The following is a 144179-nucleotide window of genomic DNA, read 5'->3' on the forward strand; positions in this document are numbered from 1 at the left end:
TGCGCATGCGTGAAATGCGTTAAAAAAATTGACGTAATTAACAGCAAACAACTAATTAACGTCGTTAACGCGCTATTTTTGACAGCCCTAATATAAATATATATATGTTAATAACGATTTGATAAAATTGTTATTAAGAATGTTATAGTATTTAGTCTGTTAATGCAAGTACAGAGTACAGAGTACAGAGTACAGCGTACAGCGTACAGCGTACAGAGTACATAGTACATTCATGCATGCATATGAGATAACGCCAACTATGTTTTTATTTCCTCCTTTAAATCGAAAACCCCACCCCTTTATGCTAATCGCTCATTCCGTCAGCGGAAGCTGGCTTTAGTTTATTTCCGACTGATATTTCTTTAAAGCTGTGGCTTAACTGCAAGACGTCCCAGAGGAACCAGTCGATGCACCAAGACAACAATATATTTCGAGGGGACGTAAAAATTATATCACAACAGTAACGAACGAAGGAAAGAGATACCGATAACTGGGTAAGCATAGTGCATGTTTTAACAGATGACATTATTATAATTTACCAGCTCACGTTACTAAGCATCTCAGTTTGCTTGCTGCAGCAGAAGGTTTCGCTCGACTAACCGTTAGCTATGCTATGCACTTCTGTAAAAAGCAACACCGATATGCCTGCAAATTCCGTGGTAGGCTATAAAAAACGCGTTTCCCTATTTATTATTATTACTACACTGTACTAGAATTAACTGACGACCTCAAGTTTGTTGATAACATTGAATACACAGGGGGCTTAATTAATCAATTTGAGTGCTCGTGCAACTGTCGACGATGGATGCTCTTGACAGTAGCGCTAGAGGGTAGGTTGCATAATTGGGCAGTTGTCAATTACAAATTGTCACGTTAACCTTTTCATATAATCATTTAATTTAGAATTATTTCTAAAGCACTCTTGTTCTTTATTCCAGGAGAGCTACTTTTTCTACCGTGGCATCTAGTTCAACTGTACAGGTCCGCGTGCGCCTATGAAAGTAAAGGCAATGTTTTGCATTTGTTATTTTTAAAATAACTTTTTTTCATACACTAATAATATAATTAGAAATTGAGAGTAATGTTTTGTCATGGAATGAATCCAAAGATGCACCAGAAAAATGGTTTGCTGCCCATTATTATGGTTTAAATCAATCAAATTAACATGATGCATGTGTCAGGTGGTTTGAAGCAATTTATGATCAAAGTACATTCTCACATTCTAAATATACTTTTTCATAACTGTCAAATCAAAACAGTTAATATTACAGTAATAGCAACCAAGTGTGTTTGTTGACCAGTTTGTTGACCAGTTTGTCGAAATACAGTGGTACCGCTAGCTTTTACTCTTCAGCGTAACTGAATGTGAGTCGATATCATGTGAGTCTGTATTTACTGCAGAGTCCAGGTTCACGTCAGGGAAGTGGTGGATATTAAAATCCAATGTAAATCGCCCTTTGCTGAGTGAGATGCAAACCAGAAGGGTAGAGAGAGCCTATGGTATGTTTTTCTCTTATGGGGATTACCCAGGTGCCCCAAGGGTGGTGGTGCTCTGGGTGCTCTTTGCTTTTCACTTTGCTTTCCTGAAATGTTTGTTAGCTAACCTAGCCACTATGGAAAATGTGTCTTTTGCAGGTGCCAAGAAGACAGCTGTTCCTCTTTTCCAAAACGACTAGGCGCACAAGGTCTTTGGAACAACAACTGCTGTTGCATGCAGTCATCTGCAGAGGTTACTGTATGAAGCTTTTAAGGCCTTTATGGTGAGTCTGTCTGGATGTTTTTATAACTAATTTGTTTTTAGACTATTCAGGTTAGATACCAGATGTAGACCATGTAGATTCGGACGCACGCACGCACACACACGTACACAAATCCACAAAAACCCTTTCAGAAACTCTCCTGAGCGCTAATCTGGTCCGTCTGGTTTCAGCTCGTGACTGCGTGTGGACGCCTGTCATTAAGAGAACCCTTTACTTCCCATTAATGGTATTGATTGCTAAACACTCCTGCTGGCTCGGCAGTCGTTCTCACACCGCGGCAGAGAGACGGGGAACCACGGACCCTTGTTCTTATTCGTTGCAGACTTTCTATGTTGCGTCAACACCCCTGAATAAAGCCACTACGACACAAGATTGAAAGGTTACTGTCGGAGCATTAGCATAGGCTACTAAAGTTGAAATGTTCTTCCTTCCATAAGCCCAAAGATCACTGGACTGCACTCTCACACAACTTGTACCTCCGGCTCTTTGTGTTTCTTATTGCAGCTTAAAACCGCTTAATAAAACTTTCTGGCTGACTGCTCCATGCTGAGGCATGTGAAATCACCCTAAATGGGCAAAACACAGCTCTTAAAAACAATTGTACATTTCGGTTTGGGCTGTCTTATGTAGTCTTTGGTTGTTTGCTTCTGACAGGGCCTAATTCTTTTGATTTAAGAGTGTCTCTATCATTTCATCAGCATCATACATGGACAGTGAGTTTAGAAAAAGTAACCCTCGGCCTGTATTTGGAATGTTCTGCTACTTGTTTGATGTGGAAGACAGAATATTACGGGCATATCGTCCAGATGATTACAATATTATCATAATCATAATAATGACGGTACCAGGTCAGTTGTTGTTCATGTCATCCTCACATCATAACACACTTTTCAGTGTGAATCCCAGCTTTGTCATCAACAAAGATATTGACTGCAGATAACCCCACCCACCTCACTGAGATCCCAACAGAGCTTCCAAGTACAGGACACTGTGTGTCTTGAATTACAGTCTATTTGTGCAGTGTGGTCTGAGTTCTTCTCAACAGTCTGGTTTTATCTTTGCCGGCTTTCTCTTGTGAAGTTGCATGACGTCATTCTAGTTCACTCTAGGCTCAGTATCCCCTTATATGGGCTGTTGTTCAACCACAATAGAATATTGGATTAAAGTCAGGCAAAACATTTTGTTTTGTCTATTTGTTTACTGTTCATGTCACAGTGATGGCTGAGAGAGAGCAGGTCTGACTCCAGCCAGGCAGCTCGAGCACATTCATTATCTAAATCCATATCAGATAACATGCATGCAGCATGATTAATAATAGCCCTGGTTCTAATGCAGAGGGCAGCTAAACAATGCTCATGTCTGCCATGTCAACTATTTCATTGGTTGTCCTGCTTTGTACTGTTTGCAAATTGTCTTGTCACACAGTAGTTATAGACCTTAGTCTGTAATAGTTATTATAAAACTAGGTATATAGTTATTTTAGACTATAACATAGTTATTCTAGACCAGGTTATAGACCAGGGGTATTCAAATCTTACCCTACGATGTTCAGACTACTGCTGGTTTTCTAATCGACCTGATAACAAGGTATAATTGCACCCACCTGGTGTCCCAGGTCTAAATCACTTCCTGATTAGAGGGAAATAATTTAAAAAAGCAGTGTAACTGGCTTTCGAGGTCCAGATAAAAATGTGAAGGTTTTAGACCATAGTCAGTTTTGATGAGTTTGACAGAAGGACATTTATTCAAATACAAAATGAGGTGAGGCTAAGCCACAGAGATGAAATCACATTATATTTGTCACATGCGCCGAATAAAACAACTGTAGACTTTACCGTGAAATGCTTACTTAGGAGCCCTTTCACAACAATTCAGTTAAAAAGTAAGAAGATAGTTACATACTAAAATAACACTATAAAATAACAATAACGACGCTATATACAAGGAGTACCGGTACCGAGTCAGTGTACTGGGGTATGGTGATTGATTGCAGTAATATGTACATTTTGGTTAGGTGATTGATTGAAGTACTATGTACATGTAGGTAGGGGGTGAAAAGCAGGAAATCCGGGTAGCCATTTGATTAACTGTTCAGCAGTCTTATGGCTTTGGGGTAGAAACTGTTCAGGAGCCTTTTGGTCTCAGACTTGGTGCGCCGGTACAGCTTGCCGTGTGGTAGCAGAGAGAACAGACTGGGACTTGGGTGGCTGGAGTCTTTGATAATTTTTAGGGCCTTCCTCTGACACTGCCTGGTATAGAGGTCCTGGATGACAGGGAGCTCGGCCCCAGTGATGTACTGGGCCATACGCACTACCCTCTGTAGCGCCTTATGGTCGGATACCGAGCAGTTGCCATACCAAGCCTTGATGCAGTCAGTCAATGTGCTCTCAGTGGTGAAGCTGTATAACTTTTTGAGGATCTGAGGGCTCATGACAAATATTTTCAGCCTCCTGATGGGGGAAGAGGCATTGTTGCGCCTGCTTCACGATTGTGTTGGTGCGTTTTGTTTCTTCCACGTTGTGTGCACGTGATAAATGACAACATTGCTCTCTCCTTCCCTCTGCATATGACCAGTTAGCAGGCCTCTCTACAGAGCAGAGGCTCTCTGCCTTATCCCTGGCTGTCTTCCTGGCTGGGTGCTCCTCTAATGATATTTAAGGGGCTCTCAATAATGCACAACGCCTGCTAATAATAGGCTAGGTCACAGTGAAGGAGCCCTTTCAGGACGAGCCTCCGTTTCTCTCTTTTCTCTATCCCTCTCTCTCCTGTCTGTCTGTCTCTCTCTCTCTCTCTCTCTGTGTTTCTGTTTCTCTCTTCCTCTATAAACCCCTCCCTCTCTTTCTCTCTTTTTTGTCATCTCTCTCTCTCGTTGTGCTTGCTTTTCCCTCTCGCCACCCCTTCATGCTGCTGCTGCCTGCTCATAAGATAGCCAGAGCTGCAGTTATGTTACTGCATCACAACACAAGCTCAGCTGGTCCAGCTCCTTCTATGGAGCCTGCCCTGCAGCAGGAGGGTTCTGCCTCAACTGAGTGGGAAAGTCTGAGAGGAGAGAGTGCACTTCGTGTTGTTCCTATCTGAGCTCAACCTTGATTCATGTTCTCTGGTAGTCAGGGCTGTGATATTTGTCAGCTATTTCACACTTGTTTTTGTGACAGACCTGACTGCTGCCTATTGTTGCCGCGGGCTGTAAAGTCTGTCTGACCCGTCTACCTGTGTACCACAGGAGGCTGGTGAGGGGAGGACGGCTCATAATAATTTCTGGAATGGAGTGGTATCAAACACATGGAAACAATGTGTTTTGATGTGTTTGAAACCCTTTCATTCCAGCCATCACTGTGAGCCTGTCCTCCTCCCCAAGCATGGTGCCACCTTTATTTATTTTTTATTACACCTTTTATTTAACTAGGCAAGTCATTTAAGAACAAATTCTTATTTACAATGACAGCCTACACCGGCCAAACCCGGACGACGCTGGGCCAATTGTGCGCCGGCTTATGGGACTCCCAATCATGGCCGGTTGTGATACAGCCTGGAATCGAACCAGGGGGTCTGTAGTGACACCTCAAGCACTGAGATGCAGTGCCTTAGACCGCTGCGCCACTCGAGCAGCCCTTTGCTGTGTACTACAGAACTGTACAATAGGTATAGGTCCTCTTTTCGCACTATGAGCAGCTAGGGAGGGCCCTCCAAACAAGAAACTATCTACAGGGCGCAGTTGGTTTTCTTTGTTGTGTCTGGTGATACCTGAGTATTGTTGATGATAAACCATTAGATACAGACAGCTCAGCTTTTCATCTCTCATGCCCCTTTTGTAATGAGAGAAGTGGGAGGTTTTGCTCCCTCCCCTTCTCCATCCCTTCCTCTCCATTCCCTCACCCTTCCTCCCTCCCTCCCATAAACAGTGTCTCCAACCCAGGTAGCTCTCTCAGAAGCTTGGGTGACAGGATTTGGCAGTAGTTCAAGAACAACATTAAGGCAGCAGCCAGCTAGGGAGTGAGAACGGACGTCTCCTCTCAGACGACACAAATGCACTGTGGCTGGTTTGGTTGGCAGAAAGGCTCCCTTGTAGTGTTTACCTGCCCTGGAAATGACTGAGCCAGATCTATCTGGATGCGGTTGAGACGAGATGTGCCGTCACCATCTTTACACACAGGTGGGTCACTGTTCATTTAGTGATGAATGGAGAATTTTCAAGATACTGGTTTTGCTTTGTAATTCAGTTGAATGTGCAACTGTTAGTGAGATAGGATAACCATCATTATTTTTGTTGAGCATTGTCAACTATCCATGGTTTAGAAGAATGGATAGAATGTGAAGATGACGTAGCTTGCACACAGACACCTGAGCATAGAAATATAATCTATTTCATTCTATTTCTATGCACCTGAGTGTGATGTCTGCCAGGTTTGACATGGATCTGTCATGGAACATGTCATGGGGAGCAGCAGAGCAGTATACTCTGTGGAGGACTGATTTTAAGAAATTAAATATGGATGATTTTACTAATCTCTCTCCCTTCTGACCGCTCACAGCTATGTCAACTGTATGCGGATGGAAGTCAACATTTGTGTTTATTTAGTGACACGTGGGTTTGGTTTTCTAATAACCTGACCTCAGTTGCATTTCTCTTCTGGTCTTAAGATTTACTGTAACTCAGTTGGTAGAGCATTATATTTACTGTAACTCAGTTGGTAGAGCATTAGATATACTGTAACGCAGTTGATAGAGCATTATATTTACTGTAACTCAGTTGGGAGAGCATTATATTTACTGTAACTCAGTTGGGAGAGCATGTATTGCATATTGTTTTTTTTGTGGTGTGGTTTTCAAATAAGCCCTTGGGCTTCCAACCACACCTGCACACTGATTTTTGTGGTTTTTATTTGTTTTTATCTGTATTGTCTATCACTTGTTTTCTTTGGTGCAAATAAATAAATAATAACATTAAATAAATAAATGCCAGGATAGTGGGTTCAATTCCCGGGACCACCCCTACGTAAAATGTATACACACACATTACTTTAAGTCGCTTTGTATATGAGTGTCTGCTAAATGCCATATACATGTATATTGTATATATTAGCTGCATTATATTTTTTACATATTATTTTTCAGTGGGAGTTTATAAGAACCAGTTTATGAAAATAAATATGATATTGATTTAAATCTGCTGTTATTTACACCTCCTGAGACAAATAGTCACCAATCTATTAATCTAACTTCAAGAGCTCTGTATCTATCTTCTCTCTTGGCTGCACCCACTGTACTACAATGTACCTTGTCTGTGTTTGTCAGCCGTTATGTAACACTCTGTCCTTCAACAGCGTCAGCTCATTGTGCAGTGTGTTTTGAAGGATAGGATAGGTGTTGTCCTGTGCTGGGATGAAATAGAGCAGAGGGTATTAGCATAGGGAAAAAGGCTTATCTGTAGCTGAAGTTCCTGGAGTTTATGTCACCACCAGGCTCTGGGGAAACCAGTTTAGGCACCTTTCACCATACAGAATAGCCAGGATGAGATGGGGAAGTTGCATTGAATGGTGCATGCAGTAACATCACTTTAGTGTTCATCTATATAGTCGCACTCTACACTGAGTATACAAAACATTAAGAACACCTGCTCGTTCCATGACTGACCAGGTGAATCCAGCTGAAAGCTATGATCCCTTATTGATGTCACTTGTTAAATCCACTTCAATCAGTGTAGATGAAGGGGAGGAGACGGGTTAAAGAAGGATTTTTAAGACTATTGAGACATGGATTGTGTATGTGTGCCATTCAGAGGGTGAATGGGCAAGACAAAAGATTTAAGTGCCTTTGAACGGGGTATGGTAGTAGGTGCCAGGCGCCCTGGTTTGTGTCAAGAACTGCAACGCTGCTGGGTTTTTCACGCTCAACAGTTTCCCGTCTGTATCAAGAATGGTTCACCACCCAAAGGACATCCAGCCAACTTGACACAACTGTGGGAAGCATTGGAGTCAACATGAGCCAGCATCTCTGTGGAATGCTTTCAACACGTTGTAAAGTCCATCCCTGACAAATTGAGGCTGTTCTGAGTGCGCAAGTCAAAATTAGGAAGGTGTTTGGTATACTCAGTGTATATAAATGATATGTTGATTTGAAGGATCTATAGTAACACTCTATATAAATTACATGTTGATTTGAAGGCATGATATGTGAGACTCCTGCCGGGCCGTTGCATTTGTTGTTGTAGGTAGCTAGTAGCCGATTCTACACATAGGCTGTAGTTGATTTTGTGTATGGGTGGTCCTCTGTAGCTCAGCTGGTAGAGCACGGTGCTTGTAACGCCAGGGTAGTGGGTTCGATCCCCGGGACCAGCCATACACAAAAATGTATGCACGCATAACTGTAAGTCGCTTTGGATAAAAGCGTCTGCTAAATGGCTTATTATTATTATTGATTCCCACGTCTGTGTGTGCGTAACCTAACGTAGCAGACGTAAAATAAACGCCTGAAACTAGATCCCCTACGTACTGGTCTTGAGGAGAAGAAAAAAAACTGTCGGGGAAGGTTCTCTTCTGCACTGTTCAACCAATCCAGTAAATGTGGCGGAGGAGTTCAAATGGAGGGTCGCCATCATTAACGTCCACAAGCGGAAGTCGCATCACTAACCACATTTCCATCCACTGGTTTTATGCCAGTGAAATCATATTGTCTAAGAAATATTCACGGCAGCTGTGATGGAAACAGAACGTTTCGGTGTAATTTTATAAATGCTGTCAGATCATTTGTTCGTTCGACGTGGGGTGATCTTTTTGTGTCTGTAAAATTAATTATGTGGGAAATGACGGTGGAAACGCCTTTTTATGCGCAAATATTTATATAATAACCATCATATCGGAGTAAATTTGGAGTCACACATGATGATATAGTGTGTGGTCCTCCCACTACGAAACCATTAAGTTTATTAGGCTACAGATTAAATGTACATTTAAGTCACTTACAGTTAGTGAGTGCATACATTTATTTCATACTGGCCCCCCGTGGGAATCGAACCCACAACCCTGGCGTTGCAAGCGCCATGCTCTACCAACTGAGCTACACGGGGCCCGTAAATAAGTTATGATAAACTTCACAGGGTGGTGAAAGTGCACGGTGATGAGCTTGATGCTCCTTTCCAATAAATATTGAGGGTCTTATTCTGGTGACATGATGATCGATGCTTGACTGCCTGACAAATAAAAATATTCCAGCTCTAATCCATAATAATCTCATCATGTAGACTAGACCAGGGGTTCCCAAACCTTTTCACTCAGGGCCCCCCTTCCAGCGTTCGGGAATATCCCGCGCCCCCTCTGTACGTGTGTGCACGCGCCACGTCTATTTCTATGGGCACAAGCACTGTTCATGACACAAACTGTTCACACCCCACTTGTTGGTGGAGAGAATTTTGCAGGTTTAAAGCTTATTTCCTGCAATTCTACACATTTTGTCATGTGGTGGAAATAACATTTTGCAGTTTTAAAGCTAATTTTCTTGCAATTATATACATTTTGCCATGTCTAATGTGTATTCATGTGATATTTGAGTGAAAAGCAAATTACAACTAAATCTATGGGCTAAAAAAACAAAATAAAAAATGGGCTAGTTGATCTGGACATTTCTTAAAAGTTATAAATAGCTCTCTAAGGTATGCAATGACTAACATGACAAGAGGAACTGATGATGCACTACCCAATTCTTGAAGTTGCATTCTACTATTACAACTTTCAAGAGTAAGTTCAAAGCCGGACTGCCGCCCCACAGTTTGGGAACCACTGGACTAGCCAACCCACACAGCCTACCCACACTGTATCTGCCAGCTGTTGGCTAGAGCGCAGGTGCCAAGACCAGAGTAGGCACATTTTCTATTTAACACAACAGTTTTTGTGACAAAACTATCAGTAGAGTTGCAAATGCGATGGAAACACATTGAACTTTAGATTTTTATTCGGTACATGAAAACTTAAGTGAAAAAGTACATTTTGTGTGCACTACTTCATTACGCACTGATTTGGTGGAAACATACCACGGGTGGGAAAATGCGCACATTTCTAGAATATTTGCATGAATATCTGTCGCCAATTGGATGGAAACCTAGCTACAGGCTCTTTCCATTTTCTCTAAACCGTAACATCTGGTTATTGGGGACTCTGCAGAGCCTAGTGTGTGTGTGCCAGTGCGTACGTTTGTGTGTCAGTTAGGTCAAGCCAATGCTGAGCTGGAGGTTTTGGTTTGGCCGTTTATCAGAAGTGCAGATGTGTGTATCAGTAGCTATCAGAGCAGGCCACGGGGTGCTGTTCACGCACACTGGCCAGAATATCCTGTCCTCGATAGGCTTGCTCTGATAGCGACTGATACACGCCCAACCTAACTCGTGGTGTTTTTTTGGGGGACGTGGTTGTTAGGATGTTGCTTCGCTGCATCACCTTGAACGAGCCTGGCAGGCCTGCTTGTTTTTACGTTTCAGTGCAATTGATCACTCTGCGTGTGTGTGTGTAACGTGAGGTTCAGGGCTGTTTCCTTTCCTAACCAAAATGCTGGGGTGTAGGAGGTTTTCTGGATTGCTGTTTGGATTGTTACAGTTGCGGTGTTGTGAGAATCTACTATGGTCTTAATCAAGATAACTGACATCGCACCACTGAGAAGGATCTATGAAATTGATTTTCTTGGATGTTTTCCCGCTTGTTATTTCTGTTGCCTTTAAATATCCCTCTCGTTTAGCTCCAGGACCTTTCCTTCTTCAGCTGTGGTTGATCACAGCTACTGAGGTACACACCCCTCAGGGGATCAAATACCCTGACCAGGCCTAAAGTCCCCTTTTCCTTAGATTTGATTTGTGCATTACAAGATGTAGGCCGACATTGCAAGACTAGTGTTTATGACTTGGGTTCCTTTGAGGGAAACTGAGAATAAGGCTAGAGGATGATTTATGAACCATTTTGATGAGGGACTCAACGAGCTTCCCTGACCAACACCCCAGGGAGGCATTCCACCCCACCGCCCTCCCTGCCACCTCCACCCCCTAAACCTCCACCTCCCTCCATAATTTAACACCCCCAAAACTGGGCCATGGCCAACATCAAAACCTAGTTGTCATAACAACTGGCTCTGGACAGGTGGGACACCTGACGTCATGTGATGCGAAATGCAATTGGACCTTTTGACATGGATTGACACTCAACCATCACACAACTGTCATACTAGAGTTAAATTGATATAGGCCTAACTCATAGCTATACACCTTAGAGGAGAGGAAAGTCGAAAAGATTTCCTTCTTGTAGAGCTGAAATGACAATCTCAATAAGTCTCATTATCAATCAATCTTGGTGAGAATGTCGACTCTCGGCAATGCAGTATCATCCACTGAAAGAATGTTGTCTTCTCTCTTAAAGTAAGACTCTGAAATACTTGGTAACACTACTTATTTTCCAAAGACGAAAGGCCTTCTAGGAAAGGCCACTATATGACACTCATTATTGTATAGGCCTAGCTAGCTAGCTGTGCTCACTGAGGTGCTGACAAGCTAGAAGAAGTGCAGGCAGTCAGAGGAGGCCCACATCATGGAACTAGCTAGGGATGATAGCCTTACAATAGTTGTCCTGTAAGCTGCCTCGTACCTTGCCACAACAGAGAATAGGTAATTGATATGGCAGTCAGGCTCCATGCCATCTCAACCATTTTGTCGGCTACATAGGCCTACAACAGGGCATAGGGTGGAACAGTATGGTTAGTATCCAAGATTGGTCAGAGGTCCACTCTAACCCTTCCAGCTGATGACTTTGCATAGCATGACCTCACACATTTGACCTTGAACAGCCTAAATGCCCTGGAGCATGTGTTGTTTACATGCTGTAACCATAGTTTTGTAAGTTTTGACAACACTTAAGTCCATTCCATCCTGTGTCCACCTCCCTATCTAGAAAAGCCTACTCTGTTGTGCAAGTCACTCAAAATATGCATCTCAAAGCAGAGAATGTTGTTTTTACCAGATCAAATGTTATTCATCAGAATTCTTCTATTTTTTTTAAAGTGTAGAAAGACAGCAACTCCTAAGAATGGACCTCTGAAAAATATCATAGTTGCAGTCCGTTATTGGGTGTTGACTTCTGCCCTCTTTTTGAAAGACTTCTAGTTGCCTGTCCATTTACTCAGACAAGCACTCCATTCTCACAGAGCTCTTTGGTAGCACCGGCATACCTGCATAAATTACCAACACTTGACTTGGGAATGTGCTTCATTTTTTTGTCTTATACATGAACTGGCCTCTCATGTTTTCAGCTTAAAAAGTCTGGATTGTTGACGCAGCAGTTTCTTCCACTGCTTTCTGTAAGGTAATTCCACCATTATAAATCACAAGGCAGGGTTGTTGTTGCCGCGGTCAGACCTCAAGCTGGTAAACCTGCTGATGTGGTGATCCACATAGCACATTGTGACTGTGTGTGTGTGTGTGACGCGTGCGCAGTCTCCGCACATGCGTGTGTGTATGCCCATGTACAGTGAGGGAAATAAATATTTGATCCCCTGCTGATTTTGTACGTTTGCCCACTGACAAATAAATGATCAGTCTATAATTTTAATGGTAGGTTTATTTGAACAGTGAGAGACAGAATAACAACAAAAAAATCCAGAAAAACGCATGTCAAAAATGTTATAAATTGATTTGCATTTTAATGAGGGAAATAAGTATTTGACCCCCTCTCAATCAGAAAGATTTCTGGCTCCCAGGTGTCTTTTATACAGGTAACGAGCTGAGATTAGGAGCACACTCTTAAAGGGAGTGCTCCTAATCTCAGTTTGTTACCTGTATAAAAGACACCTGTCCACAGAAGCAATCAATCAATCAGATTCCAAACTCTCCACCATGGCCAAGACCAAAGAGCTCTCCAAGGATGTCAGGGACAAGATTGTAGACCTACACAAGGCTGGAATGGGCTACAAGACCATCGCCAAGCAGCTTGGTGAGAAAGTGACAACAGTTGGTGCGATTATTCGCAAATGGAAGAAACACAAAATAACTGTCAATCTCCCTCGGCCTTGGGCTCCATGCAAGATCTCACCTCGTGGAGTTGCAATGATCATGAGAACGGTGAGGAATCAACCCAGAACTACACGGGAGGATCTTGTCAATGATCTCAAGGCAGCTGGGACCATAGTCACCAAGAAAACAATTGGTAACACACTATGCCGTGAAGGACTGAAATCCTGCAGTGCCCGCAAGGTCCCCCTGCTCAAGAAAGCACATATACAGGCCCGTCTGATGTTTGCCAATGAACATCTGAATGATTCAGAAGAGAACTGGGTGAAAGTGTTGTGGTCAGATGAGACCAAAATGGAGCTCTTTGGCATCAACTCAACTCGCTGTGTTTGGAGGAGGTGGAATGCTGCCTATGACCCCAAGAACACCATCCCCACAGTCAAACATGGAGGTGGAAACATTATGCTTTGGGGTGTTTTTCTGCTAAGGGGACAGGACAACTTCACCGCATCAAAGGGACGATGGACGGCGCCATGTACCGTCAAATCTTGGGTGAGAACCTCCTTCCCTCAGCCAGGGTATTGAAAATGTGTCGTGGATGGGTATTCTAGTATGACAATGACCCAAAACACACGGCCAAGGCAACAAAGGAGTGGCTCAAGAAGAAGCACATTAAGGTCCTGGAGTGGCCTAGCCAGTCTACACACCTTAATCCCATAGAAAATCTGTGGAGCGAGCTGAAGGTTCGAGTTGCCATACATCAGGCTCGAAACCTTAATGACTTGGAGAAGATCTACAAAGAGGAGTGGGACAAAATCCCTCCTGAGATGTGTGCAAACCTGGTGGCCAACTACAAGAAACGTCTGACCTCTGTGATTGCCAGCAAGGGTTTTGCCACCAAGTACTAAGTCATGTTTGCAGAGGGGTCAAATACTTATTTCACTCATTTAAAATGCAAATCAATTTATAAAAAAATGTACATGTGTTTTTCTGGATGTTTTTGTTATTCTGGCTCTCACTGTTCAAATAAACCTACCATTAAAATTATAGACTGATCATGTCTTTGTCAGTGGGCAAACGTACAAAATCAGCAGGGGATCAAATACTTTTTTCCCTCACTGTATGTGGGAGAGAGAGAGAGAAAGTGTGTGTTCCAGTGAGTGTGAGGAGGATTTGTCATACTCCCTGTTCACATGCGCCTTCTGTCCCAGCCTCACGGCCTCACACAATCTCCTTCTGCAGCACCACTGCAGCAGCAGCAGTGCTGCACACACACACACACACACACAATCATCATCCCTGCCGCTTTGTTTATAGTCCTACTGTATTATCAGGCTGCAGTGGGTCAGTGAGTCTCAACAAATCCATCAATTTTTCTCCTGATCTGCCACTTCCCTAAGCAGGGCGGGATCTGATCTGATCTGTCTGAGCTCGAAATGAAATGGATACTGTTATGAATGATGGAATGCTGTACACACAGCTACACACTGCCCTGGGATTCTCCCTTCTCAGAGCTTTGAGATGCCTTGCAGTCAAGGGAGGGAATGGGACTAGGAGATCAAAATTGATTATTGATCATGATTTTTTTTTTTTTTAATATACAGTGCATTCGGAAAGTATTGAGATCCCTTGACTTTTTCCACATTATGTTACTTTACAGCCTTATTCTAAAATGGATTAAATTGTTTTTTCCCCTCATCAATCTACACACAATACCCCATAATGACAAAGCAAAAACAGGTTTTTAGAAATTGTCAGTACTTTGTTGAAGCGCCTCGAGTCTTCTTGGATATGATGGTACAAGCTTGGCACACCTGTATTTGGGGAGTTTCTCCCATTCTTCTCTGCAGATTCTCTGAAGCTCTCTCAGGTTGGATGGGGAGCGTCACTGCACAGCTATTTTCAGGTCTCTCCAGAGATGTTCGATCGGTTTCAAGTCCGGGCTCTGGCTGGGCCACTCAATGACATTCAGAGACTTGTCCCAAAGCCACTCCTGCGTTGTCTTGGCTGTATGCTTAGGGTCGTTGTCCTGTTGGAAGGTGAACCTTCGCCCCAGTCTTGAGGTCCTGAGCGCTCTGGAGCAGGTTTTCATCAAGGATCTCTGTTATTTGCTCCATTCATCTTTCCATCGATCCTGACTAGTCTCCCAGTCCCTGCCGCTGAAAAACATCCCCACAGCATTATGCTGCCACCACCAAGCTTCACAGTAGGGATGGTGCCAGGTTTCCTCCAGATGTGACGCTTGGCATTCAGGCCAAAGAGTTCAATCTTGGTTGCATCAGACCAGCGAATCTTGTTTCTCATGGTTCGAGAGTCCTTTAGGGTCCTTTTGGCAAACTCCAAGCGGGCTGTCATGTGCCTTTTACTGAGGAGTGGCTTCCGTCTGGCCACTCTACTATAAAGGCGTGATTGGTGGAGTGCTGCAGAGATGGTTGTCCTTCTGGAAGGTTCTCCCACCTCCACAGAGGAACTCTGGAGCTCTGTGAGAGTGACCATCGGGTTCTTGGTCACCTCCCTGACCAAGGCCCTTCTCCCCTGATTGCTCAGTTTGGCCGGGCGGCCAGCTCTAGGAAGAGTCTTGGTGGTTCCAAACTTCTTCCATTTAAGAATGATGGAGGCCACTGTGTTCTTGGGGGGACCTTCAATGCTACAGACATGTTTTGGTTACCCTTCCCCAGATCTGTGCCTCGATACAATCTTGTCTCGGAGCTCTACAGACAATTCTTTCGACCTCATGGCTTGGTTTTTGCTCTGACATGCACTGTCAACTGTGGGAACTTATATAGACTGGTGTGTGCCTTTCCAAATCATGTCCAATCAATTTAATTTACCACAGGTGGACTCCAATCAAGTTGTAGAAACATCTCAAGGATGATCAATGGAAACAGGATGCACCTGAGCTCAATTTTGAATCTCATAGCAAAGGGTCTGAATACTTATGTAAATAAGGTATTTCTGTTTTATTTGTAATACATTTGCAAACATTTCTAAAAACCGTTTTTACTTCGTCATTATGGGGTATTGTGTGAAGATTGAGGGGGGGAAAAAATTATTTAATCAATTTTAGAATAAGGCTGTAACTTAACAAAATGTGGAAAAAGAGAAGGGATCTGAATACTTTCCGAATACACTGTATATGATCAGGACTTGTTTCCCTGACTTAGAGATGTGGTATGCGGTGCGGTGAGTTGTAAATGGACCTGTGACCAGAAGATTTAGCAGGTCAACCACCTAAGCAGACTGTCTAACCGCGGTAGCTCAACAAACATAATTTAAATGGACAGTCAGTGTGTCATGCAGCCTACAAAATGGCCGCAATGCATCAAGCTCCGATAGGTCAGATGGGTCATGGCTTGGAGCAGGCTCGCTGGCTCATCAAAGACCCCATGATGGATGAAGGGATCAATAGGTAGGCAGCCTGTCCTAATCAAAGACCCTATGATGGATGAAGGGATCAATAGGTAGGCAGCCTGTCCTAATCAAATACCCTATGATGGATGAAGGGATCAGTAGGTAGGCAGCCTGTCCTAATCAAAGACCCCATGATGGATGAAGGGATCAATAGGTAGGCAGCCTGTCCTAATCAAATACCCTATGATGGATGAAGGGATCAATAGGTAGGCAGACTGTACTAATCAAAGACCCCATGAAGGATGAAGGGATCAATAGGTAGGCAGACTGTACAAATCAAAGACCCTATGATGGATGAAGGGATCAATAGGTAGGCAGACTGTACAAATCAAAGACCCTATGATGGATGAAGGGATCAATAGGTAGGTAGACTGTACAAATCAAAGACCCCATGAAGGATGAAGGGATCAATAGGTAGGCAGCCTGGCCTAATCAAAGCCATTGGCGTGTATGTGAGTTCAAAGACAATGATTCAAATACAAACGCCCAATTTTGAGTAGGGCGTAATTCAGTGTCCATTGGCGGCTCATTGTGACATGAGACCACTGTCCGGGGGGACGCGCAGCCCAACTGCGCACCTCCCCAAGATTCCCAACCAGCACAGATCCGCGTTCGCATCTTCTATTCATTTGAATGGGGTGGCGGTTGGAGAAATTGCTGGAGCCGCGCTAAAAATTCCAGAAGTATGAAAGCCAACGGTCGATCGGTCAATCTCCAAGGCTTTCCTTGTTCTTGTTTCACGCTGTTTGCGGTAGATGCACTTGATACAGCTGCACTGTGCGCCGTGTAGTCGAAGTGTTCCCATTTTGAACCATTCCTTGCGTCTGAAAGTACAAACTATGCTTACCCGGCAGGCCCGGCGAGAAAATCAAGTGCCTATAGGCCAATCCGATAGCTCAGTTCACTGTGTCTGCGGCTTCCACAAGCCCACAGTGAAGTTGATAGTCGACTCTACTGTGTGAGATTTCAAAACTTTTAAAAACCATGACTAGAGAGACTGTCAATGAATACAGTAAATAGCTGCTGTTTTTATGAGTTAATGTCTAAGATTTTATTCAGCACTGTCAACACTTTATTCAACAGTTTTATAAGCCTTAAAACGCCCTCTCCCTATCCACTCGTGCTACAAAGTTTATCGATAGGCTTGCATTGTTATTACGGCTTGTGTCTTTCTAATATCAAGGAGTATTTCACGTTCTCTGGTTATACGAGTAACAACATCAATTGGTGCATGAGTCAGAAATAATGAAGTGCGACTCGAGTTTCGCCATCAGCTGGAAGACGGTGTCCCCTTTTTGGTCAGTCAGCGGAGGGAGGAAGAGCTGAGGGACGGTGAGAGGCAACCTCTCCGCTGCTCAAACTCTCTCTCTCTCTCGTCCTCTCTCTCTCTCTCTCTCGTCCTCTCTCTCTCTCTTGTCCTCTCTCTCTCTCTCTCTCCCTTCATCCGCTGAGACTGACCATCAGTCCAGTAAAAAAAAGCAAATAATTTCAATTTGTGCCTCAGAAGTAATACTACAAATGATGTATTACCAGTGTGAACATATACCTCACGTTTTGAAATATCATGTTAAAATGGTCTGAGAAGAACAACATTGGTGGGGCATTCAAGAATAGCCATTATGCAGTGATAATGTATTGAGATTAATGTGGTTTATGTTTTTTAAAAGTAATTTCTTTAGAAAAATCTGAGCGGTCGATCTCGACCTGCATTTTGACTCGGAAGTAATCTCGGCTCAGAAAAGGTTGGTGACCATTGGCTTAATGCGTAAGCCTAGGGAGCCCAGCCCAGCCCAGCTCTCCCAGGGTGTGTTGTGGGTGGCGGTTATTTGTGCGCCTGCCTGCCTGCCTGGTTGGTACAAATTTAAACCTGATAGCCTGTCGCCCTCACTCAGTCAGCTGGCCTCCCAACACCACAGCCCAATGTAATCCATATCTGGACCTCTATATTGGTCAGCCAAGCAGTACACAGTGTACACACAAACACACACACACACACACAAAGACACGCACACATTCACATATAGCCTTCATACTCACAATCAGAAACAACATCCAGAGGGTGGAGTTGAGGTTAGGTCAGGTAGGCCTAAATAGTGGGGGAGGGGGAGGGGGGGTCTGTTCTATAGACTTTATCATCACACTGATCGTAATTCCCCTCCTGAGAGAACATGACTTTACAACTTCTGTTTTGTAGCTAAATGAGAACAACAGTTTATCCTTGATTGCTGATGTTGGGTGGCCTGACAGTGAAGGCTATCTCTCCCAGTGTCCTAGAACTGAAGGGCCCTTCTCCGGACCCATTCTGTCGCTCAAGACTGAGCTTGACAAAATATCATGTTTGGGCACAATTAGGGCTCTGGCGGTTATGAAATGTTGTCAGCTGGTGATTGTCAAGCAAATAACTGCCGGTCTCACGGTATTTGACTGTAATTAACATAAACACATTTGACATCTCCTTGCTTCCACGCATAGCAACAAGCCACTGATGCAGACATTTGGAACATCTACATTTAAAAAAAGTCTAATAAATCCATGTAATATAGCCTACACCATCACAATAAATCCATTATTTATTTTAGACAGGTCTAAAGAAACAATATGAAGAAAATGTAGTCTATTTCAGAAGAACAGAATAGCATACTCGGAGTTGTCCTTATGTTAGGCCCTGATCTGGCTATACCATATGGCTGTGGGCTACAGTAGTTAATTTAGCAGACAAGATTTGCTTAGAATTCAGTAGTGTTATTTTATAGTATAAGGAATACGATTGAACATTGCTGAATAAAATAGAAAGGATATTTTCTCCAAACGATTTTGAGCGGTTAACAGAGAAACAGGTCCTCGTATTATGCTTAATTTGGAGTTATATCTGCAACTTTAGTTGTGATACAAACGTTGGGCTATATGTTTTGATTTTTAATACATTCTAAGGCTGCATGATGCGACTAATGCTGATTTGAAAATTTTTGCATGAAAGGCATGAGCTCTGCTTTGTGTTTCGCACACACTTATCAGTCTCTCATTCACAATTTGACAAGCACTATTTATTTATTTTTAACTTTTTACCCCTTTTTCTCCCGAATTTCGTGATATCCAATTGGTAGTTACAGTCTTGTCCCATCGCTGCAACTCCCGTACAGACTCGGGAGAGGCGAAGGTCGAGAGCCATGCGTATTCCGAAACACCACCCTGCCAAGCTGCACTGCTTCTTGACACACTGCTCGCTTAACCCGGAAGCCAGCCGCACCAATGTGTTGGAGGAAACACCGTCCAACTGACGACCGTGTCAGCGTGCATGCACCCGGCCCGACCACAAGGAGTCGCTAGAGCGCGATGGGACAAGGACATCCAGGCCGGCCAAACCCTCCCCTAACCCGGACGACGCTGGGCCAATGTAGTTTTGTCTTGGCCCTTTGATCTCACTAGACCTAGGCTACATAACCTTGTCATATTTCAGTCGACAGAGACAACAGATTTCTCATTAGCTTTTGTATAACACAACCAAATGTTTCAGTTTTGTTCTTGGACTCTGTGACCTTTCACAAGACTTAAGCCTTGTACTGTAAACATTGATTTGATTGGAAGCATTGTCACTTTGAGTCATAATTAATAGATATATTGAGTATCATAATTAATAGTGATGTACAGACAGTGAATCTCTTTTCAGAACGGTACGGATTATACAGTACTGATTATCTCCTCTGGGAAAATAATGTATCTTCTATCCATGTTTGGGATGACCGGAGTGGCACAGGCAATCCAATTTCGGCCATGTAAATAAACAACCACCAAAATAGTCCCCTTAGCTGCCCTGTATGTGGAGCATGTGTGGAGGCTAAAGCCAGTCACAGGAGATGACAAATGGACGGCAACTTCTTAATTTGTTCCCGACCTTGAACTTTACATTTACGTCATTTAGCAGACGCTCTTATCCAGAGCGACTTACAGTTAGTGCATACATTATTCTTTTTTATATTCATACTGGCCCCCCGTGGGAAACGAACCCACAACCCTGGCGTTGCAAACGCCATGCTCTACCAACTGAGCTACCTCCCTGCCGGCCATTCCCCTCCCCTACCCTGGACGACGCTGGGCCAATTGTGCGCCGCCCCATTGGTCTCCCGGTTGCGGCCGGCTACAGCAGAGCCTGGATTCGAACCAGGATCTCTAGTGGCACAGCTAGCACTGCAGTGCCTTAGACCACTGCGCCACTCGGGAGATTACTTTACAGGCGTCTACATATCTTTATTTTCTTCCTTCCCTTTTTAACACCTCACCTCTTCTGCTACCCTCACTCCATCGCTCTCTCAGTCCCCTTTTGACCAACTCTCACGTGAGTCTACAAAAGGAATGGTCTATTTTCTTTGCGAGTGACACCTGGGTAGTAATTCGGTAAGGGGCAGACGCATTCAGAGTGGTCAGGTTACCACAGAACAACGGGGCAGTTGTGGGCTAATGCTAAATGTTTCTATAGACGCTCATCTGATACACTCTTAGCAAAAAAGGCTCCGAAAGGGTTCTTCGGCTGTCCCCATAGGAGAACCCTTTTTGGTTCCAGGGAGAACCCTTTTTGGTTCCATGTAGAACCCTCTGTGGAAAAGGTTCTACATGGACTGTTTGTTCAGTTGACTCTTTCTCTATTCTGACTCTCTGTTTTCTCTCCTTTCCAAAACGTGATCTGAGCGTGACCAATAGCACCCTTTTAGCTTAGGGATGAGATGGTGAGTTGTTTCTGCATTGTTGTGTTCTTACTTAATGTAACTGATCCACCTCCTCTGTGCTACAGAATGAAAGCTTGTTCTTATCAGAAAGAGAGAGCGATGGAGAGAGTGAAGGGGGAAAAAAGAGAGGAAGAGATTAAGATCCTTTCAGCTCATTCCTACCCTGAATGATTAATCGTAGAGCGGTGGCCTGCCTGTGTGGTTCACTGAAACCAGCCCTCCCTTGACCACACAGGGGTCAAATTCACAACACACTTCTGCTCACTGCCGATTGGATAGGACACAAGAGGGGGTGAGTAACAACCCTGATCCTGATTAGCTTAGTGCAGCAAAGAAACAAAAGTGTTAAACTGAACTGCCCCCTCTTCTCTCAGCCACCTCCCCCAACCACCACACACACACACACACACACACACCCAGCAGTCCCCTCAGGCTCTCAGCCCCCAGCTCCCCTCCTGGTGTGATTGAGCTGAGTGGTGGGTGGGTGGTTTGGTGGCTCCAGGCAGGGTGTAGTACCATGTGACAGTGTTATGTAACCTTCCTGCGTCAGGCAGCAGGCAGACAGCAGGCAGGCTGGGAGGGCAGGTAGTAACAGGGTCTTTTTACCCACACCGATAACACACTGAGACTGAGCTTTGTTCTGCTCTGTCCTTCAGAATGTTTCTGCTGAGGCCTTTTGTTTGCTTTTCTCTCTCACACATACTGTTAAGCCGAGAAGAGACTAGACAGTGGAGGTCATTATTCTGCCTGGCAACAGCTTTATTGAAAAGGACTAATGGCCTATTCCTCACATCTGCTGTTCTTCTTTGCCACTGCAGCATAAGCACTAGTGGAAATTCTACAGTGGTTGAATGTTAGTTTATTTATTTTTAATTTAACCTTTATTTAACTAGGCAAGTCCGTTAAGAACAAATTCTTATTTACAATGACGGCCTACACCGGCCGAACCCAGACAACGCTGGGCCAATTGTGCGCCGCCCTATGGGACTACCAATCACGGCCGGTTGTGATACAGCCTGGAATTGAACCAGGGTGTCTGTAGTGACGCTTCAAGCACTGAGATGCAGTGCCTTAGACCTCTGCGCCACTCGGGAGCCCCAAGTGGATAGCCTTACCTTTTCATGTGACTAGGTGAGCTAAATGGATATGGTATATGTCCCTTTTTTATAAGGGTTATAAATCTGAGATCATTTAAGTACTTTTAGTAGATAACCCACTCACATAGCAGACATCATTCAGAGAATAAAGGCAACACCAATTGCCCAAAGCTAAAGAAATACCCTTCTAAGAAACTGTCTTCCTCCCAGCTTGTGTTTTCTTATTGCATCAAATGAGGAAACTCCTCCAAAGATTAATTTAAGATGAAAGCCTATAATGCACTCCCATCTCTCTCTGGTCTCCTTCTCAGTATATAAATGATAAATGAAAAGCGCAAGAGAGAGAGAGGGAGAGACTGTTTAATGTTAATGTGGACATTGGATAGTGGAATCTCAGATGGCGCATGCGTTAAACGAGCAGTTCCAAGACTCAATCATTCATATGTAGCCTATAGACGTGTCCTTCTGAAACCATGATCCTCATGTAGTCACGCCTCTCAGCCTCTCGTCAGCATGTTCTCTCTCTCTCTCTCTCTCTCTCTCTCTCTCTCTCGCTCTCGCTCTGCTCTGCTCTCTCTCGCTCTCGCTCTCCTCTCGCTCTCGCTCTGCTCTCGCCCGCTCTCGCTCTGCTCGCTCTCGCTCTCGCTCTGCTCTCTCGCTCTGCTCTCGCTCTGCTCTCTCGCTCTCGCTCTCTCTCTCGCTCTCGCTTTTTTCTTTTTTTTTTTCCCCCTCAACTACTGACTGACAGGCAGTGTGAGAGCTAAGCCTAACCCACAGAGCCTCTCTGGCACATTCAGATCCCCAGTCAGCTCACAGTGCAATGAACCCCCATGGCCCTCCAAGTGCTAACAGGTCTTGATTGACTGCTTCCGGAGCACCTGTTCTGCCCCCTTGTAACTGTCACTTATGGTATAAAAAAAGGTTTATGCATCTTAAGGATGCTTATTGATTTAAAGCTTACAAAGGGATAAATGGTGTAATGGTTCAGTAACCGGTCACAGAAGACCCAGTGTTTTGCCTGCATTACTTAGGCCTAAACCTAGGCCTACATCACTATGTTGTATCAGAGACCTTTGCTCAATCACTGCAAGCCACTGATTCACTCACACAGACCAGTCCATCTCCTAGCCTGCGTCCCAAATGGAACACTTGACCTGGGCTGATTGGTACTATATAGATATTAGGGTGCCATTTGGGATGCACAGCTGGTCTCTTGTGCATCTTTCATCAGGTAGAGAGAACCACTGATCACTAATGAGGAAATGGGGTGGCTATCCATAGAGTGAGGATGGATAGCCTAGCCTACAGTAGACCAGTGTTTCTCAACTCCAGTCCTCCAGTACCCCCAACCGCACACGTTTTTGTTGTAGCTCTGGACAAACTCACCTGATTCAACTTGTCAAGGGCTTGATGATTACTTGACAAGTAGAATCAGGTGAGTTTGTCTGGGGCCACAACTAAAATATGTATTGTTCGGGTTACTGGAGGACCGGAGTTTGGAAAACACTGCAGTTGAGGATGAGGTTGCCGGAGGGGGTATAAGGAGATGAGGAAAGCAGCCAGGGTAGCATGAGGAGGCCAAGGGAATCACTGTATGTGGTACTGTAACCCCCAAGGCAGGTGTAACTCTATAACTGTAAAACTGTCCTGAAGTGTCTAATCAATGTTCTGAATGGTTCTGGGGAATGGATGACAAGGCTGATTGATTTGTCCTCTGGGGGAAGCTTGTTTGAGGAGCATGGGCCTGTTGGTGTCAGAGTCAGTGCCTTACTGGATCGATTAGGCCTTGCTCCTGGCTAGTTCAGTGAGCTGAGTGAGACAGACTAATGTTGATCATTGCGTTTGGAAGGGATTCCTTCTCATCATTCAGCAAGAATAAAAAGAAGACTAAAGACTAACACAGAAAAAAGACTAACACATCTCTCTTTCACATACAGCATTGCGTTAATTGAAAGTTAATCAGAGTTCATTCTTTCTCTTTTGCCTCAGGAATCTCATTATTGGCTCTCATCAGCCCCCTCCCACCCAAACCGATGTGGTCCGTTTTCTGTCTTTGAATTACTTCTAAGAGGCTTACAGAAAGAGCTTTACCCGTAATAGTAGGCCTATTGTTTGTGTGGTAATATAAAGTTTCACGTGTCAAGTCTTTACAGGGTGTTGTAGTCCATCCTCTGTAGTTTGCAGTTTCCCCGTCCTAATCTCTCGAGGGGTCCCAGCCCCAATCCTCTGAGTCATGCTAATGCCTAGCTGTTTGTTCATAGCAGAACAGCACACGCACACAAACATATATACACACACACACACACACACACACGAGGGGTTGTTCTTTCAAGTTACGTTTTATTTGTCACATGCACAAGTACAGTGAAATGCTTAACTTGCAAGCCCTACCCAACTGTGCAGTAATGGCCCCTCAGGTGCTTTATTCATGCGTTGACTTACAGGATAAAGGAGCGGAATGGAATGCCCCCGGGAGGTGTGTGAGCGACACGTGGGGCCTCCCTCTCTCCCTACCCCTCTCCCTTTACATAGGCCTAATTTACCCTGTATGCACAAGTCTCTGCCCTGGGGTTAAAGCATTCCTAAGAGCCAGATTGCGATGAAGCATAAACTATTAATATAATAATGAATATGCCATTTAGCAGACGCTTTTATCCAAAGCGACTTACAGTCATGTGTGCATACATTTTTACGTATGGGTGGTCCCTGGGATCGAACCCACTACCCTGGCGTTACAAGCGCCATGCTCTACCAATTGCGCTACAGAGGACCAGAACTATGCCTATACATGGTTAAATCTTCAAATCATCTTTGATTCACCTCAAAGAGTTTTGAAAAATATTGTGAATCTGTTTGCACCTTTTCCACAATCAACCCAAGCTGACCCATATCCTTCTTTATTAGGCTAGTGTGGTTCAGTAGAGGTTGGCGTGTTTCAGTTTTCCACTGGAACTACTGGAAGTTTAAAAACGTTACTGTCAACAGTCTTCTGGCCGCCATTTTAATAACTGTGAGTCTCTCTGTCCCCATCTCTCTCTGTATCTCTCTCTCTCTCTCTCTCTCTCTCTCTCTCTCTCTCTCTCTCTCTCTCTCTCTCTCTCTCTCTCTCTCTCTCTCTCTCTCTCTCTCTCTCTCTCTCTCTCTCTCTCTCTCTCTCTCTCTCTCTCTCTCTCTCTCTCTCTCTCTCTCGCTGGCCCTGGCTTCCCTCGGTGCACCCTGGGTACTGCAGAATGATCGGCCGCTCGATGGGGATTCACCGAGGAGCTCTCACCTGTGTCGCCTCCTCCCCTCTGCCCCGCCGCCTGCCCTCCCTCTTCTGCACCTCCTCCACACACATCATGAAACTGGTATTAACTGAATGGCAATTGATATGGATTTTTACTGATTCCAGTAGACAGTAAAGCAACAAAAACACAAAAAGGGAGGAAAAGCCATATCTCATTTTCACACGTCCTTCTTTACACCAAATAAACCTGCCTGTGGGGTACTGTTCTAGGCTGCCTGAGCAGGCCCACCCTGAAAACAACACCTCTCTGGAAAACACAAGGAATGTATCATACGCTTTGAGAGATTCTTATTTTTCTTCCTTCCTGATTACCTCGTTTGAGGACATTGTCGGCAGAGGGAGCTATACTTTGAGGACCAGCTCACACCAGGCGCCACCAGTGTATGGATACAGATCTATTTTTAATAAAATTTTTGAATATATTGTTTTTCTCTGGAGCCTGAAGTGTTGTGCGTTTGGCCGTGTGCATGCCTAAGAGGAAGAAGATGGCTCCCCAGAACTCTGAGGCCGAAGCTGTGCAAGTGCAGGGGGTGATGGTGGTCCCTGCTGCTAAGAAAACCACCACAGGCTCTGCCTCCACAGGGGATAGAGGAGGTGGTGTGGTGCTGGAATCATGCCAGGAGGAGTCGGTGAGCGAGGGGTCTATAGACCGGATCCCCCTGCAGCAGTGGGTGATGCACGGAGCCGTCATGTTCGGACGAGAGTTCTGCTACGCCATGGAAACGGCCTTGGTTACGCCTGTACTGCTGCAAATAGGTGAGAGAGATATGAGACGGCATGTACACAAGCATGAACATTGTAAACACATGCATGCAAACACACACACGCACACACACACACAGAATCCAGAATTAAACAGACGACCCACAAGCCAGGTAGGTGAATTCCCATACTGTACACATACTGTTGAAGTTGTAAAGGCAGCACATCCCAACAGAATATGAGTTGGCCTACTGTATGTTATCTGGCTATGCTCCATGCCATAGGCTGTAGGCTTGTTCATTTAGCAGACAAGATATACTTATAAGTCCCATGACATTATTTTATATTATATGATTTTATAGTAAGAAGAATATAATTGAACTTTGCTGAATAAAATAGAAAGGATATTTTTACCATTGCAGAGCAAGTATGCATATGAAGTGGCTATGTTGAGCATAAAAGTGATCATTTGAAACATGTCCTATGTGCTAGATTTAGAGTTATTTGGAAACTTTAGTTGTGAATGATACAAACCTTAGAATGTCTTAGAAATCAAAACGTATATGGGCTGCGTGATGCGACTACAGGCTACTGATGATTTGAAACAGTCGCAAAAAAAGCTTGCGCTCTGTTCCTTGCCTCAGGCTGCACAGCTGTTCTCTCATCAAGTGATCATGTTTTCACCCATCGGACTATTCTCAATTTAATCTTTACTAATATGTAAAATTAGTTTAGATTTAGAATGGCCCATTATCAAATGAGCAGGAACAGGGGCAGGGGAAAAAATATATGTAATCTGTATTCACTCGAATAGCGAATGGAGGCTGCGCGCTTTCCCGCCGGTCCGTTTTTCAATGATGCCTGGTAGGCTACTTCGGTTTTATAGTGGAGCTGTGCTTAATATGAGCAGCTGAGAAAGAAATATAACAACACTTATTATTATTATTTCAGGCTATGTATTGTATAACGGCACAATCATATTTTTAATTCAGGGTATTTTTCGGGCTTGGGCTCATAAGCCTATACGTATGCATTAGCTGTAATATGTGTATGAGTGTTTTTAATTAATCATCACCTTAGAAAGCGCTGTCTGTTTCGTTGTGTTAGGCTTTGAAACAACATCCGCAATGACCATGTTTTACACGCCGAGTTTTAAAAGCAATATACTTTTTTGATGATAAGTGTTTTGATGTGATATTCGATTGCATTTGCATTGATGTCTGAGTGGTTAGAGGGACAATAGAGCCCTGAGTACTAGGCCATCAGGACTTGATGGTCGTTGGCAAATTGGGTACTACAAAAGCATGTCCAAAGTGCATGAAGGATATTACAGTGACTCAACGGTCACATGGAATTTTACTGCGGCCACGACTCATGACTGCCGGTGTGGCGGTAATACGGTCACCGCAACATCCCTTGCTGAGGTCCTTTTACAGTCCAGCTGATTAGAATTTCAGATTAGATGCTATCACTGCTGTAAACAGTAAATCATACGGTTTGACTGGCCAATGGGCTTTGGTCTGGGCAGCAGTGTATAGACACTGAATATTTACATTTTAGTCATTTAGCAGACGCTCTTATCCGGAGTGACTTACAGTTAGTGAGTGCATACATTTTCATACTGGCCCCCCGTGGGAATCGAACCCACAACCCTGGCGTTGCAAGCGCCATGCTCTACCAACTGAGCTACACGGGACTGAGCTACACGGGGCTTAGAAGAGGATTAGAATAACCATGTGAGGGTGGAGGGATGCAGTGATACACCAGTGATCAGTGAACTACAGCTGTAGATAAAAGAAAGAAATCACCAAACAATAAATACTTTTTCAGATCTAGTGAGGGGGAGGGGGCTGTGTTCCCATTAGGCTAGCTGCTATATTATTTATGCCATTTAGTCCATACGGATAAAAGAAACCATCTGTGATTGACACCACTCACTTGATGGGAAATAGGCCTACTACGTGTGTGTTGTGGTGTTTTTAAGTATCGTGCATTCTGCTTAATTCAGTATTTTCAACTGCAAGCATGAAGGAAATGAAAGGAAATCAAACCATGTTATTATCAAGTGTATGAACATCAGGCTAGTGGGGAGAAGGCAGAGGCCCCCTCTGAGCCCACTCTTACAGTAGGCCTAGCTGTATTCCATCATGGCTGACATCCGTGTTGATGCCAGTGTTTTGAAGGTGTAGCTAGCTAGCTGTCTCTGGCTGTCCTGTCCTCTCCTCTAAGCTCGCTGTTACATCTGCTTGGGGATTATAGCTCTCTGCAACACCACAATCCTTCCTGTCCTCAGCCTCAGAAAGACCCCCTACCTACCTCACCGGGGGGGTGTGAAGGGAGAGATGGAGGGAGAGAGATGAAGAGAGAGATATAGAGGGCGAGGTGGAAAACGGGAAAGGGAGAGAGAGAGAGGGCTCAGCATTCTCTGGCCAGAGCTCTGACTGGGCGCTAACCTTGTTTACAACTCTAACAAAGTCACATCTCCAGCGATCCTGGAGCCGAATGTGTTCCCTGGCAGCCACTCTCACGCTACGCCTCAAATGGCACCCTATTTCCTATATAGTGCACTATTTTTACCATGGCCCATAGACCTCCTCACTCAGACAGACTGAGTTTCAATGATGGTGTGGAGAAGTGACATATTATTCTGGGTTACATAAAGCCGGCCATGGTACTGGAGCTGAGTCCAGTCCAGGGAAACACCCCTGTCTAAGGGAATTAGTGTTGGACTTGAGTAATGTCTGATAGTGTTCATCATAGGGTGAGACGATGCCTTGCCTTGTCGTCCGTCATTACGATCTTTTGATATGTCTCTTCATTCTCTCTTGTAGAGTATGCCATCAGCCAATATCACTCTGGTTGATGTGTTTTTTTGTTTTTGGCCACATGACAACCCAATATCCTACCCTTGTTTAAATTCAATAAATACCACTGTACATTATCAGGGTGCGTCCCAAATGGCACCCTATTACCTACATAGTGCCCAATATAGTACACTACTTTTGACCAGACCCCTATGGGTGCCATTTAAGATGCAGACTCAGTTACTCTTCTCCATAGCAATATGCAGCCATAGGCCACTAGTCCGACTAGATGGGCCTCCCCAAGGAATAACCTAGGTACCCGACTACCCTGTCCCCTGCATTCTGATTATCAGTTTTCTCACACCGTTTTGAGAAACACAGAGAGGAGTTTTATTGTGTTTCATGTGGAGGTCAGGATGGCCTCCTGATGTAACTCATGTGTAACTACACCTAGCCTGTTGAGACCACAACAGGCAGGTCTCATAGGTGATGTTGACACAACCCACTGTAGTGAAGACAAATGGGATGTTCCACTACAACTGTTCAAAACAGTTATTCATATGTAAACAAACATCACTGTAGGATGGTGAGTGTCAGATTCAAATAAACTGATAGTTTGAGACGCCTCAATTCCTTAGTCCCTCTGGTAGTTTTCATTGCTGTTCAGCATTCTAATTATGTCACCATTTGATTGAGGTCTCGCCTTAGCAACTTTTTTTCTAAGAGTGTACTATCTAGAACATAAAAGGGTTATTTCCACTGATGGTTCTACATGGAACCCGAAAGGTTTCTACGTGGAACCAAAAGGGTTATTCAATGGGGACAGCCGAAGAACCCTTTTGGGACCCTTTTTTCTAAGAGTGTAGTAATAACCGTGTCATGGGTCTTTTAAGTGTAATTTCTGCTGAGTCAGGCTGTGTATGTTATGTTGGTCTGGTCTGTCTGTTCTGGACCAGAGGACCTTCCCCACCCTGTGTGTGCGTGCCGCTTTCCCACAGTCCCCCACCCTCTGTAGTCCCCAAACACAGGGAACTACCTCAGCAGAGATGTCTGGGGGTGTTGGAATAATACTCCATTTAACATGGTTGGGAATTACTTTTTATAGCTGTCTTCTAAAAGGTTCAGAATAAAAAGGAAAATGGCAGTTCCGCTGCTCCGTAATGTTGGTAAAACCATTGATAAGTGTTTGTGGTCTGAGTCTCCTGTGACTGTTTGGCTGGCACCTCAACAGAGCTGCGGCTTTTCCCAACAGGAACCTACTCATGGCTCCTAAACGTGGGAACAGGACAATCACAGGAGAATAATCGGCCTGTTTCAGGGCTTTTCACTTGTTTTTTTTTAACCACATTCATTGTTTATTATTTTCTTCACACAAGGTTAATGACCACAATGTGACATTTGTTTAGATGAATAGGCCTAGCTCACAACATCTGAACCAGACAATATATGAGAACTACACAGTACATGAGAGTATAGCTAGTGTTACTGTCTACCTGAATAAGCCCTTGAGCTAATAACGTTGTACCAGCCAATGTATGGAAATAGAAGTATTAACATTAGTCTATAAATCGAATCTACTTTATAATCTACCTTATATATGCAGTACCAGTCAAAAGTTTGGACACACCTACTCATTCCAGGGTTTTTCTTTTCTTTTTACTATTTTCTACATTGTAGAATAATAGTGAAGAAATCAAAACTATGAAATAACACATATGGAATCATGTAACCAAAAAGGTGTTAAACAAATCAAAATATATTTTATATTTGAGATTCTTCAAAGTAGCCACCCTTTGCCTTGATGGCAGCTTTGCACACTCTTGGCATTCTCTCAACCAGCTTCATGAGGAATGCTTTTCCAACAGTCTTGAAGGAGTTCCCACATATGCTGAGCATTTCTTGGCTGCTTTTCCTTCACTCTGCGGTCCAACTCATCCCAAACCATCTCAATTGGGTTGAGGTCGGGTGATTGTGGAGGCCAGGTCATCTGATGCAGCACTCCATCACTCTCCTTCTTGGTCAAATAGCCCTTACACAGCCTAGAGGCGTGTTTTGGGTCATTGTCCTGTAGATGAAGGGGAGGAGACAGGTTAAATCATATTTAAGTGCCTTTGAACGGGGTATGTTAGCAGGTGCCAGGCACACTGGTTTGTGTCAAACTGCAACGCCGATGGGTTTTTCACGCTCAACAGTTTCCCGTGTGTATCAAGAATGGTCCACCACCCAAAAGACATCCAGCCAACTTGACACAACTGTGAGAAGCATTGGAGTCAATATGGGCCAGCATCTCTGTGGAACGCTTTCGACTCCTTGTAGAGTCCATGCCCTGACGGATTGAGGCTGTTCTGAGGGTTATAGGGGGTGCAACTCAATATTAGAAAGGTGTTCCTAATGTTTTGTACACTCAATGTATATTAATAATACCAGGATACATGACATCCGTCCTCAGTTTAATCTAGTCCTGTTATATAAAAGAATGGTTTAAGATTGTGGATTTGCTCTCTTATCCGCAAGAAGCCAGGCTTGCTAGACAGTATGTTGGGATGTTGGAGGCTGAGTGTTCAGATTAATCATGGTTTTGTGACTTAAAGATGCACTATGCCGAAATTGCTCTGCCATGTCCTGGTTGCTAAAATGCTGATAGCCTAATTTCAGTTTGGCAAAACAAGCAAGTATAGTGTAGAGAATCATTGTACCATCTAAACCACTGAAATATGTTTTCCATAACCCAAAATATTGGGTTTTCATCTGTTTGAAGCTGGTGTACAAAACTGAAAGTAAAAGACGCAAAAACTAAACTTAAGAACGGGAAGCATAGAAATAGTGCACATAACATATCTACCACCACTTCTTAGATGTGCGTTCAATGAGTGACAGATCTACAGTATAACACACATTTCTATGTGAATTTGGTCGGGTTGTCCAAAAAGTTACATATTGCAGCTTTAAATGTTAACCCTTAGTCCAAAACAGGTGACGAGGACTGTGTCCTAAATGTCACTCTTAGTTCCTTTTTATAGTGCAACACGTTTGACCAGAGCAAAACAAATATAAAATAGTGCACTATTGTCAATATGGTGCCATTTGGGACGCATCCTAGGTTGTTCAGACTGAATCCAATACAACTTTCTTCCTTTTCCAATTCCAGTTTTTCTTGCAGGTAAAGCTGGGTAGAGATGATGTCATTACAACCAGTTTTGCCTTGTGCCTCGGTTAGGATTGTTGTATTTGTTTATTTGTATTTATTAGTTTAAATCATTCAAATGTACATTCTCAGCACGTGGAGTGTTTCAAACTTTTTGTGTAGACCTAATATGAAGTATACAGTCCATATCAATGGATCAGTCAGCCTCTCTGTTATCTGATAGATGGATGTTTTAATTCATCTGTGTTCTCTGTCTCAGTTTGTACTATGTCATAACGAGCGGTGGGCAATCTGTCGTGTTGTTATGTTGTTGGACAAGTGTTTGTTGCCTAAGAGGCATCCAGACTAGCTATTTATAATGCGTGCTGCGATATCTGCTATCTGCCCATGCACCTCTCTATGGAACCCAGCACTAGGGAATTGCTCTGTTTATGTCTGACCTCTCCCTCTGCAGTGCAGTGCCATGGAAGGGTGTCTGTGGGAGTATTCCATAAAACAGCATATATTTTAGATTGCCAGCATGACGTCTGTGGACAGTCAAACATGCCTATTTATAGGTTTTTATTATTGCGTAATAGCTGCAGCAGAACTTGTGATTGATGAATACCATCATCATGCTGCAGAGTATGCAACAAAAAAAAAGCTAACCAGTGTATGCTTAATTTGAGGCAGAATATTTGATATACCCCAACAAAGAAAAACAGCACATTTGTCAGACAGCCTGTCATGTAGGCTGTGTCTGTGATATTTTCCACACCCGGTGTGAAATGCGTACTTCCCAGGTTTTTCGTCTACCCCTTGAACTAACAGTAGGCATATCGTATGATCGGTTATAACACCACGCCATTGGCTAATCCCTGGTATCCCTGCCCTATGGCATGTTGTCCAGAAATGCCAACTATTTGCAATGGCAGCACGGAGGCTTCCATGTTTCCATCCGTGTTTACCTCCCTATGCTGAATAAGAAGAATCACCACAAAGAGATGGAGACTGTGAGGTTTGCTAGGTATGGTGGGAATGTGTGAGCTGGCACATTTTCTTTTCACCCCCTCTCCCCTGTTTTTCTCTGTGGAATAATTGTTTTGGGGTGAGGTCACCGACAAACCCCAAACTCTCAGCTGATGATGGGAGTGGGGGTGGGGGGACAGGTGCCGTTTCTAATGAGGCTGGAATTTGTGGAATTTCAAGGCTATGTTGTTGTGGTTCTATGTCTATATAGTGTATTCCACCAGTTTTCTTTCCACAATCCCCATCCAACATTCCTGCATACCATGCAGATCGAATTCTGGGAAAGAATTAGGTTAGTTGGACATTGTTAGTTGGACGTTGAATTCTGGGAAAAATAATTTGTTGGACATTGTCAGTTGGACACAGTGTTGGGGAGTAGTGAACTACGTGTAGTTCAAGTAGTAATTAAACTACATTTTGCAGTAGCTTGGTGATGTTTAAATAAATTCAAATCTTGTTAGTGTTTTCAGTACTTAATTACTTGTTTGCCATGTAGTGGTGTATCTAACTATTGGAACTGCACACTACAATAATTTCCTTTCTTTTTCGGGATCAGATGTGCGTTGTCTTTATCAATAGGCTAAATTACACATTTTAACGCCTGACCCCAGAGTGATTTTGTTCTTGCAATTTGTAGTCTATGACATTTCAAATGTAGATATGACAACTTTTCCCGAAGTAGCTTGGATGTAGTAGTGAACTACTTTTTCAATTTAGCTTTAGTTAAGTAAACTATATTTTTAGTGTAGCTTAACTTCGTCTAGTGTGAAGTAATTGATAGTTTGGTGAACTGTGATTTCAGAGTGGCTTCCCCAACACTGGTTGGACATTGTACAAGTGGGTGTAGTACAGCCTAGAGGACCTATACGTTTTTAGATGATCTAACTGAACAATGTACAATCTCAGCAAAGTCATGGTAGCCACAGACCAAAGAACAGCTAGTAACTGTTGCATACTGTGAAACTGTATGCAATGGCAATAGATCTCAGAAATCTATACTGCTATGGTATACACACACACACACACACACACACACACATATACACACAGCCCCCTCAGGGCATCCATTACTGCCAGCACTCTGCCCCCCTCTGTCAATGCATGCAGTGTCTAAAAGGTTAAGATCCTTTTCCATTAGGGTACTCTGTGGATAAATGAAATGAGGGAATGGTATCTAATGCATCTATCTATGGGTAGACTAGATAGTGGACCTTTTTGTTTGCTTGCCTTTCCCTCTCCCAGTTAGTTAGACAGGAGAGATTGTGTCATTTCTCTAACTGCTCTTCTCTCTCTGTGCTGTTGAGCTCAGGAAAAGCGAGGGAGGACTTGCGCTCGACTCATCTCATCACTTTCAGATCAGTTCTAACTGTCACTTGCTTTAGTTCATATTAAGCTGGGGGGTTCACCTTTTATTAACGTGAGAGAGGGCTAGATAATGTAGGCTATAGCGCAGTATTGTGTGTGTGTGTGTGTGTCATGTGCTTGTGTCATTTGTACAGTAGCCTATGTGTGTCTGTCAATGAGGCTTCACCCCGTGTCGTCTTATGGGATTGTATTGATTGATGGGTGTCACACAGGAATCAGTGTGTGTGTTTAGGCAGTGGGCAGGAACCTCCCGTATCTCTGGAGCTTCCTGATAGAGAGAGACCGCTCTCACACACACACAGCTCACAGCTCACAGCCTGCTGCCAGCCCTCAGCCATCAATCACTGTGTCGTGGGTACGCCACATCTCACACATCAGATGGAGCTGAGACACACACACACACACACACTAGTTTACACACACACTACAGAACACACACACTGTCTTTTATAATAGCTTTAATGATTGGACATGTGAGTAGCAACAGTCATCAAAATTGTTAAAAGGTTTTAAAACAATTCTAATAAATGCAACAGTCGGACAATGGATAAAGATACTCCAAACTGGTAGAATTGTTTTCATCCATCAGATATTGACTGAATTATAGCGCATCAAACATTTTACTGGCACGGACAAATAATGAATGGAGTTCAGGGACTTTGGTGGGAATTTAGGTATTAAATGTATCGTCAAATGTAAATACAATAAAAATCTTCGAATGCACTCATACACTTTATAATGGTAACAGGTATTTTTTTTTATAGTTTGTGTTAAAATAAAGAATTCTAAGTGTCAAAGTTGCATAAATACACTGGGTTCATTCGCATATATGAATAAATTAACATGACTGGGTGGAACAGGACTGCAACCACGAAAAACATGCTCTGTCTAGAAGGCCTACCTGTACTCACCTGCGCTGTCTAGACTGCCTCATTAATTACTGTTGTTGTCATGTTCTGTTGCAACAAGTGTGTCAATAGCAGGATATCCTCAGATTAAAAATCAACACGCTTGGCTCTAGATTACACCCATCTATTCATATATTTTATGTTGTTTGCGAGATCAGACATATCACTATAATCCGAGTGTTTTATATTCGGAAGTTGATTTAATTTCAGTGCATCTAATTTGTAAACATTTCAACTGTATAAAATTCCACAAAAAAATAAACACCCATCAAAATAAAGTTATCTGTGATGTAGGTGTCGAGACGATGCGTTAAATCCCAGACGGAGCTTGAGTGTTCTTATAGATGCAACGGGAACACAATGTATTCCATTGAGCCCATTTCAGCCATTACCGGGTGTGTTTGACAGGTCATTACAAACATTTCCACGGTCGTAACGTTAATGTGAAAACACGACAGGCACAGGCAAGAGTATGAAAGTCGCAGGAGTAAAATTAAAGCAATCAATCCAGCGAGATGTAAGTGACATGCGGATTTTGCACCCCTCAAACACAGGAAATAGATGGCTAAAAAAGACAGATCCTCAGGTGGGCGGGGCATGTGCGTTGTTCATTTGAGTTTAGCTAATTTCTTACTAGGAAATGCATTATGGAAAGTGTTTGACAAGACACTACAGTTACGTCTTGTTCCTAGAAGTCAAAATGACCATGAATGTGGTGGGTTGAAAATAGATTGACTATAACAGACCAAGTAGAAACAAAACAAGGGATGGGAACCGTTATGTGGTACATGGTTCCATGTTGGCCTCTCTTGTTTTTAATATCATAAACATTACCATGCTCTTTACAATCAACCTTCTTTCTCTCTCTGCTTATCCCACAGTGCGTTTAGCATTGTTTCGTGGTCTGTGAGGCTTTTCTTCAGTTTCCCCAAAACAATCGGTGCCGGGTGAACCCATACCCTTTGGCTAGAGAGAGACCTATTCATTTGGGGTTTGTATTATTTCAGTATAGCCATCGTCATCACTCTCCAGACCTTGAACCATCTGTGCCTACAAAAGCAGGAAACCCCAACACTGTGACCCATTTGGTTCCAGGGGACCGTTGGGATCCTAAATTGTCTGAATGGGTTCTAATAGAGAATGGGTAATCAGGTGTAGTGTCTCAGCGATCATGGCGCTGTGCAGTGTTGTTGTGTTGGCGCAGAACGTTGCAGATGCTACTGCTGCAGTTATGTTTTGCATCTGTGTTGGTGCTGTGGTTTACTGCCAGTTGTGAAAAAAAACGTGTAGACTACACTGTACTATATGAAATGTATAATTTTTATTTAAATCTTCTGATTTTATTTTGGGGGGCTATGTTAATATGTTATGTTATGTTATGTTAATAATCTGACTTTGTGTTGTGAAAGTCACCCATGTCTTTGTGCTGTGTGGTTGGAGGTATAATCCCCTCTCTCTCTACCTCTGATCCTGAACTGTCCCAGGACTAGGTGGCTGGCTACTGGCTACTGCAGTGTTATGGAACACTGTTGACTAGCGGCAGCTGTCTGCGTGTGTGAGAGAGATTCATGCAGTTTTAATTGTCCCCTTCAGGAGGTGGAAGATTAGCCGGGTGGATGCCGCATAAAGAAAATATCCTGTTACATTAGAAGTCAGCTCAGAATCCAACAATCAGAGCTGAGGATGGCTCGCTCTCTCCTACGCGCACACACACACACACACACACACACACACACACACACTGCTAACACACGATACTGCATCTTAGCTGGCACTGCGCAAATGACCTTGACAGCACTACTGTTCTACGTGTGTCCTGAGAAAGGGGAACAGACAGCTGTGCGTGTGTTTTCTGCACGTACTGCGGTACTGCAGAGCTAGCTCTTGTCCTGGCTGTATTCTATTCTGGCAGTACTCACCTGTCCTGAATCCTGAGCATCTCCTTTCTCTTCATAATGATTGCACCAATACAAATGATCATCATAATATTTCTCTACCACGTGAATCATAAACAACCCCCCCTTAAATCTCTCTCTCTCTCTCTCTCACAGACAGACAGACACGTACATACACTCAGCTCAGCATGGAAAGCAAACAAACAGTGTGGGTGCTCTATCCGTCTGTTCTTCAGTCTGTCCGTCTGTCTCTGGTCCTCTTCAGTCAGATCCTCTGCTCGGTCGGCGGAGCCTGACAAAGCTCTACATCACGGGGTGCACTTTAAACCGCGCTAAGTAATGAAATCAAGTAATGCCGAGTGCAAGCAGGCAGATGTGCCACTGATGGCTTTATTGGCAGGAGCAGGCTCCTCTGCCTGTCATCATATTTCACAGTTTCAGTCCTTAAGTGCTTATGAAAATGTATGCACTCACTAACTGTAAGTCGCTCTGGATAAGAGCGTCTGCTAAATAACTAAAATGTTAACCAAATCAAATTTAGTTGATACAGTTTATTTAGATTCTTTCATTTATTTTCTGTTTAGTTTTTTGGAGGACAGGATATATAGTTGTCTATTGCTGATAGTGACAGAATACGTTTTTTTCTCTCCTCGGGGTAGCTGAAGTTGTTTATGTTATAGTTAGAAGCTGCAGTACTGTGCGCCCTGGTTGCTCTAACCACTGCTCCATACCGCACCGCCGTCATAACTGGGAAACAAGTGCTCTGTTGCCACCATCCATCAAATGTTTTGTGTGAGTAGGAACCCATCTCTTTTTGGATGAGGAGGCGTTTTCATAAAATAGTTTCCTCACTCAAACTCCCCCTCACACTGCTGGGAAGCAGCAAACACTATGACTCACATCCCACGACCCTGTAGACCACTCTCCTCTCCTCCTCCTCCGCCACTCCTCTCTTCCACCACTCTCACCTCTCAGGGACTCTGCTAGAGAACTGTCATCTCTCTCTTTTTAGTCCTTCAATCTCTCTCTCTCATTTGAATTCAATTCAAGGTGCTTCCCCCCCCTCTACTTTACCGCCCCCCTCCCCCTCTCAGCTTCTATATCTTCACTCTGTATTTTGTTGTGCATCACTGAATTATTCATTGGTTGAGACCACTGCTTGCAGAGCAGCTGCCTATATTATTGGAGACACACAGTGAGGGTTGAGAACTGCATGTGAAATGATCATGTACATCTTTCATACAGAACATTCATCTGCTAGCCTAGATCAACCCTTCTCTCTGTCCCTGTTGCCAAGGATTTTAAACTGCCATCTCAGCTAGGTTATACATTGCTCGTTGTCAAGGTGTTTTTCTTGAAGAGGGCTTTGTTAGCAGTTGTTAATATATGCGTCCCAAATGACAACCTATTCCCTATATAGTGCCCTATGGTCCCTGGTCAAAAGTAGTGCACTACATAGGAAATAGGGTGCCATTTGGGATGTGACCAATGATTTGTACTGTAAACCCAGTCTGTTGAGGCCAGTTTCTCCTTGTTGAGGCCAGGCAGGCTGTTATGCACCTGACCAAGTCTGTCTGGCAGTAGCACAGCCCCAGGAAGCACCTGTTTTCTGTGGTTCCTCTATCATCCAGCCTGCAGCCTGTGGCTACTTCACTTAACCCCCAAACCCCTCCTTCCTTCCCCCACCTCTCCCTCTTTCCTACACTCCCTGACCTGCTTTCACTTTTCACACCAAACATCAGGACCGGAACACAATTTCTTGGCACAGTTTACTTTTCTCATGAAAGCCCTGAAGTTAAATTGGTTGGATGGGAGCGGTGAGGAGCGGATGACATTGTTTTATGTGAAATGGAAGGAGGGAGGGAGGGAGGGATGAGTCAGGCAGAAAGCTGAGTCATGGGAGCGTAAAGTTGTGTATAGGTAGTTTGATTGGCCTGCGTGAGTCATTGTGTGTGTGTGTGTGTTTATTTTTTTTGTGTGTGCATAACGTGCGTGTGTGCATGCTTACGCGTTGACACTTGTTTTGGTTGCCGGGTGCATTCAATGTGCCTTTCAGTACATACCTGAGCAGCTAACGCAGCCCATGGCATTTCTATATAAGGTGTTATGACACACGAGACGTGCCAGCCTCTAGACACTTAAGCGCTCCATTCCGCAGAACAGAACATCTTCGAAGAAGTTATAAAAACCTTTGTCCTTCTACATGTCCCATCCACTTCCAGACATGAGCCATAGTTAAATCACCTCTGGGTCTCAGCCAAGTCAATGTAAAAGTCATTATTATTGACTGTAGCCTAGGTCACTGGGTTGAGGAGGGTAAACTGACCAGACACATTGCTTATCCAAGGAGTTCCACAAGATGCAATGATAGCATTTGTGTCTAATTACTCCATTGTGGAACTGCAATGCCTTCAGAAATTATTCACACCCCTTGACTTTTTCCACATTTTATTGTGTTACAAGGTGAGATTACAATTTATTGAATTGTAATTTTCGGTCAACGATCTACACAAAATAATAAAATGTCAAAGTGTAAGAAATAAATGCAACATTTCTATTTTTTAAAAATCTGAAGAAGAAAGAAAATATTGATTACGTAAGTATTCAATCCCCTGAGTCAATACATGTTAGAATCACCCTTGACAGCGATTTACAGTTATTAGTCTTTCTCTAAGAGCTTTGCACACCTGGATTGTACAATATTTGCACATTATTCTTTTACAAATTCTTCAGGCTCTGTCAAGTTGGTTGTTGATCATTGCTAGACAGACATTTTCAAGTCTTGCCAAAGATGTTCAAGCTGATTTAAGTCAAATCTGTAACTAGGCCACTCAGGAACATTTAATGTGATCTTGGTAAGCAACTCCAGTGTATATTTGGCCTTGTGTTTTAGGTTATTGTCTGGCTGAAAGGTGAATTTGTCTCCCAGTGTCTGTTGGAAAGCAGACAACCAGGTTTTCCTCTAGGATTTTGCCTGTGCTTAGCTCTATTCCGTTTTTGTTTATTTAAAAAAAAACGACCTAGTCCTTGCCGACAACGAGCATACCCATAACATGATTGACGGAATCAGGAGGGATTAAGCAGGAAATCGTCCAACCGGGATTTCAGGAATGTTGCAACCCTAACCTAGACTGACTAAACACACAGTAAGGCCTGAACTAGTCAGTGCTATCCAGGATCCGCTATGTATGGTTTGTGCTATTCTGGATCCTTGGGACGTCCGTCATTTTAAGTGTCAACTTCAATGGGGGGGGCTATGGACGTCTCAAGGATCACGGATAGCAAGGGCTGACCCCATTTTAGGAGACTGGTCGATTGTTTGGTCGATAGGCTGTTGGTCGACCAAGATTTTTTTTAGTAGAGGAGTGGGAGATATATAAAGATTTATGGCACACGAGACAGCTGTCTGATTCACGCCTGTCTCAGTGGACTAATCCATTGCGGAGGCCGTGGGGAAGGCATACCAGTATCACCACTAGTACATTTACTGTTAATTCCCATCATTTCTAATCTACAATGTTTGTTTGATTACGGTAATTTCTGTTAATGCATTCAATATATTATTATAACGGTCTTATCGTTGTCATTGTAGGAGTGGACACGTTATTTGCAGAGCGCACAACATAGGCTACACTTGTGAGAAAAAAGTTTTGGTTTATTTCATTCTGTTTACGCGTTGTCAATTTATTCATTGACAGGAGCGCTCCAAACAAAAGACAATCTTGAGTAAGGACACGCACCTGATTATGCATAGAAGTAGGCCTAGTCTACCTGGCCTGCGCACAAATGTAGGCTTATAAATGTGCCCATTTGGGGATCTGATAGAATTGCTGATTGTCTTAACTCACCATCACTGTGTAGCTTCTCAAAGTCATTTTTTCTTCGCCTCAAACAGCAAGTAAACAAAGTCTGTTTTTACATCCATTGAGAATGACAATAGTTCCTCAACGTAGCCTATTTGAAAAATCTTTCCAGCGCTCTCCCTTTCGATAACCACTCAGCATGAAAAGGGAATAAAATGTCATTCTCTGATCCGGTGGAAATGTCATAAAATAGACCTACCTGATTTACTTCTTATCCCTTGCGCAAATAGTCTACAGCTGTGTCTGTCTGTCCGGAGCTCACTGGTGTGGGGAAACTCTGAGGGCCCAGAATATTTTATACAATGTTGCAAGTTTGCTAGCATGATTGGGCTGGGTCAAGTTTAATAGTTGATACAATGTTACAAGTTTCTTGTAGACAAGCCATGCGTAGCCAATGTGAATGATAGGATATTTATTTTTATCAGGCTATTTTCTACATGCAGGCTGCAATGTTTTTATTTGTTGGTTTATGTAGGCTATGTTTACATATTGGCAATGGCAATAGAAGTTACTTTTAGATTTGTATCATTGTCATTTTGATAGAATTTTGATTAACCACATTACATTGATTTTGAGATATGAAGACTTTATATAAATGAAATGAAACTGTTCCACGAAAATGTGCATATGAAAATCCTAACTGGCACGCAGATCAGTAGAAATGGTACGATAACTTGGCACTCCAAATGGAAAAGGTTGCCGACCGCTGGTGTAGCCTATTACCGGCAACTTTAGGAGCATAATGGCAGAATCTGTGAAGACCAGCAGCAGCGGGCAGCAGGAGGGGGGTCGGGAACAGGTTTTTGTCTTCTGATTAGGCTATATTGATCTCTGGCTCCCTATTTAGTAATTTGTGTGTCTTAAAGCATCAGACAAGCTCAGTAGCCTACATATGGTTGATTTTATTAAACATAGGGTGTGTCTATATATGGAAAAATACACGTTTTAAAATGTCTACCAATCGGTTGGTCGAAAGAACAGACGACTCTCGGTCGACTAAGATTATTTTTTTTGTCGGGGACAGCCCTAGCAAGGACCATATACAGTGGGGAGAACAAGTATTTGATACACTGCCGATTTTGCAGGTTTTCCTACTTACAAAGCATGTAGAGGTCTGTAATTTTTATCATAGGTACACTTCAACTGTGAGAGACGGAATCTAAAACAAAAATCCAGAAAATCACATTGTATGATTTTTAAGTAATTAATTAGCATTTTATTGCATGACATAAGTATTTGATACATCAGAAAAGTAGAACTTTAATATTTGGTACAGAAACCTTTCTTTGCAATTACAGAGATCATACGTTTCCTGTAGGTCTTGACCAGGTTTGCACACACTGCAGCAGGGATTTTGGCCCACTCCTCCATACAGACCTTCTCCAGATCCTTCAGGTTTCGGGGCTGTTGCTGGGCAATACGGACTTCCAGCTCCCTCCAAAGATTTTCTATTGGGTTCAGGTCTGGAGACTGGCTAGGCCACTCCAGGACCTTGAGATGCTTCTTACGGAGCCACTCCTTAGTTGCCCTGGCTGTGTGTTTCGGGTCGTTGTCATGCTGGAAGACCCAGCCACGACCCATCTTCAATGCTCTTACTGAGGGAAGGAGGTTGTTGGCCAAGATCTCGCGATACATGGCCCCATCCATCCTCCCTCAATACGGTGCAGTCGTCCTGTCCCCTTTGCAGAAAAGCATCCCCAAAGAATGATGTTTCCACCTCCATGCTTCACGGTTGGGATGGTGTTCTTGGGGTTGTACTCATCCTTCTTCTTCCTCCAAACACGGCGAGTGGAGTTTAGACCAAAAAGCTCTATTTTTGTCTCATCAGACCACATGACGTTCTCCCATTCCTCCTCTGGATCATCCAGATGGTCATTGGCAAACTTCAAACGGGCCTGGGCATGCGCTGGCTTGAGCAGGGGGACCTTGCGTGCGCTGCAGGATTTTAATCCATGACGGCGTAGTGTGTTACTAATGGTTTTCTTTGAGACTGTGGTCCCAGCTCTCTTCAGGTCATTGACCAGGTCCTGCCGTGTAGTTCTGGGCTGATCCCTCACCTTCCTCATGATCATTGATGCCCCACGAGGTGAGATCTTGCATGGAGACCCAGACCGAGGGTGATTGACCGTCATCTTGAACTTCTTCAATTTTCTAAAAATTGCGCCAACAGTTGTTGCCTTCTCACCAAGCTGCTTGCCTATTGTCCTGTAGCCCATCCCAGCCTTGTGCAGGTCTACAATTTTATCCCTGATATCCTTACACAGCTCTCTGGTCTTGGCCATTGTGGAGAGGTTGAGGTCTGTTTGATTGAGTGTGTGGACAGGTGTCTTTTATACAGGTAACGAGTTCAAACAGGTGCAGTTAATACAGGTAATGAGTGGAGAACAGGAGGGCTTCTTAAAGAAAAACTAACAGGTCTGTGAGAGCCGGAATTCTTACTGGTTGGTAGGTGATCAAATACTTATGTCATGCAATAAAATGCAAATTAATTACTTAAAAATCATACAATGTGATTTTCTGGATTTTTTAGATTCCGTCTCTCACAGTTGAAGTGTACCTATGATAAAAATTACAGACCTCTACATGCTTTGTAAGTAGGAAAACCTGCAAAATCGGCAGTGTATCAAATACTTGTTCTCCCCACTGTATGTATACAGAGTAGACTAATGAGACATCTGTACTCTTACACTTTTCACACATGGGAAGCCATTGTGTGTCAAATGGTAATGGTGTGTATAAATGGACCTCGTTGATGGAGCAGATAGTGAGTTGCCCCCTTGTCACATCGTTATTACCCACTATGGGTTGTCTTCAGTCTCTCTTTCTCTCTCTCTCCATATTTATCTCTCTCCCTCTTGCTCTCTCTCTCCCTCTTTCTTTCTTGCTCGCTCTCTCTCTCTTTCTTTCTTGCTCTCTCTCTCTCTGTCTCGATCCCTCCACCCTCTCTGTTTAGTTTTGCAACTCACTAGTTTTGTGAGTGCTCTTTCTGACCTGGTGTAAACCTCTCTCCTCTGTCTCGCTAGGCCATGGTAAATATTTCCTGAAGTGGCGCGAGTCACTCTGCTCTCAGTAGGCCTATTGTTTGCCATTTCTGAACCGGTGGGAAAAAAAATGGGTCTTTATTTACTATAATCTGACGTCCTGTTTGGATGTTTACCCCAGCCGTTTTCCCAAAGAAACAAACTGCTTAACGACAGATTTAAATCTGTTTGCGACATTTTATGTGTTTGTGTGTCCGACAGACGGCAGGTCGCGAACAAAACAACCAGTGATAAATGAACCAAAACCCTTTTTTGGGGCCCCATGAGTAACCTCAACAAAAACCTGGAGGAAGAAGTTGTCTCATTGAGTGGTCATGTGGACATGTCTACAGGAAGACCGTCTACAGGCAACAGGAATTAGTGATGTTTGAGTCACAGTGGAGCTCTGGGTTCCCAAGCCACCTGGGTCATGGCCATCAGCAAGCATCAGGTTCATGTGAACCAGAATGTGACCAGGGCTTCAGTCACTGTGAGATCCTGTCTAGTCTACACTCTAGGGCTGATAAGACCATGGAACCACTGTGTTCTTCTCTTCTCACACCTCCCACACACACCTCCCACACTGGTTGGACTGAGCAGTTATGTGTCCATACCTGAGAGATGTTTTTCTGAACAAGGTTATACCATTTATGTTCAAAGCTGGTATAAGAGTACTATTTTATTGATTAATCTGGTTCCAGAGTTTTTAGAATGGAATGTGAATCACTCGTTCTCACTGGCAAAGCAACGCTTTAAACAGTGCCTTTGCTTAAGTACTCAGAGGCCTTGGATTTCGTCACATTTTATTGTGTTACGAAGTGGGATTAAAATGGATTACATTTTTTGTCAACAATCTACACAAAATACTCTAATGTCAAAGTGGAAGAAAAATGACATTCTCTAAAGATGAATAGAAATGTAATAACTAAAATATAGTCGTTGCATAAGTATTCAGCCCCTTTGTTTAGGCAAACCTAATTAATTCAGGAGTCAAATTTGGCTTAACAAATCACAAGTTACATGGACTCACTCTGTGTGAAATAATGGGGTTTGACATGATTTTTGAAGGACTAACCCTTCCTTTGTCCCCCATACATACATCTGTAAGGTCCCTCAGTCAAGTATTGAATTTCCAGCACAGATTCAACTACAAAGACCAATGAGCTTTTCGAAAGCCTCATAAAGAAGGGCAGTGATGGGTAACACTAACAAATCAAACGTTGAATATCTCTTTAAGAATGGTCAAGTTAATAATTATGCTGTGGATGATGTAATAAACCACCCATACACATCAAAGATAGTCGTCCTTCTGAACTGAGCTGCAGGATAGGGATGAAACTGGTCAGGGATGTTACTATGAGGCCATTGGTGATTTTAAAACAGCTACAGAGTTCAATGGCTGTGATGGGAGAAAACTGAGGATGGATCAAAACATTGTAATTGTATCGATTCTATAATAATGACCTAAATGACAGTGAAAATAATACAAATATACAGAATACATGCATCTTGTATGCAACAAGGCATTAAAGTAATACTGCAAAAAAAATAAGCGAAAGGAATACACCTTTTGGCCTAAATGCAAAGCCTTATGTTTGGGGCAAATCCAACACACATCACTGAGTAACTGCCTCCTTATTTTCAAGCATGGTGGTGGCTGCATCATGGTATGGGTATGCTTGACATCTGCAAATATTGGATAGTTTTTCAGGATAAAATGAAACTGGATGAGTTAAGCACAGGCAAAATCCTAGAGGAGAACCTGCTTCAGTCTGCTTTACAACAGACACTGGGAGAGGAATTTACCTTTCAGCAGGACAATAACCTACAACACAAGGCCAAATCTACAGTGGAGTTTCTTACCAAGAAGACAGTAAATGTTCCTGAGTGGCCAAGTTACACTTTTGACTTAAATCTGCTTGAAAATCTATGGAAAGACTTGAAAATTGCTGTTTAGCCATGATCCCCAACATTTTGACAGAGCTTGAAGATTTTTGAAAAGACTAATGGGCAAATATTGCACAATCCAGGTTTGCAAACTAAGCTTTTAGAGACGTACCCAAGAAGACTCAGCTGTAATTGCTGCCTAAGTTATTTCGAACATGTATTCACTCTGGGAGCTGAATACTTATGCAACAACTATATTTTAGTTATTGAATTTGTATTAATCTTTTTTTTTAATGAATTTTTCTTCCACTTTAACATTGGAGTATTTTGTGTAGATTGTTGACGACAAATGACAATTAAATTCATTTTAATCCAACTTTGTAACACAAAATGTGAAGAAATCCAAGGGGTCTGAATACTTTTGAAAGGCACTGTATTACAAATGCTCACTTTGTTTCATGGAAAATTACCAATGAATTGACAATGTCAATGAGTTGTTTTTTTACACTTGAAACGTTTCACTCAGTTCACTCCATAGAGTGACTGTCGGTTTGTAAGTGCACCCTGCAGCCTGCCTCCCTAACCCACATAGCAAAGCAGGGCAGATGAATGGAAAAGTACTGCCTAGCCTTGAGCCTTGCGCAGACTTGGCTAGCTGGTTCTCCCTCTGTGGGCCTGTGGCGCAGGGCAGGCCTGCACCCTGCTGAGGTTAAAGCCTTTACGAGCCTGTCCCTGCGGTTTTGGGACAGGGGTGCCTACATCTTAGCCTCGCAACCTTGTTGTGAGAGAACATGAGCACTTTGCAGAACTGACGTTGTTGCAGGTCTGGTTCACATTCATACTGCACATTCAGAGCCAAGGTGCGAATCTGGAATCTCTCTTTTCTCTATCAATCTCTCTTTTTCTTTCGCTCTATCTTACTGCGTTCTTTCAGGAGGGCCGATCTCAGTCCTCTTTAAAGTGAACTCTGGGGTAAAAAAAAAAAAGCTAAATACCTCAGTTCCTTTTTTATTCACACTGCCCTTGCCTTTGAATGAGGACTCAACTATTTTGCCAGTTCACTTCACCCATTTACATTGCTATGTTTAGAAAGGAACCAAGATCTTTTTCTAACATTCACTCAATGCACTCTGGGACAAGCCATTTCATCAGAACTTGTTGTTGGACAGCTAGATATACCTACTGACATTTTGGAAGCTAATAGATTGCATTTAGTTAAGATATTAGACATAATAATTGTAATCAGAAGATACTATTAACATGTAAATATTATTGGTAACAGAATAAATAGCAGAAGAATAACTGAAGATTAAATAATGCTCTAATTGAAAATTGTACACCCAATGTAGGCTACTGCCCCTTTAGGAGCTAGAATAAATTTTGTACCCTATGTTGTGATTCTCACCAAATATGTTGGTGTCTTCTCACACTATTCAAACCCTATATTCCAATAAACAGTTTATGGAGCCATATTAGCCTATAGATCACATGTTGCAAACAAATGATCTGAACTAAAAACGACACACATATTTGAGAATTTCTGTGCGTCCTTGACAATCACTAATCAATATCCAAAAACGGCACAAGGTTTTTTTCCGCAAACCTGCACATCATCTTCTCTCTTGTGGCACCAATGTGAGGGGTTATGTCAGGAGAAACGGTGTTGCAGTAGAGTGTGGTGCGGGAATAATGACAAGCGAACCTGGGGAGCTTTGTGTTCACATTGCCCTAAAAAAGGGAACCGGATCTCGGAATTCAAGCAAACCTAACTCAGACCACCTCTCGAGATGGTCTCAGTTCGGTTCGCTTCGGGGGCTCTTTTGAGGGGTCCGAGTTCCTTTGGAGTGTTCACATTGCACAAAAAAATTTGCGACACACTGAGTTCACAAAAATTGGCTGAAAGGGACCAAGTGTGAAAACACCCTAGTCTCACTGTCTCTCTCTGGTCAATCCACCTGTCATTAGAATTATCTGAACTTTTAACAAGCATATTGTCTAAATAATTAATCTGCTATTATAGCATTCCAGGGCCAAAAACATGGTCATTACACAATAATACAGACGTGCAAAACAACCTTTCTGTGGAGAGGGCATGATGAGTTGGTGTGGCCTCGTCTAACACGATGAGGGGGTGTGGCCTCGTCTAACACGATGAGGGGGTGTGGCCTCGTCTAACACGATGAGGGGGCATGGCCTAACTTTGTGTACTTTAATGGAGCCTAAACTAAGAATGGACAGCTGGTATGAATCAGTGTGACAATGTTTCCAAATATCAATTTGTTAGATAAGATGATGGATGAAAGAAAATCACGACGTGTCCATCAACATATGTTATTATGTGCATATTACTAGCATACTACCATTTGTGTACACCAGGACTCCATTCTGTGCCTGGCCAGTGACTAATGATTTGGCCTCTTCACCAAAGATGTCTTGTCATTCAGCAATCACACTACGTAACAGGGATACTTTGGCCGATGTCAGTCAGTGAGATGACAGTTAGCCTTTAATAGCCCAGAGAAGATGAGAGAGAGTGTGTGTGTGCGTGCGTGTGTGTGTGCATGTATGTGCATGCGTTCGTGCCGTCACTGTCCTGTCCCGCGCCTCAATCCTGTTATGACCAGACCGATGGGAGGATTTAAAGAGCAACATTGCTCTGTGTCGTCCAGCCTGTGGACTGATTCTCTGGCCAGGCCTCCTGTCACTGTCCTTCCTCTCAATAACCTCCACCCTGGTCCCTCCCTGAGCCTAATCAGCTTCTATAAATAGAGGGTGTTGATCTCATGTCTTACACCCTCAGCAGTCAGTGCACTACACACCTCTGGATGGTCCCTCTTAGTAATAAACACAATTAAAAAAAAAAACATCACACCCTTGATTCAGTTCATTGGCTTCCTAAGGAAATATGGCCTGAGGCGAGGCTTTTTTCTGTCTTCTTGATTGATTTACCTGTTGTTTTATTGGATAGTTACAATGGTGTGACTAATGAAATGAGTATGTGAAGCAAATTGAGTATGAGTATGGCATGCATAGCCTAACTGTGTGTGTGTGAATTGTGCAAAAAAATGCCTACAAGACTGAAGGTGAAAGGTGACTGAAAGTTGTCTAAACATATGGCAAAGTGTCTAAATGGGTACAGGTCTAATGTGTATAAGTGGCTTTGCTGAGGTTTTAGTCCGTTCAGATTCAGTATTATTGACTGCGTGTTAAGTTTGAATGTGGCTCACAGGTCCTTGGGCTGTGTCCATCAGTCTGACTTCACCTCCCTTAAGACGCCCCCAATCTCTTCCTCCTTTTACATAACCTTAATCGCCAGCTACGTGCTGTTTAGGGGTTACGTGATATGTGTTTGTGTTTGTGTGTGGACTGAGATGACAGGACTTGAGGCACTTCCAAGTGTGGAATCATTTGTAGCTATAACCTGTAACCCCCTGTATTTGTATTTTATTTGTTTATTTGTCAGGGACCATGTACAAAATGCCATTGCACCAGCGTTTCATCTGTAGTCCATGGGTTAGTCGTGAGAAGAGAGGGTAATCTTGGGTATCTTAAAGGGATACATCAGGATTTTGTCAATGAAGCCCTTTATCTACTTCCCCAGAGTCGGATGAACTCATGGATACCATTTTTATGTCTCTGCGTGCAGTTTTAAGGAAGCTTTTAACTAGCGTTAGCACAATGACTAGAAGTCTATGGTAACTGCAAGCATGCTAGTAGATACTATAGGCTTCCAGTTATTTCGCTAACGCTAGTTAGCTTTGGCTTGCGGAACAACCTCTAACTTCCTTAATACTGGATGCAGAGACATAAAAATGGTATCCATGAGTTCATCTGACTCTGGGGAAGTAGATAAAGGGATGAATTTCCTAAATCCTGAAGTATCCCTTCAAGGTATCTTGAGGATAATGAACAGTAGGCCTATTAAAAAGCCTATTTCCTTACTTGATCATTTGCCTGTGGTTGTATTAATTTATTATTACGTTATTGTCTAATACAATTGTTATATTATCATAAGGCCTTTCCTGTGTGTGCATGCCTGTGTGTATGTGCATGTTACATGCATGTGTTATCGAGGGATGAGAGCTTCACAGCCCTGGTGATCCTTATTATCATATGACCTCTACCTAATTTCACCTAGAGACAGCCTCTCACCAGTATCTATGTTCGTGAGGACTTATTCTCATGACCTGAGATCAATATAGGGCTAATGACTGTGTTCATAAGCCTGGAGTATACACACTGCTGTGATCGAACACACACACACACACACACACACACACACACACACACACACATACACACACACACACACACACACACACAAAACTTATTTCACACACACACTTAAAACTGCTGATCTCATTCCTCCGTGTTTCTCACAGCCCTGCTCAGCTGATTCTATCAGTATACTGTATAGTACTGTACTGTATGTTGGCTGCTTCCCAGAGCCAGACGTGGGTACATGTTAGAGGCCTGCCCTCTCTCCTATATAGGCCACCTCTCTCAGAGCAGCAGGAAACAAACACACACTGTTCCCCCCACTAACAATGAAAGGTGTATAGTGGCTGGGCCGGTCAGAGCCGGCCGGAGGGAAGTCTGCCAGCACAGCCAGCCACACGAGAGGATCAGGATTACTACAAGTACAACTGGGCTGCACTGGACTGTGTACCAAATAGCTTTATTTACTGTTGGCTTCTTATTAGAGCCTTTTGGAATTCAGAAAAAGGAATACAAATCCTTCTCTGGGTATAAAGGCCAAGCTTGCTCCAATCCTTCCTGGTTTGAGTCTTTTTTGGATCGGAGATAAGGCTATACCAGCCTGATGTTGTCCCCGCTCATGTGTGTCCACACAGTGCCAAATATTACACCTGTTTGGGTTTCTCCTTCTCTCTTCTGGCTAGACCATAGCCTAGATCCCCTAGTCTAGGTCAATATGCTACATGTTCACACTGTCATAAACAGTTCATCAAGGGCCTGTTTCCCCAACACAGACTAAGCCAAGTCCTGGACAAAAAAATACACTACATGACCAATAGTATGTGGACACCTTCTCATCGGACATCTCATTCCAAAATCATAGGCATTAATATGGAGTTGGTCCCCCCTTTGCTGCTATAACCGCCTCCACTCTTATGGGAAGGCTTTTCACTAGATGTTGGAACATTGCTGCAGGGACTTGCTTCCATTCAGCCACGAGCATTAGTGAAGTTGGGCACTGATGTTGGGCGATTAGGCCTGTCTTGCAGTCAGCGTTCCAATTCATCCCAAAGGTGTTAGATGGGTTTTAGGTCAGGGCTCTGTGCAGGCCAGTCAAGTTCTTCCACAACGATCTTGACAAACCATTTTTGTATGGACCTCGCTTTGTGCACGGGGGCATTGTCATGCTGAAACAGGAAAGGGCCTTCCCCAAACTGTTGCCACAGAGTTGGAAGCACAGAATCGCTAGTATGCTGTAGCATTAAGATTTCCCTTTACTGGAACTAAGTGGCCTAGCCTGAACCATGAAAAACAGCCCCAGACCATTATTCCTCCTCCACCGAACAGTTTGCACTATGCATTGGGGCAGGTAGCGTTCTCCTGGCATCCGCCAAACCCAGATTCATTCGTTCGGACTGCCAGATGGTGAAGCGTGATTCATCACTCCAGAGAACGCATTTCCACTGCTCCAGAGTCCAATGGCGGCAAGCTTTACACCACTCCAGCCGACGCTTGGCATTGTGCATGGTGATCTTAGGCTTGTGTGCGGCTGCTCGGCCATGGAAACCCATTTCATGAAGCTCCCGACTAACAGTTCTTGTGCTGACGTTGCTTCCAGAGGCAGTTTGGAATTCGGTAGGGAGTGTTGCAACCGAGGACATACAATTTTTACGTGCTACGCGCTTCAGCACTCGCGGTCCCGTTCTGTGAGCTTGTGTGGCCTACCACTTCGCGGCTGAGCCGTTGTTGCTCCTAAACGTTTCCACTTCACAATAACAGCACTTACAGTTGACCGGGGCAGCTCTAGCAGGGCAGAAATTTGACGAACTGACTTGTTGGAAAGGTGGCATCCTATGACGGTGCCACGTTGAAAGTCACTGAGCTCTTCAGTAAGGCCATTCTACTGCCAATGTTTGTCTATGGAGATTGCATGGCTGTGTGCTCGATTTTATACACCTGTCAGCAACAGGTGTGCCTGAAATACCCGAATCCACTCATTTGAAAGGGTGTCCACATACTTTTGTGTATATAGTGTACGTGCAGTCCAGTAGAGAATCTCCATTGGTTGTGCTTTTTAGTCTGGGAAACTAGCCCCTAAAGTACATGTTCAATTTTTTATCCTGTGTTCAAGTCCTCCAGAACAGTGATCCTATATGCATCTATGCTCCACACAGTTCCAAACGTGCTGCCTGTTTGGATGATGATGATAACCCTATACCCCTTGTTTCCTTCTTGTCTATCTCCAGGTCTTCCAGAACAGTATTACAGCCTGACGTGGTTCCTGAGCCCCATCCTGGGTCTGATCTTCACACCTCTGATTGGCTCAGCCAGCGACCGCTGCACCCTGAAATGGGGCCGGCGACGACCTTTCATCCTGGCCCTGTGTGTGGGCGTGTTGTTTGGAGTGGCACTCTTCCTCAACGGGTCACTCATCGGTGAGACTGGGGGTTATGCAGGGGAGTGAGATGTGGAGGGTAGTGGGGCAGGAGAAAGGAGAGGCGAGGCCTGTAGAAAGAGCTGCTGTGTACTCCACCAGGAATTCAATAACCAACATTGTTACATTGTCACTATAGGTTAAGGTTAAAAGTTGAACCAATTGATCGTTAAAATAAATTATTGATCAAATCTGTTCAGTTGGGCAGCTTGCCAGTTTAGAGAAGTTAGGTTATTAGATGCAACCATCCACAGCTGCATTCGCCATTTTTACCCACTGGCAGTAATGGTGTTGAAATGGTTATTTATTTGAGATGAAAGGCCTCACGTTACAGGAACACTGGCAGACACCTGCCATCCCCTGCTGGAGCAGAGAGCGCAGACACCACCTGACACTATGCTAGACAGGCACATCCTCTATTTGGGACAGGAATTCACACTAACCCTATAGACTTTGTAGTCTGACAACCTCCGGGAGTTGAAAGACAGAACAGGCACACACCCACCCACACATACTTTGTATTTGTATTTATTATGGGTCCCCATAAGCTGCTGCCAAGGCAGCAGCTACTCTTCCTGGGGTCCAGCAAAATTAAGGCAGTTATACAATTTTAAAAACATTACAATACATTCACAGATTTCACAACACACTGTGTGCCCTCAGGCCCCTACTCCACCACTACCACATATCTACAATACAAAATCCATGTGTACGTGTGTGTATTGTATCTGAGATACAATACCTTCTAAAGCCATCTCTAATTAACCGTCAAGTCCTATCTGACGGTTTAACCCCTTATTGCCAGTGTGTGTGTGACAGGAAAGTGATTGAGTTCATAGAATAGGCTAATGACATCCTCTTGTTATCCATGATAGCAGCCGGTCAGTCAGCTAGTCAGTCAGCCAGTCAGTTAGTAAGTCAGTCTTTTAGCCTCACCTAATAAGTATTCTTCTTGAGTGTGAGTTGTGATATGAAGCATATTGAATTGAAAAGTATCTCTGGCTGTGTCTCACTAATGTGGTTCTCCTGAGTTTAGAAAGGAGAGCAAGGGCCTCCTGAGTGGCGCAGTGGTCTAAGGCACTGCATCGCAGTGCTAGCTGTGCCACTAGAGATCCTGGTTCGAGTCCATGCTCTGCCGCGACCGGGAGACCCATGGGGCAGCGCACAATTGGCCCAGCGTCGTCCAGTGTAGGGGAGGGTTTGGCCGGCAGGGATGTTCTTGTCCCATCACGCACTAGCGACTCCTGTAACATGCCGGGCGCAGTGCACGCTGACTCGGTCGCCAGGTGTACAGTGTTTCCTCCAACACATTGGTGCGGCTGGCTTCCGGGTTAAGCGGGCACTGTGTCAAGAAGCAGTGCGGCTCGGTTGGGTTGTTTCGGAGGACGCACGACTCTCGACCTTCGCCTCTCCCGTGTCCGTACGGGAGTTGCAGCGATGGAACAAGACTGTAACTACCAATTGGATACCACGAAATTGGGGAGAAAAAGGGGGTAAAATACCCCCCCAAAAAAGAGCCTGGTTCTATAACTTCAACTCTGTTCTAATGCAACACACACATCAAGTTCCACTTCCATCAGGAGTTTCACATCCTACATTAGCCTACTGGCTACTCATTATCATTACCAGTGGAAGTGACCCTAAATGCTGCTATCTGTGCAGGCAGAAGAGGGAGAGAGAGAAGGGATCCATTTTGTTCCGTGCTTGAAAGGCACAGCAGAGGGGAAGATCAATAGATATCCCATATAATTGATGTGCTGCTGGCTTCAGGACAGTCAACCAATTAGGACTGAAGAGTCTGGTAGTAGTGGAAGGGATAGGGCACTTTGCTTTACTTTCTCTGCTTTTTGGAGATGTGACTGCATGGCCTGAGGTCACTGAACACCTGAAAAGCTTGAAAGGTCTTTGGATTGGATTGGATTTAGTTGGACTGTGTTATTTTGAAGTGTGTGTGTGTGTGCACGTTTCTGTGAATGTGTGTGTATGTCCGAGCAGTGCCCTCACCGTAGCCCTCCCAGAGCGGCTATTTGTGCGTTGTCACCCCCAGCTCAGGTCCCAGTGCTGTGGGTCACAGTAACTTGCTGAAAAAGAGAAGCAGCAAGGCTACAGACTCCAGTGTACGCTGACCTGCTGGGCCGAACGGTGTGTGTGAACCCTGTCAGTCTCTGTGACATGGGAAAGGACTAGGAACCAGTTCACAGGGAAACGTTTCCTGTTGTGCCCCCTTACTTACCTTTCATTGCCTATCTGGAGCTGCTTCCTGTCTCCAGCGCTAGCACACTGCTCGTCGGCCACTCCATTGTCAGGAAGAAAGGCTTTGCTTACTACGTACACACTGACTGACTACACACAGGCTCAGACAGTACAGACTTCAGTAATACAAATTTACACTTCTCTTCCTCTGTGGTTGTTGTTAATTAGCTAAATAAATTCTAAAGAGCTTTGTCCCTTTATGAGAACATTTGAATAATGACTTGTTTGTTGTTGTGTCCTGGGAATGGGGAGTTCCTCTGGGCTCAATGTTATGATGGAAGTAGTAAATGGAAGTTTACAACTAAGAGTTTAGATTCCCAGTGAAATAATTCACAGTAGGCCAGACTTGCAATGTCACTAATGACACTTACCGTACAGGGATGATGTTGTGTTTTACTGGCTAGTGTTTATTTTTAGAGGATATTTTGATAAATGATATTTACGTGTGATGCTTGTACTGATAACTCTGCGTTGGAGTGAACTAGGACAGGAGTCTCTTTTAAATAGTATACACTGATGAGGTATCATATCGTCGCTGTCAGATGAAAACCTCTTATCTAAAAAAAACAGGAACTTTTCAGGAAATGGAGAAAAAAAAGTCCATATTTTACCATTAACGAACATACAATTTGGAAACTTAAGAAGCTATTTTGAATACATTTTCTTGGTCCTTGTTAAGAAATGTTCAGAGTACGTTGAAGGGGTTACTGCTTTCAATACATGTAAAAATATGAAAATTGGCAAAAATTGAGTTTGGTTTTCATCACACAGTGACAATCTAGATATTCCCTGTAGCCCTGAGGGTGATCATCCAATCAAGTTCTTCCTGTCCTCTGAGGTGGAATATACCATATATACGTCAGCATGTGCCATGAACCAATGTTTGTTGGGGTGACTGAACTTCAGACACTAGACCTCTGGGTAAGACAAGGTCACAGCTCAGACCAGACCTCTGGGTAAGACAAGGTCACAGGTTGGACCAGACACAAGGGCACAGATAGTAGTCACGCAGCACCTTGGCAAATGGCTATGAATGACCTAGGGTATATGGTTGTGTGTGTGTGTGTGTGTTAGAAGGCAGTTACGTGCCATAATTGTAACCCACTAATCGGGTATTGATTCACGTGCAATATCTCGATCCTGCTGTGTTCTCATAGTTGCAGAGCAGCAAAGTAACTAGGATGGATATAGCTTATCAATATGTATACTGGATTGGAATGATATGGTCTCTGTTGCGAACTTTCTGTCTGTGAATTATGCCTATGGTTTTCTGAAGGTGTTGTACCAGCTAGGATACCAACTCTGACTCTGTTTGTGTTCCAGGTCTTGCTGTCGGCGACGTGCCAAATAACCAGCCCATAGGGATCGTTCTGACGGTGCTCGGTGTAGTGGTGCTGGACTTCAGTGCAGACGCAACCGAGGGTCCCATAAGGGCTTACCTACTAGACGTGGCAGACACCGAAGAACAAGACATGGCCCTCAACATCCACGCCTTCTCCTCTGGTACGATACACGTCTTAGTAGCACTCACCTTGTATTTCAGGATGTTTCCATGCCAATACCTTTGTCTGTAATGTCTGTGAAAGTTTTTTAAGTAATGTAATATTTTCATACAGGAAATTCAGCTGAAACGGAGATCCATGCTGGCTTGCTATGTTATGTTATTAGAGATGCTAATTGTGTATTTTGTGTGTGTGTGCATGGGCCAGGTTGTGGGGGAGCGGTGGGCTACGCGCTAGGCGGTCTGGACTGGACCCACACATTCCTGGGCTCTATCTTCAAGTCCCAGGAGCAGATTCTCTTCTTCTTCGCCGCCATCTTGTTCACTATCTCTGTGGTGCTGCATCTGTTCAGCATCGAAGAGCAGCGGTACAGCCCCCAGCAGGACCGGCTGGACGAGGAGGCCGACGCTGGCTCCTCCACGGCCCACAAGGCCAACTGCTCCCTGGGGAAGTTCCATGGCCACAACACCCCCCACATGGAGCTCATAGGAGAGGACGACATCTACGACCCTTGCGATCGTTACGACCGTTACGAGTTCTACGGGGACGGCGAGGGGGACGAGGACGGGCGCTCATTGAGCGACATGGACTTCCTGGATGTGGAGATGGTGAGGTCCAAGTCGGACTCGGTTCTGCAAATGGCCGACGCCACACTGGATCACCTGGACCACGATGCTCTGTCCCTGCTTCACATCGAGCCCTCCATCTTCGCCGACCGCCTGTCGTCCTACCACGGCTCTCCACCACGCCGCAGCAGCAGCACAGGCAGCCAGGACCTCCTCAAAACCTCAAAAAAGATCTGCCGGCTGTCCCAGTTCCTGCAGGAGCAGGACCGCGACGGGGAGGTGGCGCTTCTCAACAACCAGCTCAACGAGCAGAAGACGCCCAACGGCCGGGCGCACGCCAACAGCTTGGGCCAGGGCGCCAACGGGCACGGCTGCATGGTCATGAAGAACTCGGCCAGCACCAACGCCTCCATGCGGCGCCGCCGACACATCTTCTACCGCCAGCCATCCTGCACCTTCTCCTATTACGGCCGCGTGGGCTCCCACCGCTACCGCTACCGGCGGGCCAACGCCGCGCTGCTCATCAAGCCGTCGCGCAGCTTGAACGACATCTACGAGGTGCAGCGGAGACAGAAGAGGAAACAGCAGAACCCCAGAGCGCGCCACCAGTCAGGCAACACCAACTCCAGCGGGGACACGGAGAGCGAGGAGGGGGAGACGGAGACCACGGTCAGGCTGCTCTGGCTTTCCATGCTGAAGATGCCTCCAGAGCTGATGAGGCTCTGTGTCTGTCATCTCCTCACCTGGTTCTCCATCATCGCTGAGGCCGTCTTCTACACTGACTTCATGGGCCAGGTCATCTACCACGGCGACCCCACGGTAAGGCTACTGGGACGCCAAGGACCAATATGCCACGTTATTAAATAGCCTATTGTATTTATAAAGGCAAAGTCATTTTTTCATGTCTTCTGCAAATAAAAAAACTATTAATCACACAAACTCAATCTCCGATTGCCAGATCACTCGCCACCAGATTTTTGTTGCCGACCGGTTACCCTCTGGTTGCTGGCCCGCCTCTCTAACCTCTGGGATACTGGCCTCCCATTCTCTATCCCTAACTAAACTGAGCTGTTGTTTTCCCTCCTCTCTCCAGGCTCCTGCTAACTCCACGGAACTGCAGAACTACCACAAAGGAGTTCAGATGGGCTGCTGGGGGCTGGTCATCTATGCCTTGACCGCTGCCTCCTGCTCAGGTGAGTGACCAGTCATTGAGTAGAATAAATAAATGATTGGATGGATGAATGGAAGGATGGATGGATGAATGGAAGAATGGACGGTTGAACTAACTAATAAATCAATTTAGTGTGATATGTTACATTTCGTATGGTAAGCATAACGAAATTGCAAAACGTACAATATGTTACGAATTAGCTAAACGTACAATATGTTACAAATTCGAGCTAGGTGGCTAACGTTAGCTAGTGTTTAGGGTTAAGGTTAGGGTTAAGTTTAGGAGTTAGGTTGTTGGGTTAAGGTTAGGGTTAGGGGAAGGGTTAGCTAAAAGGGTTAGGGGAAGGTTTAGCTAACACGCTAAGTAGTTGCAAAGTAGCTAAAAAGTAGTAAGTAGTTCAAAAGTAGCTAATTAGCTAAAATGCTAATGTTGTCCGTGAATAGATTCGAACTCGCAACCTTTGGGTTGCTAGACGTTCGAGTTATACGCCCACCCACCCTACTTTGGTTTTTTCCTTAAGTAACCATCTGTCTTATGTAACCATACCAAACGTAACCTATCATACTAAGTTGAGTGTCCTGGATTTACATTTACTATGTTGTGTCTAGTCTATCAGACCAGGCTGAGCGCCCAGGGCCCAGGGTCCGTGTGCTCTGAGGCAGCCATAAAGTCCTTTCTAAACAATGTACGCAGTCTGCAGCCAATGTGCTATCTGTCGCTCTGTTCCCATGCTGGAGGGTTAGACCATGACAAGCCAGTAAGCTGAGATGATTTGTGCAAGTGATAGTCACTCAATCAGTCCAAAGAAATTGTAGTGCTTTTTATGATTGGACTATTCACAAAGAGCTGTACAGCAACCAGCACCTAAACACCCAGGGTAAGTCACGAGAGGAAATCTGTACTAATTGCTGGTCACTAAATCATGGTGAATGTCGTCTAGTTGACCCACGGTGTGGATAAGACTTACAGGGGTCACCTCTCTTGTAACTAAACCAACTCTTTATACGAGGCCATATGAAATCTAGGTGTCTTCGTAGGTTCAGGCTTCGGCCACTGTGCTTCTGCATCTGCATTGCTTGCTCTTTGGGGGTTTAGGCTGAGTATCTGTAAAGCACTTTGTGACAACTGCTGATGTAAAAAGGGCTTTATAAAATACATTTGATTTGGCCTCCCCTTGTTTATATAAACTACACTTACAATCGCTTATAAACAATGATATTGTATTGTTTCAGCCTTACTGCAGAAGTACCTGGACAACTTTGACCTGAGCATCAAGGTTATCTACGTCCTGGGTACGCTGGGCTTCTCCATCGGTACGGCCGTCATGGCAATCTTCCCCAATGTCTACGTCTCCATGGTGATGATCAGCAGCATGGGCATTATCTCCATGAGCATCTCCTACTGCCCCTACGCCCTCCTGGGACAATACCATGAGATGAAAGAAGTAATGATCTATACTAGTTAGAACACACTGATAACAGGTTAGTTACTTAGTTACACACTGATATAACAGGTTAGTTACTTAGTTGCACACTGATATAACAGGTTAGTTAGTTACACACTGATATAACAGGTTAGTTGCACACTGATATAACAGGTTAGTTAGTTACACACTGATATAACAGGTTAGTTAGTACACACTGATATAACAGGTTAGTTAGTACACACTGATATAACAGGTTAGTTACACACTGATTTAACAGGGTAGTTAGTTACACAATGATATAAAAGGTTAGTTGCAAACTGATATAACAGGTTAGTTAGTTACACACTGATATAACAGGTTAGTTAGTTACACAATGATATAAAAGGTTAGTTGCAAACTGATATAACAGGTTAGTTAGTTACACACTGATATAACAGGTTAGTTACACACTGATTTAACAGGTTAGTTAGTTACATGCTGATATAACAGGTTAGTTAGTACCCACTCATAATAGATTAGTTAGTTATACACTGATATAACAGGTTAGTTACACACAGATATAACAGGTTAGTTAGTTAGTTAGTTAGTTAGTTAGTTAGTTACACACTGATATAACAGGTTAGTTAGTTACACACTGATATAACAGGTTAGTTAGTTACACACTGATATAACAGGTTAGTTAGTTACACACTGATATAACAGGTTAGTTAGTACACACTGATATAACAGGTTAGTTAGTACACACTGATATATCCGGTTAATTAGTTACACACTGATATAACAGGTTAGTTCGTTACACGCTGATATAACAGGTTAGTTAGTTACACACTGTTTAACAGGTTAGTTAGTTAGTACACACTGATATATCAGGTTAGTTAGTACGCACTGATATAACAGGTTAGTTAGTACACACTGATATATCCAGTTAATTAGTTACACAATGATATATCAGGTTAGTTAGTTAGTTAGTTACACACTGATATAACATGTTAGTTAGTTACACACTGATATAACAGGTTAGTTAGTTACAAACTGATATAACATGTTAGTTAGTTACACACTGATATAACAGGTTAGTTAGTTACACACTGGTATAACAGGTTAGTTAGTTATACACTGATATAACAGGTTAGTTAGTTACACACTGGTATAACAGGTTAGTTAGTTACACATTGGTATAACAGGTTAGTTAGTTACACACTGATATAACAGGTTAGTTTGTTACACACTGATATAACATGTTAGTCAGTTACACACTGATATAACAGGTTAGTCAGTTACACACTGATATATCAGGTTAGTTAGTTACACACTGGTATAACAGGTTAGTTAGTTACTCACTGATATCAGGTTAGTTAGTTACACACTGATATAACAGGTTAGTTAGTACACTGATAACAGGTTAGTTAGTTACACACTGATAACAGGTTAGTCAGTTACACACTGATAACAGGTTAGTCAGTTACACACTGATAACAGGTTAGTTAGTTAAACACTGATATAACAGGTTAGTTAGTTAAACACTGATATAACAGGTTAGTTAGTACACACTGATATATAACAGGTTAGTTAGTACACACTGATAACATGTTAGTCAGTTACACACTGATATATCAGGTTAGTTAGTTACACAGTGGTATAACAGGTTAGATAGTTACACACTGATATATCAGGTTAGTTAGTTACACACTGATATAACAGGTTAGTTAGTACACACTGATATAACAGGATAGTTACATACTGATTTAACAGGTTAGTTAGTTACTCACTGATATATCAGGTGAGTTAGTTACACACTGATCTAACAGGTTAGTTAGTTAGTTACACACTGATATAACAGGTTAGTTAGTACACACTGATATAACAGGTTAGTTAGTTACACACTGATATAACAGGATAGTTAGTAGACACTGATATAACAGGTTAGTTCGTTACACACTGATATAACAGGTTAGTTAGTTACACACTAACAGGTTAGTTAGTTACACGCTGATAACAGGCTAGTCAGTTACACACTGATAACAGGTTAGTTAGAACCCACTCATAATAGATTAGTTAGTTACACACTGATATAACAGGTTAGTTAGTTCACACTGGTATAACAGGTTAGTTAGTTACACACTGATATAACATGTTAGTCAGTTACACACTGATATAACAGGTTAGTCAGTTACACACTAATATATCAGGTTAGTTAGTTACACACTGGTATAACAGGTTAGTTAGTTACACACTGATATAACAGGTTAGTTAGTTACACACTGGTATAACAGGTTAGTTAGTTACACACTGATATAACAGGTTAGTTAGTACACACTGATATAACAGGTTAGTTAGTTACACACTGATATAACAGGTTAGTTAGTACACACTGATATAACAGGATAGTTACATACTGATTTAACAGGTTAGTTAGTTACTCACTGATATCAGGTTAGTTAGTTACACACTGATATAACATGTTAGTTAGTACACTGATAACAGGTTAGTTAGTTACACACTGATAACAGGTTAGTCAGTTACACACTGATAACAGGTTAGTTAGTTAAACACTGATATAACAGGTTAGTTAGTACACACTGATATTTAACAGGTTAGTTAGTACACACTGATAACATGTTAGCCAGTTACTCACTGAAAACATGTTAGTCAGTTACTCACTGGTATAACAGGTTAGTTAGTTACTCACTGATATATCAGGTTAGTTAGTTACACACTAATATATCAGGTTAGTTAGTTACACACTGGTATAACAGGTTAGTTAGTTACACACTGATATATCAGGTTAGTTAGTTACACACTGATATAACAGGTTAGTTAGTACACTGATATAACAGGTTAGTTAGTTAGTACACTGATATAACAGGTTAGTCAGTTACACACTGATAACATGTTAGTCAGTTACACACTGATAACAGGTTAGTTAGTACACACTGATATTTAACAGGTTAGTTAGTACACACTGATAACATGTTAGTCAGTTACTCACTGATAACATGTTAGTCAGTTACTCACTGTTATAACAGGTTAGTTAGTTACATACTGATTTAACAGGTTAGTTAGTTACTCACTGATATATCAGGTGAGTTAGTTACACACTGATCTAACAGGTTAGTTAGTTAGTTAGTTAGTTACACACTGATATAACAGGTTAGTTAGTTACACACTGATATAACATGTTAGTTAGTTACACACTGATATAACAGGTTAGTTAGTACACACTGATATAACAGGTTAGTTAGTACACACTGATAACAGGTTAGTTAGTTACTCACTGATATATCAGGTTAGTTAGTTACACACTGATCTAACAGGTTAGTTAGTTAGTTACACACTGATCTAACAGGTTAGTTAGTTAGTTACACACTGATATAACAGGTTAGTTAGTTACACACTGATATAACAGGTTAGTTAGTTAAACACTGATAACAGGTTAGTTAGTTAAACACTGATATAACAGGTTAGTTAGTTACACACTGATATAACAGGTTAGTTGCACACTGATATAACAGGTTAGTTAGTACGCACTGATATAACAGGTTAGTTAGTACACACTGATAAAACAGGTTAGTTAGTTACACACTGATATAACAGGTTAGTTGCAAACTGATATAACAGGTTAGTTAGTACGCACTGATATAACAGGTTAGTTAGTACACACTGATATATCCAGTTAATTAGTTACACAATGATATATCAGGTTAGTTAGTTAGTTAGTTAGTTAGTTAGTTAGTTAGTTACATACTGATATAACAGGTTAGTTAGTTACAAACTGATATAACATGTTAGTTAGTTACACACTGATATAACAGGTTAGTTAGTTACACACTGGTATAACAGGTTAGTTAGTTATACACTGATATAACAGGTTAGTTAGTTACACACTGGTATAACAGGTTAGTTAGTTACACACTGATATAACAGGTTAGTTAGTTAGTTACACACTGATATAACAGGTTAGTTAGTTACACGCTGATATAACAGGTTAGTTAGTTAGTTAGTTACACACTGATATAACAGGTTAGTTAGTTAGTTACACACTGATATAACAGGTTAGTTAGTACACTGATAACAGGTTAGTTAGTTACACGCTGATAACAGGCTAGTCAGTTACACACTGATAACAGGTTAGTTAGAACCCACTCATAATAGATTAGTCAGTTACTCACTGATAACATGTTAATCAGTTACTCACTGGTATATCAGGTTAGTTAGTTACACACTGATATAACAGGTTAGTTGGTACACACTGATATAACAGGATAGTTACATACTGATTTAACAGGTTAGTTAGTTAGTACACACTGATATATCAGGTTAGTTAGTACGCACTGATATAACAGATTAGTTAGTACACACTGATATATCCGGTTAATTAGTTACACACTGATATATCAGGTTAGTTAGTTACACACTGATATAACAGGTTAGTTAGTTACACACTGATATAACAGGTTAGTTAGTACACACTGATATAACAGGTTAGTTAGTACACACTGATATAACAGGTTAGTTAGTTACACACTGATATAACAGGTTAGTTAGTTACAAACTGATATAACATGTTAGTTAGTTACACACTGATATAACAGGTTAGTTAGTTACACACTGGTATAACAGGTTAGTTAGTTACACATTGGTATAACAGGTAAGTTAGTTACACACTGATATAACAGGTTAGTTAGTTAGTTACACACTGATATAACAGGTTAGTTAGTACACTGATAACAGGTTAGTCAGTTACACACTGATAACAGGTTAGTCAGTTACACACTGATAACAGGTTAGTTAGTTAAACACTGATATAACAGGTTAGTTAGTTAAACACTGATATAACAGGTTAGTTAGTTAAACACTGATATAACAGGTTAGTTAGTTAAACACTGATATAACAGGTTAGTTAGTTAAACACTGATATAACAGGTTAGTTAGTTAAACACTGATAACATGGTAGTCAGTTACTCACTGGTATAACAGGTTAGTTAGTTACACACTGATATAACAGGTTAGTTAGTACACACTGATATAACAGGATAGTTACATACTGATTTAACAGGTTAGTTAGTTACTCACTGATATCAGGTTAGTTAGTTACACACTGATATAACAGGTTAGTTAGTACACTGATATAACAGGTTAGTTAGTTACACACTGAAAACAGGTTAGTCAGTTACACACTGATAACAGGTTAGTCAGTTACACACTGATAACAGGTTAGTTAGTTAAACACTGATATAACAGGTTAGTTAGTTAAACACTGATATAACAGGTTAGTTAGTACACACTGATAACATGTTAGCCAGTTACTCACTAATAACATGTTAGTCAGTTACTCACTGGTATAACAGGTTAGTTAGTTACTCACTGATATATCAGGTTAGTTAGTTACACACTAATATATCAGGTTAGTTAGTTACACACTGGTATAACAGGTTAGTTAGTTACACACTGATATAACAGGTTAGTTAGTTACACACTGGTATAACAGGTTAGTTAGTTACACACTGATATAACAGGTTAGTTAATACACACTGATATAACAGGTTAGTTAGTTACACACTGATATAACAGGTTAGTTAGTACACACTGATATAACAGGATAGTTACATACTGATTTAACAGGTTAGTTATTTACTCACTGATATCAGGTTAGTTAGTTACACACTGATATAACAGGTTAGTTAGTTACACACTGATATAACAGGTTAGTTGCACACTGATATAACAGGTTAGTTAGTACGCACTGATATAACAGGTTAGTTAGTACACACTGATAAAACAGGTTAGTTAGTTACACACTGATATAACAGGTTAGTTGCAAACTGATATAACAGGTTAGTCAGTTACACACTGATAACAGGTTAGTTAGTACACACTGATATTTAACAGGTTAGTTAGTACACACTGATAACATGTTAGTCAGTTACTCACTGATAACATGTTAGTCAGTTACTCACTGTTATAACAGGTTAGTTAGTTACATACTGATTTAACAGGTTAGTTAGTTACTCACTGATATATCAGGTGAGTTAGTTACACACTGATCTAACAGGAGTTAGTTAGTTAGTTAGTTACACACTGATATAACAGGTTAGTTAGTTACACACTGATATAACATGTTAGTTAGTTACACACTGATATAACAGGTTAGTTAGTACACACTGATATAACAGGTTAGTTAGTACACACTGATAACAGGTTAGTTAGTTACTCACTGATATATCAGGTTAGTTAGTTACACACTGATCTAACAGGTTAGTTAGTTAGTTAACACTGATCTAACAGGTTAGTTAGTTAGTTACACACTGATATAACAGGTTAGTTAGTTACACACTGATATAACAGGTTAGTTAGTTAAACACTGATAACAGGTTAGTTAGTTAAACACTGATATAACAGGTTAGTTAGTTACACACTGATATAACAGGTTAGTTGCACACTGATATAACAGGTTAGTTAGTACGCACTGATATAACAGGTTAGTTAGTACACACTGATAAAACAGGTTAGTTAGTTACACACTGATATAACAGGTTAGTTGCAAACTGATATAACAGGTTAGTTAGTACGCACTGATATAACAGGTTAGTTAGTACACACTGATATATCCAGTTAATTAGTTACACAATGATATATCAGGTTAGTTAGTTAGTTAGTTAGTTAGTTAGTTAGTTACACACTGATATAACAGGTTAGTTAGTTACAAACTGATATAACATGTTAGTTAGTTACACACTGATATAACAGGTTAGTTAGTTACACACTGGTATAACAGGTTAGTTAGTTATACACTGATATAACAGGTTAGTTAGTTACACACTGGTATAACAGGTTAGTTAGTTACACACTGATATAACAGGTTAGTTAGTTAGTTACACACTGATATAACAGGTTAGTTAGTTACACGCTGATATAACAGGTTAGTTAGTTAGTTAGTTACACACTGATATAACAGGTTAGTTAGTTAGTTACACACTGATATAACAGGTTAGTTAGTACACTGATAACAGGTTAGTTAGTTACACGCTGATAACAGGCTAGTCAGTTACACACTGATAACAGGTTAGTTAGAACCCACTCATAATAGATTAGTCAGTTACTCACTGATAACATGTTAGTCAGTTACTCACTGGTATATCAGGTTAGTTAGTTACACACTGATATAACAGGTTAGTTGGTACACACTGATATAACAGGATAGTTACATACTGATTTAACAGGTTAGTTAGTTAGTACACACTGATATATCAGGTTAGTTAGTACGCACTGATATAACAGATTAGTTAGTACACACTGATATATCCGGTTAATTAGTTACACACTGATATATCAGGTTAGTTAGTTACACACTGATATAACAGGTTAGTTAGTTACACACTGATATAACAGGTTAGTTAGTACACACTGATATAACAGGTTAGTTAGTACACACTGATATAACAGGTTAGTTAGTTACACACTGATATAACAGGTTAGTTAGTTACAAACTGATATAACATGTTAGTTAGTTACACACTGATATAACAGGTTAGTTAGTTACACACTGGTATAACAGGTTAGTTAGTTACACATTGGTATAACAGGTAAGTTAGTTACACACTGATATAACAGGTTAGTTAGTTAGTTACACACTGATATAACAGGTTAGTTAGTACACTGATAACAGGTTAGTCAGTTACACACTGATAACAGGTTAGTCAGTTACACACTGATAACAGGTTAGTTAGTTAAACACTGATATAACAGGTTAGTTAGTTAAACACTGATATAACAGGTTAGTTAGTTAAACACTGATATAACAGGTTAGTTAGTTAAACACTGATATAACAGGTTAGTTAGTTAAACACTGATATAACAGGTTAGTTAGTTAAACACTGATAACATGGTAGTCAGTTACTCACTGGTATAACAGGTTAGTTAGTTACACACTGATATAACAGGTTAGTTAGTACACACTGATATAACAGGATAGTTACATACTGATTTAACAGGTTAGTTAGTTACTCACTGATATCAGGTTAGTTAGTTACACACTGATATAACAGGTTAGTTAGTACACTGATATAACAGGTTAGTTAGTTACACACTGAAAACAGGTTAGTCAGTTACACACTGATAACAGGTTAGTCAGTTACACACTGATAACAGGTTAGTTAGTTAAACACTGATATAACAGGTTAGTTAGTTAAACACTGATATAACAGGTTAGTTAGTACACACTGATAACATGTTAGCCAGTTACTCACTAATAACATGTTAGTCAGTTACTCACTGGTATAACAGGTTAGTTAGTTACTCACTGATATATCAGGTTAGTTAGTTACACACTAATATATCAGGTTAGTTAGTTACACACTGGTATAACAGGTTAGTTAGTTACACACTGATATAACAGGTTAGTTAGTTACACACTGGTATAACAGGTTAGTTAGTTACACACTGATATAACAGGTTAGTTAATACACACTGATATAACAGGTTAGTTAGTTACACACTGATATAACAGGTTAGTTAGTACACACTGATATAACAGGATAGTTACATACTGATTTAACAGGTTAGTTAGTTACTCACTGATATCAGGTTAGTTAGTTACACACTGATATAACAGGTTAGTTAGTACACTGATAACAGGTTAGTTAGTTACACACTGATAACAGGTTAGTCAGTTACACACTGATAACATGTTAGTCAGTTACACACTGATAACAGGTTAGTTAGTACACACTGATATTTAACAGGTTAGTTAGTACACACTGATAACATGTTAGTCAGTTACTCACTGTTATAACAGGTTAGTTAGTTACTCACTGATATATCAGGTTAGTTAGTTACACACTGATATAACAGGTTAGTTAGTACACACTGATATAACAGGATAGTTACATACTGATTTAACAGGTTAGTTAGTTACTCACTGATATATCAGGTGAGTTAGTTACACACTGATCTAACAGGTTAGTTAGTTAGTTACACACTGATATAACAGGTTAGTTAGTACACACTGATATAACAGGTTAGTTAGTTACACACTGATATAACAGGATAGTTAGTAGACACTGATATAACAGGTTAGTTAGTTACACACTGATATAACAGGTTAGTTCGTTACACACTGATATAACAGGTTAGTTAGTTACACACTAACAGGTTAGTTAGTTACACGCTGATAACAGGCTAGTCAGTTACACACTGATAACAGGTTAGTTAGAACCCACTCATAATAGATTAGTTAGTTACACACTGATATAACAGGTTAGTTAGTACACACTGATATAACAGGTTAGTTAGTACACACTGATATAACAGGTTAGTTAGTTACACACTGGTATAACAGGTTAGTTAGTTACACACTGATATAACAGGTTAGTTAGTACACACTGATATAACAGGTTAGTTAGTTACTCACTGATATATCAGGTTAGTTAGTTACACACTGATATAACAGGTTAGTTAGTTACACACTGATATAACAGGTTAGTTAGTACACACTGATATATCAGGTTAGTTAGTACGCACTGATAAAACAGGTTAGTTAGTTAGTACACACTGATATATCAGGTGAGTTAGTACGCACTGATATAACAGATTAGTTAGTACACACTGATATATCTGGTTAATTAGTTACACACTGATATATCAGGTTAGTTAGTTAGTTAGTTAGTTAGTTACACACTGATATAACAGGTTAGTTAGTTACACACTGATATAACATGTTAGTTAGTTACACACTGATATAACAGGTTAGTTAGTACACACTGATATAATAGGTTAGTTAGTACACACTGATAACAGGTTAGTTAGTTACTCACTGATATATCAGGTTAGTTAGTTACACACTGATCTAACAGGTTAGTTAGTTAGTTACACACTGATCTAACAGGTTAGTTAGTTACACACTATTATAACAGGTTAGTTAGTTACACACTGGTATAACAGGTTAGTTAGTTACACACTGATATAACAGGTTAGTTAGTTAGTTACACACTGATATAACAGGTTAGTTAGTTACACACTGATATAACAGGTTAGTTAGTTACACACTGATATAACAGGTTAGTTGCACACTGATATAACAGGTTAGTTAGTACGCACTGATATAACAGGTTAGTTAGTACACACTGATAAAACAGGTTAGTTAGTTACACACTGATATAACAGGTTAGTTGCACACTGATATAACAGGTTAGTTAGTACGCACTGATATAACAGGTTAGTTAGTACACACTGATATATCCAGTTAATTAGTTACACAATGATATATCAGGTTAGTTAGTTAGTTAGTTAGTTAGTTACACACTGATATAACAGGTTAGTTAGTTACACACTGATATAACATGTTAGTTAGTTACAAACTGATATAACATGTTAGTTAGTTACACACTGATATAACAGGTTAGTTAGTTACACACTGATATAACAGGTTAGTTAGTTACACACTGGTATAACAGGTTAGTTAGTTACACACTGGTATAACAGGTTAGTTAGTTACACACTGATATAACAGGTTAGTTAGTTAGTTACACACTGATATAACAGGTTAGTTAGTTACACACTGATATAACAGGTTAGTTAGTTACACACTGATATAACAGGTTAGTTAGTTAGTTACACACTGATATAACAGGTTAGTTAGTACACTGATAACAGGTTAGTTAGTTACACGCTGATAACAGGCTAGTCAGTTACACACTGATAACAGGTTAGTTAGAACCCACTCATAATAGATTAGTCAGTTACTCACTGATAACATGTTAGTCAGTTACTCACTGGTATATCAGGTTAGTTAGTTACACACTGATATAACAGGTTAGTTGGTACACACTGATATAACAGGATAGTTACATACTGATTTAACAGGTTAGTTAGTTAGTACACACTGATATATCAGGTTAGTTAGTACGCACTGATATAACAGATTAGTTAGTACACACTGATATATCCGGTTAATTAGTTACACACTGATATATCAGGTTAGTTAGTTACACACTGATATAACAGGTTAGTTAGTTACACACTGATATAACAGGTTAGTTAGTACACACTGATATAACAGGTTAGTTAGTACACACTGATATAACAGGTTAGTTAGTTACACACTGATATAACAGGTTAGTTAGTTACAAACTGATATAACATGTTAGTTAGTTACACACTGATATAACAGGTTAGTTAGTTACACACTGGTATAACAGGTTAGTTAGTTACACATTGGTATAACAGGTAAGTTAGTTACACACTGATATAACAGGTTAGTTAGTTAGTACACTGATAACAGGTTAGTCAGTTACACACTGATAACAGGTTAGTCAGTTACACACTGATAACAGGTTAGTCAGTTACACACTGATAACAGGTTAGTTAGTTAAACACTGATATAACAGGTTAGTTAGTTAAACACTGATATAACAGGTTAGTTAGTTAAACACTGATATAACAGGTTAGTTAGTTAAACACTGATATAACAGGTTAGTTAGTTAAACACTGATAACATGGTAGTCAGTTACTCACTGGTATAACAGGTTAGTTAGTTACACACTGATATAACAGGTTAGTTAGTACACACTGATATAACAGGATAGTTACATACTGATTTAACAGGTTAGTTAGTTACTCACTGATATCAGGTTAGTTAGTTACACACTGATATAACAGGTTAGTTAGTACACTGATATAACAGGTTAGTTAGTTACACACTGATAACAGGTTAGTCAGTTACACACTGATAACAGGTTAGTCAGTTACACACTGATAACAGGTTAGTTAGTTAAACACTGATATAACAGGTTAGTTAGTTAAACACTGATATAACAGGTTAGTTAGTACACACTGATAACATGTTAGCCAGTTACTCACTGATAACATGTTAGTCAGTTACTCACTGGTATAACAGGTTAGTTAGTTACTCACTGATATATCAGGTTAGTTAGTTACACACTAATATATCAGGTTAGTTAGTTACACACTGGTATAACAGGTTAGTTAGTTACACACTGATATAACAGGTTAGTTAGTTACACACTGATATAACAGGTTAGTTACACACTGATTTAACAGGTTAGTTAGTTACATGCTGATATAACAGGTTAGTTAGTACCCACTCATAATAGATTAGTTAGTTATACACTGATATAACAGGTTAGTTACACACATATATAACAGGTTAGTTAGTTAGTTAGTTAGTTAGTTACACACTGATATAACAGGTTAGTTAGTTACACACTGATATAACAGGTTAGTTAGTTACACACTGATATAACAGGTTAGTTAGTTACACACTGATATAACAGGTTAGTTAGTTACACACTGATATAACAGGTTAGTTAGTACACACTGATATAACAGGTTAGTTAGTACACACTGATATATCCGGTTAATTAGTTACACACTGATATAACAGGTTAGTTCGTTACACGCTGATATAACAGGTTAGTTAGTTACACACTGTTTAACAGGTTAGTTAGTTAGTACACACTGATATATCAGGTTAGTTAGTACGCACTGATATAACAGGTTAGTTAGTACACACTGATATATCCAGTTAATTAGTTACACAATGATATATCAGGTTAGTTAGTTAGTTAGTTACACACTGATATAACATGTTAGTTAGTTACACACTGATATAACAGGTTAGTTAGTTACAAACTGATATAACATGTTAGTTAGTTACACACTGATATAACAGGTTAGTTAGTTACACACTGGTATAACAGGTTAGTTAGTTATACACTGATATAACAGGTTAGTTAGTTACACACTGGTATAACAGGTTAGTTAGTTACACATTGGTATAACAGGTTAGTTAGTTACACACTGATATAACAGGTTAGTTTGTTACACACTGATATAACATGTTAGTCAGTTACACACTGATATAACAGGTTAGTCAGTTACACACTGATATATCAGGTTAGTTAGTTACACACTGGTATAACAGGTTAGTCAGTTACACACTGATAACAGGTTAGTCAGTTACACACTGATAACAGGTTAGTTAGTTAAACACTGATATAACAGGTTAGTTAGTTAAACACTGATATAACAGGTTAGTTAGTACACACTGATATATAACAGGTTAGTTAGTACACACTGATAACATGTTAGTCAGTTACACACTGATATATCAGGTTAGTTAGTTACACAGTGGTATAACAGGTTAGATAGTTACACACTGATATATCAGGTTAGTTAGTTACACACTGATATAACAGGTTAGTTAGTACACACTGATATAACAGGATAGTTACATACTGATTTAACAGGTTAGTTAGTTACTCACTGATATATCAGGTGAGTTAGTTACACACTGATCTAACAGGTTAGTTAGTTAGTTACACACTGATATAACAGGTTAGTTAGTACACACTGATATAACAGGTTAGTTAGTTACACACTGATATAACAGGATAGTTAGTAGACACTGATATAACAGGTTAGTTCGTTACACACTGATATAACAGGTTAGTTAGTTACACACTAACAGGTTAGTTAGTTACACGCTGATAACAGGCTAGTCAGTTACACACTGATAACAGGTTAGTTAGAACCCACTCATAATAGATTAGTTAGTTACACACTGATATAACAGGTTAGTTCACACTGGTATAACAGGTTAGTTAGTTACACATAGGTATAACAGGTTAGTTAGTTACACACTGATATAACAGGTTAGTTTGTTACACACTGATATAACATGTTAGTCAGTTACACACTGATATAACAGGTTAGTCAGTTACACACTAATATATCAGGTTAGTTAGTTACACACTGGTATAACAGGTTAGTTAGTTACACACTGATATAACAGGTTAGTTAGTTACACACTGGTATAACAGGTTAGTTAGTTACACACTGATATAACAGGTTAGTTAGTACACACTGATATAACAGGTTAGTTAGTTACACACTGATATAACAGGTTAGTTAGTACACACTGATATAACAGGATAGTTACATACTGATTTAACAGGTTAGTTAGTTACTCACTGATATCAGGTTAGTTAGTTACACACTGATATAACATGTTAGTTAGTACACTGATAACAGGTTAGTTAGTTACACACTGATAACAGGTTAGTCAGTTACACACTGATAACAGGTTAGTTAGTTAAACACTGATATAACAGGTTAGTTAGTACACACTGATATTTAACAGGTTAGTTAGTACACACTGATAACATGTTAGCCAGTTACTCACTGAAAACATGTTAGTCAGTTACTCACTGGTATAACAGGTTAGTTAGTTACTCACTGATATATCAGGTTAGTTAGTTACACACTAATATATCAGGTTAGTTAGTTACACACTGGTATAACAGGTTAGTTAGTTACACACTGATATATCAGGTTAGTTAGTTACACACTGATATAACAGGTTAGTTAGTACACTGATATAACAGGTTAGTTAGTTAGTACACTGATATAACAGGTTAGTCAGTTACACACTGATAACATGTTAGTCAGTTACACACTGATAACAGGTTAGTTAGTACACACTGATATTTAACAGGTTAGTTAGTACACACTGATAACATGTTAGTCAGTTACTCACTGATAACATGTTAGTCAGTTACTCACTGTTATAACAGGTTAGTTAGTTACATACTGATTTAACAGGTTAGTTAGTTACTCACTGATATATCAGGTGAGTTAGTTACACACTGATCTAACAGGTTAGTTAGTTAGTTAGTTAGTTACACACTGATATAACAGGTTAGTTAGTTACACACTGATATAACATGTTAGTTAGTTACACACTGATATAACAGGTTAGTTAGTACACACTGATATAACAGGTTAGTTAGTACACACTGATAACAGGTTAGTTAGTTACTCACTGATATATCAGGTTAGTTAGTTACACACTGATCTAACAGGTTAGTTAGTTAGTTACACACTGATCTAACAGGTTAGTTAGTTAGTTACACACTGATATAACAGGTTAGTTAGTTACACACTGATATAACAGGTAAGTTAGTTAAACACTGATAACAGGTTAGTTAGTTAAACACTGATATAACAGGTTAGTTAGTTACACACTGATATAACAGGTTAGTTGCACACTGATATAACAGGTTAGTTAGTACGCACTGATATAACAGGTTAGTTAGTACACACTGATAAAACAGGTTAGTTAGTTACACACTGATATAACAGGTTAGTTGCAAACTGATATAACAGGTTAGTTAGTACGCACTGATATAACAGGTTAGTTAGTACACACTGATATATCCAGTTAATTAGTTACACAATGATATATCAGGTTAGTTAGTTAGTTAGTTAGTTAGTTACACACTGATATACCAGGTTAGTTAGTTACAAACTGATATAACATGTTAGTTAGTTACACACTGATATAACAGGTTAGTTAGTTACACACTGGTATAACAGGTTAGTTAGTTATACACTGATATAACAGGTTAGTTAGTTAAACACTGATATAACAGGTTAGTTAGTTAAACACTGATAACATGGTAGTCAGTTACTCACTGGTATAACAGGTTAGTTAGTTACACACTGATATAACAGGTTAGTTAGTACACACTGATATAACAGGATAGTTACATACTGATTTAACAGGTTAGTTAGTTACTCACTGATATCAGGTTAGTTAGTTACACACTGATATAACAGGTTAGTTAGTACACTGATATAACAGGTTAGTTAGTTACACACTGATAACAGGTTAGTCAGTTACACACTGATAACAGGTTAGTCAGTTACACACTGATAACAGGTTAGTTAGTTAAACACTGATATAACAGGTTAGTTAGTTAAACACTGATATAACAGGTTAGTTAGTACACACTGATAACATGTTAGCCAGTTACTCACTGATAACATGTTAGTCAGTTACTCACTGGTATAACAGGTTAGTTAGTTACTCACTGATATATCAGGTTAGTTAGTTACACACTAATATATCAGGTTAGTTAGTTACACACTGGTATAACAGGTTAGTTAGTTACACACTGATATAACAGGTTAGTTAGTTACACACTGGTATAACAGGTTAGTTAGTTACACACTGATATAACAGGTTAGTTAATACACACTGATATAACAGGTTAGTTAGTTACACACTGATATAACAGGTTAGTTAGTACACACTGATATAACAGGATAGTTACATACTGATTTAACAGGTTAGTTAGTTACTCACTGATATCAGGTTAGTTAGTTACACACTGATATAACAGGTTAGTTAGTACACTGATAACAGGTTAGTTAGTTACACACTGATAACAGGTTAGTCAGTTACACACTGATAACATGTTAGTCAGTTACACACTGATAACAGGTTAGTTAGTACACACTGATATTTAACAGGTTAGTTAGTACACACTGATAACATGTTAGTCAGTTACTCACTGTTATAACAGGTTAGTTAGTTACTCACTGATATATCAGGTTAGTTAGTTACACACTGATATAACAGGTTAGTTAGTTACACACTGATATAACATGTTAGTTAGTTACAAACTGATATAACATGTTAGTTAGTTACACACTGATATAACAGGTTAGTTAGTTACACACTGGTATAACAGGTTAGTTAGTTACACACTGATATAACAGGTTAGTTAGTTAGTTACACACTGATATAACAGGTTAGTTAGTTACACACTGATATAACAGGTTAGTTAGTTAGTTAGTTACACACTGATATAACAGGTTAGTTAGTTAGTTACACACTGATATAACAGGTTAGTTAGTACACTGATAACAGGTTAGTTAGTTACACGCTGATAACAGGCTAGTCAGTTACACACTGATAACAGGTTAGTTAGAACCCACTCATAATAGATTAGTCAGTTACTCACTGATAACATGTTAGTCAGTTACTTACTGGTATATCAGGTTAGTTAGTTACACACTGATATAACAGGTTAGTTGGTACACACTGATATAACAGGATAGTTACATACTGATTTAACAGGTTAGTTAGTTAGTACACACTGATATATCAGGTTAGTTAGTACGCACTGATATAACAGATTAGTTAGTACACACTGATATATCCGGTTAATTAGTTACACACTGATATATCAGGTTAGTTAGTTACACACTGATATAACAGGTTAGTTAGTTACACACTGATATAACAGGTTAGTTAGTACACACTGATATAACAGGTTAGTTAGTACACACTGATATAACAGGTTAGTTAGTTACACACTGATATAACAGGTTAGTTAGTTACAAACTGATATAACATGTTAGTTAGTTACACACTGATATAACAGGTTAGTTAGTTACACACTGGTATAACAGGTTAGTTAGTTACACATTGGTATAACAGGTAAGTTAGTTACACACTGATATAACAGGTTAGTTAGTTACACACTGATATAACAGGTTAGTTAGTTACAAACTGATATAACATGTTAGTTAGTTACACACTGATATAACAGGTTAGTTAGTTACACACTGGTATAACAGGTTAGTTAGTTACACATTGGTATAACAGGTAAGTTAGTTACACACTGATATAACAGGTTAGTTAGTTAGTTACACACTGATATAACAGGTTAGTTAGTACACTGATAACAGGTTAGTCAGTTAAACACTGATAACAGGTTAGTCAGTTACACACTGATAACAGGTTAGTTAGTTAAACACTGATATAACAGGTTAGTTAGTTAAACACTGATATAACAGGTTAGTTAGTTAAACACTGATATAACAGGTTAGTTAGTTAAACACTGATATAACAGGTTAGTTAGTTAAACACTGATATAACAGGTTAGTTAGTTAAACACTGATAACATGGTAGTCAGTTACTCACTGGTATAACAGGTTAGTTAGTTACACACTGATATAACAGGTTAGTTAGTACACACTGATATAACAGGATAGTTACATACTGATTTAACAGGTTAGTTAGTTACTCACTGATATCAGGTTAGTTAGTTACACACTGATATAACAGGTTAGTTAGTACACTGATATAACAGGTTAGTTAGTTACACACTGATAACAGGTTAGTCAGTTACACACTGATAACAGGTTAGTCAGTTACACACTGATAACAGGTTAGTTAGTTAAACACTGATATAACAGGTTAGTTAGTTAAACACTGATATAACAGGTTAGTTAGTACACACTGATAACATGTTAGCCAGTTACTCACTGATAACATGTTAGTCAGTTACTCACTGGTATAACAGGTTAGTTAGTTACTCACTGATATATCAGGTTAGTTAGTTACACACTAATATATCAGGTTAGTTAGTTACACACTGGTATAACAGGTTAGTTAGTTACACACTGATATAACAGGTTAGTTAGTTACACACTGGTATAACAGGTTAGTTAGTTACACACTGATATAACAGGTTAGTTAATACACACTGATATAACAGGTTAGTTAGTTACACACTGATATAACAGGTTAGTTAGTACACACTGATATAACAGGATAGTTACATACTGATTTAACAGGTTAGTTAGTTACTCACTGATATCAGGTTAGTTAGTTACACACTGATATAACAGGTTAGTTAGTACACTGATAACAGGTTAGTTAGTTACACACTGATAACAGGTTAGTCAGTTACACACTGATAACATGTTAGTCAGTTACACACTGATAACAGGTTAGTTAGTACACACTGATATTTAACAGGTTAGTTAGTACACACTGATAACATGTTAGTCAGTTACTCACTGTTATAACAGGTTAGTTAGTTACTCACTGATATATCAGGTTAGTTAGTTACACACTGATATAACAGGTTAGTTAGTACACACTGATATAACAGGATAGTTACATACTGATTTAACAGGTTAGTTAGTTACTCACTGATATATCAGGTGAGTTAGTTACACACTGATCTAACAGGTTAGTTAGTTAGTTACACACTGATATAACAGGTTAGTTAGTACACACTGATATAACAGGTTAGTTAGTTACACACTGATATAACAGGATAGTTAGTAGACACTGATATAACAGGTTAGTTAGTTACACACTGATATAACAGGTTAGTTCGTTACACACTGATATAACAGGTTAGTTAGTTACACACTAACAGGTTAGTTAGTTACACGCTGATAACAGGCTAGTCAGTTACACACTGATAACAGGTTAGTTAGAACCCACTCATAATAGATTAGTTAGTTACACACTGATATAACAGGTTAGTTAGTACACACTGATATAACAGGTTAGTTAGTACACACTGATATAACAGGTTAGTTAGTTACACACTGGTATAACAGGTTAGTTAGTTACACACTGATATAACAGGTTAGTTAGTACACACTGATATAACAGGTTAGTTAGTTACTCACTGATATATCAGGTTAGTTAGTTACACACTGATATAACAGGTTAGTTAGTTACACACTGATATAACAGGTTAGTTAGTACACACTGATATATCAGGTTAGTTAGTACGCACTGATAAAACAGGTTAGTTAGTTAGTACACACTGATATATCAGGTGAGTTAGTACGCACTGATATAACAGATTAGTTAGTACACACTGATATATCTGGTTAATTAGTTACACACTGATATATCAGGTTAGTTAGTTAGTTAGTTACACACTGATATAACAGGTTAGTTAGTTACACACTGATATAACATGTTAGTTAGTTACACACTGATATAACAGGTTAGTTAGTACACACTGATATAATAGGTTAGTTAGTACACACTGATAACAGGTTAGTTAGTTACTCACTGATATATCAGGTTAGTTAGTTACACACTGATCTAACAGGTTAGTTAGTTAGTTACACACTGATCTAACAGGTTAGTTAGTTACACACTATTATAACAGGTTAGTTAGTTAAACACTGATAACAGGTTAGTTAGTTACACGCTGATAACAGGCTAGTCAGTTACACACTGATAACAGGTTAGTTAGTTAAACACTGATATAACAGGTTAGTTGCACACTGATATAACAGGTTAGTTAGTACGCACTGATATAACAGGTTAGTTAGTACACACTGATAAAACAGGTTAGTTAGTTACACACTGATATAACAGGTTAGTTGCACACTGATATAACAGGTTAGTTAGTATGCACTGATATAACAGGTTAGTTAGTACACACTGATATATCCAGTTAATTAGTTACACAATGATATATCAGGTTAGTTAGTTAGTTAGTTAGTTAGTTAGTTACACACTGATATAACATGTTAGTTAGTTACAAACTGATATAACATGTTAGTTAGTTACACACTGATATAACAGGTTAGTTAGTTACACACTGATATAACAGGTTAGTTAGTTACACACTGGTATAACAGGTTAGTTAGTTACACACTGGTATAACAGGTTAGTTAGTTACACACTGATATAACAGGTTAGTTAGTTAGTTACACACTGATATAACAGGTTAGTTAGTTACACACTGATATAACAGGTTAGTTAGTTACACACTGATATAACAGGTTAGTTAGTTAGTTACACACTGATATAACAGGTTAGTTAGTACACTGATAACAGGTTAGTTAGTTACACGCTGATAACAGGCTAGTCAGTTACACACTGATAACAGGTTAGTTAGAACCCACTCATAATAGATTAGTCAGTTACTCACTGATAACATGTTAGTCAGTTACTCACTGGTATATCAGGTTAGTTAGTTACACACTGATATAACAGGTTAGTTGGTACACACTGATATAACAGGATAGTTACATACTGATTTAACAGGTAAGTTAGTTAGTACACACTGATATATCAGGTTAGTTAGTACGCACTGATATAACAGATTAGTTAGTACACACTGATATATCCGGTTAATTAGTTACACACTGATATATCAGGTTAGTTAGTTACACACTGATATAACAGGTTAGTTAGTTACACACTGATATAACAGGTTAGTTAGTACACACTGATATAACAGGTTAGTTAGTACACACTGATATAACAGGTTAGTTAGTTACACACTGATATAACAGGTTAGTTAGTTACAAACTGATATAACATGTTAGTTAGTTACACACTGATATAACAGGTTAGTTAGTTACACACTGGTATAACAGGTTAGTTAGTTACACATTGGTATAACAGGTAAGTTAGTTACACACTGATATAACAGGTTAGTTAGTTAGTTACACACTGATATAACAGGTTAGTTAGTTACACACTGATATAACAGGATAGTTAGTTACACGCTGATAACAGGCTAGTCAGTTACACACTGATAACAGGTTAGTTAGAACCCACTCATAATAGATTAGTTAGTTACACACTGATATAACAGGTTAGTTAGTACACACTGATATAACAGGATAGTTACATACTGATTTAACAGGTTAGTTAGTTACTCACTGATATATCAGGTTAGTTAGTTACACACTGATATAACAGGTTAGTTAGTACACTGATAACAGGTTAGTCAGTTACACACTGATAACAGGTTAGTCAGTTACACACTGATAACAGGTTAGTCAGTTACACACTGATAACAGGTTAGATAGTTAAACACTGATATAACAGGTTAGTTAGTTAAACACTGATATAACAGGTTAGTTAGTTAAACACTGATATAACAGGTTAGTTAGTACACACTGATAACATGTTAGTCAGTTACTCACTGATAACATGTTAGTCAGTTACTCACTGGTATATCAGGTTAGTTAGTTACACACTGATATAACAGGTTAGTTAGTACACACTGATATAACAGGATAGTTACATACTGATTTAACAGGTTAGTTAGTTACTCACTGATATATCAGGTGAGTTAGTTACACACTGATCTAACAGGTTAGTTAGTTAGTTAGTTACACACTGATATAACAGGTTAGTTAGTTACACACGGATATAACAGGATAGTTAGTTACACACTAACAGGTTAGTTAGTTACACGCTGATAACAGGCTAGTCAGTTACACACTGATAACAGGTTAGTTAGAACCCACTCATAATAGATTAGTCAGTTACTCACTGATAACATGTTAGTCAGTTACTCACTGGTATATCAGGTTAGTTAGTTACACACTGATATAACAGGTTAGTTAGTACACACTGATATAACAGGATAGTTACATACTGATTTAACAGGTTAGTTAGTTACTCACTGATATATCAGGTTAGTTAGTACACACTGATATATCAGGTTAGTTAGTACGCACTGATAAAACAGGTTAGTTAGTTAGTACACACTGATATATCAGGTTAGTTAGTACGCACTGATATAACAGATTAGTTAGTACACACTGATATATCCGGTTAATTAGTTACACACTGATATATCAGGTTAGTTAGTTACACACTGATATAACAGGTTAGTTAGTTACACACTGATATAACATGTTAGTTAGTTACACACTGATATAACAGGTTAGTTAGTACACACTGATATAACAGGTTAGTTAGTACACACTGATATAACCGGTTAGTTAGTTACACACTGATATAACAGGTTAGTTAGTTACAAACTGATATAACATGTTAGTTAGTTACACACTGATATAACAGGTTAGTTAGTTACACACTGGTATAACAGGTTAGTTAATTATACACTGATATAACAGGTTAGTTAGTTACACACTGGTATAACAGGTTAGTTAGTTACACATTGGTATAACAGGTTAGTTAGTTACACATTGATATAACAGGTTAGTTAGTTAGTTACACACTGATATAACAGGTTAGTTAGTACACTGATAACAGGTTAGTCAGTTACACACTGATAACAGGTTAGTCAGTTACACACTGATAACAGGTTAGTTAGTTAAACACTGATATAACAGGTTAGTTAGTTAAACACTGATATAACAGGTTAGTTAGTTAAACACTGATATAACAGGTTAGTTAGTTAAACACTATAACAGGTTAGTTAGTTAAACACTGATAACATGTTAGTCAGTTACTCACTGATAACATGTTAGTCAGTTACTCACTGGTATAACAGGTTAGTTAGTTACTCACTGATATATCAGGTTAGTTAGTTACACACTGATATAACAGGTTAGTTAGTACACACTGATATAACAGGATAGTTACATACTGATTTAACAGGTTAGTTAGTTACTCACTGATATATCAGGTGAGTTAGTTACACACTGATCTAACAGGTTAGTTAGTTAGTTACACACTGATATAACAGGTTAGTTAGTACACACTGATATAACAGGTTAGTTAGTTACACACTGATATAACAGGATAGTTAGTTACACGCTGATAACAGGCTAGTCAGTTACACACTGATAACAGGTTAGTTAGAACCTACTCATAATAGATTAGTTAGTTACACACTGATATAACAGGTTAGTTAGTACACACTGATATAACAGGATAGTTACATACTGATTTAACAGGTTAGTTAGTTACTCACTGATATATCAGGTTAGTTAGTTACACACTGATATAACATGTTAGTTAGTTACACACTGATATAACAGGTTAGTTAGTACACACTGATATAACAGGTTAGTTAGTTACACACTGATATAACAGGATAGTTAGTTACACGCTGATAACAGGCTAGTCAGTTACACACTGATAACAGGTTAGTTAGAACCCACTCATAATAGATTAGTTAGTTACACACTGATATAACAGGTTAGTTAGTACACACTGATATAACAGGATAGTTACATACTGATTTAACAGGTTAGTTAGTTACTCACTGATATATCAGGTTAGTTAGTTACACACTGATTTAACAGGTTAGTTAGTTACTCACTGATATATCAGGTTAGTTAGTTACACACTGATATAACATGTTAGTTAGTTACACACTGATATAACAGGTTAGTTAGTACACACTGATATAACAGGTTAGTTAGTTACACACTGATATAACAGGATAGTTAGTTACATGCTGATAACAGGCTAGTCAGTTACACACTGATAACAGGTTAGTTAGAACCCACTCATAATAGATTAGTTAGTTACACACTGATATAACAGGTTAGTTAGTACACACTGATATAACAGGATAGTTACATACTGATTTAACAGGTTAGTTAGTTACTCACTGATATCAGGTGAGTTAGTTACACACTGATCTAACAGGTTAGTTAGTTAGTTACACACTGATATAACAGGTTAGTTAGTACACACTGATATAACAGGTTAGTTAGTTACACACTGATATAACAGGATAGTTAGTTACACGCTGATAACAGGCTAGTCAGTTACACACTGATAACAGGTTAGTTAGAACCTACTCATAATAGATTAGTTAGTTACACACTGATATAACAGGTTAGTTAGTACACACTGATATAACAGGATAGTTACATACTGATTTAACAGGTTAGTTAGTTACTCACTGATATATCAGGTTAGTTAGTTACACACTGATATAACATGTTAGTTAGTTACACACTGATATAACAGGTTAGTTAGTACACACTGATATAACAGGTTAGTTAGTTACACACTGATATAACAGGATAGTTAGTTACACGCTGATAACAGGCTAGTCAGTTACACACTGATAACAGGTTAGTTAGAACCCACTCATAATAGATTAGTTAGTTACACACTGATATAACAGGTTAGTTAGTACACACTGATATAACAGGATAGTTACATACTGATTTAACAGGTTAGTTAGTTACTCACTGATATATCAGGTTAGTTAGTTACACACTGATTTAACAGGTTAGTTAGTTACTCACTGATATATCAGGTTAGTTAGTTACACACTGATATAACATGTTAGTTAGTTACACACTGATATAACAGGTTAGTTAGTACACACTGATATAACAGGTTAGTTAGTTACACACTGATATAACAGGATAGTTAGTTACATGCTGATAACAGGCTAGTCAGTTACACACTGATAACAGGTTAGTTAGAACCCACTCATAATAGATTAGTTAGTTACACACTGATATAACAGGTTAGTTAGTACACACTGATATAACAGGATAGTTACATACTGATTTAACAGGTTAGTTAGTTACTCACTGATATATCAGGTTAGTTAGTTACACACTGATAACAGGTTAGTTAGTTAAACACTGATATAACAGGTTAGTTAGTACACACTGATATAACAGGTTAGTTAGTACACACTGATATAACAGGTTAGTTAGTTACACACTGATATATCAGGTTAGTTAGTTTGTTACACACTGATATATCAGGTTAGTTAGTTACACACTGGTATATCAGGTTAGTTATTACAAACTGATATAACAGGTTAGTTAGTTAGTTACACACTGATATATCAGGTTAGTTAGTTACACACTGATTTAACAAGTTAGTTACTACACACTGATATAACAGGTTAGTTAGTACATACTGATAACAGGTTAGTTAGTTACACACAGATATAACAGGTTAGTTACACATTGATTTAATAGGTTTGTTAGTTACACACTGATATCAGGTTAGTTAGTTAGTTAGTTACACACTGATATAACAGGTTAGTTCATTACACACTGATATAACAGGTTAGTTAGTACACACTGATATAACAGGTTAGTTAGTTACACACTGATATAACAGGATAGTTAGTAGACACTTATATTACAGGTTAGTTATTTACACACTGATATAACAGGTTAGTTAGTTACACACTGATATAACAGGTTAGTTAGTACACACTGATATATCAGGTTAGTTAGTACGGACTGATAAAACAGGTTAGTTAGTTAGTACACACTGATATATCAGGTTAGTTAGTACGCACTGATATAACAGATTAGTTAGTACACACTGATATATCCGGTTAATTAGTTACACACTAATATATCAGGTTAGTTAGTTAGTTAGTTAGTTACACACTGATATAACAGGTTAGTTAGTTACACACTGATATAACATGTTAGTTAGTTACACACTGATATAACAGGTTAGTTAGTACACACTGATATAACAGGTTAGTTAGTACACACTGATATAACAGGTTAGTTAGTTACACACTGATATAACAGGTTAGTTAGTTACAAACTGATATAACATGTTAGTTAGTTACACACTGATATAACAGGTTAGTTAGTTACACACTGGTATAACAGGTTAGTTAGTTATACACTGATATAACAGGTTAGTTAGTTACACACTGGTATAACAGGTTAGTTAGTACACTGATAACAGGTTAGTCAGTTACACACTGATAACAGGTTAGTCAGTTACACACTGATAACAGGTTAGTCAGTTACACACTGATAACAGGTTAGTTAGTTACACACTGATAACAGGTTAGTTAGTTAAACACTGATATAACAGGTTAGTTAGTTAAACACTGATATAACAGGTTAGTTAGTTAAACACTGATATAACAGGTTAGTTAGTTAAACACTGATATAACAGGTTAGTTAGTTAAACACTGATAACATGTTAGTCAGTTACTCACTGGTATAACAGGTTAGTTAGTTACTCACTGATATATCAGGTTAGTTAGTTACACACTGATATAACAGGTTAGTTAGGACACACTGATATAACAGGATAGTTACATACTGATTTAACAGGTTAGTTAGTTAGTTACTCACTGATATATCAGGTTAGTTAGTTACACACTGATATAACAGGTTAGTTAGTTACACACTGATATAACAGGTTAGTTAGTACACACTGATATATCAGGTTAGTTAGTACGCACTGATAAAACAGGTTAGTTAGTTAGTACACACTGATATATCAGGTTAGTTAGTACGCACTGATATAACAGATTAGTTAGTACACACTGATATATCCGGTTAATTAGTTACACACTGATATATCAGGTTAGTTAGTTAGTTAGTTAGTTACACACTGATATAACAGGTTAGTTAGTACACACTGATATAACAGGTTAGTTACACACTGATTTAACAGGGTAGTTAGTTACACAATGATATAAAAGGTTAGTTGCAAACTGATATAACAGGTTAGTTAGTTACACACTGATATAACAGGATAGTTAGTTACACGCTGATAACAGGCTAGTCAGTTACACACTGATAACAGGTTAGTTAGAACCTACTCATAATAGATTAGTTAGTTACACACTGATATAACAGGTTAGTTAGTACACACTGATATAACAGGATAGTTACATACTGATTTAACAGGTTAGTTAGTTACTCACTGATATATCAGGTTAGTTAGTTACACACTGATATAACATGTTAGTTAGTTACACACTGATATAACAGGTTAGTTAGTACACACTGATATAACAGGTTAGTTAGTTACACACTGATATAACAGGATAGTTAGTTACACGCTGATAACAGGCTAGTCAGTTACACACTGATAACAGGTTAGTTAGAACCCACTCATAATAGATTAGTTAGTTACACACTGATATAACAGGTTAGTTAGTACACACTGATATAACAGGATAGTTACATACTGATTTAACAGGTTAGTTAGTTACTCACTGATATATCAGGTTAGTTAGTTACACACTGATTTAACAGGTTAGTTAGTTACTCACTGATATATCAGGTTAGTTAGTTACACACTGATATAACATGTTAGTTAGTTACACACTGATATAACAGGTTAGTTAGTACACACTGATATAACAGGTTAGTTAGTTACACACTGATATAACAGGATAGTTAGTTACACGCTGATAACAGGCTAGTCAGTTACACACTGATAACAGGTTAGTTAGAACCCACTCATAATAGATTAGTTAGTTACACACTGATATAACAGGTTAGTTAGTACACACTGATATAACAGGATAGTTACATACTGATTTAACAGGTTAGTTAGTTACTCACTGATATATCAGGTTAGTTAGTTACACACTGATAACAGGTTAGTTAGTTAAACACTGATATAACAGGTTAGTTAGTACACACTGATATAACAGGTTAGTTAGTACACACTGATATAACAGGTTAGTTAGTTACACACTGATATATCAGGTTAGTTAGTTTGTTACACACTGATATATCAGGTTAGTTAGTTACACACTGGTATATCAGGTTAGTTATTACAAACTGATATAACAGGTTAGTTAGTTAGTTACACACTGATATATCAGGTTAGTTAGTTACACACTGATTTAACAAGTTAGTTACTACACACTGATATAACAGGTTAGTTAGTACATACTGATAACAGGTTAGTTAGTTACACACAGATATAACAGGTTAGTTACACATTGATTTAATAGGTTTGTTAGTTACACACTGATATCAGGTTAGTTAGTTAGTTAGTTACACACTGATATAACAGGTTAGTTCATTACACACTGATATAACAGGTTAGTTAGTACACACTGATATAACAGGTTAGTTAGTTACACACTGATATAACAGGATAGTTAGTAGACACTTATATTACAGGTTAGTTATTTTACACACTGATATAACAGGTTAGTTAGTTACACACTGATATAACAGGTTAGTTAGTACACACTGATATATCAGGTTAGTTAGTACGGACTGATAAAACAGGTTAGTTAGTTAGTACACACTGATATATCAGGTTAGTTAGTACGCACTGATATAACAGATTAGTTAGTACACACTGATATATCCGGTTAATTAGTTACACACTGATATATCAGGTTAGTTAGTTAGTTAGTTAGTTACACACTGATATAACAGGTTAGTTAGTTACACACTGATATAACATGTTAGTTAGTTACACACTGATATAACAGGTTAGTTAGTACACACTGATATAACAGGTTAGTTAGTACACACTGATATAACAGGTTAGTTAGTTACACACTGATATAACAGGTTAGTTAGTTACTCACTGATATATCAGGTTAGTTAGTTACACACTGATATAACATGTTAGTTAGTTACACACTGATATAACAGGTTAGTTAGTACACACTGATATAACAGGTTAGTTAGTTACACACTGATATAACAGGATAGTTAGTTACACGCTGATAACAGGCTAGTCAGTTACACACTGATAACAGGTTAGTTAGAACCCACTCATAATAGATTAGTTAGTTACACACTGATATAACAGGTTAGTTAGTACACACTGATATAACAGGATAGTTACATACTGATTTAACAGGTTAGTTAGTTACTCACTGATATATCAGGTTAGTTAGTTACACACTGATATAACATGTTAGTTAGTTACACACTGATATAACAGGTTAGTTAGTACACACTGATATAACAGGTTAGTTAGTTACACACTGATATAACAGGATAGTTAGTTACACGCTGATAACAGGCTAGTCAGTTACACACTGATAACAGGTTAGTTAGAACCCACTCATAATAGATTAGTTAGTTACACACTGATATAACAGGTTAGTTAGTACACACTGATATAACAGGATAGTTACATACTGATTTAACAGGTTAGTTAGTTACTCACTGATATATCAGGTTAGTTAGTTACACACTGATTTAACAGGTTAGTTAGTTACTCACTGATATATCAGGTTAGTTAGTTACACACTGATATAACATGTTAGTTAGTTACACACTGATATAACAGGTTAGTTAGTACACACTGATATAACAGGTTAGTTAGTTACACACTGATATAACAGGATAGTTAGTTACACGCTGATAACAGGCTAGTCAGTTACACACTGATAACAGGTTAGTTAGAACCCACTCATAATAGATTAGTTAGTTCACACTGATATAACAGGTTAGTTAGTACACACTGATATAACAGGATAGTTACATACTGATTTAACAGGTTAGTTAGTTACTCACTGATATATCAGGTTAGTTAGTTACACACTGATAACAGGTTAGTTAGTTAAACACTGATATAACAGGTTAGTTAGTACACACTGATATAACAGGTTAGTTAGTACACACTGATATAACAGGTTAGTTAGTTACACACTGATATATCAGGTTAGTTAGTTTGTTACACACTGATATATCAGGTTAGTTAGTTACACACTGGTATATCAGGTTAGTTATTACAAACTGATATAACAGGTTAGTTAGTTAGTTACACACTGATATATCAGGTTAGTTAGTTACACACTGATTTAACAAGTTAGTTACTAAACACTGATATAACAGGTTAGTTAGTACATACTGATAACAGGTTAGTTAGTTACACACAGATATAACAGGTTAGTTACACATTGATTTAATAGGTTTGTTAGTTACACACTGATATCAGGTTAGTTAGTTAGTTAGTTACACACTGATATAACAGGTTAGTTCATTACACACTGATATAACAGGTTAGTTAGTACACACTGATATAACAGGTTAGTTAGTTACACACTGATATAACAGGATAGTTAGTAGACACTTATATTACAGGTTAGTTATTTACACACTGATATAACAGGTTAGTTAGTTACACACTGATATAACAGGTTAGTTAGTACACACTGATATATCAGGTTAGTTAGTACGGACTGATAAAACAGGTTAGTTAGTTAGTACACACTGATATATCAGGTTAGTTAGTACGCACTGATATAACAGATTAGTTAGTACACACTGATATATCCGGTTAATTAGTTACACACTGATATATCAGGTTAGTTAGTTAGTTAGTTAGTTACACACTGATATAACAGGTTAGTTAGTTACACACTGATATAACATGTTAGTTAGTTACACACTGATATAACAGGTTAGTTAGTACACACTGATATAACAGGTTAGTTAGTACACACTGATATAACAGGTTAGTTAGTTACACACTGATATAACAGGTTAGTTAGTTACAAACTGATATAACATGTTAGTTAGTTACACACTGATATAACAGGTTAGTTAGTTACACACTGGTATAACAGGTTAGTTAGTTATACACTGATATAACAGGTTAGTTAGTTACACACTGGTATAACAGGTTAGTTAGTACACTGATAACAGGTTAGTCAGTTACACACTGATAACAGGTTAGTCAGTTACACACTGATAACAGGTTAGTTAGTTACACACTGATAACAGGTTAGTTAGTTAAACACTGATATAACAGGTTAGTTAGTTAAACACTGATATAACAGGTTAGTTAGTTAAACACTGATATAACAGGTTAGTTAGTTAAACACTGATATAACAGGTTAGTTAGTTAAACACTGATAACATGTTAGTCAGTTACTCACTGGTATAACAGGTTAGTTAGTTACTCACTGATATATCAGGTTAGTTAGTTACACACTGATATAACAGGTTAGTTAGTACACACTGATATAACAGGATAGTTACATACTGATTTAACAGGTTAGTTAGTTAGTTACTCACTGATATATCAGGTTAGTTAGTTACACACTGATATAACAGGTTAGTTAGTTACACACTGATATAACAGATTAGTTAGTACACACTGATATATCCGGTTAATTAGTTACACACTGATATATCAGGTTAGTTAGTTAGTTAGTTAGTTACACACTGATATAACAGGTTAGTTAGTACACACTGATATAACAGGTTAGTTACACACTGATTTAACAGGGTAGTTAGTTACACAATGATATAAAAGGTTAGTTGCAAACTGATATAACAGGTTAGTTAGTACACACTGATATAACAGGTTAGTTACACACTGATTTAACAGTTTAGTTAGTTACTCACTGATATATCAGGTTAGTTAGTTACACACTGATCTAACAGGTTAGTTATTTAGTTACACACTGATATAACAGGTTAGTTAGTTAAACACTGATAACAGGTTAGTTAGTTACACACTGATAACAGGCTAGTCAGTTACACACTGATAACAGGTTAGTTAGTTAAACACTGATATAACAGGTTAGTTAGTACACACTGATTTAACAGGTTAGTTAGTTACACACTGATATAACAGCTTAGTCAGTTACACACTATTAACAGGTTAGTTAGTTAAACACTGATATAACAGGTTAGTTAGTACACACAGATATAACAGGTTAGTTACACATTGATTTAACAGGTTTGTTAGTTACACACTGATATCAGGTTAGTTAGTTAGTTACAAACTGATAGAACAGGTTAGTTAGAACCCACTCATAATAGATTAGTTAGTTACACACTGATATAACAGGTTAGTTAGTACACACTGATATAACAGGTTAGTTAGTTACACACTGGTATAACAGGTTAGTTAGTTCACACTGATATAACAGGATAGTTACATACTGATTTAACAGGTTAGTTAGTTACTCACTGATATATCAGGTTAGTTAGTTACACACTGATATAACAGGTTAGTTAGTTACACACTGATATACAGGTTAGTTAGTACACACTGATATATCAGGTTAGTTAGTACGCACTGATAAAACAAGTTAGTTAGTACACACTGATATATCAGGTTAGTTAGTACGCACTGATATAACAGATTAGTTAGTACACACTGATATATCCGGTTAATTAGTTACACACTGATATATCAGGTTAGTTAGTTAGTTAGTTAGTTAGTTAGTTACACACTGATATAACAGGTTAGTTAGTTACACACTGATATAACATGTTAGTTAGTTACACACTGATATAACAGGTTAGTTAGTACACACTGATATAACAGGTTAGTTAGTACACACTGATAACAGGTTAGTTAGTTACACACTGATATAACAGGTTAGTTAGTACACACTGATATAACAGGTTAGTTAGTTACACACTGATATAACAGGTTAGTTGCACACTGATATAACAGGTTAGTTAGTTACACACTGATATAACAGGTTAGTTAGTACACACTGATATAACAGGTTAGTTAGTACACACTGATATAACAGGTTAGTTACACACTGATTTAACAGGTTAGTTAGTTACTCACTGATATATCAGGTTAGTTAGTTACACACTGATCTAACAGGTTAGTTATTTAGTTACACACTGATCGAACAGGTTAGTTAGTTAGTTACACACTGATATAACAGGTTAGTTAGTTAAACACTGATAACAGGTTAGTTAGTTACACGCTGATAACAGGCTAGTCAGTTACACACTGATAACAGGTTAGTTAGTTAAACACTGATATAACAGCTTAGTCAGTTACACACTGATAACAGCTTAGTCAGTTACACACTGATAACAGGTTAGTTAGTTAAACACTGATATAACAGGTTAGTTATTACACACTGATATAACAGGTTAGTTAGTACACACTGATATAACAGGTTAGTTAGTTACACACTGATATATCAGGTTAGTTAGTTTGTTACACACTGATATATCAGGTTAGTTAGTTACACACTGGTATATCAGGTTAGTTATTACAAACTGATATAACAGGTTAGTTAGTTAGTTACACACTGATATAACAGCTTAGTCAGTTACACACTGATAACAGCTTAGTCAGTTACACACTGATAACAGGTTAGTTAGTTACACACTGATATAACTGGTTAGTTAGTACACACTGATATAACAGGTTAGTTAGTACACACTGATATAACAGGTTAGTTAGTTACACACTGATATATCAGGTTAGTTAGTTTGTTACACACTGATATATCAGGTTAGTTAGTTACACACTGATTTAACAAGTTAGTTACTACACACTGATATAACAGGTTAGTTAGTACATACTGATAACAGGTTAGTTAGTTACACACAGATATAACAGGTTAGTTACACATTGATTTAATAGGTTTGTTAGTTACACACTGATATCAGGTTAGTTAGTTACACACTGATATAACAGGTAAGTTCATTACACACTGATATAACAGGTTAGTTAGTACACACTGATATAACAGGTTAGTCAGTTACACACTGATAACAGCTTAGTCAGTTACACACTGATAACAGGTTAGTTAGTTACACACTGATATAACAGGTTAGTTAGTACACACTGATATAACAGGTTAGTTAGTACACACTGATATAACAGGTTAGTTAGTTACACACTGATATATCAGGTTAGTTAGTTTGTTACACACTGATATATCAGGTTAGTTAGTTACACACTGATTTAACAAGTTAGTTACTACACACTGATATAACAGGTTAGTTAGTACATACTGATAACAGGTTAGTTAGTTACACACAGATATAACAGGTTAGTTACACATTGATTTAATATGTTTGTTAGTTACACACTGATATCAGGTTAGTTAGTTAGTTAGTTACACACTGATATAACAGGTAAGTTCATTACACACTGATATAACAGGTTAGTTAGTACACACTGATATAACAGGTTAGTTAGTTACACACTGATATAACAGGATAGTTAGTAGACACTGATATAACAGGTTAGTTAGTTACACACTGATATAACAAGTTAGTTCGTTACACACTGATATAACAGGTTAGTTAGTTAGTTACACACTGATATAACAGGATAGTTAGTATACAGTGCACTAGCATCACCTACTGGATCGATTATATAACAGATGTTCAGATTCACTTTTCACACAGTGTGAATTAAAATCAGGTTCATCAAATCATTGGCAGCAATCCATACAACATTTGGCGTCAAGCTTTTCTTTAACCACATGTTCCCACAATGTAGTTGTTGTCTCATTAGATACACTAGACATTAGTATGATCTTCTGCCGAAGGACGTTATTGCAGGCCCATATCCAAGAGGGCAGATTGAAGATGCCAACAGACAGTGGTAATGTTTAATCTGCTGACTGTTATGATCATCTCCAGGCTGTATGCTGCGGTGTCCATCCATAAAAAGATCCAGAAACGTAAACCTTTGTCAATATGCCAAGACTAATAGAGCATTTCAAAGCCAGATTCCATCAGAACATGCCAGAACAGGTTATACAGGTTCATATAATAGCTCCATTATATGCAAATGTATCTAAAGAATGTTTTATAATTTATTTAACCAGGTACAAGTCAGTCAGTTAAGAACACCTTGTATTTTACAATGACAACTTGGCAACTATTTGATACCATGTCTCCTCTCTCCCTCTCTCGTCCCTCCTTTCCCCCTCTCCCAGTACATCCACCACAGCCCGGGGAACTCCAAGCGGGGCTTCGGCATCGACTGTGCCATTCTGTCATGCCAGGTGTACATCTCCCAGATCTTGGTGGCATCGGCGCTGGGCGCGGCGGTGGACGCCACGGGTAGCGTGCGCGTCATCCCCATGGTGGCATCCGGCGGCTCCTTTCTGGGTTTCCTCACCGCCTGGTTCCTGGTCATCTACCCGAGCCACGGCGATGCGGAGGCCAAGGGCGAGCAGAAAGCTTTAACAGGGCCCGCCTCTGACAACAGCGGCACGGAGAAACCCAGTGTCCTGAAACTGACCAAGAAAGGCGCCGCCACCACTACGTGTAACGTTGAGTGCGAGTCCACTCTGTGATGGGGGTGAGGATGCAAATGACATCAACGAATGATGAAAAGAAAAACTGACATTCCCTTTTCCGCCACCCAAGACTGCTGCATGGCATGGGCTTGACCGACCTGCTCTTTCTCTGAGACACATGGGCCAGGATGTTTTAAGGTTTCGTTTTTCCTTTTTCATTTCATTTGGGGCCTCTCTCTCGTGTCGCGGTCTCAGAACTTTGGTGTGGCGAGGAGAGGACAATCATCTCTCTCTCTCAGGGCCACCAGGAGCCGCCATCAAGGCGGTCCGACTGGACAGGACAGATCAGGGGACAATGGATACACATGCACGCTGAACTGGGATCTCTCGAAAAAGACATGCACTTCACTCTCGCACTTCCATTCATGGATCAAGACAAAAATAGTTTAAGAGATATTTTATTCTTCAAATAAGTGAATCATTTGAAAATACTGAAGATTCCTCTTCCTTTTGATTGAACATTTTATTTAGTTTATTTTACTCTATATATTTTGACATGATATTGCAGAAGGACATTGTAATCACCAAATGTGGCCAGGCCCGGTATAATTTACAGGGTTGATGTTTTACTTTTTGGACTTTAAAGGTTTTTAGTGGCTTTAAGAGGAAACGGCACAGGTATAAGGAGGTGATTTCTTGGTTAGGAGAGCAACTCCAAAGGCATTGTTTGGTAAATACTTATCTTATTTATTTTATTGTAACACATACTAAGTTGTCATAAGACCAGTTACACTATATCTACACGTATATATCTCTATCCTCTTTAGTCATTTATACTAAGGATCCTATTTTCCACATTTCAGTATAAATCCTTCTGAGATCACGTCCTCAAGGGCATTACCATTGACGGAGAACAGAAACACTTTAAGGAAATGTTTAAGAGAAAGAATCTCAGTGCTGCATTGGAGTTACGGAGGAGTGCATACCAAACGAAGGAGAGAAGCTGAGGAGCGCTGTAAGGAGCTTAGAAAGTTTTCTGTCTCAGTGAGAAGAAACAGATTTCAGGCTTTATTTCCCTTACTAATTATTCTTGTTTCAATTGCAATGTTAATGGATTGTGTCACTCGCTGCACAATTTTCAGCTGTTGTCCTTTGTTTGAGGATGTTACTAAAACTAGCTAGATGTTTGTCAAATGTGGGAGTGCGGTAAGGTGGCGGGTCGGGGGAGGAGCCCTTAGGCAGAACTTAAACTGTGCAGGAATTCAAGTTGGTTCTTTTCCTACCACATAGGTCAACTATTTTCAGTTTCTAACTGAATGATAATGAAGTAATGGGTCTTAAAAGAAGAGTAATATCCTCTCACTTGTAGTCTGTTTACATTTTAGAAACCTGGTTGCTGCATGGTTTGGGCCGTGTGGCAAGTTGTGCTGTGCTCTGAAGCAGCCCTAGCTAAATGCTAACCCGCCATGTTGGCTCTGCATGGCCTCCATACAGTGCATTGGGAAAGTATTCAGACCCCTTCCCTTTTTCCACATTTTGTTACGTTACAGCCTTATTCTAAAATTGATTAAATTAAAACAATTCCTCATCAATCTACACACAATACCCCATAATGACAAAGCGAAAACAGGTAGATTTTTTTTAGCTAATTTTGTACAAATAAAAAACAGAAATGCCTTATTTACATAGGTATTCAGACCTTTGCTATGAGACTCAAAATTGAGCTCAGGTGCATCCTGTTTCCATTGATCATTTTTGAGATGTTTCTACAACTTGATTGGAGTCCACCTGTGGTAAATACAATTGATTGGACATGATTTGGAAAGGCACACACCTGTCTATATAAGGTCCCATAGTTGACAGTGCATGTCAGCACAAAAACCAAGCCATGAAGTTGAAGGAAATGTCCATATTGCAGGATTGTGTCGAGGCACAGATCTGGGGAAGGGTACCAAGAAATGTCTGCAGCATTGAAGGTCCCCAAGAACACAGTGGCCTCAATCATTCTTAAATGGAAGAAGTTTGGAACCACCAATACTCCTCCTAGAGCTGGCCGCCCAGCCAAACTGAGCAATCGGGGGAGAAAGGCGTTGACCAAGAACCCGATGGTCATTCTGACAGAGCTCCAGAGTTCCTCTGTGGAGATGGAGAGAACCTTCCAGAAGGACAACCATCTCTTTGGCACTCCACCAATCAGGCCTTTATGGTAGAGTGGCCAGACGGAAGCCACTCCTCAGTAAAAGGCACATGAAGGCCCGCTTGGAGTTTGCCAAAAGGTACCTAAAGGACTCTCAGACCATGAGAAACAAGATTCTCTGGTCTGATGAAACCAAGATTGACTTCTTTGGCCTGAATGCCAAACGTCACGTCTGGCGGAAGCCTGGCACCATCCCTACGGTGAAGCATGGTGATGGCAGCATCATGCTGTGGGGATGTTTTTCAGCGGCAGGGACTGGGAGACTATTCAGGATCGAGGGAAAGATGAACGGAGCAAAGTACAGTGAGATCCTTGATGAACCTGCTCCAGAGTGCTCAGGACCTCAGACTGGGGCGACGGTTCACCTTCCAACAGGACAACGACCCTAAGCACACAGCCAAGACAACGCGGGGAGTGGCTTCAGGACAAGTCTCTGAATGTTCTTGAGTGGCCCAGCCAGAGCCCGGACTTGAACCCGATCGAACATCTCCGGAGAGACCTGAAAATAGCTGTGCAGCGACGCTCCCCATCCAACCTGACAGAGCTTGAGAGCATCTGCAGAGAAGAACGGGAGAAACTCCCCAAATACAGGTGTGCCAAGCTTGTAGCGTCATACCCAAGAAGACTCGAGGCTGTAATCGCTGCCAAAGGTGCTTAAACAAAGTACTGAGTAAAAGTTCTGAATAGTTATGTAAATGTGATATTTTTTTATTTTTGGGCAGAAATGTCTAAATCTTTTTTTGCTTTGTCATTGTAGGGTATTGTGTGTAGCTTGATGAGGGGGAAAAAACAATTTCATCAATTTTAGAATAAGGCTGTAACATAACAAAATGTAGAAAGAGTAAAAGGGTCTGAATATTTTCCGAATGCACTGTATACTGAGCTGGAATGGGGGCTCAGTTGCATTCTTGTATAGAAGACATGGTGGGCTGAGGATGGAAGCTAGTGGAGGAAGTAGAGCTCCACTGTAAAACTCGTTGGGGCTAAATGTCCAGCTGGTCTGTCTGCTGGTTATGGCTTTACAGGCCAATGTGTCTCTGCTGTGACAGGCCCCAGGAGGTCTAACCAGAGCCTTCTTAGGGCTATCTAGAGCTGGGAATACCCCAAAACTATCCAGGTTGACTGTGTTTCTACAGGAATACTTACCGTATACGAGATATGGCTTCCTTCTACTACGTGTTTATTATATTGAACAGTTAGAGTACATCGCTCTGTCATCTCTAGTTTAGGATACATGTTAATCCATAGAGGTAGAAGTGTAATTTAACCTTTATTAATAAGTGTAAAACTGAAAAACAATAAGCTGAAATCTTTTCAGTGTCGAGGAGATTTATACCAAACTTGAAGTGAAAACAAACAGAGAGCATAAAGTTTTTGACAAATCTGTCGATCGTTGCAATAATGTTTTCTGCCTGAGTAAGCAAGGGTGGAAGTGTTAAGACTCTGGGGTCAGGTGAACTTTTATAATGCCTGGGTGGATGTAGCCTATGTGTATCATAGTTATATGAAAAAGAAAAACAACAATCATGTACTCGTAGCTAAAGGAGCATAGTATTGGTTTGGTATTTAAGAGAAGAACCTTGTTGAATACTTGAAGTGCAACTTGAGTGTTTCTAAGATGCAAGGAAGTGTATGTAAGTTTTCCTGAACCTCTTGCCGTTGACTCTGGAATGTTGAGATTGTGGCCTACGTTGAAAGGCCTGCTGGGAGTTGGAGTTTCCTTGATTCCATCAGGTGACAATGGAAAAGTCATGAATGTAAAATCTTTGTTGTTTTGTGATGGGCAGAGAGTCTGACATTGCACAGAACTTGCACATACAAAGTTTGAAGAAAAAAAAAAGAATAATCTTGCAAAAGAAAAAAATCTAAACTGTGGATATTTATTTTTTGAGCTCTTTTCTCGTTAAATGGACGCTTTCACTTTATTTAAATATACACAAATACAGAGAGAGATATTTACAGTTGTAACAAATGCAAGAGAGGTATGTTACAGTAATCGGAGGACTGGAATGTGTTTGAAACACGTGTGTGTGTGCGAATGAGGGTGTGTGTGTGTGTGTGTGTGTGTGTGTGTGTGTGTGTGTGTGTGTGTGTGTTAGATTTCAATCTCACCTCAGTTTTTCCTGTTCCTACGTCTCCACAATCATCTGGTTTACAATTCACTTTATTTTCAAAGCTTGAGGTCACGCTGCAATACCAACATTTAATTTGAAATTTTTACACCGAAATATCTTTGAATAAGTATAGGCCTAGTTCTTAAGATCAATTTCCCTATTGTTGCTTTTGATAGGAAAATGATATCATTCATCTCTCATTATGTTAGATTCCGTTTATAAGATCATCTGATTTTAGGACAATGGGAGTTGCGTATATTTTTTTCTGTTACTAAAATGAATCACGGATGTTTCGTAAAGATTTAATAATGGGAAAAACAGAGTATTTGCAGTGTACTATATGCCTTGTCATGAAAGTTGTAAATATTATTTTAGTTTATTTTGCTGCTATAAAAAAGCTGATTATTTGTATTAGTTTTTTTTCTAAGTACTGTATATACATTGTGTAAATATGCTTGAGCCTTCATATGTAGAAGTATGGAAGAACACTGTGTTGAATGCACCTTTAAAAAACTTAGAAGCTCTTTGGTTATTGTTTCTTTATTATTGTACTACACTCACATACATTACATTTTGAAGACTAAGTATTAGATATGTATCTACACATATAACCATAAACTGCATCATCAGCATCTCTGAAATACTGTACAAGCGTAATATAAAGTCATGTTAACGTTAGAGGGTGGTTTGTTTTTAGGTCAACATGAGTAAATCCAACGTACTGTAAGGCCGTGGGTTGTCCGAAGGTCTTGTAGATGAAGAAGCGGACACAACGGCTATCAGTGCATTAGACGGCAAACTTTAATGAAGAGACTCTGCATAATTTGTCAGGGGATATCAAATGAATACAAAATGGGAGAGGGAATAGCTACACCCCCACATCATATTCCAGTCCCACAATACCTGTCAGTTTGTGCCCATCACTGAGGTCAAACCACAGGTCATCCACACTGATAGATAGACAAAGTGAGCTAACCACAGCTTCCTCTTTCAATTAAAGCCACACTGTAAGATCATGTTTGTTTATGATAAGGTGAAACAGTTGTTGGCATTGGCTACATTAATTGTATATAATGTCTGATATGCCACGGCTGTCTGCCAATCAGCATTCAGGTCTCAAACCACCCGGTTTATAATACTTCTTAAACCTATGGGTATATTTGATCAATTTTATTTACTGGAAATCTACCAGACTGCAATACTATGGCTTGGTCAGAAAGTCATATCTACTATACATAATGTCCACTCGTCTGTGAATGTTGACAACAGTCCCTTATATAAGGCTGCCACCTTGTGGTGATGTTGTACTGTTACATTTCTCACCACTGGATACTATTCTGTGTTTCATTTATGTTTTTCTCGCCGCTGGATGGCAGCATTTAACTGCATAGCAACCAGCAGTCCTATACATTCTTATTATAGTGATCTTAATTGTAACATGATTGTAGTTGTAGCCTACAATATAACTCTCAATTGAATCGCAATACATTTTTAACACGTTTGATTTCAATATGTTATCTGTGTCAGCATACATAGGCTATTACTCCTGAATCAAATTTGAATCTGTGTAGGCCATCAGCCACCTTTTTACTAGGAAGTTGTATGGAGCCAGCAACAGATAGTGGTCATACAGGAGCAGGCGTTTACGTTCCTCAATTTGATATGGAGATATGTCGAAGACTAACAGATGAACTCTCAGTATACTCTGTTGAACTGTTGCCAATAGTAGCTGCCCACCAGTGGGTGGAGGATGTTCAACCTGTCAGAATTGTAGTATGCTCAGATTCCCTGTCTGTATTGAATAGTATATAATAATATGCCATTTAGCAGACGCTTTTATCCAAAGCGACTTACAGTCATGCGTGCATACATTTTTGTGTATGGGTGGTCATTTGGCAAATCTAATAGGAGTGACCTACTATTGGAGGCATTAATGTTATTATGGAGAGTCAAGAGACAGGGTGTAGTAGTGTGATTCTGTTGAGTCCCAGCCCATTTGGGAGTGAACGGGAATGAAATAGTAGACCAGGTAGCCAAAAGGGCTTTAAAATGAGATATATTTGATATTCGTGCTCCATTGGGTAGAGGTGAGGCCAAATGTAAGATTAGAGCCATTTTGATAGATGTGTGGCAGAAGAGATGGGACTCTGAGCCCAAGGGCTGGCATTTATATGCCCTCCAAATAAAAGTTGATTAACCAAGATTCAAGGGTCAGATTAGGAAGGTGGTGTTTGCGTCTAGGACATTGTACATTGAACTCGATGTATAGGGTTATTGGGGATGGGGGAGGGTTTAATAAAGGTTAGTAGGGCTCTTTTTTAATTTCTTAGTAGTACACGATTAAATAGGAGGGATTAGTTTCTCTTAATGTTTGGTTCTTTATTCATTTAGTCTGTGAACTGCGATTGGCTACACACTCCAGTACAGTAGGTGGCGGCATGCACCTATAACGTTTTTGTTTTGTTGTTTTTTAAAACTTTTTTGGGGGTAGATCAGCTTTAATATTGCAGATAGATTGTAACTTCCATCATCGTAATTATCTGCATCACTTCCAATCCCCCATATGTTTTTTTTCCCTCGCAAATATATATATATATATATGTATACATACATACATATATATATAAATGCATATACAAACATATATATACCTATCCTTTTTTAAAATATATTTCCCTTTATTACTTTCCAACCCCAACACCCCTTCCCTAATTGGAGTAAACTAGTGAACAACAACGCTTAGGCCTCTATTTCCAGTTTATACATACTATATACATTTTATGGACACAGTCAATTTTACAATAATTCTATTTTGTTTGTTTTTACTCCTGAACTTCCTCTACCCTCAACCTCTCCGATCATTTTCATGATGTTCATCCGGTTTGTTTCTATATGCCATATCTTTCTAACTGTGCTCTTTCACAAAAGCTCTCAACCTATAACCTATATACTTATTATGGACACAGTATGCTTTACATTAGTTATCTTGTTGTTATTAGTTGTTGTTAGTTGTTATTAGTCCTATCCTTCAGCTCCATTCAACACATCCCATTTATCTCTTAACACCATCCATATTGGATTTCTATTTGCCATATATTTTTCAACTGTACTGTGATGTTTCACAAAAGTTCTGAACCCTTCTATTCTCATTGTTTCCACAGATTGTAAATTGAAAATAAACAGTTTTGCTAAAAGTATTATTATATTATTGATTGATTGACTATGACTTTTCAGATCACCCAGTAGTGCTATCTGCAGGGTTAGTTCCAGGTAAATATTGCAATCCTTCAGCCATTCCTGGACCTGTGACCAAAAACAAGCTACAAAGGGACAGTACCAAAACCACAACCATTAAACGGTGGTACATTTGAGCCAGCATCAGTTGGAATTTTACATTTGCTCCACTTGAACTAGTGATGGAAATTTCGGCTCTTTGTACTGACTCGGATCTTTTCGACTTGTTCAGTAAAAAAAACGAATCTTTCGACTCATTTCGTTCATTTGTCAGTAATGCCTAGAGCACGCAGGACCCCCTACCGGCGAACAAGGAACTGAAAACTCGAAAGAGTCAAGAACTTATTGGAGCTGTTATTTGTGACTAAGACTTGTAAACGCGTGCTTTAAACAATGTACATTTGTTGATGGCTAGGCATACGAATAAGATTTTGGCTTGCTACATTTGAAACGAGGTCTAGTTGAGGCGGCAACCGGACTAGATTGTGAACGACTTGGCTGAATGCATGTCTTGGCGGAATGCATTGCTTGACAGCGGTGAGGGTGATTAGTAACCTGACGACACCCTAAATTCTTCCGCTGCTCAGTCGTTCGATACACTTCCAGAGATGAAGAGGAAAAGAGATGCCCAACTCAGCGGAAAATCATGACTCCTTCCAGCAGGTGGCATTTTTTTTCGTTGTTTCGCCCGCCAAGCAAGAAGTTCAATGAGTGTCGAATTTGGTCAACAAAAAAATGTATGGCTTATTTGCTAGGTGAGGTTTATTTGATGGAATATAAGTTTCGTGATGCTTAAATTGTTAAGAGTGTACTGATATAAATAGGACACGTGACATCCTGGCAACTTTGAGAAAAAACACTTTATATTGGAGTTGTCTCGAGATGGCTACGCATATTCATGTCTTGAGGCTAGTAGCACAGCCTCTCTCTCCATTGACGTCAACAACCCTCATCGAATATTCAAGACCTATTCAAATAAGGAGATGTGTCCACCAATCCAAAGAAAGGATAGGCGGGAGCTAGACAGGGCGCTGTGTCGCTTTGTGGACAACGACTCCCATTGTTGAGGCGGAGAGACATGCATCTTGTCATACATCCATACTCTTCGATACTTCTCGCTTAGAAGAAACTAATGTCCGTGGGCGTGGCGTAGCGTTTGGGCAGAATGAGTTTGGGTAGCCAGGCAATGCGATAAGCAGTTGTTCACGAACCCACCAACCGATTCGTTCTCGAGTTTGTTGAGCAGAGGCTGTGTATGTTTTGGTTCTACAAAGCTGTGTTCATCATAACAGTCAATAATCAATTAATTGCAGTCATTGTTGCTCCATGCGATCAATTATCAGTTCTAAACATGTATTTTTCTTCTCTATGCTCACGATCTATATTCCTGCGAGTATGGTCTTAATCCTGCTATAGGACTCATTGCAGCCTACTTGGCTCATCCGGCTCCGTTCACGTAAAAGAGCCGGATCATTTGGCTCCCAAACGGCTCTTGGTTCAAAACGCTTAAAAATCGACCTAGAACCACAGATCACTGGATGTGTAAATGTTACGCAGCCTGTTGGCGGTTCCACCCACTACCAAATATGGTGATGAGAGGAAGCCCAGTTTCCGGAAGTGGGAGAAGATGGAGAAGATTGATTTTGGCTGACATTCTGCTAATTTCATCGATGAAACATTTGATCTCCATACAGTTTTATGTTGACAAAACTATAATATGTAACAAACAGAGTGGACTGCGTTTTGTAGACTGTTCCCTTTGCCAAAGTAAAAAAAAAATGCGTTGTTTAGAAGGGCGAATTGAGTTATTGCACACGTGCACTTCACAGAGTAGGCGTTCCATAACTGAAATATGCAAATAAATACTAGAACGCGCAAATAGGATCTCACTAGCGTGTGCTTGGTTCTTCCCACCTTGCGTGTTCTGCCCACTATGATTAATTTGCTCCCATTGGAAACGACAGGCTCTGGTCTGTCTTGGCTTAGTTATAAAAATCTTTGCTAGAACGATAAAAAAATAGAAAATCTCCAATGTAAAGCCCAAAAGGTAGGCTTCCATTATGTCAGATCGTGAAATGCGTGTTCAAATAAAATTGTACCTGGCCAAATTATTATATGACTACGTTTTTTACACACAAACAAATCAGCGTGGACCAGATTGATGCGCTCGCCAAACTATTTATTGTTTCTGCAGTGAGGATTCACCCTCTTTGGATAATTATTTTGTAACTTATCTGCAGAAAAACTTTTGAGCTCAAAAAGCAGTAGTAGCAGTATGCAAATCAGGGAGCCAAATGCACGGCTCTTTCACCAATGCGATTCGCTTTTAGACTCACCAAAAAGAGGCACTCAAAAAGAGCCGATCGTTCGCTAACGACCTATCAGTACTGAGTGGAGTGGTCGGCTCGGCAGAGAGCTGTGTGGAGCTTCGTGTGCACGTTATCCCCAATTAAGCAGGATTTGACGCCTTCATTATTTCACCAACAAAGACACCGATGAAAAAGAACCGTTTGAATAGAGGTTGGTGATGTCTTGTGTTTTCTAAACGTGTCATAAGAGCGCTAGCTTCCAGCCAACGTTATATGTTTGCTGACTAAACTCAACTCCAGTTTCCTTCACCATGGAGTTAAGTTTATTCAGCTAGCTAACTATATGTCAGGTTCTATTTGAGATATAAACCCTATTGCAGGGATGGGCAACTGGTGGTTGGCCCTTTTTTTTTTCTTAGTTTTTTTGGAACTCAATTGGGGTCTCAACTCACTGTTGCGAGTTAGAATAGTATAATACAGAAGGTGCCATTTCGAAATTTGGTTGTGCATTAGCAGTTTTTCGCTTTATGTCACTCACTGATATTCCAGCCTGGTCTCAGACTAGACGTAACATAGTAAAAGTTAATCCGGGATAATCAAATTAGTATGATATGTTATGTTTGGGACGGTTACATAAGAATGGTTACTTAAAGTAAAAACGAGAGGGTGGTTATTCTGAATGGATGGGTGGGCGTATAACGCGAACGTCTAGCAACCCAAAGGTTGTGTTTGAATCTCATCAGGGACAAATTTAGCATTTTAGCTAATTAGCAACTTTTCAACTATTTGCTACTTTGAAACTACGTTGCATGTTAGCTAACCTTTCCCCTAACCCTGCTGAGTGATTCGTGTGTTTTGAGGTCGGTTCGATTAATAAAAAATCACAGATTTTGGTTTAGATTATTTAGGTTGAATGCTGTAACACAGGATAAACCAATACATAAAAGTCCCATGATGGTAGTGACTGCCCATTACTGCTTATCACTTAACCATCATTTATTCACTTTACTTTAATATAATATTTCAGTTGTTTATATTACATTTGTTTTATTTGATGACTTTATTATTTAATTCCAAGTCATCATCTCATCTCTATAGAGCTGCTGCCTATGCTGTCTGACAAAATAACTTTTTTTTTGTAGTTCTTCAAAGAAAATAAGGCTGTCGTAGCCGGCCGCGACCGGGAGACCCGTGGGGCGGCGCACAATTGGCCCAGCGTCGTCCAGGGTAGGGGAGGGAATGGCCGGCAGGGATGTAGCTCAGTTGGTAGAGCATGGCATTTGCAACGCCAGGGTTGTGGGTTCGATTCAGTATAAAAAAAATAAAAAAAATGTATGCACTCACTAACTGTAAGTTGCTCTGGATAAGAGCGTCTGCTAAATGACGTAAATGTAAATGTAAAATGCATACTTTTATGACTGCTGAATAGCAACTATCAATCACTTAGATAATGCATTTTCAGGTAGAGATACTTCGCGAAGCAACAGCTGCTCTCTATATCCCCTCATGATCGCACATTCTTCTCTCCGTGTCTGCCCCACACTAACCTAACGTAGCAGGCGTAAAAGAAACAGACCGGAGAAGTACACTATATATACAAAAGTATGTGGACACCCCATCAAATTAGTGGATTCGGCTATTTCAGCCACACCCATTGCTGACAGGTGTATAAAATCGAGCACACAGCCATGCAATCTCCATAGACAAACATTGGCAGTAGAATGGCCTTACTGAAGAGCTCAGTGACTTTCAACTTGGCATCGTCATAGGATTCCACCTTTCCAACAAGTCGGTTCGTCAAATCTTTTCCCTGCTAGAGCTACCCCGGTCAACTGTATTTATGTGCTGTTATTGTGAAGTGGAAACGTCTAGGAGCAACAATGGCTCAGCCACGAAGTGGTAGCCACACAAGTTCACAGAACGGGACCGGCAAGTGCTGAAGCACGTAGCGCATAAAAATTGTCTGTCCTCTGTTGCAACACTCCCTACCGAGTTCCAAACTGCCTCTGGAAGAAAAGTCAGCACAAGAACTGTTAGTCGGGAGCTTCATGAAATGGGTTTCCATGGCCGAGCAGCCGCACACAAGCCTAAGATCACCATGCGCAATGCCAAGCGTCGGCTGGATTGTGGTGTAAAGCTCGCCGCCATTGGACTCTGGAGCAGTGGAAACGCGTTCTCTGGAGTGATGAATCATGCTTCACCATCTGACAGTCCGACGGACAAATATTTGGTTTGGCGGATGGCAGGAGAACACTACCTGCACCAATACATAGTGCCAACTGTAAAGTTTGGTGGAGGAGGAATAATGGTCTGGGGCTGTATTTCATGGTTCTGGCTAGGCCCCTTAGTTCCAGTGTGAAGGGAAATCTTTACACTACAGCATACAATTACATTCTGTGCTTCCAACTTTGTGGCAACAGTTTGGGGAAGGCCCTTTCCTGTTTTAGTATGACAATGCCCCCCGTGCACAAAGCGAGGTCCATATAGAACTGGTTTGTCGAGATCGGTGTGAAAGAACTTGACTGGCCTGCACAGAGCCCTGACCTCAACCCTATTGAACACCTTTGGGATTAATTGGAACGCCGACTGCTAATCGCCCAACATCAGAGCCCGACCTCACTAATGCTCTTGTGGCTGAATGGAAGCAAGTCCTCGCAGCAATGTTTCAACATCTAGTGGAAAGCCTTCCCAGAAGAGTGGAGGCTGTTATAGCAGCAAAGGGGGACCAACTTCATATTAATGCCCATGATTTTGGAATGAGATGTTTGACGAGCAGGTGTCGGCATACTTTTGGTCATGTAGTGTAGATGCGCAATGGATTGTGGTCATTGTAGGCAATTACCAGGTGTTATGCGCTAAACTAAGTTGAATATTGGCCTGTTGGAAACTACAACTCCCTACTACATCTCACAGTTCAGGCTGGATCTGATCTAGAGAAACTGTGCAATGTGCTCATTGAGCTCACAGAAAAAAAACGAACGAAATGGAATTCAAATAATGAACCGACGTCGGTCAATTAGTATAAAAAACAAATAATCGCTCAGCACTACCTAACCTTAACCCTTTTAGCTAACCCTTCCTCTAACCTTAAGCTAACTCTTAACCCCTAGCTTAGCTAATGTTAGCCAGCTAGCTAGCGTTAGCCACCTAGCTAACGTTAGCCACAACAAATTGGAATTCGTAACATATCATCTACAACTTAATACATACCATACAAAACGTAACATATTATACTAAATGGAGTGTCTCGGATTTACATACAGAATAATACGAAATGCTCTGAGACCAGGTTTGATAGAAAAAGGGGTAAATCAATACAATTGGCACATATCAGCAAAAATAAAATGTTGATTGGTAAGTTAGTTTAGCACAGGGGTTCCCAAACCTGGTCCTGGGGCCCCCCCTGGGTGCACGTTTTGGTTTTTGTCATTGCACTACACAGCGGATTCAAATCATCAGTTGGTTATTTGAATCAGCTGTCTAGTGCTAGGGCAAAAACCAAAACGTGCACCCAGGCGGGGCCCGAGAGACCAGAGTTTCCCCAAAATCGGCTATCTAAACTTAGTAATGATGAAATAACCTTCCGGGGGGCCCCCATGGACTTTGTTAGTCAGTCTCACTCACAGGGGATGTTTTTTTTTTTTACCCCATCAAAGTTGCCCATCACTGCCCTATTGTCACAACTTTGTCATTTCAAGTATAGTCAGTGGTGGAAAAAGTACCTAATGGTCATACTTGATTAAAAGTAAAGATATCTTTGTGCCCAGGTGGCACAAAATAATCAAAGGTCTGACTGCACGGAGATGCTTGGGAAAAATGGTTACAACGGGGGACCAGAGTGTTTGTGTCTCAGGTGAAGAGGGTGGATCTGATCTCCATCACCTAGGACTTGACATAGATTAAATAGATTAATCAAATCTCACATTGTTGTCAATTTTTGCTCAAACAGCTGTAACTGTATTTGCATTCGTATATGCATTCGTAAATCAGGTCCTTTCTTGAGTTGGGCTCTGGGATGTAACAACCGTTGAGCATCTGATTTTATGGTTGATTGTGGAGGAAAGGTGTTGAGTGTGTGCGTGTATGTTTATCCAACATCTGTTGCAAGGGGGGGGTAAGGATGTTAGGGAGAATATAGGATGAACCACAATAATTGTTTGCTAAAATAATAATTGCTTGTCAAAAATGTAATGTAATACAATGGCAATCCGGGTTATAGGTTAAAATCCTACGCATGAACTGCCGACATTATTACGCATATTAATTGTTAATGCTGGAAAATAAGATATGCAAAATATTTGAATAGATATATATTTTTAAATAGCTATATGTGTGTGTGTGTGTGTGTGTGTGTGTGTGTGTGTGTGTGTGAGAGCATTGGAAATGCTTTTGGCGGTTGACCTGCTTCTGTTTTGTGGGTGGCACCGTGTGCTGTTTTCGATGGATGGGTCCTGGCCTCTCGGGGCCCTAGGGATCCGGAGGGACGGGGGTGGTATGCTGATCACTGGGATGACGGCCCAACTTGGGACGGGGAGGGGCTTTAGCGGGGGAATTAGTGGAGAACAATTGGAGGGTTACTTAGTAGCAACGCAAATATCATGGTACTGCTACAGTGAGGGGAAAAAAGTATTTGATCCCCTGCTGATTTTGTATGTTTGCCCACTGACAAAGACATGATCAAATAAACCTACCATTAAAATTATAGACTGAACAGTGAGAGACAGAATAACAAAACAAAAAAATCCAGAAAAACGCATGTTAAAAATGTTATAAATTGATTTGCATTTTAATGAGGGAAATAAGTATTTGACCCCCTCTCAATCAGAAAGATTTCTGGCTCCCAGGTGTCTTTTATCCAGGTAACGAGCTGAGATTAGGAGCACACTCTTAAAGGGAGTGCTCCTAATCTCAGCTTGTTACCTGTATAAAAGACACCTGTCCACAGAAGCAATCAATCAATCAGATTCCAAACTCTCCACCATGGCCAAGACCAAAGAGCTCTCCAAGGATGTCAGGGACAAGATTGTAGACCTACACAAGGCTGGAATGGGCTACAAGACCATCGCCAAGCAGCTTGGTGAGAAGGTGACAACAGTTGGTGCGATTATTCGCAAATGGAAGAAACACAAAATAACTGTCAATCTCCCTCGGCCTGGGGCTCCATGCAAGATCTCACCTCGTGGAGTTGCAATGATCATGAGAACGGTGAGGAATCAGCCCAGAACTACACGGGAGGATCTTGTAAATGATCTCAAGGCAGCTGGGACCATAGTCACCAAGAAAACAATTGGTTACACACTACGCCGTGAAGGATTGAAATCCTGCAGCGCCCGCAAGGTCCCCCTGCTCAAGAAAGCACATATACAGGCCCGTCTGAAGTTTGCCAATGAATATCTGAATGATTCAGAGGAGAACTGGGTGAAAGTGTTGTGGTCAGATGAGACCAAAATCGAGCTCTTTGGCATCAACTCAACTCGCCGTGTTTGGAGGAGGAGGAATGCTGCCTATGACCCCAAAAACACCATCCCCACCGTCAAACATGGAGGTGAAAACATTTTGCTTTGGTGGTGTTTTTCTGCTAAGGGGACAGGACAACTTCACCGCATCAAAGGGACGATGGACAGGGCCATGTACCGTCAAATCTTGGGTGAGAACCTCCTTCCCTCAGCCAGGGCATTGAAAATGGGTCGTAGATGGGTATTCCAGCATGACAATGACCCATAACATACGGCCAAGGCAACAAAGGAGTGGCTCAAGAAGAAGCACATTAAGGTCCTGGAGTGGCCTAGCCAATTCTCCAGACCTTAATCCCATAGAAAATCTGTGGAGGGAGCTGAAGGTTCGAGTTGCCAAACGTCAGCCTCAACCTTAATGATTTGGAGAAGATCTGCAAAGAGGAGTGGGACAAAATCCCTCCTGAGATGTGTGCAAACCTGGTGGCCAACTACAAGAAACGTCTGACCTCTGTGATTGCCAACAAGGGTTTTGCCACCAAGTACTAAATCATGTTTTGCAGAGGGGTCAAATACTTATTTCCCTCATTAAAATGCAAATCAATTTATAACATTTTTAACATGTGTTTTTCTGGATTTTTTGTTGTTATTCTGTCTCTCACTGTTCAAATAAACCTACCATTAAAATTATAGACTGATCATGTCTTTGTCAGTGGGCAAACGTACAAAATCAGCAGGGTATCAAATACTTTTTTCCCTCACTGTATATAATGATAAATAGTTTTGAAACTTGTATCTCATTATGGTATATGGTGAAATAAGTATAGCCAGTTATACTTGTAATGGCTTAGCAGATAATAAGAAAAGAAGAACAATATTTACATGGCCCAAAGAGAAGGAATATAATATCTATTGTTTACAGGAAACTCATTCAACAATTCTAGATGAAGTTGCATGGAAAATGGAATGGGGAGGCGAAATATACTTCTCCCATGCGCTAAGAAACTCAAAAGGGGTGATGATATTAATTAACAGTAATTTCGATCCGAATGTGCAAATTGTCCAAACAGATACGCAAGGTAGATGGATTATTTTAAATACAGTGTATTTGATACACTGCCGATTTTGCAGGTTTTCCTACTTACAAAGCATGTAGAGGTCTGTAATTTTTATCATAGATACACTTCAACTGTGAGAGACGGAATATAAAACAAAAATCCAGAAAATCACATTGTATGATTTTTAAGTAATTAATTTGCATTTTATTGCATGACATAAGTATTTGATACATCAGAAAAGCAGAACTTAATATTTGGTACAGAAACCTTTGTTTGCAATTACAGAGATCATACGTTTCCTGTAGTTCTTGACCAGGTTTGCACACACTGCAGCAGGGATTTTGGCCCACTCCTCCATACAGACCTTCTCCAGATCCTTCAGGTTTCGGGGCTGTCGTTGGGCAATACGGACTTTCAGCTCCCTCCAAAGATGTTCTATTGGGTTCAGGACTGGAGACTGGCTAGGCCACTCCAGGACCTTGAGATGCTTCTTACGAAGCCACTCCTTAGTTGCCCTGGCTGTGTGTTTCGGGTCGTTGTCATGCTGGAAGACCCAGCCACGACCCATCTTCAATGCTCTTACTGAGGGAAGGAGGTTGTTGGCCAAGATCTCGCGATACATGGCCCCATCCATCATCAAATCAAATCAAATTGTATTGGTCACATGCGCCGAATACAACAGGTGCAGACATTACAGTGAAATGCTTACTTACAGCCCTTAACCAACAGTGCATTTATTTTAAACAAAAAAGTAAAAATAAAACAACAACAAAAAAAGTGTTGAGAAAAAGAAGAGCAGAAGTAAAATAAAGTGACAGTAGGGAGGCTATATATACAGGGGGGTACCGTTGCAGAGTCAATGTGCGGGGGCACCGGCTAGTTGAGGTAATATGTACCTGTGGGTAGAGTTAAAGTGACTATGCATAAATACTTAACAGAGTAGCAGCAGCGTAAAAAGGATGGGGTGGGGGGGCAGTGCAAATAGTCCGGGTAGCCATGATTAGCTGTTCAGGAGTCTTATGGCTTGGGGTAGAAGCTGTTGAGAAGTCTTTTGGACCTAGACTTGGCACTCTGGTACCGCTTGCCGTGCGGTAGCAGAGAGAACAGTCTATGACTAGGGTGGCTGGAGTCTTTGACAATTTTGAGGGCCTTCCTCTGACACCGCCTGGTATAGAGGTCCTGGATGGCAGGAAGCTTTGCCCCAGTGATGTACTGGGCCGTACGCACTACCCTCTGTAGTGCCTTGCGGTCGGAGGCCAAGCAGTTGCCATACCAGGCGGTGATGCAACCAGTCAGGATGCTCTCGATGGTGCAGCTGTAGAATTTTTTGAGGATCTGAGGACCCATGCCAAATCCTCCCCTCAATACGGTGCAGTCGTCCTGTCCCCTTTGCAGAAAAGCATCCCCAAAGAATGATGTTTCCACCTCCATTCTTCACGGTTGGGATGGTGTTCTTGGGGTTGTACTCATCCTTCTTCTTCCTCCAAACACGGCGAGTGGAGTTTAGACCAAAAAGCTCTATTTTTGTCTCATCAGACCACATGACCTTCTCCCATTCCTCCTCTGGATCATCCAGATGGTCATTGGCAAACTTCAGACGGGCCTGGACATGCGCTGGCTTGAGCAGGGGGACCTTGCGTGCGCTGCAGGATTTTAATCCATGACGGTGTTGTGTGTTACTAATGATTTTCTTTGAGACTGTGGTCCCAGCTCTCTTCAGGTCATTGACCAGGTCCTGCTGTGTAGTTCTGGGCTGATCCCTCAACTTCCTCATGATCATTGATCATTGATCATTGACCGAGGGTGATTGACCGTCATCTTGAACTTCTTCCATTTTATAATAATTGCGCCAACAGTTGTTGCCTTCTCACCAAGCTGCTTGCCTATTGTCCTTTAGCTCATCCCAGCCTTGTGCAGGTCTACAATTTTATACATGATATCCCTACACAGCTCTCTGGTCTTGGCCATTGTGGAGAGGTTGGAGTCTGTTTGAGTGTGTGGACAGGTGTCTTTTATACAGGTAACGAGTTCAAACAGGTGCAGTTAATACAGGTAATGAGTGGAGAACAGGAGGGCTTCTTAAAGAAAAACTAACAGGTCTGTGAGAGCCGGAATTCTTACTGGTTGGTAGGTGATCAAATACTTATGTCATGCAATAAAATGCAAATTAATTATTTAAAAATCATACAATGTGATTTTCTTGATTTTTCTTGATTTTTTAGATTCCGTCTCTCACAGTTGAAGTGTACCTATGATAAAAATTACAGGCCACTACATGCTTTGTAAGTAGGAAAACCTGCAAAATCGGCAGTGTATCAAATACTTGTTCTCCCCACTGTATGTTATTGGACCATAAACAGATATGGCTCATTAACCTTTACAGACCAAATAATGATGATCCACACTTCTTTGACAATATATATAATACATTATCAACCCTGCAAGCAATTCAAGACTCTATTATTATGGTGGGAGATTATAATACCATTTTAAATAGTTCAATGGACCGTAAAGGAAGTCACACTACAAACAATCACCCTCATGCTCTTAAGGAAATCATGAATGTCATGGATACATTAGAACTAGTAGATATATGGAGGCTTAAATATCCTTATCTAGTGAGATAGACATTGCGGAGACTCAATCAAGCTAGTCGTCTTGACTTATTTTTATGTCATTTTCGTTGGCACCAAAAGTTAAAGTGTTGATAGGGGACAGAATGCTGTCAGACCATCATATAATTGGCATATACATTACTCTTACTGAATTTCCACGTGGGCGAGGATATTGGAAATTTAATCAAAGCCTATTGGATGATAACTTGTTTTTAACTAGGACAGAGGAATTCATAACTGATTTTTTTCCGACATAACATAGGTACAGCAAATCCCCTTATTCTATGGGACACCTTTAAATGTGCCTTTAGAGGCCATGCAATTCAGTACTCATCTCAAAAGCAATTTAGGTCAAAAGAGTCCACACTAACAAAGGAAATAGAAGGTCTAACAGAACAGATAGATGGCAATAACAACTGTAACATAGAGGCTCAGAATAAATTAGAGGAAAAAGAAATGGAGAAACTTATTCAAGAAAGATCAAGTGTAATATATTTTTACAAAATAATGGAATATGGGGAAAAATTGATGGAATATGGAGAAAAATGCACCAAATAATTTTTTTATCTTCAGCATAGGAATGCTACCAAAAGTAATTTACTGAAACTGGTTACAAATGACGGAGTCACCAATGATTCACCAAATGATATTTTGAAGGAGGAAACAAAGTACTTTAAGCATATGTTTTCTTTTCAGTCGCCTCCATCTCCTCTAACTGAAGCTAATTGAAGTGATGTTTTTTCTATTGATAATGTAAAATTAACAGCCATATAGAAAGACTCATGTGAAGGTGAAATTACAGAGGAGGAACTTCTGGATGCAATTAGACATTAAGTCCGGGAAAACTCCAGGGTTGGATGGCATACCAGTCGAAGTATACCAAACCTTTTTTGATATGCTCAGAGGACCGTTATTAGCATGTTTTAAACACTCCTATGTAAATGGTAGATTATCAGACACTCAAGAAGAAGTTCTGATTTCATTACTACTGAAACAGGATACAAGTGGAAAATATAAAGATCCAGTCCATTAAAAAAATTGGAGGCCCCTTACACTTCAGTATTGTAATGCAAAATGTATAGCTCATAGAATTAAAAAGGTATTGTCGGACATTATTCATTCTAATCAGACAGGTTATTTACATCGAAGATACATTGGAGATAATATAAGGCAAGTACTGTAAACAATAGAACACAAAGAAAAATCTGGGAAACCAGGACTGCTATTCCTAGCAGACTTCGAAAAGGCATTTGATAAAGTACGACTGGGGTTTATATATACAGTGGGGGAAAAGAGTATTTAGTCAGCCACCAATTGTGCAAGTTCTCCCACTTAAAAAGATGAGAGAGACCTGTAATTTTAATCATAGGTACACATCAACTATGACAGACAAAATGAGAAAGAAAAATCCAGAAAATCACATTGTAGGATTTTTAATGAATTTATTTGCAAATTATGGTGGAAAATAAGTATTTGGTCAATAACAAAAGTTTCTCAATACTTTGTTATATACCCTTTGTTGGCAATGACACAGGTCAATCGTTTTCTGTAAGTCTTCACAAGGTTTTCACACACTGTTGCTGGTATTTTGGCCCATTCCTCCATGCAGATCTCCTCTAGAGCAGTGATGTTTTGGGGCTGTCGCTGGGCAACACAGACTTTCAACTCCCTCCAAAGATTTTCTATGGGGTTGAGATCTGGAGACTGGCTAGGCCACTCCAGGACCTTGAAATGCCTCTTACGAAGCCACTCCTTCGTTGCCCGGGCAGTGTGTTTGGGATCATTGTCATGCTGAAAGACCCAGCCACGTTTCATCTTCAATGCCCTTGCTGATGGAAGGAAGTTTTCACTCAATCTCACGATACATGGCCCCATTCATTCTTTCCTTTACACGGATCAGTCGTCCTGGTCCCTTTGCAGAAAAACAGCCCCAAAGCATGATGTTTCCACCCCCATGCTTCACAGTAGGTATGGTGTTCTTTGGATGCAACTCAGCATTCTTTGTCCTCCAAACACGACGAGTTGAGTTTTTACCAAAAAGTTATATTTTGGTTTCATCTGACCATATGACATTCTCCCCAATCCTCTTCTGGATCATCCAAATGCACTCTAGCAAACTTCAGACGGGCCTGGACATGTACTGGCTTAAGCAGGGGGACACGTCTGGCACTGCAGGATTTGAGTCCCTGGCGGCGTAGTGTGTTACTTTGGTCCCAGCTCTCTGCAGGTCATTCACTAGGTCCCCCCCGTGTGGTTCTGGGATTTTTGCTCACCGTTCTTGTGATCATTTTGACCCCACGGGGTGAGATCTTGCGTGGAGCCCCAGATCGAGGGAGATTATCAGTGGTCTTGTATGTTTTCCATTTCCTAATAATTGCTCCCACAGTTGAGTTCTTCAAACCAAGCTGCTTACCTATTGCAGATTCAGTCTTCCCAGCCTGGTGCAGGTCTACAATTTTGTTTCTGGTGTCCTTTGGTCTTGGCCATAGTGGAGTTTGGAGTGTGACTGTTTGATGTTTTGGACAGGTGTCTTTTATACTGATAACAAGTTCAAACAGGTGCCATTAATACAGGTAACGAGTGGAGGACAGAGGAGCCTCTTAAAGAAGAAGTTACAGGTCTGTGAGAGCCAGAAATCTTGCTTGTTTGTAGGTGACCAAATACTTATTTTCCACCATAATTTGCAAATAAATTCATATAAAATCCTACAATGTGATTTTCTGGATTTTTATTCTCTCAATTTGTCAGTCATAGTTGACGTGTACCTATGATGAAAATTACAGGCCTCTCTCATCTTTTTAAGTGGGAGAACTTGCACAATTGGTGGCTGACTAAATACTTTTTTCCCCCACTGTAAATGCCTGGAGCATTTCAATTTTGGAGAATCTCTTATAAAGTGGGTTAAAATCATGTATAGTAACCCTAGGTGTAAAATAGTAAATAATGGCTATTTCTCAGAAAGTTTGAAACTGTCAAGAGGAGTAAAACAAGGTTGTCCACTATCTGCATATCTATTTATTATGGCTATCGAGATGTTAGCTATTAAAATCAGATCCAACAATAATATCAAAGGATTTAGAAATCCAGGGCTTAAAAACAAAGGTGTCATTGTACGCTGATGATTCATGTTTTCTTTTAAATCCACAACTTGAATTCCTCCACAGCCTCATAGAGGATCTAGATACATTTTCTAACCTCTGTAGATTACAACCAAATTATGATAAATGTACTATATTACGTTTTGGATCACAAAAAAAAAAAAGAATTACATTACCATGTAGTTTACCAATAAAATGGTCTGATGGTGATGTGGATATACTCGGAATACATATCCCAAATGAAATAAAGGATCTCACTCCAATACATTTTAATAGAAAGTTAGCAAAAATAGAGTTGTCGCACATGCAGCTAACAAAAACATATGGAAATGTCTGCTCTACCCAAAATTACAACCAAATAATTGCAGCATTCCCGCAAAAATGGAAGAGGAAAGTGGAAGGGGGAAAATGTAAGGAACTTGTCTGTCGGCCTTGCATTAAAGAACATAATTGGTTAAGGAAAACTGTGATAAAGTATACCAGTTTCATTTAAGGACCAAAGGATTGACAGCCATCCCATATAGATTGCAAAATAGTTGGGAAGAGATTTTTGACGTACCGATCCCATGGCATAGTGTTTATGAACTAATACGCAAAACGATGCCGGATTCAAAACTTAGAATTTTTCAATTTAAATTATTATTATATAAAATTCTTGCTACCAATATAATGTTATTTACATGGGGGATACAATCTTCCCAGCTCTGCAGATTTTGCTGCGAAGATACAGAATCATTAGATCATTTGTTTTGGTACTGTCCATTTGTAGTTTGTTTTTGGACACAGGTCCAGGAATGGCTAAAGGATTGCAATATTTACCTGGAGCTAACCCTGCAGATAGCATTACTGGGTGATCTGAAAAGTAATAGTCAATCGATCAATAATATAATAATACTTTGAGCAAAAATGTTTATTTTCAATTTACAATCTGTAGAAACAATGAGAATAGAAAGGTTCAGAACTTTTGTAAAACATCACAGTACAGTTGAAAAATATATGGCAAATAAAAATCCAATATGGATGGTGTTAAGTGATAGATGGGTGGTGTTGAATGGAGTTGAAGGATGGGACTTAACAACTAACAACAACTAATAACAAGATACATTATTAGTTAAGCGTACTGTGTCCATAATAAGTATATAGGTTATAGGTTGAGTGCTTTTGTGAAAGAGCACAGTTAGAAAGATATGGCAAACCGGATGGACATCATGAAAATGATCGGAGAGGTTGAGGAAGTTCAGGAGTAAAAACAAACAAAATAGAATTATTGTAAAATTGACTGTGTCCATAAAATGTATATAGTATGTATAAACTGGAAGTAGATGCCTAAGCATTGTTGTTCACTAGGTTACTCCAATTAGGGAAGGGGTGGTGGGGTTGGAAAGTAATAAAGGGAAATATATTTTAAAAAAGGAAGTGTGTATGTATGTATGTGTGTTATATATATATATATATACATACATACAGTGGGGAGAACAAGTATTTGATACACTGCCGATTTTGCAGGTTTTCCTACTTACAAAGCATGTAGAGGTCTGTCATTTTTATCATAGGTACACTTCAACTGTGAGAGACGGAAACTAAAAACAAAAATCCAGAAAATCACATTGTATGATTTTTAAGTAATTCATTTGCATTTAATTGCTTGACATAAGTATTTGATCACCTACCAACCAGTAAGAATTCCGGCTCTCACAGACCTGTTAGTTTTTCTTTAAGAAGCCCTCCTGTTCTCCACTCATTACCTGTATTAACTGCACCTGTTTGAACTCGTTACCTGTATAAAAGACACCTGTCCACACACTCAATCAAACAGACTCCAACCTCTCCACAATGGCCAACACCAGAGAGCTGTGTAAGGACATCAGGGATAAAATTGTAGACCTGCACAAGGCTGGGATGGGCTACAGGACAATAGGCAAGCAGCTTGTTGAGAAGGCAACAACTGTTGGCGCAATTATTAGAAAATGGAAGAAGTTCAAGATGACGGTCAATCACCCTCGGTATGGGGCTCTATGCAAGATCTCACCTCGTGGGGCATCAATGATCATGAGGAAGGTGAGGGATCAGCCCAGAACTACACGGCAGGACCTGGTCAATGACCTGAAGAGAGCTAGGACCACAGTCTCAAAGAAAACCATTAGTAACACACAACGCCGTCATGGATTAAAATCCTGCAGCGCACGCAAGGTCCCCCTGCTCAAGCCAGCGCATGTCCAGGCCCGTCTGAAGTTTGCCAATGACCATCTGGATGATCCAGAGGAGGAATAGGAGAAGGTCATGTGGTCTGATGAGACAAAAATAGAGCTTTTTGGTCTAAACTCCACTCGCCGTGTTTGGAGGAAGAAGAAGGATGAGTACAACCCCAAGAACACCATCCCAACCGTGAAGCATGGAGGTGGAAACATCATTCTTTGGGGATGCCTTTCTGCAAAGGGGACAGGACGACTGCACCGTATTGAGGGGAGGATGGATGGGGCCATGTATCGCGAGATCTTGGCCAACAACCTCCTTCCCTCAGTAAGAGCATTGAAGATGGGTCGTGGCTGGGTCTTCCAGCATGACAACGACCCGAAACACACAGCCAGGGCAACTAAGGAGTGGCTCCGTAAGAAGCATCTCAAGGTCCTGGAGTGGCCTAGCCAGTCTCCAGACCTGAACCCAATAGAACATCTTTGGAGGGAGCTGAAAGTCCGTATTGCCCAGCGACAGCCCCGAAACCTGAAGGATCTGGAGAAGGCCTGTATGGAGGAGTGGGCCAAAATCCCTGCTGCAGTGTGTGCAAACCTGATCAAGACCTACAGGAAACGTATGATCTCTGTAATTGCAAACAAAGGTTTCTGTACCAAATATTAAGTTCTGCTTTTCTGATGTATCAAATACTTACTAAATTAATTACTTAAAAATCATACAATGTGATTTTTTGGATTTTTGTTTTAGATTCCGTCTCTCACAGTTGAAGTGTACCTATGATAAAAATTACAGACCTCTACATGCTTTGTAAGTAGGAAAACCTGCTAAATCGGCAGTGTATCAAATACTTGTTCTCCCCACTGTATATATGTGTGTGATGTGTGTGTGTATGTGAATATATATATATATATATATATATATATATATATATATATATATATATATATATATATATATATATATATATATATTGATTTTAAAAAAAAGAAACATGGGGGATTGGAAGTGATGCAGACAATTACATTGATGGAAGTTACAATCTATCTGCAATATTAAAGTTGATCTACCCCCTCCAAAAAAAAAATGAAAGTTAATATACCGTAATTGAAAATGACTCAAGTAAAAGTGAGTCACCCAGTAAACTATTTGAGTAAAATTATTTGGTTTTAAATATAGTTAAGAATCAAAAGTAAAAGTATAAATCATTTCAAATTCCTTATGTTAAGCAAACCATGTTTTTAAAATTTGCGGATAGCCAGGGGCATACTCCAACACTCAGACATAATTTACAAACAAACCATTTGTGTTTAGTGAGTCCGCCCGATCAGAGTAGGGATGACCAGGGATGTTCTCGTGAGGAGTCTTGTGAATTGGACCATGTTCCTGTCCTGCTAAGCATTCAAAATGTAATGAGTACTTTTGGTGTCATGGAAAATGTATGGAGTAAAAAGTACATTATTTTCTTTAGGAATGTAGTGGAGTGAAAGTTGTCAAAAATATAAATAGTACAGTACAGATACCCCAAAAAACTACTTAAGTACTTTACAACACTGAGTATAGTCAAAGCTGAATAAAGCTGATGCTGTCATATATAATGTAATCACTTTTTCCCTTGTTGTGTTTTTAAGTTTAAAATGAGACGTCTACATGCGCTTATAGATTAGGACAATGATCTGCCTACCTGTCAGGAGACTATAAATAGCCCCTTATCAGCAAGCTCCATGAGGCACACCCCTGCGACATACCTGAGAACTAGAATGACCAGTGTCACACTGTCTGTCACACTACCAGGGAGGAGGACTCAGAAAGTGCAGAGTTCCCCCCAAAATAAATATAATTAATTAAAATAATTTTTACTCCAAACCCCGGCGGGCCGGATTGTACCGGGCTGTATGTTTGACACCCATGGACTATACTGGATGGACTGGAGATTAGGGCTCCATAGGCTAGTTTATTTTTGGAAAATCATATTTTAAGACTCATCTTTAGTGTCATGCATGTAGTGTAGTACAGTGCGAGGGTTTACATTAGCCAGTATTAGCCAGCTTTTGGCCTATACAAAAATAGAAAAGCCAATAAATTGACATTTGCCAATTGCGAAATAATGCTTTTTAGCCTATTCAATTATGGAAATACCAGTCGATGTAAATACATTTGACTGCTCATGCTTATCAGTCTATAGGTCAATTTGCATAATTTAGTGGAATTAAATTGGTGCGTGTGTAGGCTACAGGATATTCATTATGTATCTTATTTATCACACCCGTACAGCATACAGTCTGAGAGGAAAATCTGTCAGACGGGCGAGAGCTGCTGCTGCAGCATCTCATATGGCAACGGAAGGCAGGCTTCATGAGCACGTCACACACCACTTTGCAATGAGCTGGAGGCAGTAGGCTATGCATTTTGAAAACATATACTTAATTTAATACATATTATGAGGCATGTCTTACCTTGCTTTAAAGTAGCCGATTTAGATCTCATCTCTTTCAAAATTTAGAACGAATATTTTCATCTGTTACATGAAACCGCTCGCATGTGCAGTGCCCTTTTGACAAGGGTGTTTTCCCGCTAATTGCATTATGGAACAAACATTTGCACGTAGACTACTGCCTTGCTGCGCTTATAATGTGAAGAAATAGTTTATCAACATTTTAAGCTAAACGTTCTGATTTGTTGCATCAGACTCATATGTATGTAGCCTAGGCCTACTGGTTGTATGAATTTGGGCTCTATCTTCCCACCACTGTCCCAGAGTCTGTTATGGAATAGGCTATTACTTTCTCAACAAGCTGACCAATAGAATAGGTCAACTTTTCTACTATGGGGGATAGTAGATTGACATAGGCTAGGGATTTTGCTGTTCGTTACTCGTCTTGTTGGCTGAGAAAAAGTAAATGTGGACAGTTATCCTAACATCTTCAAAGTGCACATCAGAATTCGGTAAGAAGGACAGCACATCATTGCATTCTTGACTTGCATGTTCTGTTAATATGAATGACCATAATCTAAATGTGATTTCTGTCATTCTGAGCACTGTGGGTGGATGCCCTAATCAGGGTACGCACCCAATTCATATGGGTCCGGCAGATTTCTCAAATGTCCGGTATATTAAAATGTTGCCGGTCAAATGTCCAGCACCACTCACATTTTCCTATCGGAAACCCTGTACAGTGCATAGCCTATGTCTTACTTGTCAACATTTGGACAGATCACTATTATGAAACTGCACCTTGAATCCTTTATTACAGGCAGAACTGTGAAGTTTTGCCTAAATGTTTTTTTATCCTAAAGTGTGAATTCTGAAAGAGAATAACATTACTGCTAGTGTTTTCCATTACACAAGGTTAGGCTACACTTAGCTACAGATTGTATACCAGATGATGTGATATAACCAAAGCAGTGACGTTTTAAGATGAGGACTAAACTCTTTTTAATGAGCATGGCCTTATTTCTATTAGAGCATATTGGATGACTGTCATTCATATTCCATTCACCCAGTTCAATGTAACATCGAACAGGTTTAGGCTACTACATGATACAAAAATTGTCCCTATACCCAGCATGAGGTTGTTACAACCTAGCCTATGAATGAAAGTTTACTAAGTAGGTCAAGAGAGAAATTAGAGTGATCAAGGTGACAGAGGGTGACATTCAATACCACCTTGCACACTCTTGCCTGCATCTAGCTAATCTAGGGTGTAATCATTAGTCCAACAGTTGCAAACTAGAGTGAGTATTAGACAAATTCAGGTATGTTTATCCCCGTTTCGTTACGTTTGCGTCAGTTTAAGAAACGTTTTTCAACTGACTCGGCGGAATGAATACACCGCTGATCACACACACACAGTTCACTTTTATAGCAGCCACATACAAACAGCATGATCATTTGCTCATTGTATTATTCCTTCTCGCATCTACACAATCTCCTCTCACCTTATCCCTTCAAGAGTTCTGATAGGTTGGAGGATGGCCTCCAGAAGTTGTCATAATTACTGTGTAAGTCTCTATGGAAGCGGGTGAGAACCATGAGCCTCCTAGGTTTTGTATTGAAGTCAATGTACCCAGAGGAGGACGGAAACAAGCTGTCCTCCGTGCTACCCTACAGAGTGCTTTTGAGGCTACTGTAGATCTTCATTGCAAAACAGTGTGTTTTAATAAATTATTCGGTGACAAATTATATTTAGTATAATTTTATCTAAAAAGGATAACTTTTTTTAAATGTTAATTTAAAAAAGACTTTTATGAAATACACTGATGGTCCTCCCCTTCCTCCACTGAACCAAAGATGAGGATCTATTACTGGGCGTACACATTTTTTGCCTATACCACCTATACTTGCCTACGCCATAGATTTTTCAACTAACCATACTATCTTCGTTCTCTATTAGGCCAAACATGTACAGTTGAAGTCGGAAGTTTACATACACCTTAGCCATATACATTCAAACTCGGTTTTCACAATTCCTGACATTTAATCCTAGTAAAAATTCCCTGTCTTAGGTCAGTTAGGATCACCACTTTATTTTAAGAATGTGAAATGTCAGAATAATAGTAGAGAGAATGATTTATTTCAGCTTTTATTTCTTTCATCACATTCCCAGTGGGTCAGAAGTTTACATAATAATTGAGCGTATTTGGTAGCATTGCATTTAAATTGTTTAACTTGGGTCAAATGTTTTGGGTAGCCTTCCACAAGCTTCCCACAATAAGTTGGGTGAATTTTGGCCCATTCCTCCTGACAGAGCTGGTGTAACTGAGTCAGGATTGTAGGCCTCCTTGTTCGCACATGCATTTTCAGTTCTGCCCACAAACTTTCTATAGGATTGAGGTCAGGGCTTTGTGATGGCCACTCCAATACCTTTACTTTGTTGTCCTTAAGCCATTTTGCCACAACTTTGGAAGTATGCTTGGGGTCATTGTCCATTTGGAAGACCCATTTGCAACCAAGCTTTAACTTCCTGACTGATGTCTTGAGATGTTGCTTCAATATATCCACATAATTTTCCTTCCTCATGATGCCATCTATTTTGTGAAGTGCACCAGTCCCTCCTGCAGCAAAGCACACCCACAGCATGATGCTGCCACCCCCGTGCTTCACGGTTGGGATGGTGTTCTTCGGCTCGCAAGCAGCACCCTTTTTCCTCCAAACATAACGATGGTCATTATGGCCAAACAGTTCTATTTGTGTTTCATCAGACCAGAGGACATTTCTCCAAAAAGTGCGATCTTTGTCCCTATGTGCAGTTGCAAACCGTAGTCTTGCTTTTTAATGGCGGTTTTGGAGCAGTGGCATCTTCCTTGCTGAGCGGCCTTTCAGGTTATGTCGATATAGGACTCGTTTGACTGTGGATATAGATACTTTTGTACCTGTTTCCTCCAGCATCTTCACAAGGTCCTTTGCTGTTGTTCTGGGATTGATCTGTACTTTTCGCACCAAAGTACGTTCATCTCTAGTAGTCAGAACGCGTCTCCTTCCTGAGCGGTATGATGGCTGCGTGGTCCCATGGTGTTTATACTTGCGTACTATTGTTTGTACAGATGAACGTGGTACCTTCAGGCCTTTGGAAATTGCTCCCAAGGATGAACCAGACTTTTGGAGGTCTACAACTTTTTTTCTGAGGTCTTGGCTGATTTCTTTTGATATTCCCATGATGTCAAGCAAAGAGGCACTGAGTTTGAAGGTATGCCTTGAAATACATCCACAGGTACACCTCCAATTGACTCAAATGATGTCAATTAGCCTATCAGAAGCTTCTAAAGCCATGACATCATTTTCTGGAATTTTCCAAGCTGTTTAAAGGCACAGTCAACTTAGTGAATGTAAACTTTTGACCCACTAGAATTGTGATACAGTGAATTATAAGTGAAATAATCTGTCTGTAAACAATTGTTGGAAAAATGACGTGTCCTGCCCAAAGTAGATCTCCTAACCGACTTGCCAAAACTATAGTTTGTTAACAAGACATTTGTGGAGTGGTTGAAAAATGAGTTTTAATGACTCCAACCTAAGTATATGTAAACTTTCGACTTTAACTGTAGCTAATAGAACTAAGGCGTTAGGAAACCCGCTACAAGCATGCAGTAACTTTACAGTGTACAGTCAGTTAGCAGTTACACTGGCGGGCCCCGGTGGCAATAAATTAGTAAAACCAAAAGCTTACCTTGACTTGGAAGAGTTCCAGTGTTGTGTTGGATAGTCATAGCCAGCTAGCTAACATAGCATCCCTCTGTTTGAGCAGGGTGTTTTGAGTATGCTGAACTAGTTAGCTGCATTTGCTAGCTAAGTAAGTGAAACTCATTTTCTTTCACTTTCAATCTTTCTCTTGCTTCTCCTTCATTTTTGAAGACATTTGTTCATAACTGTTCAACTATTGTCTTTCTCTCAAGTCAACTACTCACCACATTTTATGCACTGCAGTGCTAGCTAGCTGTAGTTTATGCTTTCAGTAATAGATTCATTCTCTGATCCTTTGATTGGGTAGATATGTCAGTTCATGCTGCAAGAGCTCTGATAAGTTGGAGGATGTCCTCCGGAAGTTGTCATAATTACTGTGTAAGTCTATGGAAGGGGGTGAGAACCATGAGCCTCCTAGGTTTTGTATTGAAGTCAATGTACCCAGAGGAGGACGGAAGCTAGCTGTCCTCCGGCTACACCATGGTGCTACCCTACGGTTTGCTGTTGAGGCTACTGTAGACCTCCATTGCAAAACATTGTGTTGAAATAAAATATTTGAGATTCTTCAAAGTAGCCACCCTTTGCCAAGTGTGCAAAGCTGTCATCAAGGCAAAGGGTGGCTACTTTGAAGAATCTCAAATATAAAACTTTTGACTGGTACTGTACACACACAGTGCATTCGGAAAGTATTCAGACCCCTTGACTTTTTCAAAATTTTGTTACGTTACAGCCTTATTCTAAAATGGATAAAATTGTTTTTTCCCCTCAATCTACACACAATACCCCATAATGACAAAGCAACAACTGAAATATCACATTTACATAAGTATATAGACCCTTTACTCTGTACTTTTGTTGAAGTACCTTTGGCAGCGATTACAACCTTGAGTCTTCTTGGGTATGACGCTACAAGCTTTGCACACCTGTATTTGGGGAGTTTATCCCATTCTTCTCTGCAGATCCTCTCGAACTCTGTCACGTTGGATGGGGAGCGTCGCTGCACAGCTATTTTCAGGTCTCTCCAGAGATGCTTGATCGGGTTCAAGTCCGGGCTCTGGCTGGGCCACTCAAGGACATTCAGAGACTTGTCCCAAAGCCACTGATACGTTGTCTTGGCTGTGTGCTTAGGGTCATTGTCCTGTTGGAAGGTGAACCTTCGCCCCCAGAATGAGGTCCTGAGTGCTCTGGAGCATCAAGGATCTCTCTGTACTTTTCTCCGTTCATCTATCCCTCGATCCTGACTAGTCTCCCAGTCCCTGCTGCTGAAAAACATCCCCACAGCATGATGCTGCCACCACCATGCTTCACCGTAGGGATAGTGCCAGGTTTCCTCCAGATGTGACGCTTGGCATTCAGGCCAAAGAGTTCAATCTTGGTTTCATCAGACCAGAGAATCTAGTTTCTCATGGTCTGAGAGTCCTTTAGGTGCCTTTTGGCAAAATCCAAGCGGGCTGTCATCTGCCTTTTGCTGAGGAGTGGCTTCCGTCTGGCCACTCTACCATAAAGGCCTGATTGGTGGAGTGCTACAGAGATGGTTGTCCTTCTGGAAGGTTTTCCTATCTCCACAGAGGAACTCTAGAGCTCTGTCAGAGTGACCATCGGGTTCTTGGTCACCTCCCTGACCAAGGCCCTTCTCCCCCGATTGCTCAGTTTGGCCGGGCGGCCAGCTCTAGGAAGAGTCTTGATGGTTCCAAACTTCTTCCATTTAAGAGTGATGGAGGCCACTGTGTTCTCTTCAATACTGCAAAAATGTTTTGGTACCCTTCCCCAGATCTGTGCCTCAACACAATCCTGTCTCTGAGCTCTACAGACAATTCTTTCGACCTCATTGCTTGGTTTTTGCTCTGACATGCACTGTCAACTGTGGGACCTTATATAGACAGGTGTGTGTGCCTTTCCAAATCAGGTCCAATCAATTGAATTTACCACAGGTGGACTTCAATCAAGTTGTAGAAACATTTCAAGGATGATCAGTGGAAACAGGATGCACCTGAGCTCAATTTCGAGTCTAATAGCAAAGGTTCTGAATACTTATGTAAATAAGGTATTTATTTCTGTTTTTTATTCTTAATACATTAGCAAAAATGTCTAAACCTGTTTTCGCTTTGTCATTATGGGGTATTGTGTGTGTGTGTGTGTGATTTGAGGATTTTTATTTTATTTAATCCATTTTAGAATAAGGCTGTAACTTAACAATGTGGAAAAAGGGAAGTGGTCTGAATACTTTCCGAATGCACTGTATATGCTGTTTGTTGTTTTAAAATTTGATCCAAAAGATTAGGCAGAGACTATTAAAGTATTATAATAATAATAATAATAATAACAATAATAATAATAATAATAATAATAATAATAATATTTAATCAAGCAGCTGCAGGGGAGCTCTGTCTCTGGGCGAAGCCAGGGAAGAAAATATAAGTACAAGTGGTTACCTGTTCCTTTTTATATAGTGGGAGGTGATAATACAATCATATTGGTTACACAAGTTATTTTGATAGAAGCAACAGTTCCAGAACACAATGGCCTTGTGTTAGGGTGCAGACATAACAGGAGTCTATGAAATTCAGTTTATCACAGTTCATCACAGATTAGAGCATAAACCTTGAAGTTACAACAGTTTACCCCAAATTCTGCCACCACAACTTGTTTATCTGTAATGGTTATGATAAATTAGGCATTGTGCGCCATTAGCATATAGATAAATGCGCACATTTTTCCTCAGTATTTTGTATTATTCAAACAGTCAAAACATTTGAAATACCCATCCCTAATGGAAACTACTTTTTTTGCATATCCCAACTCCCACTGAGACACCCGCAGGGTCACGGCCGGGGTCGCCATTGTACAGCGGCCCTCGAGCAATTAGCGTTAAGTGCCTTGCTCAAGGGCACAGGGACAGATTTATTTATTTTTCTTCACCTTGTCAGCTCCGGTATTCGAAACCGCAACCTTTCGGTTACTGGCCCAACGCTCTAAACTCGAGGCTACCTGCCGCCTGTCAAGTAAAAAAGCTCACAGGGTGAAATGGCTGATTTATGATTGACTGTGAGCTTTTTCACGCTTATAGCACATGCTGTATCACAGCATGAAAATGTATCATGGGTCAATCTGATTGGTCTGTTTCGCTAGCGTTCCCGGAAGTCTCACGATGTTGCACCTCTGGGTTTAGAAACTCTGTGGCAGAAGCGTGAGCAATTGACCGGTGAGAATTCTCAAGATGAGCGTTTTCACGCTTTGACGTCACAATCACAGCCAGTCATAAGCGTAAAAATCCTCACAATAATAATGGATTGTGAGCTATTTCAAGCTGTGAGCTTTTTTATGACACAGCCCCAATTTTGTAGTAGTAGTGTAATTCTTTACATGTTAAATAAAGACTACTAGCACTACATGCAACACAATATTAGGAAGGTGTTCTTAATGTTTTGTACACTCAGTGTAAATAACTGATATAGGCTATATCTGTCTGACATCTTCAAGTGGACAGAAGAATTCAGACAGATTGTAATTTACAATCTGAGGCTTCAGAACACAGTCCGCAGAGGAATGTTTAACGTCGGTTATTTATTCTGAGGAATAACTCTACCTAGAAATCTTCACTCCCAGCTCCTTTATGGAACCTACATCAGTGAGTCATCAGTGAAGGCCTATGTCTTCTCTACCATAGCCAACAGCAGAGGAAAATAGGCAGGCAAAGTGATGTTATGGGGAAAACATGTCTTAGGTCAGCGTTTCTCAAACTCTGTCCTCGGGACCCCAAGGGGTGCACGTTTTGTTTTTTGCACTACACAGCTGATTCAACTAATCATCAAGCTTGAATCTGTTTGTGTAGTGCGTAAGGAAAAAAACAAAATGTGCACCCCTTGGGGTCCAGAGGACCGAGTTTGGGAAACACTTTCTTAGATGGTTTATATGAGGTTCAAATCTAAACAGTTCTGGTTTGCATCTAAGTGAAATATCAGGTTTAGACTTTCAGTTAAATCTTTTGCAAGTTACGGTAACAACGGTTACTTGTTTTCCTCCCCTGGGCTTCAGATGCATGTTAAATATTTTAATGATCTGTTTGTGGTTAGCTGCCTGAGTGATCAGGCCCCAACATCTGGTGGGATGACAATATGTTTGTGGGGGTGTAGTGACTACCAGGCCGGCAGGCAAGCATCTCAGTGGCATATCGAATGACTAACCTAACTGACTCATGTCTTTGTCTGTCTGTGTCATTTCCTAGACCTGAAGCCATGGTCTGGATGATTCTACTGAAATGGGCCTTTCCTTTAGGTGGTTCTGGTCCAGACGGGTCCTGTAAAGGTGAAGAAAGAGGTGGACGAAGCAGGAGACCTATCATTCTGACTCTAATCTGGATGTACGGACTGTAGACAGAAACCATTGTTTTACGTCAGATAGTGTGAGACTGTCCACACTAGGTTGATCTTACGTAGTGTAGGAGGAGTGTTACGAAGGAGTGACGCAGCCTGTCGGACTCAGAACAGAAGACAATGCTGTAACCAGACAGCCTGGTAGTGTCTGTCTATCTGTGGTATCTGGCCAGCTCTGCTGTCCTCTAGGCTCTGATGGCAGATATTCCCTCTGGACTGCTGGAGGCTTGTGTGGTGGTTGGAGCAGCCAGCGATAAACTCAGGGAACTCCATCAGGTAGGTACTGCTGACTCAATCAATGGACTAACACATGGTGGGGACATACACTGTTGTTTTTGCAACACATTGATTATTGTGGGCTTAGGCTACAACCACATCATATCAATCATATACTAAGAACACTGGTATAGTGGTTAAGACCGTTGGGCCAGTAACCGAAAGGTCGCTGGTTTGAATCCTGGAGCCGACTAGGTAAAAAATCTGTTGGTGTCCTTGAGCAAGTCATTTAACCCTAATTCCTCCTGTAAGTCGCTCTGGATAAGAGTGTCCGCTAAATGACTCAAATGTAAATGTAAGAAACATACTTATACACATCATATGTAGCCCTATATATGATATAAGTTATGTTAGATATTGAAAATGTTTCCCCTTCCTGCCAGTCCCATCAGCAGGGTAAAATCAAAGAGCTCCCCCTGTTGGAGGCAGAGGTACTACAGGTTCACGCCCCACCCTTCGTGACCAAGGAGAGTGCGAGTAGCGAGACCCAGGGTCAGGGTCACGCCCCGGCCTTCCGCAGGGTCCAGGGGAGGCGCTCCTTCATCAAGAAGAAGAAGGAGAGGGCTAGAACAGCTAACGGAGAGACAGCCAAGGGTTGCGATGGAGGGGGCGGCACCACCACAGAGGACATCAGTGTCCCCAAGGACCTGGACCTCATCGCCCTGCCTCAACTCTGCTTCCCAGGTGACACAGCGTGATGTCTAGAAGTCACCATTTTGATTTAAACTAGAACCATGCTAGTGTAATAGCTAGAAAGGATGGATGAAAACTAGCTGTCTAGCTAAGTCCCATTACACCTTATTATTGAGATGTTGATTACTGTACGATATCCCTGTCTAGTAAATTATATCCATCAAATTAGGACAAAACACGGCACATTACAGTATGAGCTGATTATCTACGTTCTGATTATCACACACGACTATATATGAAGCAGTGATGTGATTCCTCTTGTCATGCTTATATGAGATCTTGTGTCGGTTTTCTTCCATTGATCAGGTGGTCTTCAGATAGCCAGCGAGCAGAGAGAAGACTCATACCATTACCTGGTGTTTACTGATGTCTTTGGGAACAGGACACATGCAGTAGTGGTGCAGTACTACAGGCCTATACAGGTGGGACGGCTCACCAGCTGAGCTTTATTCATGCCAACTGGAATGCTTTGGATTCTTGAAAAGTTGTTTATACAAAGGGGCTTACTGTTACATTACCTATATTAGCTAGGTTTAGATCATCAAAAGATGGATTGATTATAAACATGGACATCTGAGGCATTTTAGGGACATGTTTCCTGTTCACTGCTAAGTAGAAGTCTACAAAAAATGCTGGTTGACGTTTATTGGCATGAATCTTGTCCTGGAGGCAGAGCTGATTGATTTCCACTAGATGGGTCAGCTGCAAAGTCAAAATTGGCTATATACAGTGCATTCGGAAAGTATTCAGACCCCTTGACTCTTTCCACATTTTGGTACGTTACAGCCTTATTCTAAAATTGATTAAATTGTTTTTTTCCTCATCAATCTACACACAATACCCCATAATGACAGGTATCTATTTTTTGGGCAAATAAATAAATAACCTGAAATATCACATTTACATAAGTATTCAGTCCCTTTACTCATTACTTTGTTAAATCACCTTTGGCAGGGAATACAGCCTCGATTCTTCTTGGGTATGACGCTACAAGCTTGGCACACCTGTATTTGGGGAGTTTCTCCCATTCTTCTCTGCAGATCCTCTCAAGATCTGTTAGGTTGGATGGGGAGCGTCGCTACACAGCTATTTTCAGGTCTCTCCAGAGTTGTTCGATTGGGTTCAAGTCCGGGCTACTCAAGGACATTCAGAGACTTGTCCCGAAGCCACTCCTGTGTTGTCTTGGCTGTGGGCTTAGGGTCATTGTCCTGTTGGAAGGTGGAGCTTCGCCCCAGTCTGAGGTCCTGAGCACTCTGGAGCATCAAGGATCTCTCTGTACTTTGCTCCGTTCATCTTTCCCTCGATCCTGACTAGTCTCCCAATCCCTGCCGCTGAAAAACATCCCCACAGCGTGATGCTGCCACCACCATGCTTCACCGTAGGGATGGTGCCAGGTTTCCTGCAGACGTGACGCTTTGCACTCAGGCCAAAGAGTTCAATCTTGGTTTCATCAGACCAGAGAATCTTGTTTCTCATGGTCAGAGTCCTTTTAGGTGCCTTTTGGCAAACTCCAAGCGGGCTGTCGTGGTCCTTTTACTGAGGATTGGCTTCCATCTGGCTACTCTACCATAAAGGCCTGATTTGTGGAGTGCTGCAGAGATGATTGTCCTTCTGGAAGGTTCTTCCATCTCCACAGAAGAACTCTGGAGCTCTGTCAGAGTGACCATTGGGTTCTTGGTCACCTCCCTGACCATGGCCCTTCTCCCCCGATTGCTCAGTTTGGCTGGGCGGCCAGCTCTAGGAAGAGTCTTGGTGGTTCCAAACTTCTTCCATTTAAGAATGATGGAGGCCATTGTTTTGGTACCGTTCCCCAGATCTGTGCCTCAACACAATCCTGTTTCGGAGCTCTACAGACAATTATTTCGACCTCATAATAATAAAATAAGCCTAAGACCTCATGGCTTGGTTTTTGCTCTAACATACACTGTCAACTGTGGGACCTTATATAGACAGGTGTGTGCCTTTCCAAATCAGGTCCAATCAATGGAATTTACCACAGGTGGACTATATAAATATCTCAAGGATGATCAATGGAAACAGGATGCACCTGAGCTCAATTTCAAGTCTCATAGCAAAGTGTCTGAATACTTATGTAAATAAGGTATTTATGTTCAATACAGTTGCAAAAATATCTAAAAAAAACTGTTTATTCTTTGTCATTCTGGGGTATTATGTGTAGATTGATGAGAAAAAATATTTTTAATCAATTTTATTAGGCTGTAACATAACAAAATGTGAAAAGTCAAGGGGTCTGAATACTTTCCAAATGCACTGTATCATAAACATTCATGAAAACAAAAATTAGGCTACGGTTAGGGCTCAGCATAAGGTTAGCAGTGTGGTTAGGTTTAAAATCTGATTTTATGACATTGTGGCTGTGCCAACTAGTGACTACCCTGCAGAGCTGCCTCCAGTACACGAGTCATCCCAATAAATGCCAACCTGCACAAAAAATGTAGGTATGTGTATTACCTGCCTGTGTACTGTTTAGAACACATGTCAAACTCATTCCACGGAGGGCCGAGTGTCTGCGGGTTTTCACTCCTCCCTTGTACTTGATTGATGAATTAAGGTCACTAATTAGTAAGGAACTCCCCTCACCTGGTTATCTAGGTCTTAATTGAAAGGAAAAACCAAAAACCTGCAGACACTAGGACCTCTATGGAATGAGTTTGACACTCCTGGTTAGAAGGACATATGACATAGTAGGCCTACAGTCATTTCACCGTTCCAGAGATCCTCATCAGGTCATTGGTCACAGTGGAAAACGTTGATCTCCGATTGGTTGTTTGCTTCCCAGTTCTTTCAGGATGTTGGGCACCAAAATGGCCATCGGTCGTCCTCCAAATCGTCTCGTCTCTACACGGCATATGGTATCTGTGTCATCTCTAAATACCCTTACTACAACGCTCTCAGGGACTGCCTGTCATGGTGAGAACAATTCACTGTTGTCTTACTCCTCTAGGTCTTTGTGTTCAAGTAAATCCTGGAAGAGAATACCAAACAGTACCTGATATCAAAATAAATACAGCCAGATGTGGGCCATCATCATGAAGTGTCAATGATCAGTGATCAGTTAACTCATCTTTAGGCACCTATTGACCTGAATGTTAATGTTTTTACTGTATGGCGTCCCTCTGTCCTCTGTGTGCTCAGTCTCTTGACCCAGCTCAAGCCCAGCTGGATGGGGGACTTTGAGGAGAGGGTGAAGGAGTTTTCAGCCAAGCTGGCGCTGGTGCCCATTCCCCCACCTGGGCAACTTCATGTGGTGAGCCAATTGTCGCTCTCTCCATCCCGCTCTATGATTTACGTGCATTATTAAACCGTGCTATATGCGATACTATATGCCATTTAGCAGACACTTTTTTAAAGTGCCATGCTCTACCAACTGAGCCATACAGGACAAGATCATGTTTATGTATTCTATTGTCATGTATTATTTTGTATTGTTAAGTTGGCAATGTTACACCAGTATAATCTGTGTGTTGTTGATGATCCATGTTGTTCCTCTGTCCTGTCCCAGGTCTTTAACCTCAGGCCTCTCCAGATTGGGCTTCCCTCCCGGGAGGATAAGGACCGGCCGGCTGTTGACCTGGACCTCCATTTGCCTTTCCTGTGCTTTAGACCCCGACAGCTCCTCCAAGTGAGGACAGACAGTATATAGCTGTCCCACACAGCCTGATTATACTGCCTAACCCACTACATTATATTTTATTTCAATGCAGTTAAAGAAAGTCTACTGTAGAAGACAGGGAATGGGATTATGTGCAAATATACAGTATGTTTCTGTCTACCTGTTTGGATTGGTACAAGACGTGTATGTCTCGATATAAATGTAACCGTGTGTGTGTGTGTGTGTGTGTGTTTGTGTGTGTGTGCCTGCGTGCCGGTGTCTTTGTGTTGTTCAGATCATTACCAGCCTGTTGACAGAGCAGAGGGTAGTACTGTTCTCCTGTGACTGGGCCCGGCTCACCCTGCTGGCAGAGAGCCTGATGCTCTTCATCCACCCCCTGGTGTGGCAGCACCCCTTCGTGCCCGTCCTCTCACGCCAGATGCTGGACTTCCTCATGGCGCCCACCGCCTACCTCATGGGCTGTCATCTGCACCACTATGAAGAGGTGGCTGCGGTAAGGATGGATTTTCACTTCATGGCCATGCTAGAATAGCGTGATCCGGTATTGATGGTGATGGTTGTAGTGATGGTAATTGTGTTAGTGATAGTGACCTCAACCTGGGGCGGCAGGTAGCCTAGTGGTTAGATAAGTGGGCCTTGAGCAAGGCACTTAACAACCTATAACTGCTCCAGGGGCACTGCACTGTGGCTGACTCATTTTTCCAGCCCCTCTAGGTGTGTGTGTGTCTTTGGGGGTTGGGTTGTGCATAAAGACACATTTCCATTCTCTGTAAGTTAATGGACAATAAAGTACATCTTCTTTTACCTTCCTTACCTCATGGGCTGCCACCTGCACCACAACAAGGAGGTAGCCGCGGTAAGGAGCACTCACACAATAGTCTGGCAATTTTTCTTGCATCAGTGATTTATTTATTATTTAATACACAGATATATCATGCTTTATTAAGATTTATTATCAGTTTCCACTTGCGTGCACAGTACAGAGGATAATGTGGTTCAATGTCCTAACTGACACTGAGTTAAGAGTCAAGTTCATTTTAGCTTACCCACTTGACTTGGCCCTAATCCGTTGTTCTCCTCCGTCACACTGTATTCTCTAAGAGGGGCAGTGTTGTGTATTTCTGTGTTTTCCCTACATGACAGGAAACGGATGATCTGATCCTGGTTAATATTGATGATGGGACCGTGTCGTCTTCCTGGTCTGATGGGGTTGACCTGCCGGATGTCCCGCTGGCGGCCCGAGAGTGTTTTATAACACGGTAGGACAGGAGACAGGGGCGTGTTCATTAGGGCTCGCCGTAGCAAAATGTTTTGCAACAGAAAATGGAAATGAACATTTCGTATTGTACTGTTCAGGCTGTCCCTTCCCGTTTCAGTCTGTTTTCTTTCGTTTGGTGCCTAATGAATTTGACCTAGAGGACAAGACTCTTGGTTAGTCTGCTGTCTTAAGATATTACAATGTGGATTGTAATGAATAGGGGAAGGGATTTTATGCAGATAAGCGTGCCACATGTTTTCAGAATATTTCACCATGTCGAGCATTGGAATAGAAAATGTTTTGTTACCCCTCCCCTTTAAGTGTGTGTCTGTGTGTGCAGGGTGGAGGGTCTTCAGGTGCACTATGACCTGGAGGTGTGTCACCTGGGGGCCAGTACAGATGTGAACGAGCTGAGGGCCCAGAGGAAGCAGTGGCAGAGGAAACTCAACACACACATCCAGAACATCACTCTGGAACTCATCGTCAACATATTCAGGTCAGCATCATTTATAGAATTGTATTTTACCTTTTATTTTACCGGGCAGGTCAGTTAAGAACAAATTCTTATTTACAATGACTGCCTGGCAAGAGACAAAAGGCATATAATAATAATATAATTTAGCAGACGCTTTTATCCAAAGCGACTTACAGTCATGCGTGCATAATTTTTTTTCTTGTGTATGGGTGGTCCCGGGGATCGAACCCACTACCCTGGCGTTACAAGCGCCGTGCTCTACTAGCTGAGCTACAGAGGACCACATCAAATCTATACTGTGTTGTTATTCACTGTCGTTCACTATGACTTAAAATGTACTGTACATAATTAAAATAATATTATTACATAGTTGTTACAATATTATAACCTAATTTACATGCTTTAATTATGTAACTTTGATAATTGAGACTCAAATTGAGCATATCTAGATATACATATCTAACGCTGTTAGTTATCATATTAAATCCTGCTTTATTACAACCAATACAATTGCAATTCCCTGTGCAAAATCACAGCAATTTCCTGTAAAATATCAGGACAGGAAAGCTAATCTAGTGATTATTACCCCCCCAACCACCACTACAGAGAAGTTCACGATCACCTCAACTATGAGCACAGAGTCTTCAACAGTGAAGAGTTCCTTAGGTCTAGAGAGCCAGCAGACCAGCCATTTTACAAGAAGGTATGACACAAATCCTGGTCTGTCTGTTCAGTGAGATGTCAATCTCTGTTTGACTTTGAACCTACAAAGTTTGGGGCAATATTTGCTGTCCAGCATGTGATCCAATTGGAAGTGAATGCAGTATATTTTGTCTTCTTTGCAGGTGTTGGACACACACACTTTCCACTCATTCCTACGGGATCGTCTGAACAGGAAGATGGACGCGTTCACAAGCATGGAGCTGAGTACTCGGACAGAAGCTTACAGGTGAGAGGGAAGATGAGAGTTTGGCATAAATATTTACCTTTTAAACTAGTAAGAGTTTATTTTGACCTTGCAAATGGACTTAGTTTCAATAGGATTTCAATTTGGTTAAATGTTTTGTTTTTGCCCTAGCACTAACACACTTGATTCAACTCATCAACTCCTCATCAATCCTTTGCTTAGAATCAGGTGTGTTAGTGGTACGGCAAAAACAAAAATGTGCACCCCTTTGGGTTCCCAGGACTAGGTTTGGTAAACAGTGCAGTACTGTATCTTCAAATTCACATCCTGGTATAAGCACAGCCTTTCCCCTGATGTCCGTCCTCGCTCCGGGGTGACGTTTCCCCTAGGTGCACATCTAGGATCAGCTTCCCCTCCCCCAATCCTAACCTTAACCATTAGTGGGGAAATGCTAAACTGACCCAAGATCAGCATCTAGGGGCAACTTCACCCTCCACCTCTGGCCTCTTCCCCAGGCTGAGGTCCATGACAGAGTCTCCACGGCGGCCCACCATGCAGGAGCTGGCCCGTAAATACACCAGCCCAGAGAGCCGGCTCAGCAAGAGGCTGGGGGCCAGCCTGCCCAACCTGGAGGAGGGTGTGGGATCTCTGGTGGGGCCCCTAAGGCAGACCTCCTTCAAGAAGATACAGGTGGACAGCGGTAGGTTCAGGTGGACAGCGGTAGGTTCAGGTGGACAGCGGTAGGTTCAGGTGGACAGCTGTAGGTTCAGGTGGACAGCTGTAGGTTCAGGTGGACAGCTGTAGGTTCAGGTGGACAGCGGGAGGTTGTAGGTTCAGGTGGACAGCGGTAGGTTTAGGTGGACAGCAGGAGGTTTAGGTGGACAGCGGTAGGTTCAGGTGGACAGCGGTAGGTTCAGGTGGACAGCGGTAGGTTCAGGTGGACAGCGGTAGGTTCAGGTGGACAGCGGTAGGTTCAGGTGGACAGCTGTAGGTTCAGGTGGACAGCTGTAGGTTCAGGTGGACAGCGGGAGGTTTAGGTGGACAGCGGTAGGTTTAGGTGGACAGCGGTATGTTTAGGTGGACAGCGGTAGGTTCAGGTGGACAGCAGTAGGTTCAGGTGGACAGCGGGAGGTTTAGGTGGACAGCGGGAGGTTTAGGTGGACAGCGGGAGGTTCAGGTGGACAGCGGTAGGTTCAGGTGGACAGCGGTAGGTTCAGGTGGACAGCGGTAGGTTTAGGTGGACAGCGGTAGGTTTAGGTGGACAGCGGGAGGTTCAGGTGGACAGCGGGAGGTTTAGGTGGACAGCGGGAGGTTTAGGTGGACAGCGGGAGGTTTAGGTGGACAGCGGGAGGTTTAGGTGGACAGCGGGAGGTTTAGGTGGACAGCGGGAGGTTTAGGTGGACAGCGGGAGGTTCAGGTGGACAGCGGTAGGTTCAGGTGGACAGCGGGAGGTTTAGGTGGACAGCGGTAGGTTCAGGTGGATGGTGCTTGTTGATGCCAATAGTTATATTTCGTGATTTCTGAACAATTAGATTGAGTGTTAATTGGTTGAGGTAAAGATCTGCATACGCAGTGGTTCCACCCCAGGATCTAAGTTAAGAAACCCTGTTGTAGTTGACCACTACCAAAAATTGTCTATTATATTGACAAGATAGTCAAGTGACTGCTCTAACAATGAAAATGCATGTCCTCAAAGATGGATGCTAGGCAGGAGGCGAGATCAGGTGGGACCTTTCTAGCCAATGAGAGGGCAGATACACATGTGAACAACAGGCCATAGAGATAAATAGAGGACTCATCTTTGTGTCTGTGCCATTATAGTGTCTGTGATAGCATGGGCATTTTAAAGTAATACATTCTCTTCATGGGCTGATTTCTCCCAACTTCTAGGAATCCCCACCCAGTTGACTACTTGGTGGAATGGTGGAAGCCCTCAATGGCAATGACCATGCTAAAACGGGTTATATCCATGATGAGTCCTCTATCTACCTCTATGACAACAGGCACACTTTTATATCAGTGTATTCGTAACAACCTAACCATTACGAAACTTCTATTAGATCAAATAAGCCTCGCATAGCAAATTAGCAATTACATTTCTTGATGACCAAATTCGACAATCATTGATCTCCATAAAAAAAATCTGAACTTCGTGGGCTTATTTTGGTGGAGTAAAACTCCTGCTTCGCCTCGTCCTCTCTGCCACTACCATTGACAGGCAAAGAATATAACTCGGGGGTGTCAAACTCATTCTGCCCGGGGGCCGCACTCGTTCTTCAGAGGTCTGGAGGGCCACACTGAAAATATATTATATTTCCTTGCTGTCAAAACTTGCTACAAATAGTCTTCTATCAGTCGTTTTTGGAATTTTCAATGCTCCCTGACTGTCTAGTGATTAATTGCGAGCTGGACAGTCAAGAAATTGTATTAAAATAGGTCCATTATTTCGATTTGGTTTTAGTCATTTTAAAGTATATTTAAAGTGGTTTACTCAAACCACCCTCGGGCCGGATTTGACACCCCTGATATAACTTATAAATACCTCATGAGCTTGGTTTAACTGTCGTACCCCATCAGAACCCAAAATATAAGCTTGTTTTATTCCAATATTTGTAAACAAAGTAAATGTAAACAAGCACCGTATAGCCTCAAACCATGGTTAAAACTATAATTTGGATATCATGAATGGTCGGTCCTTGCATTCATAGCTCTGTCTCTGAATTTGAGAGTGATTAAAAAATATATCCAGCCCCGTCCGTCAGCTTTTTACCGAAACAGTGGTCGGGAGAAGTTTTGTTATTGTTTCTACTGCTGATTGGCTCTTTTAAGGGTTCCTCTGTAATGAATGGATTTCATCTAAGAAACACTGATCTTAGTTCTTGAAACCTTTTGTGATGGAACCCCATAGGTATGAAGTCTCCCCAGAGGCCAGTGAGATCCTTCAAGCTTCCTGAGTTCCCCCCTCCGCTGGCCTACCACTACGTCCAGAATTACTACCAGGAGATGATCACCCTCCTGGGCAAGGCCATCAGTGGGGCGGCCTCCGAGGACTCCTCTCTCCTGGCCCGCTACCACTACCTCCGGGGCTTCGTCAACACTGTGGCCGGTAAACGCCTGGATGCTCTGGAAGACTTCCAGAACCTCTACAAGACAGACACTGACATCTTCCCTGGCGAGCTGGTCAACGCGCTGGTGGACTCTCTACAGGAGGGCGAACGGGCACAGGTTGACCGCCGACCCGAGATCAAACGCCTGATTAGTCGAGTGAAGAGGGACCATGAGAGGGAGCGGGCGTGCCATGACGACGAAGGTGTCAAGCGGTTCCAGCTGCCGAAAAAGCACATGCAGTTGGAGGACTTTGTGAGGCACGTGCAGGAGTCTGGGATTGTCAAGGACCAGGGAACCATTCACCGGCTGTTTGAGGCGCTCACTGTGGGTAAGGAAGTCACACAGACTCCAAGCTTAGAAAGAAGGAAATGAGAGAGGGTAAAGGAGAGAGGGTTGTCTCTCTTGGTGGATGGTTTCTTCTGTTGGTTTTACAGTAGCCCCTTGTTGTATGGGACTTATCAGGAACATAATCCAATTGATAATACTTGGCCTATACTCCGTAATCACTCCAGTCCCTGTGATTGATGTGTTAATACTTTACTACCTGTAGAGTGAATGCTCATGCTAATTCATCTGACTATTGAATCTGCTTAATTTCTTATCCTTTACCGATCAGAATGTTGTAAGAGCAGCTTGGGTTGGCATGGTGGTGGTGGTGGTGGTGGTGGTGGCTCTGCGGTGAAGGCTTCTTCCCAGTCTATCTTTTACCTTGATTCCAATCTGGAGGGTAAGCATAGCATTATGCCCTGCCTGCTTGCAGAGTGTGCTGTGCCCAACTCCAACCTTGCTGTGTGCTGTGTGTGTGTGTGTGTGTGTATTGCTTTGGCCTGTGTTCATTCTGCTTAATCAACTATCCCCTCAGGTCTTAAATCTGAGAAGTGTTTGCTTTTAACATTAGTGTCGCTTCAAACACCACCTCACGTAGCATTCAAGGCTGACGTCTGGTTAATGGTTTCCTTCTCTTTTTTTCACTTGATGTCTTTGTTTTGAAGGACAGAATAGAATTCGTCCTATGTGTTCAATTGACTGTGCTACAGGACATTTCACCTTACATAGGAGTCATAATGTGCACGTCTAGTAGGGCCGGGGACGATACCAGTATCGAAACAAAACACCAAGCTAATTTAACTTCTTTTGGAAAACAACCCTAATGTTGGAAACAAACATCATTGTGTTGTCATCCAGAGTCACATTAATTTATTTTCCAAGCTATAGAACACTATTTTACATACAGCAGGTTTTTAAAGGACCAAAGAGTTTAGTCTGCTTTGTGTTTTCAATTTCGGCATGGAAAAGATATTGTGATACTGGTATCGTCCCGGCCGTAACGTCCAGTGAGCTTTGTGTGAATCTCTTGCTCCAGTGAACCCACACACTATGGACTTTCTCCACCAACCAACCAAAAAAAGGCTGTGTAATGTGGTTCCTAATAATATAACTCCTTCCCCAACCCTGCTAGCTTATCACCTTTCCATCCTAGCTCATTGATTACATTGTTTTGAATCATTGTGAAGTACAGTGACTGTAAACTGCTCCAAAGGTTGCACAATTCCTTAAACTTTCCCAAAATACCCAGATTTTCCCAGAAATTGATGATTTCTGGAATCAGGAATAAACAATCTGCAAGGGAATCCTCCAACATGGAATTATTCTAACTAGATTTCAAAACGGGGAAAAAACAGGGAATTTGGGTGAAGTTTTAGGAATTTTTGCAGCCCTAACTGTAGACTTCCTCCTGTAGGCCAGCAGAAACAGGTGGACCCGGAGATCTTCCGAGTGTTCTACACCTTCTGGAAGGAGACGGAGGCCGAGGCTCAGGAAGTGGCCCTGCCGGCCTCGGCCCTGGAGCACCTGGAGGCTAACGAGTGTGTGTTCAAGCTGTCCTCTTCGGTCAAGACCAGCCACGGCGTGGGCAAGATCGCCATGACACAGAGACGGCTGTTCTTGCTGACCGAAGGACGACCCGGGTACATGGAGGTCACCAAGTTCAGAGACATTGAGGCGAGTTAGGACCTAATGGATCTACGTTCCTACTACACTTTATGTGATATATTGAATATCATTCATGATACTAGACACTTTTATAGATATTACTACAGTATATGAATCCATTAAGCCAGGGATGGGCAACTGGTGACCTTTTGACGGCCCTCGGATCAATAATGACAAAATAAGTATATATTAAAAATAAATAAAAATAAATGTATTAACTCTGTCGGGGTCTCAACTTACTGTTGCAAGTTAGAATAGTAGAATACACAAGGTGCAATTTCGAAATTTGGTTGTGCGTCAACAGTTATGTCAATCACTGATAGTCATTCAATTAGCCCATGTCAGCTAACATTTTTTAGATTGGAAGCGGCCAGCTATCTAAACTTAACATGGTTGAATTACCGGCCGAGGGGCCCCATTTGATTTTGTTAGTCAGTCTCACTCAGATATCATATTAAAACTGCAAACATTTCTCTACACCCTATGGCAAAATGTGTAGAATTGCAGGAAATTAGCTAGCTAATTTTCCTCTCCGCCCCATGTCAATATGAGTAGAATTGCATGATTTCTTTAATAAAATTGCACAATCTTCTCTCGGCCCCATGGCAAAATGTGAAGAATTGCAGCAAACTTGCTTTGAAACTGCAACAATTTCTCTACACCCCCATGGCAAAATGTGTAGAATTGCACTAAATTTACTCTAAAATGTAAAACATTGCTCTCCACTGTCAAGAGGGAGGCTGCTAAAATGTTTTGCTCACATTGTGGGGCGGGGGGGGGTGTATGCACATGTGGGTACGCAGTTCAGATTTTTTGTGGCCCCCACCCCGATCAAAGTTGCCCATCCCTCCATTAAGCTATACAATAATAAAATAAAAAATGTTTGATGTGCTTATAGATATGTCATCTATGCTTTACTATGCAGCTGGATCTGTTCCCTAAAACACTGTATTTAATGTACTGTCATATCATTGAGGAACAGGACATTTTCCTGGCTCTATCCATGTTATGATTGCTTATAGCAAGTGTTACAATGCACTGTAAGTATGTCATAAGGCACTATAAATACATTCATAAGGCTTTATACATGTGTACCATCATACAAAGTGTTACCAAATATTATATTAGAAAATGAATTTCAAAGATGGTGTTAGGTGAATAACTGGTCCCAGATCTGTGGTCTTTACAACCATAGGAGTTGGCTATACAGCACAAACAGATGTGGGACCAGGCTAGTGAATAACCGGTTGGCTGTTGTACCTCAGGAGGTGAAGATCTCCTCTGCTCCCTTCCTACTGCTGAGGATCCCGTCTCTGAAGATCAAGACCACCCTGAGGAAGGAGACGTTCGAGGTCAACCTGAAGTCAGAGGTTGACCTCTGGCACCTCATGGTCAAGGAGATGTGGGCTGGAAGGAAGATGGCCGACGACCACAAGGTAGGATGTCAAAATGGACTGGAAACTTTGTTCATCTCTCTGTCTCTGGGCCAATCATATCCAATTCTTCCTGAATTGTGCACTCGTTCACTACTTCCCACATTTCTAGGAGTTGGGTTGGTGAAGGCATGGGCCTTATTTCACCGTATGTCTTATACTGTACCAGACATTTCCTTTCAAATCAGTAAATGGAAGTGAACAAGGACACCCTTTTGGGTGGAAGGAGCGATAATTGGGACATAGTTTCTCTCACTCTCGCTATCTCGCTCTGCATACGACTATGTATTTACGTATGCCTAGTATGTAGCTACACTATGAAGGGAGTTTTTCTTCAGTAGCACAGATGGCCAACGTTGGCACTAAAACCATTCTTTCCTGATCCCACCCTGGGCCTCTCTGGCAAATTAGACTGTAGCTCAGTGGGTGTGGTTGACATTCCATGGAAGAGGTGGAGCTATGGAGTTTCATATGGGCTCTATTGTTCAGCCAGTCCAAAGTCTGCACTACTCTCCAGCCTTCAGTTTCTGCTATTAAACTACATGAAACAACATGGACACTTCTGGCTCCCGGCCCATATCACTCACGTATTGTCGTCTTCTCTGTTATCACTGGAAAGACCGCTTAATTAAGGCCTCATCCCCTGCTGCCTCCACCTAGCCTAGCTCCGGATCTGTTTGTGCTGTCGTGGCATAACAATAACTATACTAGGCAAGGAGTTGGTAAGACAGAACAAACAGATCTGGCACCAGGCTAGCCTCCCCCAACACCATGCCATGGAGTTACTGTAAGAGCCAGTCCATCAGGTTTACAAACTACTGGCCCTAGAGAGATTTGGCTTTTTTCTTCTTTTTCATGTTGACGTCAGTATGATGTCATGGGAAACAGACTATTTTGTACATCTGGAGTATGCAGAGAATGTGGGACGTTCATCATAATTCATATACATATGAATATAATCTCTAATCTGCATTGTTTCTCTTTTTCTTTCGCTCTCTCTTCCTCTCCTACTCTCTCTATCTCTCTCAGGACCCCCAGTATATGCAGCAGGCTCTGACCAACGCCCTGTTGATGGATGCAGTGGTTGGCTGTCTGCAGTCACAAAAGGCTATTTTTGCTGCAACCAAGCTGGCACACTTT

At 40.7% G+C, this 144179-nt stretch overlaps 2 protein-coding genes across 6 annotated transcripts in view; both read left to right on the plus strand.

The window, feature by feature from the left end:
- The first annotated feature begins 380 nt into the window (after positions 1–380).
- On the plus strand, positions 381–96003 carry LOC121571837 (solute carrier family 45 member 4-like). 2 transcript variants are annotated; one of them, XM_041883549.2, is made up of 10 exons: positions 381–494; positions 939–1001; positions 1636–1760; positions 25194–26006; positions 52291–52479; positions 56055–56234; positions 56441–57618; positions 57893–57992; positions 59203–59414; positions 94136–96003. In XM_041883549.2, the coding sequence occupies exons 4-10, from the start codon at positions 25718–25720 to the stop codon at positions 94496–94498; spliced, it is 2511 nt and encodes an 836-aa protein (XP_041739483.2). In that variant the 5' UTR covers positions 381–494; positions 939–1001; positions 1636–1760; positions 25194–25717; the 3' UTR covers positions 94499–96003. The 2 variants fall into 2 exon arrangements, with proteins under 2 accessions (XP_041739483.2, XP_041739484.2); XM_041883550.2 differs by lacking the exon at positions 939–1001.
- Positions 96004–104357: 8354 nt separating this feature from the next.
- dennd3a (DENN/MADD domain containing 3a) overlaps positions 104358–144179 on the plus strand; it is a 52327-nt gene continuing 12505 nt past the window's right edge. Inside the window, exons 1-19 of one of the 4 annotated variants that reach the window (XM_045222030.1) lie at positions 104358–104506; positions 129116–129539; positions 129923–130223; positions 130539–130654; positions 133033–133163; positions 133389–133500; positions 133756–133875; positions 134141–134359; positions 134711–134722; positions 135010–135125; positions 135465–135620; positions 136206–136302; positions 136445–136548; positions 137022–137206; positions 139415–139942; positions 140231–140341; positions 141356–141615; positions 142872–143042; positions 144069–144179. The exon at positions 144069–144179 is cut by the window's right edge and continues 19 nt beyond it. In XM_045222030.1, coding sequence (XP_045077965.1) covers positions 129459–129539; positions 129923–130223; positions 130539–130654; positions 133033–133163; positions 133389–133500; positions 133756–133875; positions 134141–134359; positions 134711–134722; positions 135010–135125; positions 135465–135620; positions 136206–136302; positions 136445–136548; positions 137022–137206; positions 139415–139942; positions 140231–140341; positions 141356–141615; positions 142872–143042; positions 144069–144179 — 2931 coding nt within the window. In that variant the 5' untranslated portion in view covers positions 104358–104506; positions 129116–129458. The remainder of the gene's footprint in view (positions 104507–129115; positions 129540–129922; positions 130224–130538; positions 130655–133032; positions 133164–133388; positions 133501–133755; positions 133876–134140; positions 134360–134710; positions 134723–135009; positions 135126–135464; positions 135621–136205; positions 136303–136444; positions 136549–137021; positions 137207–139414; positions 139943–140230; positions 140342–141355; positions 141616–142871; positions 143043–144068) is intronic. The other 3 variants (XM_045222032.1, XM_045222031.1, XM_045222033.1) reach the window with 3 other exon arrangements.

Source organism: Coregonus clupeaformis, chromosome 8, assembly GCF_020615455.1.
Source record: "Coregonus clupeaformis isolate EN_2021a chromosome 8, ASM2061545v1, whole genome shotgun sequence".
Taxonomy (NCBI): domain Eukaryota; kingdom Metazoa; phylum Chordata; class Actinopteri; order Salmoniformes; family Salmonidae; genus Coregonus; species Coregonus clupeaformis.

What these genes read in the sequence shown, in the direction of transcription:
- LOC121571837 (XM_041883549.2), top strand. Translation starts at nt 25,718, where the DNA reads ATGCCTAAGAGGAAGAAGATGGCTCCCCAGAACTCTGAGGCCGAAGCT. An exon ending in CCTCAACGGGTCACTCATCG is followed by an intron (nt 52,480 to 56,054) that starts GTGAGACTGGGG and finishes TTTGTGTTCCAG; the next exon opens with GTCTTGCTGTCGGCGACGTG. An exon ending in TCTACCACGGCGACCCCACG is followed by an intron (nt 57,619 to 57,892) that starts GTAAGGCTACTG and finishes TCCTCTCTCCAG; the next exon opens with GCTCCTGCTAACTCCACGGA.